We start from the raw sequence: 144,179 nt of genomic DNA on the forward strand, positions 1-144,179 counted from the left end.
GACTGATGACTAGCACCTCGGTGACGGTGCTTCCGTCGCTCTCCGTGTGAGGGAGGGGTTTGTCATAGACCACCACATTAGTGGGGAACGCGTCGAGCGACGCGGTGTCGGAGTCGACCAGCATTGGGTCGATGGAGCCCACAGACTCCAAGTCTACGGCAGGCTCGCCGGAAACGTGGAGTTGATCGAGGAGGCCCGCGAGGAGGTTCTCGGAGCCGCCCGTGCCTGTGTTGGATGCAGGCTCGTCGGAGAGGCGAACCTCACCGACAAGTTCGGCCAGGCAGCTGGCTGCGCAGGCGATCTCAACGCCGCATAGCGCATCGGTGCAAACTCCATCTGGCATGCCTGGCTGGCGGCGCTCGCCAGGGAGAAAAAGGGTTCCCGTCCAGAATAGGTCTCCGGACAACGGTGCACCAGGCCCCATGGTGGGCGCCAAATGTCGGGGGTTTGGTGCGACATATGCCAACGGATGGCTTATCATGGTGGGGGCGAGTAGAACATCGCCGGTGCCTGGAAACGGGATGAGGCGAAGGCATGCACGCCGGCGAATCTTACCCACCTTCAGGGCTCTCCGGGGAGATAATACCCCTACTGCTGCTCTGCGGGTTCTCCGCATGATCACTATGGCAAAGTGTTTACACGGTGGCTCCTTGAGCTGTTTCTTGGAGGTAGGAGAGGGCAAGGCTAGCTCTCTCCCTTCTATATGATCTGGTCTAGAGCTAATGTGTTCCAACCCTTTGCATGGGTGCCCTGGGGGGTTTATATAGGCCTACCCCCCAGGGGTACAATGGTAATCCGGCTGGACGCGGGCCCAGCCGTTAGCGCCTCTGGCCTCCGTCTTCTCTGCCGACCGCTGGGGCCCGCCGGCTGGCGGGCCCCGCTGACTGGCCTGGTACGGAGCCGACAGGCCGCGTCCGCCGCGGGTGGGTCTTGCCGGCTGCTGATTACTGTAGCCATGCTTCTGATGACGCGGGCTTGATCATGAGGTCGTGGCAACAGCCTCGCCGCCTGGCGGGCGATCACTATTGCCACTCCCCATCACATCTTGTTTAATGGCGCGTGGGCCCCGGGGGAGGGCTCGGCCGACTCCCAGGGGCCGACTCCCGACGGGTTTGACTGGCGGTCCTCTTGCCGTCTCCTAGGGTCTCACTAACTGGTGGGACCCGCTGCCTCTAGGCCATACAGACAAGCCATCATGGGTGCAGGATTCGGCCCTGCGGTGCTGATGTCAGGGCCGGCATGGCAATAGTGCCACACCGCACGGAGATCTTCCAGGGTACGGCGTGCTGTGGCCATGCCTGCCCTTGGTAAGTGGCAGGGGCGGGCTTCATCGTTGCCACTCCCCTGCCCCATCCCACTTGATGAGGTCGTGGGGGGTGTTGGAGTCGCAGGCCGACTCCCCAAAGACGGCTTCTCTGGAAGTCGCCAATCAGGAGTCGGCTTTCCCTGAAGTCGTCCCTGGGACTCGACCGTGAGTGGTCAGTTGGCCATCCTGCCGTTGGCTTCTTGAAGGCGGCTCTTCGTCCTGGGGTCTTGAGGGGCGCAGCCTGCCCCGATGTCTTGAAAGGTTCTGGGGCTCGGGTTGGCCTACCCATGGCCCATTACTCCGACAGCAACAAACTTCTTCTTTTGTTTGGCAGCCATTCTGGGGTAGATACCAGGATGGCCCAGCGCCTTGCGCTTCTCTGCCTCATTGTGTGCTTGAACACATTTCTCTGTGAAGTATTTCATCCGCTCTTTTGAACCTTTTGCTGCTTCATGTTTCTTGTGAAACTGTTCCTTGAGCAAATGCATCATCTTTTTGAAGCTTTGAACATCTGCCATGCTGAGCTTTGCCATGTGCTTCTTGAACTATGCCTTCTAAAAATCGATTTTGTTCTTCAGCTCGAAAATCTTCTGAGCCAAGGCCAACTCATTAGCAATGGCTCCGTGGAAGGTGACGCTGATGTCAACTGGCAGCTGAAGATCATCAATGCTGAGGCTCGGGTCATCAAACCATTCGTCCATGAAGTGTTTCAGAATATCCAGATCAAAGAGGGGTGGATCGCTGAATATCTCCGCCTCTTGCTTGCTCTTGATCAGCAGCTCAAAGGCATCATCACCAAGTTGTTCATCGCTGGACAAATCAATGGTTTCATCTTCGTTCCACAGAACGGCAGTAGGTGTAAGTTCATGCCCAGAAATCTTCATGGGCTTCTTCTTGGGCTTCTCCGTCTTCTTGGAGACACGAGAGAGATCTCCTAATTGCACACTTTGTTCAGGAGGTGCAGTTGCCAATGGCTTCGCACGCGAAACTTTCGGTGTAGCAGAGGGCTTTGAAGCCTTTGATTTCTTATGCTTCTGCGACTGAGGTGGAGCTGGCGCTTCATCAAAATCTACATCGTCAGCTGAGTGATCCACCATAGGCCCCTGTACAACAAGTGAGTGATGAGGCCTTCGAGGTTGTAGAAGGGGCCGGTTTCATTGGGATTGGCATTGCGGGTGCCATCAGCCCTTGGAGCAGGCGGACCAGGGTCAAAATTGAGTCCAAGGTCCTTCTTGTTCTTCTTTGCTGACTCTTTTGCAAACTGATAGTTTCCCTTGAAGAGATTGTCATCACGACACCACAACAAATATGATGGGTCGATGTTTTCGGGTTGTGGCCCTTGGAGCATGCACGGATAGAAGCCTTGAGGAATGGCTTCGGGCTTGGACTTGGGCTGCAGATTTCTGTATAGAATATCTCCCCAGGGGCCCTTGATGGCGTTCTTTTCAGCATATTCAGTAGTCACAAATTTGTACATGAACCATTGCTCTGCCCAATATCTTCGAGTCCATTGGATTCGGGTCTTGCGCTTGCCATAGCTCTCCTCAAGATCTGACTTGTATTACGCAAATAGATCTGGAGGCTGATCCTTGGTTGTACCTCCATGGCGCTGCCTGCCGCCCTTCCTTACAGACTTTTTAGTGGCCATTGGATTCAGGCTGAATGGCTTCAAGACTTTAAATAGCTTCCTCTTGCTGGTTAGACAGGAACTGGCTTCAGGAGAGTTGATGTGACGCTGCAAAAACACTTTTGATCAAACTCTTTACCATTGTCGTCGGGACCCAGATGACTATTGGTTGGCATTGGCGTCGTGTATCCATTGCAGTCTTGCATTCCAAACTTGTTCAGGCAATCTTTGATGTATTTCTCTTGAGATATGAAAATAACATTGCTCTGCTGATGGATTTGAAGACCAAGGAAGAACTTCAGCTCACCCATCATGGACATCTAATACTGCACTTGCATCATGCGCCCAAACTCATCACTGTATCTTTTGTCAGTGCAACCAAAGATAATGTCATCCACATAGATCTGGCACACAAACAATTCACCATCGTATGTCTTCGTGAAGAGAGTGGGATCTAGGGAACTAGGTTTGAAGCCTTTGCTCTTTAGGAAGTCTTTGAGTGTGTTATGCCAAGTATGAGGGGCTTGTTTGAGGCCATACAGTGCCTTGCTGAGCTTCTATACCATATCAGGATATTTTGGATCTTCAAAGCCAGGTGGTTGTGCAACAAACACTTCTTCTTCATTCCTGCCATTGAGAAAGGCACTCTTCACATCCATTTGGTACAGGAGGATATTGTGATGGTTGGCATAGGCTACTAGTATGCGAATGGCTTCAAGCCTAGCCACTAGAGCAAATGTTTCATCGAAGTCAATCCCTTCAACTTGAGTGTATCCTTGAGCAATGAGACGAGCCTTGTTTCTGACAACTTGACCATTGCGATAGATCCATTTTGTGCCTATGATATTGTGCTTGGGAGGATCAGGATGCCTGACTAGTTCCCATACATTGTTCAGCTCAAACAGTTGAAGCTCTTCTTGCATAGCTTGAATCCATTCAGGTTCCATGAAGGCTTCAACAACTTTCATGGGTTCAGATATAGAGACAAATGTAAAGTGCCTAGAGAAATTTTCTAGCTGTGTTGCTCTTGAACGAGTGAGGGGATCAGGTGCATTGATGCTATCAATTATCTTCTCAATCTATACGTCATTTGCAACACGAGGATGAACTTGTCAGATTTCGAGTTCCGGCAAAACCCTAGTGGTTCGAACACTGGGGTGCGCACGAAGATCTCCCCCTCTCTAGCTCGCACACTCAATGATCTCACAGTCTAGCTTTGACGGACCCAAAGAACACGAGACACAAGATTTATACTGGTTTGGGCCACCGTTGTGGTGTAATACCCTGCTCCACTGTGGTGAGGTGGATTGCTTCTTGGTCTGTGGATGAACAGTTACAAGGGAAGAACAACATCCTGAGGAGAGGTGGTCTTGTCCTTGGTGATCTTGTGTGTTTGAGGATGATTTGGATCCTCTCTTCGACCCCGTCCCCTTTCTATGGTGGCTAATCCTATTTATAGTGGCCTTGGTCCTCTTCCCAAATATTGAGTGGGAAGGGATCCCACAATGGCCAAATTCGAAGGGAGACAACTAGTACAAGTTATCCTAACAAAAGTAGTCTTCGCCTACCAAAGGCTCTGATGGTGACGCCGTCTTGGGCTCCACGGTGACCTCCGTCCTGCCGTTCCGCTGGTATTGGTCTTGTTGCACCGATATGGAAAGCTTTGTCTGATGCATTGGAACTCCTCGCCTACGCTTTCCTCCTTAGCACCAAAGAGGAAGCGAGGACACTGCGCTTGCTGGCGCCCGCCTAGCGCCCGCCTGGTCTTGAACGTCATGGCTTACGTCATTGGAACCTCGCGAGGTTCGCCTTGCCTTGATCTCTCCGCCCCTCGTGAGCCAGCCTGGTGAGGCCGCCCCTGAGGAGGTCTTGCGTCGTCCACCTCGCGAGGCTTGGCCCCTCGCAAGGGTCTTGGGTGTTTGCTAGTGAAGATGGGCCGTACGGGGCCGCTGGAGGAGCCACGCCGTGGGCCGCGGGCAGGCAAGTTTGGGGACCCCCATTCCCAGAACGCCGACAGTAGCCCCTGGGCCCAAGACACGCTCGGGCTTGGCTTCGAGGAGAAGCCAAAGGGCAAGTGTGGAGCACCGCGGGCCCCAACAGCCTGGGCCTTGGTCGGCGTGGCGACTGATTGGACGTTGGCGTCTCCACTTCCCCACGTTGCCTCAGCAACTGCCCGACTTGATGGGTCCTCGCTGCATGCAGGAAAAAGATCATTATTACCTTAAATCATGGAGGCCGGCGGTTGGCCTCCCCTTGGCTATAAATGGGAAGTGGGGTCGGAGCCCCCATCACCCGTCTCTTCCTCGCTTCTCCCGCTTCTTCTTCTCCCTTGGTCCACTCCTTGCAGCGACGCTCATGGCACCTGTGAAGAGGCTCTCAGACATAGACAAGGGGAAAGCTCGCCAGGAGGGGCCCGGCTCACCGCCGCCAAAGAGGGGGCACGGTCGCCCCGCAAGCACACTGTGACCCCCGCCGCGGCCCCTCGTAGCCGTGGTGGCGCCTCTTCGCGTGGTGGCAGCTGCCCAGGTCATGGCAGCCCCGTTGATGAGGTGACGCGGGTCGTGGTTGTGCGCCCTCCCTGGCCGTGCTTCCACTCAGTGGAGGTGATGCCAGAGTTCATCGTGTGGACGAAGAACCCGGTTGGCACCTGGCTTCAGCTCCCGCGGTTCTTCGTCGGCGAACTGTCGTCCGCAGGTCCAGGTGGTTTCTGGCTGCAGGCGGATGGTTGCTGCAACAGGGCTTCATGGGTCGCGGTGGAGATCTCCGCCGCGGGCAACACGGTCCTGGCCCGCGGCTGGCAAACGTTTGCCCGTGCGCATGGGCTGGGCAGGCGGTGTGCCCTCCACTTCAAGTACGACGGTGATGCGACCCTCTTCGTGAGGGTGTTCGGGGAAGATGGTCGCCGTGCCGGGTGCTGCCCCGAAGACAACGACGGCGGCGAGGTGCTCGGCCTTGGCGATGGTCGTGACGAGGGAGGCAGGCATGTCCATGTCTCGTCCAGCTACGGCAACTCTTCCTCTGGTGGCAACTCCAGCAGCGGCGGCTACAACCAGCCGCAGCGCCCGCTTCAAAGGTGGCAGTGGGTCGGCTCGTCGCCGCGCTCCGGTGAAGCATGAGGAGGGATCCAACTGAGCTCAGGAGAGCGCCGCGAGCCCATCCTCGCGACCTGCCGCAGGAGCACATCCTTCTTTTGTTTCGTTCCTCCTTTCCTTCCTGCATTAGAGAAATACAAGTATGGGGTCCCGTGGGGGCGTGCAGCAAACTATGATTTCCGGGTTGCTATGTTGTGTTTATCATTCTTGTGCTGTGTTGCGATGTCATGATTTATGCATGCGCATAGAATGACTTAACTCGATGTGCCTAAAGTAGATCGCGATTCGTGAGACGCGCGTTTCTCCGTACCTGACAAGGAGGAACTGCGAAAATTTGCTAAGAGATCTGTACCTGGTCCACATCGTAGCAGCCTGCTGGCTAGTGCGTGTCACCTACGTATGACTACGACCCAGCACCTCCTGTCGTGGTACCCGAGGGGCACAGACCGAGGGGGTGCGCCTGCTTGCAGCTCGAACGAGGGTTCCTTGCAAAAATAGACAAAACGCTCATGAGGGCCCCCGGGGCACCTGTTCAGCCCCTCGCGAGGGACGCGAGAGAGGGTACAGGCCAAACAAAGAACCGAAGGCAGAAACAGGGGCAAAATCGAAGGAACAAGATCAGCAAGCGACACCAGAAAGTGAATTTGATTAAAGAGAGGCAAGCCAACTAAAGAAAGCAAATGAAAAGCCGCGTCGGGCACCTAGCCTAGTCTTCTTGTCTTCTCACCAGCGCAGAGCTAAGTGCTGCCACTCCTCGTGGGAGGGAGCCCCCGAGGCCCGTGGGCGGCACTCCTGAGACTCTGGGGTGTGTAAAACCCCACTCATAATTACGTGAGAGTGTCACGAGCGGAGATTCTTCACAGGCACTAGGCCTTGATTCAAAGGCACCGGACCTTGCTTCATGGGTAGAACTTCCTGAGGTGATGGATGTTCCAGGCGTTCTGGATGGGGACCCTGTCCTACATCTCCAGGCGCGCGGCGCCAGGCCTGGAGACGTGGGCGACCGGAAACGGGCCCTACCACATGTGCGAGAGCTTGTGCAACCCTTCCCTGGAGAGCACCCGCCTCAGGACAAGGTCACCCACCTCAAGCGTCCTGGAGCAGACGATGCGGTAGTGGTACCACTTCAGCGCCTGCTGGCACCTCGCAGCTCGAAGGGAGGCTTCACGATGACATTCCTCCCCCAGCACGAGATCCACCCCCCGCATGGCGTCCTGCCGCGTTTCATCAAACGCTAGGACCCACGCAGAGCGATGCTTGACCTCGTGTGGGAGAACCGCTTCTGCTCCGTAGACGAGGAAGAACGGGGTTTTGCCTGTCGGCCTGGTGGTGGTCGTGCGGATGGACCACAACACGGACTGGAGCTCGTCGTGCCATCCCCTGCCACGGGCCTTGAGCTTCTTCTTGAAGGTCCTGGTCTTGAGTCCCCTCAGGACTTCCCGTGTTGGCACGTTCGGCTTGGCCGTTGCTCCTGGGGTGTGCCACGGAGGCGTAGCAGATCTACGTCCCAAGGTTAGCACAATATGTTCTGAAGAGATTGCTAGTGAATTTTGAACTGTTGTCAGTGATGATGCGATTAGGGACCCCAAACCGGCTCACAATGCCCTTGATGAACTTGACTGCTGACCCAGCTGGGATGGTGCGGACGACATCCACTTCCGCCCACTTAGTGAACTTGTCGATGGCGACGTAGAGGTAGCGGTAACCTCCAGGCGCTCGAGGGAATGGACCCAGGATATCCAACACCCACACCGCGAACGGCCATGAGAGCGGGATAGTCTGGAGGCCCAAAGCCGGCTGGTAGATCTGCTTGGCATGGAATTGGCAAGCCTCGCAGGACTTCACCAGCTCGACCGCGTCATTGAGTACTGTGGGCCAGTAGAACCCGTTGTGGAAAGCCTTGCCGACCAAGGTGTGCAACGACGAGTGCTGCTCGCAGTGTCCGCCATGTATGTCAGCCAGCCGCTCCTTCCCCTGTTCCCTGGAAATGCATCGCAGAGAAACATCATTTGGTCGCTTCATGTGTAGCTCACCGTCGTGAATGCAATACGCCGTAGCCTGCTGGGCCACACGTTCCGCGTCTTCCTCCTTCTCCGGTAGCATGCCTTGGGTCAGGTATGCCTGGAACTCTTTGATCCAGCACTCCTCCTGAGGCTTGAGTGCTAATAGGAGGCGCTCTCCCGAGGTCGGGCCGCAGGCGGGGGCTCCCGAGGCTGGTGGCTGGGGGAGCTCCTCCTGAGGGGTGGCGCTGGCGCCGCAGGCTGAGGTGCTGCTGAAGGCTTGAAGAGCCGTTCCTCAAAGACACCAGGTTCTTGGGCAGCCGCTTGGATGCTCTTCTGGCGATGTCATCGGCCTCTTGGTTGGTGCCACGTGGCACATGCTGCAGCTCTAGGCCCAAGAACTGCTTCTCCATTTTGCGTACCTCCGCGAGATATGCTTCCATGTGCTCGTCCTTTGGCTCGTACACCTTGTTGGAGAAGTTAACGAGGAGCTGCGTGTCTCCCTTGACGATGAGGCGCTTCACTCCCAGGGCCGCCGCTGCCTTGAGGCCGGCAATGAGGCCCTCATACTCTACGATGTTGTTGGAGACCTTCTCGCCCTGCTGGAAGCAGAGCTGCACAGCGTAGTACAGTTTGTCCTGAGTGGGTGAGATGAGTACAGCTCTAGCCCCTGCGCCCTGGCGCGCGAACGCGCCATCGAAGTACATGACTCAGCTGTCTTGCGCTTCATTCCCTAGTGAGAGGGATCGGTTTTCTCCTGCTTCGAGCTCCGATGTATCGGTCCATTCTGCCACAAAATGGGCGAGCGTATCCCCCTTGATGACCCTGGTTGTGCTGAACTCCAAGTCAAATGCTAGCAACTCAATGTTCCACTCGGCGACTCTCCCCGCAGCATTGGGACTCTTGAGCACTCTCTCCAATGGGTAGGCTGAGACGACCTTGATGGGGTGACCCTGGAAGTAGTGGCGCAGCTTACCCGAGGCCACCAGAAGCGCGAGCAAGAGCTTATGAGGCATGGGGTACCGCGCTCTCGCATCTCACAGCATTGTGCTGACGAAGTATATTGGGTGCTCGATAAGGGTGGGAGAGCTGACGGGGTTTTTGGTTCCTAGGGACTGAGGTGTTTCCTGTGGATCTCCTACTCATGTGGCTTGACAACTAGCCAGTCCAGCCGCTGCCTCAGGAACATCGTCTTGGTGTTGTGCAGCCTTATCTGGCTTGGCAGCTTCATTTGGCGAGCCCTTGACTTGGGGCTCCTCTCTGAGGGCCACCAGTCTCACGCTGGTGGAATGGGGTGTGGCAGACATGTAGAGTACCAAGGGCTCACGAGGACGAGGCACCACCATCACCGGCGGGCTAGTCAAGTATCTCTTGAGGTCTTGAAATGCTTGGTCGGCCTCGGGGTCCACTCGAACGGACCCTTCTTCATCTGCTTGAAAAATAGCAAGGCGCGCTCCCCCAACTTGGAGATGAAGTGCCCCAGCGAAGTCACGCAGCCTACCGGCTTCTGCATCTCTCTGAGGTTTTGTGGTGGACTCATGTCTTCGATTGCCTTGACCTTCTCCGGGTTGGCCTCGATCCCTCTGTGGGATATGAGGAAGCCCAGCTGCTTGCCGGAAGGGACATCAAACACGCACTTCTCCAGATTGAGTCGCAGCTCCACCTGGCGCAGGCTCGTGAAGGTCTGCTCCAGGCCCTGAATCAAAGTTCTTGCCTCCCGAGATTTTACCACAATGTCATCGACGTAGGCCTCAGCGTTCCTCCCGAGCTGCCGCCCCAAGGCGATGTGCATCAGCTGCTGGAAGGTTGCTCCTGCGTTGCACAGTCTGAATGGCATGCAAGTGTAGTAGTATACCCCGCATGGGGTTAAGAAAGCTGTCTTTTCCACATCTTCCACTGCCATCTTGAACTGGAGGTATACTGAGAACACATCCAGGAAGCACAACAGGTCACACCCTTGGTGGAGTCAACAATCTGGTCGATGCGCGGCAGCGGAAACGGGTACTAAGGGCAGGCCTTGTTGAGGTTGGTGAAGTCAACACACATGCGTTCCTTTCCTCCTTTCTTCGGCACAACGACCGAATTTCCCGGCCACTCTGGGTACCGGACCTCGAGAATGACTCCTGCTTCCTCCAGCTTGCGGGTTTCCTGAACGATGAAAGACTGCTTCTCCATGGATTGTCACCTCGCCTTCTGCTTCACAGGGAGCATATTGGGGCACACCCTCAGATGATGTTCAATTACACCTCTCGGGACCCCAACTAGCTGCTTGAGCTCCCAGGCGAATACTTCCTCGTTCGCTCGCAGGAAGTCCACCAACTCCTTCTCTTGAGTTGGGGCAAGGTCGGCGCCTATGATAAAGGTAGCGCCAGTGGCCCTGTCCATGTCGACCGGTATCTGCTTTGTCTTGGCTTGACCTTGGGTGAACAACTGCTTCTTCTTGGTCGGCACAACCCCCTTGGCCCTCGGCGTGGCCTTGCTGGCCGGGCAAGCTGCCACCGTGGCCCTGAAGGCTAGCTTGAGGGCCGCCATGGCTTCCTTGGTGTCCCGGGCCACGGTAAGGACACCATTGCTTCCTGGCATCTTCAGGAGGTTGTAGGCAGGATGGGTCGCCGCCATGAACTGGGCTAGCGCCGGGCCCCCGAGGATGGCGTTATATGGCAAACCGATGCAGGTGATGTCGAAATCGATTAGCTCGGTGCGGTAGTTGTCGCGCATGCCGAAATTCATTGGGAGACGGTTTTTCCCAGGGGGTTGGAGGAGCCGCTACTGACTCCGAAGAAGGACCAGCTGGGGCGGAGCCGCTCGAGCGGTACGTGAAGAAGACTAAAGGCCTCCACAGAGAGCACGTTGAGGCCAGCACCGCCGTTGATGAGGGTCTTGGTGACGGCTACACTGCGGATGGTTGGCGTGCAAAGCATTGGAAGCACACCCGTGCCAACGGTGTTGACTGGGTGATCTTCTAAGTCGAAGATCAGGTCGACCTTGGGCGCCGCCCACCCCGGGGGAGCCCCCTGCCGCGTGGAGGTGGCGCTAATCTGGCAAAAGAATGGCTTGATGTGACGGTCCGTGGGTGGCACTTGCGAGCCACCGAGGAAAGCCGCGACGACCGAGGGCGCTGGTCCCCCGAAGCGCGCGATGAAGAGGTCGCGTAGCTCCTCCCAAGAGGCCATAGAAGATTCTGGCAGGTGGAGGAGCCAGGCGCACGGCATGCCGACGAGGGCCATCAGGAACCAATTGGCCATGATCTTGTCATCGCCCCGGCCTCCAGGACAGCCTCCTCGTACGCCAGTAGAAAGGCCGCCGAACCTGCCGCACCATCATAACAGGGCGACATCTCCGGCTTGAACTTGTGCGGCCACTGCACCCACCGCAAGGCGGGGGTGAAGGTTCGGAGCCCCCCGGCGCCACGGAGGGCGCCTATCAATCCAGTCAGGGAAGAGGCGGCGTCCATGAAAGTCGGTCAGAGAGGCGATGCCGTCGAGGAGCGAAGCTTCGTCGCACCCGTACCCGGCGCGCCAAATGTCGGATTTCGGGTTCCGGCAAAACCCTTGAGGTTCGAACACTGGGGTGCGCAGGAAGATCTCCCCCCTGTCTAGCTCGCAAACTCAACAGTCTCACGGCCTAGCTTCGACGGACCCAAGGAACACGAGACACAAGATTTATACTAGTTCGGGCCACCGTTGTGGTGTAATACCCTACTCCAGTGTGGTGAGGTGGATTGCCTCTTGGGCTGTGGATGAACAGTTACAAGGGAAGAACAGCCTCCTGAGGGGAGGTGTTCTTGTGCTTCGTGATCTTGTGTGTTTGAGGATGTTCTAGATCCTCTCTTCGACCCCGTCCCCTTTCTATGGTGGCCAGTCCTATTTATAGTGGCCTTGGTCCTCTTCCCAAATATTGAGCGGCAAGGGATCCCACAACGGCCAAATAAAAAGGGAGACAACTTATGGGCCACTTCGGGCACCCCATGCAGCATACAAGGATGATTCCACAAGACTTGGCACCCAAGACAAGGACTCCTCTAAAACCTAGGCCTCTGGTGTGTTATATAAACCGAGGCTAGGCTAGTCAATAGAACATCTCATATTCATTACTACAATCTCATGGTAGATACCTGTATTATGTACTATCCTCATATCAATACAATCAAAAGCAGGACGTAGGGTATTATGTCTTCGAGAGAGCCTGAACCTGGGTAAAATCCTGTGTCCATGTTACCATCGTTCCAAGACGCCTAGCTTAGGACCCCTACTACGAGATATGTTGGATATAGAACCGGCAACCACCGTTTTATGGGCTGTGCCAGTGCAGGTGATAACACACAAGTATAGGGGATCGCAACAGTTTTCGAGGGTAGATTATTCAACCCAAATTTATTGATTCAACACAAGGGGAGCCAAAGAATATTCTCAAGTATTAGCAGCTGAATTGTCAATTCAACCACACCTGGAAACTTAATATCTGCAGCAAAGTATTTAGTACCAAAGTAATATGATAGTAGTGGTAATGGTAGCAAAAGGTAATGATAACAAAAGTAATATTTTTGGTATTTTGTAGTGATTTAACAATAGCAACAGAAAAGTAAATAAGCGGAGAACAATATATGGAAAGCTCGTAGGCAATGGATCGGTGATAGAGAATTATGCCGGATGCGGTTCATCATGTAACAGTCATAACCTAGGGTGACACAGAACTAGCTCCAATTCATCAATGTAATGTAGGCATGTATTCCGAATATAGTCATACATGCTTATGGAAAAGAACTTGCATGACATCTTTTGTCCTACCCTCCCGTGGCAGCGAGGTCCTAGCGGAAACTAAGGGATATTAAGGCCTCCTTTTAATAGAGTACCGGACCAAAGCATTAACACATAGTGAATACATGAACTCCTCAAACTACGGTCATCACCGAAAGTGGTCCCGATTGTTGTCACGTTGGGGTTGCCGGAGCATAACACATAGTAGGTCACTATAGACTTGCAAGATAGGATCAAGAACTCGCATATATTCATGAAAACATAATAGGTTCAGATCTCAAATCATGGCACTCGGGCCCTAGTGACAAGCATTAAGCATAGCAAAGTCATATCAACATCAATCTCAGAACATAGTGGATACTAGGGATCAAACCCTAACAAAACTAACTCGATTACATGATAAATGTCATCCAACCCATCACGTCCAGCAAGCCTACAATGGAATTACTCTCATACAGCGGTGAGCGTCATGAAATTAGTGATGGAGGATGGTTGATGATGACGATGGCGACGGATTCCCCTCTCCGGAGCCCCGAACGGACTCCAGATCAGCCCTCCCGAGAGGTTTTAGGGCTTGGCGGCGACTCCGTATCATAAAATGCGATGAATCCTTCTCTCTTATTTTTTTTCTCCCCAAAAATGAATATATAGAGTTGGAGTTGAGGTCGGAGGAGCTCCAGGGGGGCCACGAGGTAGGGGGCGCGCCCAGGGGGGCAGGCGCGCCCCCACCCTCGTCGCTAGGGTGTGGCCCCCCTAGTCTTGATCTTTTGCCAGTATTTTTTATTATTTCCAAAAAGATGCTTTGTGGAGTTTCAGGTCATTCTGAGAACTTTTGTTTCTGCACATAAATAACACCATGGCAATTCTGCTGAAACAGCGTCAGTCCGGGTTAGTTCCATTCAAATCATGCAAGTTAGAGTCCAAAACAAGGGCAAAAGTGTTTGGAAAAGTAGATACGACGGAGACGTATCAACTCCCCCAAGCTTAAACCTTTGCTTGTCCTCAAGCAATTAAGTTGATAAAGTGAAAGTGATAAAGAAAAACTTTTACAAACTCTATTTGCTCTTGTTGTTGTAAATATGTAAAGCCGGCATTCAAGTTTTTAGCAAAGATTATAGACTAACCATATTCACAATAACAGATAGGTCTCATGTTTACTCATATCAATGGCATAATCAACTAGCGAGCAATAATAATAAATCTCGGATGACAACACTTTCTCAAAACAATCATAATATGATATAACAAGATGGTATCTCGCTAGCCCTTTCTGAGACCGCAAAACATAAATGCAGAGCACCTTTAAAGATCAAGGACTGACTAGACATTGTAATTAATTGTAAAAGAGATCCAGTCAAGTCATACTCAATGTAAACTAATAGTAATGAATGCAAATGACAGTGGTGCTCTCCAACTGGTGCTTTTTAATAAGAGGAGGATGACTCAACATGAAAGTAAATAGATAGGCCCTTCGCAGAGGGAAGCAGGGATTTGTAGAGGTGCCAGAGCTCGGTTTTGAAATAGAGATGAATAATATTTTGAGCGGTATACTTTCATTGTCAACATAACAACCAAGAGATGGCGGTATGTTCCATGCTACACACATTATAGGCGGTTCCCAAACAGAATGGTAAAGTTTATACTCCCCCTCCACCAACAAGCATCAATCCATGGCTTGCTCGAAACAACGAGTGCCTCCAACTAACAAGAGTCCCAGGGGGAGTTTTGTTTGCAATTATTTTGATTTAGTTTGCATAAAGCATGGGACTAGGCATCCCGGTGACCAGCCATTTTCTCGTGAGTGAGGAGCGAAGTCCACTCCTCTTGAGAATAACCCGCCAAACATGGAAGATACAGACAACCCTAGTTGATACATGAGCTATTAGAGCATACAAAACAGGATATTTATTTGAAGGTTTAGAGTTTGGCACATACAAATTTACTTGGAACAGTAGGTAGATACCGTATAGAGGTAGGTATGGTGGACTCATATGGCATAACTTTGGGGTTTGTGGAATTGGATGCACAAGCAGTATTCCCACTTAGTACAGGTGAAGGCTAGAAATAGACTGGGAAGCGACCAGCTAGAGAGCGATAACAGTCATGAACATGCATTAAAATTAATCAACACCGAATGCAAGCATGAGTAGGATATAATGCACCATGAACATAAATATCGTAGAGGCTATGTTGATTTTGTTTCAACTACATGCATGAACATGTGCCAAGTCAAGCCACTCGAATCGTTCAAAAGAGGATACCACCCTATCATACCACATCACAACCATTTTAATAGCATGTTGGCACGCAAGGTAAACCATTATAAGCTCCTAACTAATTAAGCATGACATAAGAAACTATGATCTCTAGTTGTCATTACAAACATGTTTATTCATAATAGGCTGAATCAGGAATGATGAACTAATCATATTTACAAAAACAAGAGAGGTCGAGTTCATAGCAGCTTTTCTCATCTCAATAAGTTCATCATATAATCATCATTATTGCCTTTCACTTGCACGACCGAACGATGTGGATAATAATAATAGTGCACGTGCATTGGACTAAGCTGGAATCTGCAAGCATTCAATAAAAAGGAGAAGACAAGGCAATATGGGTATTTTGTCATATCAACAATAATGCATATAAGAGCCACTTCAACAATTTAATCATGATCTTCTCCTATCGACCCCCAAAGAAAAGAAAAGAAATAAAACTATTTACACGGGAAAGCTTCCAACAAGCAAAAGAAGATCAGGAAATCTTTTTGGGTTTTCTTTTTAATTACTACTACAAGCATGGAAATTAAAACTAGCTAAAAGGTACAACTTTTTTTTTGTTTTTCTTAAGGTTTATCAAACACACAAGAAGAAAGCATAAAAAAAGAAAATAAACTAGCATGGATGATAATGAAAAAGTATGAGCACCGACATCTAGCAATGAGTGTGTGAACATGAATGTAATGTCGGTGAGAAATACGTACTCCCCCAAGCTTAGGCTTTTGGCCTAAGTTGGTCTATGTCCATGGTTGGCCTGGCGGATATCCATAGTAATAGTTGGGGTCGTACTGCGAAGAAGAAGACTCTGCTTGCCACTGGTTGGCAATCATCTCCACATCCCACTGGTAATTAGACTGTCGTGGAGGATCAACTTGTGGTTCCGACTCTGGCTCTGTGGCTGATGTAGGGTTCCGGTAGGCGTGAATAGCCTCCAACGGAACAAGGTACTTGCCAGCAGATAAATCAAACAAGGAAGGAGCAGGCATGGTAATAGTCTCAGGATGATGTTTATGAAAGAACAATTTGTATTTGAGCTCATTTCCCCTATTCTTAACAATAAAATTGTGTGCTACCATACTCTTATAATCTAAATAAATAGGAGGCAGCAATTTTTCTTCCTTCTCATAATGACTAATAGGTATGTTAAAGTGTGCGGCTAGGGGCGAGGCGAAGATGCCTCCAAAGACTGGGCCCTTAGTACGGTTAAGATTTAACCGCTTTGCAACAATAGCACCCATGCTGAATGTATCATCATGAAATAAGGCGTGGCACAAAATAACAATATTAGGGGCACTCAGGTTTCCATAGTTTTGTAACACCCCAAGAATCGTGCTAAAGTAATCTCATGCCTAATGATGCCATGTCATCATTGTTAAGTTGCTAATCCTCAATGTGTTTCAATCTAAGCTCAATTTCAAATTTTACAAAAGTCACTTTTTGGCCTAACATTTTGCAAATCAGAAAAGATTAAAGAAATCAGATAAGGATAAAGAGAGAAGGCCAAAACCTCACTATGCACTCTACCCCAATGCCTACAGCAGCACAACCCAGCCCACTTAGCACTCTTCTTCTTTCTTCTGTTCATGTAGGCACCGTGGACAAAGCACGTGCGTCGACGCTGCCGATGTCCACGCGTCGGGCATCCAACCCTCGTCGACGCCTGTAATGTCTTCCCAGCGTCCTGGACGAACCCTAGATGCTCTCCCCGTCTTCCTCTCGCGCCGCTTCTCCCTCACAGCACAAACCCGAGCGAAGCCGTCGCCGTGCCGTCGTCGTCTTCGTGGCCATGGTCATCCCTGAGCTATGACAAGATGCCTAGAGGCACCGCCGTCCTCTTCTCCGTTGACTTCAACCATCGGAGCAAGCTGGGAGGGCCTCGTGCGTCGCCATTGAGCTCATCTCCACCTCTGCATCTCAACGCTCGCCGTCTTCGATTCGGCCTCGCAGGAGCCTCCCCGAGCCCGCTTTGCTCACCTACAAGCTCAACGTGAGCTCCTCTCCCCGTTCCCCTTTTCTTTCCCTCTAATTTGTCGTTGTTTGGACGCCCCTCGCGTTGGCCGCCATGACAGAGAGCTCGGCTCTGCGCACCCACCCCGTCGTCGCCTCTCACAGCTCTGCTGCAACCGCAGCCACCGCATCGCTCCGCCCCTGTCCACTCACCGGCTGCACTGGTGTCTGCCGCTGCCCCGCGCCTCGCTTATGCCGTCGTCTGGCTTGCCTCAATTGCCCCTGGCCGCGAGCCCGCCCATGCTGGCCGCGCCCTGCTTCCACTACGCGCGTGCCGCCTTTGTCGCTGCCGCCCGTGCCCGCCTGCCTCCCGCCGGCGCCCGAGCACTACTGCAGCCCGCCGCTGCCTACGCCCCGCCTTCGCCTGACCTGCGCGCCCGCTCCGCCCGGCTCGCATCGCTGCTCACTTGCTGCTGCTTCACGCCACGGCCGTCGCTCGCCGCTGCCGCCCCCTGCAGGTCCTCCTCCCGTAGCCGCGCCCCTGTTGCCGTCGCCCACTCCGCTTGGCCGCCGCACCGCCCCCTCTGATCGCCGCTGTCGGGGCAGCTCCGGCCGGCCCGTGCGCCCGTTGATGGCTCCCCGTCGGCGTCGTCCCGCACCCGGGCGGGTTCGGCCTCCGCCTGGGCAGCGCCTGATAGCGCTCGCGTCTGTTTTGGCCTTTGGGACACTACCCAGTAGGGCCCCCACGCCTCTGTCTTTTTCTTAAAAAAGAGTTATAGGTAAAAATAAATAATATTTATATAATTAATTAGTTAATGAATTAATCATGTTAATTAACCTGCTATTTACCTAATTAGTCAATTAGTCAGCACTAACAGAAACTGACATGTGGGTCCCCTGCCTAGTTGACCAGTCAACTGGTCAACAGTTGACCTGGTCAACGGGGTCCACTGTCAGCCTCTGGTGGCCCTGCTGTGTGCACTCTGCTGGGTGCACATAGCAATTTCACCTTTTATTTCAAATTAATAATAATTACAGTATATTGTTTAAACTTTGGAAATTCATAGAAAATAATCCGTAACTCAGATGAAAATGTTTTCTACATGAAAGTTGCTCAGAAAAACGAGACGAACCCGAATACGCTACCCACATACCTGTTAGATGCGTCTAACTATCTGAACATGGAACTTTCCCCTCTCTTTGATTTGTCCGGAAAATGCCTAACACCAGGAAAACCCCTCCAGATGTTTTTCCTCTCCGTCTTTAATGTGTAGTACCGCGTTAGTTCATCTCTAACACCGTGTATTGCCATGTTATGTTTTATGATGCTTTGTTTATTGTATATTTATTGTTTCTTCCCGCTCTTCTCTCCGGTAGACCCCAAGACCATTGTTGATGTCCTTGTGATCGACTATGTCACCGACGACCCTTCTTCCCTTTCAGCGGAGCTTCCAGGCAAGCCCCCCCTTTTGATCACCCCGATATCACCCATTCCATTCTCTCATGCTTGCATTAGATTTTGCTACTGTTATTGTTTTCTCCTATTCTGATGAATAGCCTACTTTTGTAACATGCTAATTATACCTTACCTGCTTATCCTAAACTGCTTAGTATAGGTTGGTTAGTGACCCATCAGTGACCCCCACCTTGTCCTTGTTGCCCATGCTTCATCATCGAAGACCCGATCAACGGGATTGAAGACCAGGCCCCGACACCGCACATCACTTTCCCCTTAGTTGCTGGACACTACTAGGTTACTATCGAGTGCCGAGGGTGGAACCTCTTACATCACTCCTGATGAGATCTCCGTAGTGTAGATATATGGTCGAGGTCATCGAGGGCGATTTCCTCCTTAACCACTTCCGTTATGGCTCTGTCGTGCAACCCATCAAATGTGAACCTCGAGGGTGGATCCTCTTACGTTCACATTGATGACAACATCAAGTGGAATTCACCGGGGGTGATTCCTCGTGTTTTCCCTTTGGTGTTAGACACACAGTTACTATGGTTACTATGACTTTACACTTAACCATGTTACTAAAGACGGGTCAACCCTGAGGGGTACCCGCGCGAGCTTAATAGCGAGTGATGTGGAGTCGGGTTGACCTGGAAGGTGCCCGCGAGATACTTACGAGGCATGGCCGGGCATTCTTAGCCCTTGCCGCAAGTACTCGAGACGGGGCGACGGGGTCACATCGATCGTGAGTCTCTGCTCGTTACTGCGTGTTCCTAATCCACTACAATTTGGATATTTGATCCGAGGGGCCTCTGGCCTGATAGCACTAACCATCACGTGGGCATAGTATGGGCGTTCTGCATCGTATACATCAGCCGAAGCTTAATAGACGTCAGCGACTGAGCGGCGCGCGCCGGGTTGGACTGGTAAGCACCTACCTTTTCGAAGGAGGTAGCTAGGTCTGCTCACCAGCCGCCCACGCAACGTGCAGGAGTTCCCGGGGAGATGGCCCATGACCCCTGGGGGCATAGGTTTAGTCCGGCGTGCTGACCTCTCTATTAAGCCTAGGTCGGGTTGCGGCGTATTGTTTGGCCGAGGCCGGGCATGACCCAGGAAAGTGTGTCCGGCTGGAGTTAATCGAGCATGGTGGGTAAGTTGGTGCACCCCTGCAGGGAAGAAAACATCTATCGATAGCTTGTCCTACGATAACAGACACTTGGAGTTGTATCCTGATCGATACAACTAGAACTGGATACTTGTGATGAGAAATGGATTGTGATGAGACTTGGATATGAGATGATAACTAGATAGTATGGCTCTGGGATTGCTTTCTCGCAGGGAGTCGAGAAAGGATCTCTGGCCGAGGTTGATAACACTTCTACTACTTTACTTTATGCTACTCTACTCCCTCCTGTTGCTGCAAGATGGTGGTTTCCAGAAGATGCTAGTCTTCGATAGGCTAGGATTTCCCCTTCTCTTCTGGCATTTTGCAGTTTAGTCCATAGATACAACCCATTCCTTTGATACAGATGCATACTTAGTTTAGATCTGATGAAAGTCTTGCGAGTACTTTGGATGAGTACTCACGGTTTCTTTGCTACTTCTTTTTCCCCCATACCCGATTGTCGCGACCAGATGACGGATCCCAGGAGCCAGACGACGCCACTGATGACTACTACTACCCGGAGGATGCCTACTACTATGTGACGGCCGCTGACGACTTGGAGTAGTTAGGAGGCTCCCAGGCAGGAGGCCTTGCCTTTTCGATCATTGTTGCTTTTGTGCTAGCCTTCTTAAGGCAAGACTTATGTCTGTACTCAGATCACTACAGGAATCAGCTACTTTGCCATCTGCCACGGCAGACGGCAAAGGCATGGATGGCTAACGGCAAAGGTCTTTGCCGTCTACCGCGGACGGCATAAGGGGACGACAAAGTAAGGTTCGACAAAGAGCTACTTTGCCGTCTGCTTTGGGTGGCTGACGGCAAAGGGGCCTTTGCCATCAGCAGCGGACGGCAAAGAGTGCAGACGGCAATAAATGCGCTGTTACTCCGTTAGGTGGTTAACGGCAGGCCTTTGCCGTCCGCCGCTGACGGCAAACTTCGGAAGGCCTTTGTCATCCGCCGAATGATGTCAGCCGACGTCACTACACGGCAGGCCTTTGCTGTCCGCCATTGTAGGCAAAGTTTTTACTCTTTGCCGTCTGCCGCCGACGGCAAAGCCTTTGCCGTCAGCCACTGTAGGCAAACTGACCAAATTGGTCAGCCTCCCAGGAAGCACAGTTGCCTGCCACATGGCCTCTTTGCCGTCGGCTGCTGATGGCAAAGAGCCCTTTGCCGTTGGTGGCAGACGGCAAAGAGCCTGCATATTGTCTCTTTTTTTCTGTTTTTTTAATCCAACAATTTTCACAACAAATATATATGACATATATAGATATATTTAGCAGCAAACATATCACATATCCAGCACATAATTCCATATACATATTACATAGCAAAGTTTCATCAACATAGCAAGTTCCATCAAGTTCCATCCATACACATTGTTCCATATACATATTACATAGCAAAGTTTCATCAACATAGCAAGTTCTATCATAGCAAGCTAGATACAATGCAAAGTTGTAGCAAAGAAAAAGCAAGCACTCCATCATAGCAAGCTAGCTTCCATGAAGTGAGTGAAATCTGCAAAATGGTAAATAAGAAAGTTAGAAATAGGTGAATAGAACAAGAAGAAGACTAGAACAAGAAGTATATGTCATTTATGAGCTAACTTAGGTGAAATGGATCATATATGAGCTAACTAAGTTGAAATGGGTTGTTTATGAGCTAACTTAGTTGCAATGGATCATTTATGAGCTAACTTAGTTGAAATGGGTCGTTTATGAGCTAACTAAGGTTAAGGGCATCGTTTTTGAGCTAACTAAGGTGAAATGGATCGTTTTTGAGCTAACTAAGGTGAAATGGATCGTTTTTGAGCTAACTAAGGTGAAATGGATCATTTTTGAGCTAATTAAGGTGAAATGGATCGTTTTTGAGCCAACTTAGGTGAAATGGATCATTTATGAGCTAACTTAGGTGAAATGGATCATTTATGAGCTAACTTAGTTGAAATGGGTCGTTTATGAGCTAACTAAGGTGAAATGCCACATTTTTGAGCTAACTAAGGTGAAATGGATCGTTTTTGAGCTAACTTAGGTGAAATGGATCATTTAAGAGCTAATTTAGGTGAAATGGATCGTTTTTAGCTAACTTAGGTGAAATGGATCGTTTAGGAGCTACTCTAGGTAAGTTGGGTCATTTTAGAGCTAACTTGGATAAACTGGATCATTTATAAGCTAACCTAGGTAAGATGGGTCATTTTGGAGCTAACCTAGGTGAAATGGGTCATTTTGGAGCTAACCTAGGTGAAATGGGTCATTTTAAAGCTAACGTAGGTAAAATGGATCATTTAGGAGCTAATCTACATAAAATGGGTCATTTTAGAGCTAACTTGGATAAATTGGATCACTTATAAGCTAACTAAGGTAAAATGAGTCATTTTAGAGCTAACTTAGGTAAAATGGATCGTTTATGAGCCAACTAAGTTAATTATGCAATTTTTGACATAAGTAAGCTAAGTACATATCGTTTTAGAGCTAACTTAGGTAAAATGGATGGTTTATGAGGTCAGTAAGCTTATTAAGTCATTTTGGAGGAAAAGAAGCTAACTCTAGGTCATTATGGTAAGCATATTGGAAGAAATAAAGCTAAGTCTAGGTCTTTATGCATTTGTTAAGCAAAACACTAGAGAAACTTACCGTGATCACGGAGGTGTAGGAGCGGGCTGGCTCGCGCCGGTAGCTGGAGAAGGATCGTGCGATGCGTTTCTGGAGTTAAGCTGCACCAAAGATCATTTCCAATGTCTCGTTAGCATTATGACACTCAAATGTTAAGACTAGCAAGTAATGTCCATTCAAATTAAACTCACCGTGCTCCCAGGAGCAATCACTGGCATCGGCGGAGCGGTCTGACCGGACTTCTCGCACACAGACTGCACATTTGGTTTTCACAACAGAGTCATACTAGTTAGTAATGAGACTCAAATGTTAAGACTAGCAAGTAATCTGCAGAAGAAACTTACCACAAGGAGCTCGTACATGGCCCTTGCCTGCATGTCATTCCGTGCCCTCTCCTCCTCCAACATCTTTGTCGTCCTCTCCTCCAACTCCCGCTGCCTCTCCGCCGCCTCCGCCAGAAGTTTCTCCGTTCTATCTCTCTCACTCTGTATAGCAGCCTGCAACACCACTCACATGACCATTTGTAATCATTGATGGAAGCGCACACAATGTAATGGAGAAAGATAGCTGAGTACGTATAACTAACCTTGAAGGCGAGTTGGACTGGCCGTTCACGAGGCCTTATCTCAGGAGCGGAGCTCGACTGGCGCGCCTTGATCTCCGGGAGAGTGCTAGGACAATGGATAAGTCCATCTCCCATGGCTATGGAGCCATGGGACCTCCCGCCACCAGATATCATCAGCAGCTCTGTATCAATGGGACCCTGGCTCGGGTTAAAGTCCTCCCCTTTCCTCGCCTTCCCCTGATCTCTATATTGCACGAGCTTGTCGTGGGCGGAGATGTTGGTGAAGTTCTTTGGATCATTGAGGTCAGACGCAGAGAATGCCTTGACTTTCTTGTAAGGGCCAGTGTGGGCCATGGCATACAGGTCGTACACCTCTGGCACCTTATCCGCCTTATTGTAGCGTGCCTGAAAGAGAGAAACAAAGTAAATTAGTAATTAAAGGGCTAAAGCTAGCATGATGAATGAATTGCATGAATCATGAAGCAAACCACATACCCAGTTCCGCCCGTACTGAAATAAGTTGGAGCTGCCTTGGTGGTGTGGCACACCTTCCATTTGGGCACGTTTGTCCTTGGCCTCTTTGTGGGTGGCCAGCCATTCTTTTGAGCACCACGCATTGACCAACACCTCCCAACAATCCATCCGATCCGCACACCATCTCGGAGGGGCCTAAGTTAGCAAATAGAAACTTGAGCGCTACGGCTATGAATTACTAAATGAAGGAAGTAAGTACAAGCCCTTAAGAATTACCTTCATGTACTTCTCCTTACTCAAGAACTTATCGCGGCACTCCTGCTTGGGCTTCTTGATACCACGCCCGGCGTAGTAGTCTCGAACAGCCTGCACCCGAACCTCATGCCGTAAGTTCTGAAGTAGGCGCTTGCACTCCTTGTGGATAACATCTGCCGCCTCCTCCTCGTATCCCTCCTCACACCTGTAGAATGTCTGCAATCAAATGAGACAATATTGATTAGTACAATTAATAACTAGCTAGTTGAAGATTTTTAATTGTGTAAAGGAGCAATTACCCAGAACTTTCTGATCACCACGTCTGCCCTCGTCTTGCACAAGACACCGTCGATAATCTCACCCGGCGGGGCCGGGGCAGCCAAGTAGTGCTCCCAAGTCAATCCAACCTCTGGAAGCCGACCCTCACCAGGCAACGTGACAAACCCCGGGAAGTTTTGCCGAATCAGAACTCCAAGGACGGAGTTGGGCCGGCGGACACTTTCATGGTGGTCCCAACCCCTGCAGCATGACAAGGCCAACACATCAGTTATTTGAAGAAACGTGAATGCAGAAGGTACAAAAAGATTAAATGCACTTACCTCTCCCCATCAGGGAAAATCAACCACCTCTGCTCGCGGGTCGCCGGCACGGACGGGAGCCGTGTAGCACCACGCTGGTAGACGTTGCCCCCCTCCTCCCCCTCCTCATCAGTCGGCTCCCCGCCATCATCAGCATGGCCACTCGGCTCCCCGCCATCATCAGCATGGCCACTCGGCTCCTCAGGCTGACCCGACCAGTTACCCCATCCAGACGTGTGCTCCTCCGGGGTCTCGTGGGCCCAAGTCTCGTGGGCCGAAGGCCCGTCGACCCGAGGCTCGTGGGCCGAAGACCCGTGGACCGGAGGCTCGTGGACCGGAGTCCGTGCAGCCTCCTCCTCAGACGAGTCCACCCTAGCAGTCACGTGCTCGGGTGAAACAGCTGGGGGCGGCGGCGAGGAAGGCGCCGTAAGAGTCACCCTACCTCCTCTCCCGCGACCACGTGCTCCACCTCCTCTCTTCTTCTTACCTCGTCCCCTGCTGGGCACCGCGGTCGACGAAGAAGGGCCCGGCGGTGTCGCCATACTGTCCAGCAACGCTCGGCGGAGAGGTGCGTGTGGAATGGAAGACCTCGCACCACGCGCCGACGAAGAAGGGGCCTCGGCGCGCTCCCGACCAGCGCCCACCATCTTTCAACACCTGCCATGACAAAGAATAAACGAAATTAGTACAACATAAAAAAAGTACCGACATGAATAATAATATGTATATCACTTAAGTGTATCATCATCAAGTACAACATAAAAAAATTGAATACCTGACACTACTAATAATCTCGATCAGTATCATCAATAAATGCATAATCATCATCATCACTATAATCAATGATGGGCTCATAGGGTTCATTGGCATCAACATGTGCAAGGCCACCTTGACGTAATCGGTCAAGCATTGACAGGTCATCTGCAGCAGTAACCTCTTCTTGTTCCGGCTCTTCTTGTTCCTCCTCTGGGGTGATGTCGGATTCATTGTCGCTGTCTACTTCAATGTTTTGGGGTGAAGTATAGCGGTTCTTGAAACGCTTTTTGGAAAGACGTGTCTCTTGGAAGAATTCTCCTTCATATGTGTCTGGGTTAATGTGAGGTTCATAATCCTCTTCCTTTGGGGGAGAAAGTCTAGCATGTGGCGGTACTTCATAAACGACATCCCAACCTTCCAGATTTGGATTAGTTTGGCAGGCCCACGGTAGATAGAATACTTGGGTCGCCTGTTGAGCCGTAATATAGACATCAGGAACATCTAAATGGGTGCTTTGGTTGATTTCAACTAGCCCTATATGTTCATGAGTCCTTCTAGTCTCCTTCGGCTGAAACCAATAACATTTGAAGACTACGACATTCGGTGGGTTTTCACCATAGAACAGAAGTTCATAAATTGCTTCAACTCTTCCATAATACTCGATACCACCTTCGCCGATAGCAGATACACAACAATTTGTAGACTTTCGGTCGGTCATAGATAGCTCTTTGCCATAGGTACGAAAGCGATACCCGTTGATGTCGTACTTGTCAAATGAACGGACCTTATAGTCAAAACCATTAGTGACTTGTCTCAATTCGGCGTCCATAGACTCTGAATTAGCCTACAAGTTTAATATGAAAGGATTGTTGCATTATGCACAAATTAGCGAATGAAATGAAATTGTCTAATAGAAATTAACGTTTGTTTGAACCAAGAGATGAAACCGGGATAGTCGCCTCCTTGCTTTGCTAGAAGCTCATACTCTTCGACGGAATGCTTTTGGATCTCTGCTCCATACGAGAATATGGCGACGTATCGACTGTATGACATATCCGGGAATAAGAGTAGTTCAAAGGAAATAGAAGTTGTGAAACAATGTACCGAGAACTTACTCGATGTACGGCCGCACTTCTATCAGGTTGTTGAAGATATACAACGAAATGGTCCGCCATTCTTCGTTATCCAAAGATACTGGATGTGAAACACTAGCTGGTGCGAGATTAGTATTATACCCCTTGAAGTACCCTGGACGTTATGGATCTGGCTCGAGAGCGTTTAACTGATCCAGGGTCTGTTGGCCTGTCAATGCAGGTGGTGCAGAGTTTTTGACAACTCTACCCCTGATGAAGTTCTTCTTGTCTTTCCTGAACTTATGGCGAGGATCCAGGAACTGTCTATGCATGTCGAAGCAAGAAAACTTGCGACTGGCCTGAAGCCAACGAAACTCAAGAGCTCCCTTGCATGTGGGGCACGGGAACCTTCCATGCACACACCAGCCAACGAATAGCGCATACGCCGGCAAGTCATGCGTAGAGTACATGTACCAGACACGCATTATGAAGTTCCGTTTGCTAAAGGCGTCGTATGTCTTGAACCCATTATCCCAGGCTTCTTGCAATTCGTCCTTAAGCGGCTGCATGTACACATTCATATTTTCCCCGGATAGTTGGGCCCTGGAATTATCAACGTCAGGAAAATGTTCTTTCTTTGCATAATCTGTCCGGGGGGGAGATTGAGTGGAAAGACAAATACGGGCCAACAACTGTATTGGGCTGCCGTCATACCAAACACACTGAACCCATCCGTGCTGATGCCGACTCGAGGATGCCTCGGATCTGCCGCTTTGTCAGCATGTAATTCATCAAACTTTTTCCACGCAACACCATCCGATGTGTGTACCATCATCAGATTCCCATCTGCATCTAGTTCGGTTCTTTTGCCTGTTTTGTGCCATGTCATCTGTCTGGCCGTCTCTTCGACCATGAAAAGACGTTGAAGTCTTGGTACGATTGGCATATACCGAAGAACACTAACGGGGATTTTGGTCTGTGTCTTCTCACCCATACCGTTGTCTACCACAATATACCTGGAAGACTTGCAAATGGGACAATAGTTCAAGTCCGCATAGTCAAGCCTAAATAAGGCACATCCTTTCTCACAGGCATGTATCTTCTCATAGGGCATCTTCAGTGCACGGAGGATTTTGTCCGACTGGTACAGGTTTGCAGGCATTACATGGCCTTTGGGTAGAAAGCGTCCAAATACTGTCATAATTGCGTCATAGCATTCTCTGCCCAAGTTGAACTGAGCCTTCAGAGCCATTACTTGTGAGATGGCATCCAACTGACAAAGCTCAGTGTGCTCGTGGAGCGGACGTTTTGAAGACTCCAACATTTCATTGAAGGCCTTTGCAGATTCCTCCATCTCCTCGTCCGGATCCCGAGCATCATCATAGTCTTGCACCATGTTTTCCATCCCGGTACCATGCTCGTCGGTGCGACGACGATCCACCTCAGCTCGGTCACGTTGGGCAGACTCACCATGAAATGTCCACACCGTATAATCGGGCGTAAAACCACTCTTCTGCAGGTGTTTGCCCATTTCAGCCTCTGTCTTCTTTTCCCAATTGCCGCACCGGAAACAGGGGCACCAGGTTTTCTTCTGGCCATTTGCAAATGCGGCTTGCACAAACCCCTTGGTTTTTGTGAACCATTCAGCGCTCCATTTGTTCTGACCAGTGTGACCGGTATACATCCACGCACGGTCACTCATCTTGACTTTCAGAGCTACTGGACACACAACAATTATATATGTAATTCACCATGTATATATTCATCAGTTGATCTACTTTGTCAATTTTATTACGTCCATGCAACCTACACTCTAATAGGTAATGATAGGTCCTAATCCCACCCGTGTATGTGTAGATTGGGTTCATTTTCCCATGCTATGCTCCGGATCCGACGCAAAATTTCGGCAGCACCTCCCCGCTGTTCTCCTGATACACGTCTCTGCAATAAACAGAGAGGATGTGTACCCGGAGAACAACAGGGGAGGCACTGACGAAATTTATGCGTCGGATCCGGAGCAAAGCATATGGGAAAACGAACCCAATCTACACATACTCGGGCTGTCCATGGATAGCGTTGGACAATTCGAAAGAATCAAGGTTATAAATATGCAAATGCATGCATATTTATAACTATGACGCTTTCGAACGGGAGACACATATTGGTTACGCATACTGATGATTCAAGACACATATATAGCTAGCTATCAAGTTTCATCGGAATAGATCAAATAATTAATGGGGGAGGAGGACATGTCATTTGTGCTCACCCACGAACGAAGGGGCAGAGCTCGTCAAACGCACGGCGAGGTCGTCGAACACCAAACCTCGCAGCGATGAAACAACTGCACATTTAAAACTACCCGATCAACACAATTAGATATGATGTTTTTCATAACAAAATCGAAAAATATATGACCTAACTAATAATTCACAAATATATGACCCCGTCGGCCTCTGCAAGGCCAAAGAACACCTTTTTGGGAGGTGTCGGGGGTCGGGGTGTCGTGTCGGTGTCGGGGTGCCGTGTCGGGGTCGGGGTGCTGTTTCGGGGTCGGGGGTCGGGGTGTCGTGTCGGTGTCGGGGTAGTGCCGTGTCGGGGTCGGGGTGCTGTTTCGGGGTCGGGGTGTGGTGTCGGGGTTGGGGTGTCGAGTCAGGCTCGGGTCGGGGTGTAGGGTCAGGCTCGGGGTCGATCGGGGTGTCAGGGTCGGGGTCGGGGTCTAGGGGTCGGGGTGTTGGGTCGGGGTGCCGGGTCGGGGTCGGGGTGCCGTGTCGGGGTCGGGGTGTCGGGCCAGGCTCGGGGTCGGGGCGTCGGGGTCGGGGTCGGGTTCTCGGGGTCGGGGTGTCGGGTCTCGGGGTGCCGGGTCGGGGTCGGGGTGCTGTGTCGGTGTCGGGGTCGGGGTGTCGGGTCAGGCTCGGTGTCGGGGTCGGGGTGTCGTGTTGGGGTGCCAGGTCGGGGTACCGTGTCGGGTCGGGTTTTTTCCCTCTTTTTTCCTTTTCTTCTTATTCCTCTTCTTCCTTTTCTTCCTTTTTTTCCTTCTTCTTATTCTTCTTCTTCTTCTTCCTCCTTTCCTTTTTCCTCTTCTTCTTCTCCTCCTCTCCTCTTTTTTCTTCTTCTTCTTCCTCTTCTTCTTTTTTCTTCTCCTCCTCCTCTTCTTCTTCAGCCTTTCCTTTTTCCTCTTCTTCTTCTCCTCCTCTTTTCTTTTTCTCTTCTTCTTCTTTCCTAAAACTAAACTAAACCTAAAACTAAAAAATCAGAAAAAAGGAAAAAACTAAATCTAAACCTAACACTAAACTAAAACTAAACCTATAAACCTAAAACTAAACCTAAAACTAAAACTAAAACTAAATCTAAACTAAACATAAACCTAAAACTAAAAAAACAGAAAAAAAGGAAAAAAGGAGGCAGAGCTCACCTGGGGTGGAGGAGGGGGGCGGGGCGGCCTGGGGCGGCGGCGCCGGGCGGCAGTGGCGACGGGGCCGGGCCCGGCCGGGGCGGTGGGGCGCGGGGGGGGCCGGGGCGCGGCGGCGCCCAGACGGCAGGGCGGCGGGTGCGCGGGGGCGACGGGTCGGTGGGGCGCCGGGCGGCACTGGTGACGGGGCGGGGGGGGCGGTGGGGCGGCGCGCGGGGTGGTGGGGCGACGGGGTGGCGGCGAGTGCTGGGGACGGCGGCGCGCATGTGAAGAAGAGAAAGAGAGAGAGGGAGGGCGGGGTGGGGCGCAGCCGTTAACGTTAGTGGGGCCCCTCCCTCTTTGCCGTCCGCCCCCTTTGCCGTCCGCTTTTTTTCTCTTTGTCGTCTGCTAGCGGACGGCAAAGAGGGGGGGCGTTAGGTTTTTTTTAAGCAGCTCGTCGGTGGGGCCCCCTTCCTCTTTGCCGTCCGCTAGCCGACGGCAAATATTCTTTGCCGTCCGCTAGCGGACGGCAAAGAACTGGCTGATGGCAAATTAGGTCTTTGCCATCAGCTAGTTCTTTGCCGTCTGCTTTTTGGTAGCTGATGGCAAAGAGCTTCTTTGCCGTCCGCTAGCTGACGGCAAAGAGCTGGCAGATGGCAAAGTTCCTGATTCCAGTAGTGGATATTGTTGCTTCCGCTGACTTCCGTGTTTTCAAGCTTATGTATTCGAGCCCTCGAGGCCCCTGTCTTGTAATATAAAGCTTGTATTATTTTAATTTGTGTCTAGAGTTGTGTTGTGATATCTTCCCGTGAGTCCTTGATCTTGATCGTACACATTTGTGTGTATGATTAGTGTACGATTGAATCGAGGGCGTCACAAGTTGGTATCAGAGCTGACTGCCTGTAGGAACCCCCCCTCTCCAACTCCTTGGCCGAAGTTGAGTCTAGAAACCGAAAACCGTTTTACTAACTTGGTTGTGTGTCTTACGGGCCCACGTCGCCATTGGGTGGTATTAGGATATTTTATTCCTCGTCTATACTCTGGGAGTCTGATCTCTCTTTTATTCGGGTTAAATAATTTTTCTAAAAATCTAACTTTAGGTTGTCGAAAATACTTTCGCCCGGAGAACCCCTTCAGTCCAGATGATCGCTTGCTGCACCAGAAGATTTCGAAGATACTCTCCGATGTTTCCCCGAAACCCTTGTGCCCTTCGCCGTTGCAATTTCATATCACCGATAAATCCCTATGGACAGCTGCATACACTTGTCGTCCATACCTTCTTTTCCAATTGTTCTTGTTATTACAAGATACCTTGAAATACTTCGGAATTTCCGAGAATCCTTTGTGCCTGCTGCCTTGCAGCTTATTTTCCGCCTAAATACCCCCCTACGAATAATTCCTCACACTTAACGAGGATTCATTCATTCCTAGTTGATCATAGTCTCACAAAATTCTTCGAGTGCAATTCGATCTCCCTAAGATCCACTAAAGCCTAGTGCTCCCGAAAGTTTTGTCTGCCTGCATTATGATTGAATCCATATGTATGGCAATATTCATTAAACATCCTTTGTCATTGTCATCCTGAGCCTATTGATTCATTATGTTGCGATTGCTCGCAATCATCAGCTGAACCCTGAAATTTGACCTTCCTGCTCATAAGTCATTCTGCAGTTGGTTCTCGGCAAACCAAACCTTAATTGATTGTCGGTCTATATCTATTCAACTTACTTGTCTTTTGATCAGAGTGTCTGCTTCTGATCTTCTAATTTGGAAATCATAATTTCTTTGCATTAAGCATCGAATTATTCAAATGTTTCTATAATCCAATGCCTTTACATTCTTTTCTTCTTCTGATTGAGTACTGATACTCAAATCAGATCCATTAAGGACCGTTGAATCCTTTGTTGGATTATTATCCGACATCCTTCATGTTCAAAATTTTGTGCGCTCTTCCCCTGATACATATTGCCTTTGGTAAATTGTATTCTCTACTTTGTCAACCATGCTCTGCTTCCGAGCTTGAGTTAATTACCTCTAAAACGTTTGCAAATGTTCCTAAGATGCCCCGATGGGTTGAACTAATGCTTTCCCTAAATTGTGTGAACCCAGAAATTTCTATGGGTCATACTCTACTGGTGTTACGCCGGATAAAAATTTCTACACTACAACTTTGTCAAAAGCGAGAAGTAAATGAGAGGTTATGCATTCAAGAAGTGGGAGTCGACCTTGAACTTTGTGTTCATGCCCATAGACACGATGTAGTCTTATCATTGAAGCTTCCCTTATAATCAAATGTTCCTTTGGTATAAGCTCATCTTGCATCTTTAAATTGATTCTTTGCAATCGTGGTTCCGACCATATTTTCTCCTTGATTCCATTTCCCGACAAGTTAAAATACTTGTCTTCTGCAGATCATTTCATCTGTCCAACCTCTATTTTGATCTACCTCGAATATTGCCCCCTCTTATCTCGAGGATATTGTGTCATTGCACTACCTCTTGTGAATCCTCATTGGAATGATACTCCATCACATCATTCCTAGCCTGTTCAGCTATATCATTATCGTACTAAATTTTTTAACTGTGCTACCTGGTCTTTCTTCCCGGAGCACAACTTCCAACAATGAGCTAAGCCTACGTCGATCTTCCTCGTCATATCATTTTGCCTTGAACAGCAAGCTTGATTTTGAGTATGTGTCATACCCGTGGTTCCAATAAGCTTTCGCTTCATCATGCCTTTGACGTGATGTCATCGCCGATCGATGGCATCTTCATAGAGCCTCTCAACAAAATTGCTCGTGATCACCATCAATATACTGCCTTGTTCTAAGATATCAATCGAATTCTTGAGGAGAAATACCATCCTTGCCCGTCAATGATTTGTTGTCATCGACACCATCCTTGACTTCCTGCCAATACAGACTTGGTCATGTTTTGATTATATCTTACATTCCCTGACATTCTTGGAATTGTTCCTTTGTACTTCTTGTGACCTGCAGATTCAATCTTGCTTGAAACACCATGTTAATGTTGCCTCGAAGCATGATTGTGTTACTCCGAACATCATTAAGAACATTGGAGGCGCAATGCTAAATGTTTCTTGATCACTTATCCAAACACTGTGGTATGGGTAACGTCATGAATTTCCTCTCCCCTTCACCTAAATGGTTATCTACTTGCTGTCCTGTTATGGATATCACGCTCTTCTTGTTCTTGTGAAGGATATAATCCTAATACTTGTGAATAATCACATTTTTTCTTCTTCGTTGGTTTGTTTAACCTCTCTTATAAATTATTTGAACTAAGCAGTAATAATACCCTGCTTAAGTAAGCACCTTGGTGTACAACTCTGTCAATAAAACCCTGTTATTATTGTTATTGACATTCCGGTAACCACCGATGGACGAGAACTTTGCCTATTGGCCTGCCTCATTCAACGAGCAGGAAAATGGTTCTCTTCGTCCCTCGCCGTTGGTACCAACGTTGTTGCCAACATAACTGACAGACTATCCTCTGACATGCCTTGCTATCTTGACCGTGCAAGATGTCATCGCTCGTCATACTCTTAACCCACATGGTGGCCCCATAACCCACAGTTCCACATGATCAAAACCTGACTCTCCTGTACATCCTTGTTTTCAAAAATTGTTCCTCGCACTTGGCTTCGTATGTAAATCACGAGCCACATTCCTAGCGATCTATTCTAGTATCAGACGCAATACCTACTCCCATTGCTCTAAACCCCTTTCACCCTCTGTTTCAGGCAACGAACAATTGCTACCCGGTTGAAGCTTATTATTGCACCTGCTTACCTTGCTCTCGACGTCTTTCTTGAATTTCGACTCGAGAGGTGCCCCTATGCCACGTTCGCTGAGATAGCCCACGGGTACCTATCCTGTGTTGAGATCCGTCCTTCTCGAGTCTTCCCCCTTACTCCACCCCTTAAATCTCGGGACGAGATTTCTTGTAGTGGAAGAGATTTGTAACACGCCGAGAATCGTGCTACAGTAATCTCATGCCTAATGATGCCATGTCATCATTATTAAGTTGCTAATCCTCAATGTGTTTCAATCTAAGCTCAATTTCAAATTTTGCAAAAGTCTCTTTTTGGCCTAACATTTTGCAAATCAGAAAAGATTAAAGAAATCAGATAAGGATAAAGAGAGAAGGCCAAAACCTCACTATGCACTCTAGCCCAATGCCTACAGCAACACAACCCAGCCCACTTAGCACTCTTCTTCTTTCTTCTGTTCATATAGGCACCGTGGACAAAGCACGTGCGTCGACACCGCCGATGTCCATGCGTCGGGCATCCAACCCTCGTCGACGCCTATAAGGTCTTCCCCGCGCCCTGGACGAACCCTAGATGCTCTCCCTGTCTTCCTCTCGCGCCGCTTCTCCCTCACAACACAAACCCGAGCGAAGCCTTCGCCGTGTTGTCGTCGTCTCCGTGGCCATGGTCATCCCCGAGCTACGACAAGATGCCTAGAGGCACCGCCGTCGTCTTCTCCGTTGACTTCAACCATCGGAGCAAGCTGGGAGGGCCTCGTGCGTCGCCATCGAGCTCATCTCCACCTCTGCATCTCGACGATCGCTGTCTTCGATTCGGCCTCACAGGAGCCTCCCCGAGCCCGCTTTGCTCACCTACAGGCTCAACGTGAGCTCCTCTCCTCGTTCCCCTTTTCTTTCCCTCTAATTTGTCGCCGTTTGGCCGCCCCTCGCGTTGGCCGCCATGACAGAGAGCTCGGCTCTGTGCGCCCGCGCGCCCTCTGTCGGCGTGCACGCAACGCCCCGCCATCGCCTCTCGCAGCTCTGCTACAACCGCAGCCACCGCATCGCTCCGCCCCTGTCCACTCACCGGCTGCACTGGTGTCTGCCGCCGCCTCGTGCCTCGCTTCCGCCGTCGTCTGGCTGGCCTCAATCGCCCCTGGCCGCGAGCCCGCCCATGCTGGCCGTGCCCTGCTTCCCCTATGCGCGCACCGCCTTTGTCGCTACCGCCGGCGCCCGCCTGCCTCCCGCCGGCGCCCGAGCACTACTGCAGCTCGCCGCTGCCTACGCCCCGCCTTCGCCTGACCTGCGCGCCCGCTTCGCCCGGCTCGCGTCACTGCTTGCTTGCTGCTGCTTCGCGCCACGGCCGTCGCTCGCTGCTGCCGCCCCCTGCAGGTCCTCCTCCCGTAGCCACACCCCTGTCGCCGCCGCCCACTCCGCTTGGCCGCCGCACCGCCCCCTCTGCTCGCCGCTGCCGAGGCAGCTCCAGCCGGCCCGCGCGCCCATTGATCCCACCGGCGCCGTCCCGCACCCAGGCGGGTTCGGCCTTTGCCTGGGCAGCGCCCAATAGCGCTCGTGTCCGTTTCGGCCTTTGGGCCACTACCCAGTAGGGCCCCACGCCTCTGTCTTTTTCTTAAAAAAAGAGTTACGGATAAAAATAAATAATATTTATATAATCAATTAGTTAATTAATTAATCCTATTAATTAACCTGCTATTTACCTAATTAGTCAATTAGTCAGCACTAACTGAAACTGGCATGTGGGTCCCCTGCCTAGTTGACCAGTCAACTGGTCAATAGTTGACCTGGTCAACGGGGTCCACTGTCTGCCTCTGGTGGCCCTGCTGTGTGCACTCTGCTGGGTGCACATAGCAATTTCACCTTTTATTTCGAATTAATAATAATTACAATATATTTTTTAAACTTTGGAAATTCATAGAAAATAATCCGTAACTCAGATGAAAATGTTTTCTACATGAAAGTTGCTCAGAAAAACGAGATGAACCCGAATACGCTACCCACATACCTGTCAGATGCGTCTAACTATCTGAACATGGAACTTTCCGCTCTCTTTCATTTGTCCGGAAAATGCCTAACACCAGGAAAACCCCTCTGGATGTTTTCCCTCTCCATCTTTAACGTGTAGTACCGCGTTAGTTCATCTCTAACACCGTGTATTGCCATGTTATGTTTTATGATGCTTTGTTTGTTGTATATTTATTGTTTCTTCCCGCTCTTCTCTCCGATAGACCCCGAGACCGCTGTTGATGTCCTTGTGATTGACTACGTCACCGACGACCCTTCTTCCCTTTCAGCGGAGCTTCCAGGTAAGCCCCCCCCCTTTGATCATCCCGATATCGCCCATTCCATTCTCTCATGCTTGCATTAGATTTTGCTATTGTTATTTTGCTCATATTCTGATGCATAGCCTACTTTTGTAACATGCTCATTGTACCTTACCTGCTTATCCTAAACTACTTAGTATAGGTTGGTTAGTGACCCATCAGTGACCCCCACCTTGTCCTTGTTGCCCCTGCTTCATCATCGAAGACCCGATCAACGGGATTGAAGACCAGGCCCCGACACCGCACATCACTTTCCCCTTAGTTGCTCGACACTACTAGGTTACTATCAAGTGCCGAGGGTGGAATCTCTTACATCACTCCTGATGAGATCTCCGTAGTGTAGCTACACGGTCGAGGTCATCGAGGGTGATTTCCTCCTTAACCATTTCCGTTACGGCTCTGTCGTGCAACCCATCAAACGTGAACCTCGAGGGTGGATCCTCTTAAGTTCACCTTGATGACAACATCAAGTGGAATTCATCGAGGGTGATTCCTCGAGTTTTCCCTTTGGTGTTAGACACACAGTTACTATGGTTACTATGACTTTACACTTAACCATGTTACTAAAGACGGGTCGACCCTGAGGGGTACCCGCGCGAGGTTAATAGTGAGTGATGTGGAGTCGGGTTGACCGGGAAGGTGCCCGCGAGATACTTACGAGGCGTGGCCGGGCATTCTTAGCCCTTGCCACAAGTACTCGAGACGGGGCGACGGGGTCACATCGATCATGAGTCTCTGCTTGTTACCGCGCGTTCCTAATCCACTATGATTTGGATATTTGATCCGAGGGGCCTCTGGCCTGATAGCACTAACCATCACGTGGGCATAGTATGGGTGTTCTACGTCGTATACATCAGCCGAAGCTTAATAGATGTCAGCGACTAAGCGGCGGGCGCCCCGTCGGACTCGTTACCACCTACCTTCTTGAAGGAGGTAGCTAGGTCTGCTCACCGGCCACCCACGCAACGTGTAGGAGTTCCCGGGGAGATGGCCCATGACCCCTGGGGGCATAGGTTTAGTCCGGCGTGCTGACCTCTCTATTAAGCCTAGGTCGGTTTGCGGCATATTGTTTGGCCAAGGCCAGGCATGACCCAGGAAAGTGTGTCCGGCCGGAGTTAATAGAGCGTGGTGGGTAAGTTGGTGCACCCCTGCAGGGCAGAAAACATCTATCGATAGCCTGTCCTATGGTAACGGACACTTGGAGTTGTATCCCGATCGATACAACTAGAACTGGATACTTGTGATGAGAAATGGATTGTGATGAGACTTGGATATGAGATGATAACTGGATAGTATGGCTCTGGGATTTCTTTCTCGCAGGGAGTCGAGAAAGGATCTCTGGCCGAGGTTGATAACACTTCTACTACTTTACTTTATGCTACTCTACTCCCTCCTGTTGCTGCAAGATGGTGGTTTCCAGAAGATGCTAGTCTTCGATAGGCTAGGCTTTCCCCTTCTCTTCTGGTATTCTGCAGTTTAGTCCACAGATACAACCCATTCCTTTGATACAGATGCATACTTAGTTTAGATCTGATGAAAGTCTTGCGAGTACTTTGGATGAGTACTCACGGTTGCTTTGCTACTTCTTTTTCCCCATACCCGATTGTTGCGACCAGATGATGGATCCTAGGAGCCAGACGACACCACTGATGACTACTACTACCCGGAGGATGCCTACTACTATGTGACAGCCGCTGATGACTTGGAGTACTTAGGAGGCTCCCAGGCAGGAGGCCTTGCCTTTTCGATCATTGTTGCTTTTGTGCTAGCCTTTTTAAGGCAAGACTTATGTCTGTACTCAGATATTGTTGCTTCCGCCGACTTCCGTGTTTTCAAGCTTATGTATTCGAGCCCTCGAGGCCCCTGGCTTGTAATATAAAGCTTGTATTATTTTAATTTCTGTCTAGAGTTGTGTTGTGATATCTTCCCGTGAGTCCTTGATCTTGATCGTACACATTTGCGTGTATGATTAGTATATGATTGAATCGAGGGCGTCACAAGTTTCCGCGCCCAATTAAGCATCTACTAGCAAATATAGCAAAGTAATGTAGAACAGGAAAGTGTATGCTAGTAGTTCGTGCATCGGAAACCTTCCTCCTTCCCCTACAGTGATGGTATCAATAAACCCTCCACATCGCCGCGATGTGGTTCCTCTATGATGCCCCCGAAAGGGATCGAACAAACCTGACAAAAATCACGAAGTGACATCTCCTTATGCTCATCATATAAATAAAACTCCACCATAGGTGGTGAGCTCCTAGCATGGAAATGAAAGTTTTGCACAAAGATATTGGTGAGTAAGAGATACTGATCGCGCTGGTCGTGGTGGAAGGCAGTTAGGCCTGCATTCTCAGCCAATTCATAGAAATCATCATAAATCCCGACTGCTCTCAAGAAATCATCACAAGGCCATTCACACGGCCGAACCTCCATGACGCGAGGCAGATTATATTTGGGCTTCTTTGCTTCTTCATTTTGCTTTTCCTTCGAGCTTCGGCTCGATGAGCCCCTCAAAAATCTCTTCATTATTTTCTGAAAAATTCTGATTTTTTTAGTAACTTCAAATAAAAGTAAACCTAACTCAACAAAATTGATAGCAACTACTCCTACAAGTGCCCAGAGCCTATATCATGCATCAAAACTACTTGTAACCACATGAATTTAACATGCAAGCTCAAGAACAGGGTCACCTAAGCAGCAAAAATATGCAATGAATAAAGCACTAGAACAAAAACTAATTGGACCATTGGAGGAGTCACATACCAAGGAACAATCCCCCAAAGCAGTTTTGTGAGAGGTGCTTTCAGCAAGGAGATCGAAAATCGCAGCAAAATGAGCTTGGACTCGGGTTTGAGCTGGATAATGGTGTTTGTGGGAGGAAGAAGGAGTGTGTGAGTGCAGGAATAAGTGGAGGAGGGCCACCGTGGGCCCACGAGGCAGCGGGGGCGCGCCCAGGGGGTAGGGTGCACCCTCCACCCTCGTGGCCAGGTGGATGCCCCCTGCTGTGTTCTCAGTGCCAAATATTCTCAAATATTCCAGAAAAATCATATTTAAATTTCAGGGCATTTGGAGAACTTTTATTTTCGGGGTATTTTTATATTGCACGGATAATTCAGATAACAGACAGAAAATACTATTTTTACTTTATTTAATATAAATATCAGAAAGTAAAAAGGAGGGTACAGAGAGTTGTGTTTTCTAACTTCATCCATCTCATGATCATCAAAAGGAATCCATTAACAAGGTTGATCAAGTCTTGTTAAAAAACTCATTCCGAATAACATGGAATCGGAGAATTTTCGAATAACACTAGGTTACCCCAACGGGGATATGCACATCCCCAACAATAAGAATATCATATTTCTTCTTGACAGTAGGAAGAGGAAATTCAAAACCTCCAAAAATAATTGATGGAATCTTTCCAATAGAATTGATACTGTGGACTTGAGGTTGTTTCCTCGGAAAGTGTACCATATGCTCATTACCATTAACATGAAAAGTGACATTGCCTTTGTTGCAATCAATAACAGCCCCTGTAGTATTTAACAAGGGTCTTCCAAGAATAATAGACATACTATCATCCTCGGGAATATCAAGAATAAGAAAGTTTGTTAAAATAGTAAGTTTGCAACTACAACAGGCACATCCTGACAAATACCGACAGGTATAGCAGTTGATTTATCAGCCATTTGCAAAGTCTATGATATAAAGAGAGAGGCATAACACTAACACTGACTCCAAGATCACATAAAGCAGTTTTAACATAATTTCTTTTAATGGAGCATGGTATAGTGGGTACTCCTGGATCTCCAAGTTTCTTTGGTATTCCACCTTTAAAAGTATAATTAGCAAGCATGGTGGAAATTTCAGCTTCCGGTATCTTTCTTTTATTAGTAACAATATCTTTCATATACTTAGCATAATGATTCATTTTAAGCATATCAGTTAATCGCATACGCAAAAAGATAGGTCTAATCATTTTAGCAAAGCGCTCAAAATCCTCATCATCCTTTTTCTTGGATGGTTTGGGAGGAAAAGGCATGGGTTTTTGAACCCATCGTTCTCTTTCTTTACCATGTTTCCTAGCAACAAAGTCTCTCTTATCATAACGTTGATTCTTTGATTGTGGGTTATCAAGATCAACAGCAGGTTCAATTTCTATATCATTATCATTGCTAGGTTGAGCATCAACATGAACATTAACATTAACATTATCACTAGTTTCAGGTTCATTACCAGATTGTGTTTCAGCATCAGAAATAGAAATATCATTTGGATTCTCAGGTGTTTCAGTAATAGGTTCACTAGAAGCATGCAAAGTCCTATCATTCTTCTTTTTCTTCCTTTTAGAAGGACTAGGTGCATCTATATTCTTTCTTTGAGAATCTTGCTCAATTCTCTTAGGGTGGCCTTCAGGATACAAAGGTTCCTGAGTCATTTTACCTGTTCTAGTAGCCACTCTAACAGCAAAATCATCATTATTACTATTCAATTCATTGAGCAAATCATTTTGAGCTTTAAGTACTTGTTCTATTTGAGCGGTAACCATAGCAGCATGTTTACTAATAAGTTTAAGTTCACCTTTGACATTAGCCATATAATCACCCAAGTGTTCAAGCATATCAGCACTATGTTTTAATTCTCTACCAAAATAAGCATTGAAGTCTTCTTGCTTAACCATAAATTTATCAAACTCATCTAAGCATGGGTTAGCAAACTTAGTAAATGGGATTTCAGCTTTATCATATCTATAGTGAGAATTTACCTTTACTACATGTGTCTTCAATAGGAGATGGACTAAAATTATGGGTTTCTTCTACAGGCGGTAAATTAAGACCATGCATTTCTTCAATAGGAGGTAAATTCTTAACATCTTCAGCTTTAATATCCTTCCTTTCATGGATTTCTTTGCCTCTTGCATATCTTCAGGACTGAGAAATAGAACACCTCTCTTCCTCGGAGTTGGTTTAGGAATAGGCTCAGGAAGTGTCCAATTATTTTCATTAGTCAACATATTATATAATAGAATTTCAGCTTCATCCGATGTTCTTTCCTTGAAAACAAAACCAGCACAACTATCCAGGTAATCTCTGGAAGTATCGGTTAGTCCATTATAAAAGATATCAAGTATTTCATTTTTCTTAAGAGGATGATCTGGCAAAGCATTAAGTAATTGGAGAGGCCTCCCCCAAGCTTGTGGGAGTCTCTCTTCTTCAATTTGCACAAAATTATATATATCCCTTAAGGCAGCTTGTTTCTTATGAGCAGGGAAATATTTAGCAGAGAAGTAGTAAATCATATCCTGGGGACTACGCACACAACCAGGATCAAGAGAATTAAACCATATCTTATCATCACCCTTTAATGAGAACGGAAATATTTTAAGGATATAAAAGTAACGAGTTCTCTCTTCATTAGTGAACATGGTGGCTATATCATTTAATTTAGTAAGATGTGCCACAACAATTTCAGATTCATAGCCATAAAAAGGATCAGATTCAACCAAAGTAATTATATCAGGATCAACAGAGAATTCATAATCCTTATCAGTAACACAGATAGGTGAAGTAGCAAAAGCAAGGTCAGGTTTCATTCTAGCATTAAGGGATTGCTATTTCCATTTAGCTAATAACCTCTTTAGATCATATCTATCATTGTAAGCTAAAATAGATCTAGTAGCTCCTTCATCCATAACATAACCCTCAGGAACAATAGACAATTCATATTTATTAGGGGGAGAGTCTTCATGATCACTTTTGTCAATATTATCAGTTTCAATAATTTCATTCTCTCTAGCCCTAGCAAGTTGTTCATCAAGAAATTCACCAAGTGGCATAGTAGTATCAAGCATAGAAGTAGTTTCATCATAAGTATCATGCATAGCAGAAGTGGCATCATCAATAACATGCGACATATCAGAATCAATAGCAGAAGCAGGTTTAGGTGTCGCAAGCTTACTCAAAACAGAAGGTGAATCAAGTGCAGAGCTAGATGGCAGTTCCTTACCTCCCCTCGTAGTTGAGGGATAAATCTTGGTTCTTGGATCTTTCAAGTTCTTTATAATGATCAGCAGATAAAAATCCCAAGTGACTCAAAGAATAGAGCTATGCTCCCCAGTAGCGGCGCCAAAAAATAGTCTTGATAACCCACAAGTATAGGGGATCGCAACAGTTTTCGAGGGTAGAGTATTCAACCCAAATTTATTGATTCGACACAAGGGGAGCCAAAGAATATTCTCAAGTATTAGCAGCTGAGTTGTCAATTCAACCACACCTGGAAACTTAATATCAGCAGCAAAGTATTTAGTAGCAAAGTAATATGATAGTAGTGGTAACGGTAGCAAAAGGTCATGATAACAAAAGTAATGTTTTTGGTATTTTGTAGTGATTGTAACAATAGCAATGGAAAGGTAAATAAGCAGAGAACAATATATGGAAAGCTCGTAGGCAATGGATCGGTGATAGAGAATTATGCCGGATGCGGTTCATCATGTAACAATCATAACCTAGGGTGACACAGAACTAGCTCCAATTCATCAATGTAACGTAGGCATGTATTCCGAATATAGTCATACGTGCTTATGGAAAAGAACTTGCATGACATCTTTTGTCCTACCCTCCCGTTGAAGCGGGGTCCTAGCGGAAACTAAGGGATATTGATGCCTCCTTTTAATAGAGTACCGGACCAAAGCATTAACACATAGTGAATACATGAACTCCTCAAACTATGGTCATCACCGGAAGTGGTCCCGATTATTGTCACTTCGGGGTTGCCGGATCATAACACATAGTAGGTGACTATAGACTTGCAAGATAGGATCAAGAACTCACATATATTCATGAAAACATAATAGGTTCAGATCTGAAATCATGGCACTCGGGCCCTAGTGACAAGCATTAAGCATAGCAAAGTCATAGCAACATCAATCTCACAACATAGTCGATAGTAGGGATCAAACGCTAACAAAACTAACTCGATTACATGATAAATCTCATCCAACCCATCACCGTCCAGCAAGCCTATGATGGAATTACTCACGCACGGCGGTGAGCATCGTGAAATTGGTGATGGAGGATGGTTGATGATGACGATGGCGACGGATTCCCCTCTCCGGAGCCCCGAACGGACTCCAGATCAGCCCTCCCGAGAGGTTTTAGGGCTTAGCGGCAGCTCCGTATCGTAAAATGCGATGGATCCTTCTCTCTTATTTTTTTTCTCCCTGAAAGTGAATATATAGAGTTGGAGTTGAGGTTGGAGGAGCTCCAGGGGCCCACGAAGTAGGGGGAATGCCTAGGGGGGCAGGCGCGCCCCCCACCCTCGTGGCTAGGGTGTGGGCCCCCTGGTCTTGATCTTTTGCCAGTATTTTTTATTATTTCCAAGAAGACGCTTCGTGGAGTTTCAGGTCATTCCGAGAACTTTTGTTTCTGCACATAAATAACACCATGTCAATTCTGCTGAAAACAACATCAGTCCGGGTTAGTTCCATTCAAATCATGAAAGTTAGAGTCCAAAACAAGGGAAATTTCTTTTGGAAAAGTAGATACGCCGGAGACGTATCAACGGGCAGCCTCGCCGAAGCATGCTAGCCGAGGCATCAATCGATGCTCTCATACCAGCATTCTGCTCAGGATCACCCACGGTGGGGAAAATAATAGACCAAGCATTGCATGGTAATCGTCAACACTGATGACGCTAGGATAAAGAAACTCAAATGCTAATGAGGTGGGAGGAAACAAGAAGGAGGGAGCTCGCGTCCACACATCTTGTGCCCCTTCCTCCGGACAGCGTTTGGATGGCGATAACAGCATACAAGCCGCCAAAGTAAATCTATTGCCATCAGCCATGGCCTTGGTCGTGACCGCTGCTATGGTAAATCTTGGAGAGCGGGAACACACACGAGGGTGGATCTTCCCCTGCTCCACTTCTGCGCCTCTGCGGGCGCCACGGTCGATGGCGTTGTCGAGGATGAAGATGTCGAAGAAGATGACGCGCGGCATACACGTTTAGGTTTGTGCAAGCTCTCCCCCTACCTGGCGTGCCAAAGATGTCTCGGGATTTCCGCGGCCACCTATGGGACCGGGTGGCCCCTTGTTGGTTCGGCAGGGGGACGGCGCGTTGCACAAAGAGCATACCAGTGTATGGCAGCACAGTAGAGAGCACACAGGCGATTTGCCCAGGTTCGGGCTGCCGTGAGGCGTAAGACCCTACTCCTGCTTTAGTGGATTGATGCTGGAATCAATGTGGTGGTGCGTAGTACACTTTCCCGGCAAGATTTGCCCCAGGGGCGCAGTGACTATGCGCGTGTGGTGGCTGGGGTTTGTCAACTTTCCAACCTTCCAACCCCCTTATTAGTGCCATGGGCCTCCTTTTATATATTAAGGGGTCACCACAGTGGAAAAGTGGTCATTATCCGATGATATAATAGCAAACAGTGCTATCATACCTAACTCTGCGAGCTGACAGGGTGCATTAAATGCGCCGCGTCACATCACCGGTCGCCCAACAAGGCCTGCCGGGCTATCTTGCCAGCTCCGCACCTGCTCTCTTGACACGTCGCAGCACGGGTGTCATCTGTAGGCCTCTTCTATAGGAAATGGTTGCCATGTGGCGAACGGCTTCCACTTAATCATCTTGCGGCCTGACACCGCACTGATTGGCAACGTGAGTCATGCTTGTGTGGTTGGTGGGGTGGTTCTACCCCCGCGAGCCCCGGCAGGCTCTGCCGGGGAGCCTTAGTTTCTTACTTCTGGTGGTGGCCTTGCCCCTTGCTCGGCTCGCTTGCCCGGCAAGGGAGGCCCTTCTCTTGCCGATATCTTGCTCCTTAGGCTCGATCTTGGTCCCTCTGAGTTGCATGTTGGTTCTTCAAATCTCTTGGTTCTTCAATCTCTGACCTGTCCCTGGCTTGTATATGCATGAGTCAGGGGAAAATGTCTGCCCCTATATATTTTCCCCGACATATAGAGATACATATGAACTATGTGTACTATATGAACTTGAATTCAATTTTTTGAATACACTTAATGTTGATTCCAAATAATAGTACATTTGATGTAGTAACTAGATATTCATAATATAAACCATGTTCCATACGTACACTGTCACATCCTAGCTTTACCTTGCACTTGGACTAGCTTGGTTGTTGCATCATGTTTAAATTGAAGAAACTTGAATTGAGGGAATCTGAAAGCCTCAAAAATTTTTTAAAAGAAGGCCAAGAACCCTTTAAATAGCATTTAGTGAATCCAAAATTCCCTAAAAATAGTTTTGAGAATTTTGGCAAGGGTTATATACCAAACCAAAATTTTGGAACATTTTTAAGGAATTATTTGGTCTCTGAATTTAAAACAATATTCTATTTGAATTTGAAAATTATATTCATAATATATAAGAATATATTTTCAAAAGCCCTGAAATATTTTATGTGCAGCTGGAAATTTCCAATGTGCAACATAAAAATATTTAGAGGAATCTTTGGAACTAGTTAAAGTCACTGTGATTTTCAAACAGTGGCAAATAAATAAATAAAAAGAAAACAGAACAGAAAAAAAAACAGAGAGAACTGACCTGGCCTTACCTGGCAGCACAGCTTCGCGGCCCAGCCCACCAGGGGCACTCCCGTCTTCTTCCCAGTGCCAGCGCACGAAGCACCTCGGTGGCGAGCGGCGGCACGCGCCTGGCCACCTCCTTCTTGATAGCTCGCTGCTGGAGACAGCCCCGAGTGCCACGCACTTCCCCTCGACCCCCTGCACCTCTCCCCTCTCTCCCAGGACCCCTTGCCCCTCCTCTGCTCTCTTCCCATAGCGCCACCATCGCTGCCGCTCGCTGTTGCCGCGGCCAGTACCACTGCCTCACCTCGATGATGTGTCTAGGAGCTCCCGCTCGACGGCCTCGACCTCTCCATCGTCTTGCACTACGCCAGACTCCTCGAAGCACCTTCCCCGACCCTTCTTCCTCCTCGGGTTGCCGAAGATCCCCTTCGCCGCATCTCCCGCTCCGGACCGTCTCCGAGCTCGCCGACCTGCTCGTCAGACTCGACGTGAGCCTCTGACCCCGGCCATCCCTCTCTTCTTCCTCGTAGGCTGCCGTAGCCACCGGACCGCCTATGCCTGAACGCGCTGCCGCGTGAGCTCATCGCCGACGCAGCTCCGTTGACCAGATGGTCAGACCGGCGAGTCCAATCTGCTCCCTGCAATGCATAGCGCCCCACTAGCACTTCTCCTCGCTCGTTTGCGCACGCAACGCTAACCCCATGTGCACCCGAGCTCCAGCCACCGCGGCTGAGCTCCTCGCCATCGCCTCCGACCGCCCAAGGCCCGGCTGGCGCCACCGCCCGATGTGCGCTGGTCTGGGCTCTCGAAGATCCTAGCCATGCTGCGAACGGGGCACCACACCCGTGCCCGAGTGCCCCGTCGCGTCTGCTGCCGCCGGTGTTTTAACCCCGGTTGACCAGGAGGTTGACCTCCCTTGGGCCAATGACATGCGGGCCCCGCCCGGCTAATTAACCTAGCTCAGGTTAACCTTAATTAGTGTTAACCTAGGTTAGTGCTAATTAAACTAGGTTTGCTTAGTTAGGCACTGACACGCGGGTCCCACCGGTGAGGTTTGACCTGGACTACCAACTTGACCTGCTGACGTCACAGTGATGTAATGCTGACGTAGTTAACAATTTTATGGAATCAAAATAATCCAGGAAATTCCAAAAAGTGTTATAAACTTCAAAAATTCATAGAAATTCAACCATAACTCCAAATGAAATACTTTATATATGAAAAATTATCAGAAAAATTCAATCTATCCAAGAGCACTGTTTTCATGCATGTTTGAACAACTTAAAGTTGTTGTATAAGACAATTTGAATTAATGGCATTTGAAATGCCTTATGTGGAGTTTGAATTTGAATCTAGTGCTCAAACCAACTCCATTTAAATCGTTGGTAGCTGCATTAGCTCAAATCACAGCATATTGACTTGTCACATTCATGTATCATATTGTCGCATTGCATTGATTGTGTTTCCTCTTGTTTCCAGTGTTTGTCCCCTCTCAGTAGATGTTGTTCCAGCGATGTGATCAATGACACCGATGAAGAGCTATACTATCTTCAAAAGTGCCAGGCAAGCAAAAAAACCCCTTGTTCATTCTGATACAATCCCACTCTCTCACTCCTGCTCTCTTTTACTGCATTAGGACAACAACGATTCATCTGTTACATGCTGCGGTAGTTGAACCCCTTTCCTCTGCATGACCTATCATTGCCACAATAAATAGATGAAACCCACTAGCATGAATAGGAGTTGTTTGAGCCCTGATGTGCCTACTGATTCATGCTTGTTTATCATGCCTGCTACTGCTTAGAGTTGAGTCTGGTCTGATTCATCGGGGATGAATTGGAGGTGTGTGAACATGCCCTACTATTGAGAGATAAGTGTGTGAACATGATTTGGTAAAGGTATTGATGAGAGTCCATGTAGGAGTACATGGTGGGTTATTTCATTGGAACCGTCCTTAGGAACTAAGATTTGTATGTGTGATTTAAGATCAGCTACTACCACACATTGGGATCCTTAATTGACTCTCTCGACTTATTAACCGCCCATGTCCTCTGTCCATGAGTTGCAAGTAGTTTTTGGTGTTTGTAGTATGCTGGAGGCCGTGCGCAGTGCTGACCCGAGGGGTGGGCTGTTATGCGGTAGACACGTGGCCTAGTGTACCGAGTCGCGCATTTGGTGACCCGGGAACCCCGCACACATCGTTCGGGGCTGTAGTGGAAATCTCGGCCGGACTCTCTATGGATGGAACCTGAATAGGCGATAAACATGGACTAGGGACTTGTGTGGTTAGTCAGGTCATGGCCGACACCCTCGCCAGGCTTCCGCTTGAAGGTTGCCGAGATACATGACGTGTACATGGCGGTAAGTAGCGAGAGCGTGTGTGAAGAAGTACACCCCTATAGGGTTAACATCATCTATTCAAATAGCCATGTCTGTGATAAAGGACTATTTGGTTGCTTATACGGTTCATAGACAATTGAAGGTGGATATTCTAAAATGTGCAAGATAAGCATGAGTGCTATGGATGGCGTTCTAGTAGGGAGATGAGAGCGGATCCATAGTGCTGTATTGATTCGGTGAATATGTGGACTCGCGTGCGCCATCCCAAAAGAGTTACTTGCAGATGTAGTTCAGGATAGCCACCGAGTCAAAGCTGGCTTGCTGTAGTTAAACTCCACCACGCCCTTTGTTGATACTGATGCATATGTAGCTAGTTCTGATGTAAGTCTTGTGGGTACATTTGTACTCATGTTTTCTTAATTTATGTTTTGCAGAGAGACTTCAATCTCACTAGTAGTTCCGCGTGGACTTCGATGTTTAGCTTGTTACCTCGGCTACTATCTTGTGCCCTCGGCATGATCTTGTAGATAGTCAGGCTTCTCAGCCTTTTTCATTTGTAGTTGTCTGTACTCAGACAAGTTAAGCTTCCACATGTGCTTTTGCTTGTATGACTTGAATGCTGGGTCATCAGACCCATGTTTGTAATATCTGGCTCCTTGGAGCCTAATGAATAAACACTCTGAGTCATAGAGTTTTGTTGTGATGCCATGTTGTATTTGCACATATCGAGCATATTGTGTGTATGATTTTGAAATGCTTTGTATGTGTGGGATCTGACAATCTAGTTGTTTATTCTTGGTAGCCTCTCTTACGGGGAAATGTCTCCTAGTGCTTCCACTGAGCCATGGTAGCTTGCTACTTCTCCGGAACACTTAGGCTGGCCGGCATGTGTCCTTTTTCGTTCCTATGTGTGTCCCTTCGAGGAAATGCCACGCGTTGTTCCTTTAAGTCCTTGTAGCTTGCTACAACTTGGGTTCATACGTTGATGACCGACACGTTCGTTGTTGTGTCATGTATGCCTGTCCCTGTAAGTTAGTGCCACTTTGGATTCACGACTAGTCATGTCGGCCCGGGTTCTTTGTCATATGGATGCTAGCAACACTATCATATACGTGAGCCAAAAGGCACAAATGGTCCCAGGCCAGGTAAGGTGGCACCCATGGGAATACCGTGCGTGAGGCCGCAAAGTGATACGATGTGTTACAAGCTATATCGGTGTGACTTAGGATCGGGGTCTTGACATACACCATGTTTATCACACAAAGTATAGTCCCCCGCCCTCTACATTATGACAAGTATTTAGCCCTGAGCTGCAAAAGCCACACATTATCCCAAATTATAATCAATGTTCTATATATTATATGTAGTACTAGCAAGATGCCCATGCGTTGCACGGAACATCAAGATGATCGAGGGGAGGCCTTATTTGCAAATGTGGAGAGGGGTGTGGGTATATATTTTCAAAATTGCCATAGTTTCCTTCCTATCTATCATATATAAATTGGACGGCCTATATTGCAGGATGGCAGGCACACCATCATCAACAACTCTGTTTTCTATAATTGTAGAGATAAAATATATTAAATGTAGTATAACATATTCATAACCACACCATGTGTATCACCGTTATATATATTCACGCATGTGTCGGTTTAAAACGATATGATAAACTCTTCAAATATCCAAATTCACTTTTTATAATGAATTATGATATCTATTCGTCTTTTACACCCACACAATCCTCTTACCTTTGTAGCTAGCACTAACTTTCTCTCGTGCATTCACACGCCCGCATCCCTCTCACCCTCCCTCAGCATTCTGTAGCTCCATCATGCAAATTCGTCTTTTCACTTTAGGTCGTTCACCCATGGTGTGTAGGACCCCTAGCTCCTTGTTTATGGCACACATCTATCGATATGCCTCTCTAGCCAGGTGTTCCTACCACAAACACAAGCTTTCCCTCTTCTATTCTCACCGTCCATGCCTCACTCCCACCCCTCTTTTCATCGATCTTGTACTCGCATGCTCCTAACCCCTCAATATAGTGTGCCTCTCTCACCACCTCCTAGCTGCATCCCTCTCTCTCTCTCTATCCTTCTCTTCGGGCCTTATTTGCTTCTAACACATACATGCATGTATACAGATCGATCTCCCTACATATACCTAGGTCGACTTTAACTATTTTCCCCCACACATCGATCGACGTACCTCACAAGTTATGTCTCTCCTTTCTAAGGACGATTGATCTTCCTATGTAGTTACATCTGCTTACCACATCCATATCGTCCCCCATCATCATTCGTGCATGCCTCCTGACCCATCTCTCACATGCACGTGCACAGACAGGTAGACATCCCCTCTCTTAATGATATTGCAGGCGTGCCCTCCGTTTGTCTAGCAAGCCTCTCCCACCATTTGTTAGAGGCAACTCCACCACCAACCCCTCCGACACTCTAGCTCTGTCTCTCTCCAACCTTATTCCTCTCCTACACATATGCATGGATGCCGATCGATCTCCCTCAATACATAAGGTAGGTCTCTCTCCTCCTCCACACATATACCAACCATTGTACCTCTATAGTTAATTAGGTGTCTCCCCCACCCCCCCCCCCGACCACCACACACCGATAGTCTAGCGTTGTAGGTAGGTATCCATGCCACAGAGACAAACTACAGATGTCCCTTCTCACGTTCCAGTAGGCCAGCCACCCTATATCTTTGATGTGGGCACACACAAATTCGATGGCACTCTTTATCGATCGCGCACGCACACACACACACACAACATCCCTCTCTTCGATTCTATGGATAACTCACGCTGGTGATACCTCCACTCTCTCCTCATGGATCGCCCCCTCTGTATATATGATATATCCAGGCCTCTATTTCACACACATTGCATATGTTACATTTTTTGATTGAAATATCATTGACACATATTCCCTATCTATCTCTCACGCCCCCCCCCCCCAAAACACTCACAAACCCACACACTATATCTCTATGTTTGTATCTCTCTCCCACAACCCCACGTAGGTGGTGTACATACACGAAGAGAATAGGTGAAGGTACTCACGCTTCGTGCCCGGCCACACCCTCATGGGTACATAGTGGAGCTCATTTCTGTACGAAATGGCAGCCCACGTGCTAATTTGAGCGCATGTAGCGGTTGTTTACCTACGAAGGTCATATACCACGCATGCATGAAACAAAGTTGGACTTGATGCGTTGGCGTGTTATTTTTAAATAAAGTTATATCTCTCAATGGCACATACACAAAATATAAAACATTTTTTATAGAGAAAAAGGTAGTCCGCTCCACTATATACAACGGAGCCTGCCTGCCGGGGTTTGTCTCTCTTCAGAGTATCTCACACAAGGCAGCGGTGGCCTCTCTCTCTCTCACTGTTGGTCATTGATCGGGCCTCATCCCATCCGTCGGCGGAAAGGGAGGATGTCCATCATTTCTCCATTGGACGGCGCCGAGGCAGCACGTCCCGATCTGCGGTACCTGCCATTCTCTCTGACCAAACTCCGGCGTGGTAGGGCCTAGCCACTTGCTCACTGTCGCGGTATGGGCAGATCCCGCCCGCCGTCGCTCTCCTAGTTACATCCCGACGACCCCCAGGTATCCCCTCCGGCCTTGCTCCACTGCCCATCTTCCCACGTCGTTGCATGCGGAAAATCATACATGTGGATCTTACATAGTTCTTTGCCCAAAACGTAGCTCGTCCGGCGTACTTTCCATATTGCAATCTCGTCCTCACACCGTTTTAGACGAACACAACCGTGTTGTTATCTTCCCTTAGGACAAGAAATATGCTTCTTTTTTGTCGTCGTATGCGTTATCAACTGTTATTGGCCAGTAATTGTTTCCTTTCTACCTTTTTTTGCAAATAGGGCTATCCATTTCACCTCGTTGCTATTGCAACCTTTTTGTGAACTTCACAAATCACTTTTTTCTTAAGAGTGTTTTGTGTAGTTATACTAAAATGTCGCACGGGCAACGTCTCTACATTTCAGTGCGACTGCACAAAGGGAGATTGGTTTTGCTCTATCCTCATCCAACTTCGAGCCTAATCTTCTCCAACTATTTGCTTAATCTTCTCCAACTAGTTAGTCTTAAGAGAGACTGCAAAGGTGACTGGTTCTATTTGTGTGTTTATTGTTTCATCAACAGTCCTCTATTACTGTAATCACACATAATATCTTTGGAACAGGGACACTCAGCTCTATTTTAGTGGAACTGCACAAAATGATCCGAATGTTGCATGCTCCAGACAACTACTTTTTACCTAACATGCCTTGTTGATTTAGACAGAGCTAGGGGTAAGTTGCTGCCAATGAAAGCATGGATCCATTTTAATTTAACACCTTCTCACAACTTTTTCTTTAGTTGTGATATAAATATTAACTCTGATATGCTAATCATTGAGACACATTAGCAAGGAAGTTAGTTTTTTTATTTTTAGAAAGAGCATGGATGGCAAGACACACGAAAAAAGCCGAAAGCTTAGAGCATTGTACAATTTCATGTCATTGGAAAATTATTTGTATAGTACGTCAATTATGTAAACAAATGCTGGAAGCTTGATAGCATTGCTAGAAGCCTCTTTGGCATCCGGGTCCATGTGCCATGCATAAAATTATACTCCCTTCGTTCCTAAATATTTCCCTTTAAACAAATTTCAAATGGACATATTTTAGAGTGTAGATTCACTCATTTTGTTCGTATGTAGTCACTCTTTGAAATCTCTAGAAAGACAAATACTCCATAGTATATTTAAGAACAGAGGGAGTAGTGCACAACCGCATGGGAGACTCAGCCCGGTCGTTAAGCCACACTAATAGTGAGTAATGAGCAGTCAAATCATAAGCCCCACCTTTCCCACTGTAAGTTGCTCGGAAGAAACAACCATCAATACGCTCTTCTTTGAATCCGCTCATACTACTCCCTCCATCACTGTTTATAGAGCGCGCTCCAAAAAACAATCTCTAGGACCAAGGCGACTAGAAATAGGCCTGAAAATAGCATTGGTAGTTATAACACGACGTCTATTACTAGAGGAAATAATATGTACACACATCCATGCAGTGCTTCCACCCCGGGTACACACATGCCTGCACTTACTCCACTATGCGTACAACACGTAGTACATGGAGAGAAAATTGTGGACTTGATTGCGTTACCACGCCCTAATTAATTGAGCATTAAACCAAACACGTCTAAGGGCATGTACAATGGTTGATAAGATAGTCTTATCTTAAGTTTTGCATGTAATCTAGAGATGACAAAAAGAGAGTCTACAATGGGTCATCTCCTTGCCTTATCTTCAGTAATTAGCAATTCCTAAAAATGTGGTGAGACATATTGTGCTAAGAGATCATCTCTTGTCTTCTCTTAAATAAGAGAAGACATGTCTTTTCTTATGAGTTCTCTCTTGTTGGGGAACTTAGTAATTTCAAAAAAATTCCTACGCACACGCAAGAACATGGTGATGCATAGCAACCAAAGAGGAGAGTGTTGTCTACGTACCCTCGTAGACTGAAAGTGGAAGCGTTAGCACAACGCGGTTGATGTAGTCGTACGTCTTCATAGCCCGACCGATCAAGCACCGAAACTACGGCACCTCCGAGTTCTAGCACACGTTCAGCTCGATGACGATCCCCGGACTCCGATCCAGCAAAGTGTCGGGGAAGAGTTCTGTCAGCATGACAGCATGGTGACGATCTTGATGTTCTACCGTCGCAGGGCTTCGCCTAAGCACCGCTACAATATTATCGAGGATTATGGTGGAGGGGGCACCGCACACGGCTAAGAGAACGACCATGAAGATCAACTTGTGTGTCTAGAGGTGCCCCTGCCCCTGTATATAAAGGAGCAAGGGGGAGAGGCCGCCCGGCCATTGGGGCGCGCCAAGGAGGGGGGAGTCCTCCTCCTAGTAGGAGTAGGACTCCCCTTTCCTAGTCCAACTAGGAAGAGAGAAGGGGGAAGGAAAGAGAGGGAGAGGGAGAGGGAAAGAGGGGTCGTGCCCCCCTCCCCTAGTCCAATTCGGACTCCCCATGGGAGGGGGCGCGCCACCTCCTGGGCTGCTACCCTCTCTCTCCCCTCAGGCCCACTAAGGCCCAATACTTCCCTGGGGGTTCCGGTAACCCTTCCGGCACTCCGGTTTTCTCCGAAATCACCCGAAACACTTCCGGTGTCCGAATATAGCCGTCCAATATATCGATCTTTATGTCTGGACCATTTCGAGACTCCTCGTCATGTCCGTGATCATATCCGGGACTCCGAACAACCTTCAGTACATCAAAATATATAAACTCATAATGAAACTGTCATTGTAACGTTAAGCGTGCGGACCCTACGGGTTCGAGAATAATGTAGACATGACCGAGACACGTCTCCGGTCAATAACCAATAGTGGAACCTGGATGCTCATATTGGCTCCTACATATTCTACGATGCTCTTTTATCGGTCAGACCGCATAACAACATACGTTGTTCCCTTTGTCATCGGTATGTTACTTGCCCGAGATTTGATCGTCGGTATCTCAATGCCTAGTTCAATCTCGTTACCGACAAGTCTCTTTACTCGTTCCATAATACATCATCCCGCAAATAAGTTATTAGTTGCAATGCTTGGAAGGCTTATGTGATGTGCATTACCGAGAGGGCCCAGACATACCTCTCCGACAATCGGAGTGACAAATCCTTATCTTGAAATACGCCAACCCAACAAGTACCTTCGGAGACACCTGTAGAGCACCTTTATAATGATCCAGTTACATTGTGACGTTTGGTAGCACACAAAGTGTTCCTCCGGTAAACGGGAGTTGCATAATCTCATAGTCATAGGAACATGTATAAGTCATGAAGAAAGCAATAGCAACAAACTAAACGATCATGTGCTAAGCTAACGAAAATGGGTCAAGTCAATCACATCATTCTCCTAATGATGTGATCCCGTTAATGAAATGACAACTCATGTCTATGGCTAGGAAACTTAACCATCTTCGATCAACGAGCTAGTCAAGTAGAGGCATACTAGTGACACTATGTTTGTCTATGTATTCACACATGTATTATGTTTCCGATTAATACAATTCTAGCATGAATAATAAACATTTATCATGATATAAGGAAATAAATAATAACTTTATTATTGCCTCTAGGGCATATTTCCTTCAGTCTCCCACTTGCCCTAGAGTCAAGAATCTAGATTACACAGTAATGATTCTAACACCCATGGAACCTTGGTGCTGATCATGTTTTGCTCGTGGAAGAGGCTTAGTCAGCGGGTCTGCAACATTCAGATCCGTATGTATCTTGCAAATTTCTATGTCTCCCACTTGGACTAAATTCCGAATGGAATTGAAGCGTCTCTTGATGTGCTTGGTTCTCTTGTGAAATTTGGATTCCTTTGCCAAGGCAATTGCACTAGTATTGTCACAAAAGATTTTCATTGGACCCGATGCACTAGGTATGACACCTAGATCGGATATGAACTCCTTCATCCAGACTCCTTCATTTGCTGCTTCTGAAGCAGCTATGTACTCTGCTTCACATGTAGATCCCGCCACGACGCTTTGTTTTGAACTGCACCAACTGACAGCTCCTCCGTTTAGTAAAAATATGTATCCAGTTTGTGATTTAGAATCGTCCGGATTAGTGTCAAAGCTTGCATCAACGTAACCATTTACGATGAGCTCTTTGTCACCTCCATATACGAGAAACATATCCTTAGTCCTTTTCAGGTATTTTAGGATGTTCTTGACCGCTGTCCAGTGATCCACTCCTGGATTACTTTGGTACCTCCCTGCTAGACTTATAGCAAGGCACACACCCAGTCTGGTACACAACATTGCATACATGATAGAGCCTATGGCTGAAGCATAGGGAACATCTTTCATTTTCTCTCTATCTTCTGCGGTGGTCGGACATTGAGCCTTACTCAACTTCACACCTTGTAACACAGGCAAGAACCCTTTCTTTGCTTGATCCATTTTGAACTTCTTCAAAACCTTGTCAAGGTATGTGCTTTGTGAAAGTCCAATTAAGCGTCTTGATCTATCTCTATCGATCTTAATGCCCAATATGTAAGCAGCTTCACCGAGGTCTTTCATTGAAAAACTCTTATTCAAGTATTCCTTTATGCTATCCAGAAATTCTATATTATTTCCAATCAATAATATATCATCCACATATAATATCAGAAATGCTACAGAGCTCCCACTCACTTTCTTGTAAATACAGGCTTCTCCAAAAGTTTGTATAAAACCAAATGCTTTGATCACACTATCAAAGCATTTATTCCAACTCTGAGAGGCTTGCACCAGACCATAAATGGATCGCTGGAGCTTGCACACTTTGTTAGCTCCCTTTGGATCGACAAAACCTTCTGGTTGCATCATATACAACTCTTCTTCCAGAAATCCATTCAGGAATGCAGTTTTGACATCCATTTGCCAAATTTCATAATCATAAAATGCGGCAATTGCTAACATGATTCGGACAGACTTAAGCTTCGCTATGGGTGAGAAGGTCTCATCATAGTCAATCCCTTGAACTTTTCGAAAACCTTTTTGCAACAAGTCGAGCTTTATAACATTACCGTCAGCGTCAGTCTTCTTCTTGAAGATCCATTTATTCTCAATTGCTTGCCGATCAACGGGCAAGTCAACCAAAGTCCACACTTTGTTTTCATACATGGATCCCATCTCAGATTTCATGGCTTCTAGCCATTTTGCGGAATCTGGGCTCACCATCGCTTCTTCAAAGTTCGTAGGTTCATCGTGATCTAGTAGCATGACTTCCAGAATAGGATTACCATACCACTCTGGTGCGGATCTTACTCTGGTTGATCTACAAGGTTCGGTAGTAACTTGATCTGAAGTTTCATGATCATTATCATTAGCTTCCTCACTAATTGGTGTAAGTGCCACAGAAACCGGTTTCTGTGATGTACTACTTTCCAATAAGGGAGTAGGTATAGTTACCTCATCAAGTTCTACTTTTCTCCCACTCACTTCTTTCGAGAGAAACTCCTTCTCTAGAAAAACTCCGAATTTAGCAACAAAAGTTTTGCCTTCGGATTTGTGATAGAAGGTGTACCCAACAGTCTCCTTTGGGTATCCTATGAAGACACATTTCTCCGATTTGGGTTCAAGCTTATCAGGTTGAAGCTTTTTCACATAAGCATCGCAGCCCCAAATTTTTAGAAACGGCAACTTTGGTTTCTTGCCAAACCACAGTTCATAAGGCGTCATCTCAATGAATTTCGATGGTGTCCTATTTAACGTGAATGCATCCGTCTCTAAAGCATAACCCCGAAACAATAACGGTAAATCAGTAAGAGACATCATAGATCGCACCATATCTAATAAAGTATGATTACGACGTTCGGACACACCATTACACTGTGGTGTTCCGGGTGGCGTGAGTTGCGAAACTATTCCTTATTATTTCAAATGTAGACCAAACTCGTAACTCAAATATTCTCCTCCACGATCAGATCGTAGAAACTTTATTTTCTTGTTACGATGATTTTCAACTTCACTCTGAAATTCTTTAAACTTTTCAAATGTTTCAGACTTATGTTTCATTAAGTAGATACACCCATATCTGTTTAAATCATCTGTGAAGGTGAGAAAATAACGATATCCGCCACGAGCCTCAACATTCAATGGACCACATACATCTGTATGTACGATTTCCAACAAATCCGTTGCTCTCTCCATAGTACCGGAGAACAGCGTTTTAGTCATCTTACCCATGAGGCACGGTTCGCAAGTACCAAGTGATTCATAATCAAGTGGTTCCAAAAGTCCATCAGTATGGAGTTTCTTCATGCGCTTTACACCGATATGACCTAAACGGCAATGCCACAAATAAGTTGCACTATCATTATGAACTCTGCATCTTTTGATTTCAACATTATGAATATGTGTATCACTACTATCGAGATTCATCAAAAATAGACCACTCTACAAGGGTGCATGACCATAAAAGGTATTACTCATATAAATAGAACAACCATTATTCTCTGATTTAAATGAATAACCGTCTCGCATCAAACAAGATCCAGATATAATGTTCATGCTCAACGTTGGCACCAAATAACAATTATTTAGGTCTAATACTAATCTCGAAGGTAGATGTAGAGGTAGCGTGCCGACCGCGATCGCATCGACTTTGGAACCATTTCCCACGTGCATCGTCACCTTGTCCTTTGCCAATCTTCGCTTGATCCGTAGCCCCTGTTTCGAGTTGCAAATGTTAGCAATAGAACCAGTATCAAATACCCAGGTGCTACTGCGAGCATTAGTAAGGTACACATCAATAACATGTATATCACATATACCTTTGTTCACTTTGCCATCCTTCTTATCCGTCAAATACTTGGGGTTGTTCCGCTTCCAGTGACCAGTCTGCTTGCAGTAGAAGCACTCAGTTTCAGGCTTAGGTCCAGACTTGGGTTTCTTCTCCTGAGCAGCAACTTGTTTGCTGTTCTTCTTGAAGTTCCCTTTCTTCTTCCCTTTGCCCTTTTTCTTGAAACTAGTGGTCTTATTGACCATCAACACTTGATGCTCCTTCTTGATTTCTACCTCCGTGGGTTTTAGCATTGCGAAGAGCTCAGGAATAGTCTTATTCATCCCTTGCATATTATAGTTCATCATGAAGCTTTTGTAGCTTGGTGGCAGTGATTGAAGAACTCTGTCAATGACACTATCAACAGGAAGATTAACCCCCAGGTGAGTCAAGTGATTATGATACCCAGACATTTTGATTATATGTTCACTGACAGAACTATTCTCCTCCATCTTGCAGCTATAGAACCTATTGGAGACTTCATGTCTCTCAATCCGGGCATTTGCTTGAAATATTAACTTCAACTCCTGGAACATCTCATATGCTCCATGACGTTCAAAACGTCGTTGAAGACCCGGTTCTAAGCCGTAAAGCATGGCACACTGAACTATCGAGTAGTCATCAACTTTGCTCTGCCAGACGTTCATAACATCTGGTGTTGCTCCTGCAGCAGGCTTGGCACTTAGCGGTGCTTCCAGGACGTAATTCTTCTGTGCAGCAATGAGGATAATCCTCAAGTTACGGACCCAGTCCTTGTAATTGCTACCATCATCTTTCAACTTTTCTTTCTCAAGGAACGCATTAAAATTCAACGGAACAACAGCACGAGCCATCTATCTACAATCAAACATAGACAAGCAAGATACTATCAGGTACTAAGTTCATGATAAATTTAAGTTCAATTAATCATATTACTTAAGAACTCCCACTTAGAAAGATATCCCTCTAATCCTCTAAGTGATCACGTGATCCAAATCAACTAAACCATGTCCGATCATCACGTGATATGGAGTAGTATCAATGGTGAACATCAATATGTTGATCATATCTACTATATGATTCACGCTCGACCTTTCGGTCTCCGTGTTCCGAGGCCATATCTGTTATATGCTAGGCTCGTCAAGTTAAACCTGAGTATTCCGCGTGTGCAACTGTTTTGCACCCGTTGTATTTGAACGTAGAGCCTATCACACCCGATCATCACGTGGTGTCTTAGCACGAAGAACTTTCGCAATGGTGCATACTCAGGGAGAACACTTATACTTTGATAATTTAGTGAGGGATCATCTTATAATGCTACCGCCAATCAAAGCAAGATAAGATGCATAAAAGATAAACATCACATGCAATCAATATAAGTGATATGATATGGCCATCATCATCTTGTGCTTGTGATCTCCATCTTCGAAGCACCATCATGATCACCATCGTCACCGGCGCAGCACCTTGATCACCATCGTAGCATTGTTGCCGTCTCACCAAAACTTATGCTTCCACGACTATCGCTGCCGCTTAGTGATAAAGTAAAGCATTACAGCGCAATTGCATTGCATACAATAAAGCGACAACCATATGGCTCCTGCCAGTTGCCGATAACTCGGTTACAAAACATGATCATCTCATACAATAAAATTTAGCATCATGTCTTGACCATATCACATCACAACATGCCCTGCAAAAACAAGTTAGACGTCCTCTACTTTGTTGTTGCAAGTTTTACGTGGCTGCTACGGGCTTTAGCAAGAACCGTTCTTACCTACGCATCAAAAACCACAACGATAGTTTGTCAAGTTGGTGCTGTTTTAACCTTCGCAAGGACCGGGCGTAGCCACGCTCGGTTCAACTAAAGTTGGAGAAACTGACACCCGCCAGCCACCTGTGTGCAAAGCATGTCGGTAGAACCAGTCTCGCGTAAGCGTACGCGTAATGTCGGTCCGGGCCGCTTCATCCAACAATACCGCCGAACCAAAGTATGACATGCTGGTAAGCAGTATGACTTATATCGCCCACAACTCACTTGTGTTCTACTCGTGCATAACATCAACGCATAAAACCTAGCCTCGGATGCCACTGTTGGGGAACCTAGTAATTTCAAAAAAATTCCTACGCACACGCAAGATCATGGTGATGCATAGCAACCAAGAGGGGAGAGTGTTGTCTACGTACCCTCGTAGACCGAAAGTGGAAGCGTTAGCACAACGCGGTTGATGTAGTCGTACGTCTTCATAGCCCGACCGATCAAGCACCGAAACTACGGCACCTCCGAGTTCTAGCACACGTTCAGCTCGATGACGATCCCCGGACTCCGATCCAGCAAAGTGTCGGGGAAGAGTTCCGTCAGCACGACGGCGTGGTGACGATCTTGATGTTCTACCGTCGCAGGGCTTCGCCTAAGCACCGCTACAATATTATCGAGGATTATGGTGGAGGGGGGCACCGCACACGGCTAAGAGAACGATCATGAAGATCAACTTGTGTGTCTAGAGGTGCCCCCTGCCCCTGTATATAAAGGAGCAAGGGGGAGAGGCCGGCCGGCCCTTGGGGCGCGCCAAGGAGGGGGGAGTCCTCCTCCTAGTAGGAGTAGGACTCCCCTTTCCTAGTCCAACTAGGAAGAGAGAAGGGGGAAGGAAAGAGAGGGAGAGGGAGAGGGAAAGAGGGGCCGCGCCCCCCTCCCCTAGTCCAATTCGGACTCCCCATGGGAGGGGGCGCGCCACCTCCTGGGCTGCTGCCCTCTCTCTCCCCTCAGGCCCACTAAGGCCCAATACTTCCCCGGGGGTTCCGGTAACCCTTCCGGCACTCCGGTTTTCTCTGAAATCACCCGAAACACTTCCGGTGTCCGAATATAGCCGTCCAATATATCGATCTTTATGTCTGGACCATTTCGAGACTCCTCGTCATGTCCGTGATCATATCCGGGACTCCGAACAACCTTCAGTACATCAAAATATATAAACTCATAATGAAACTGTCATTGTAACGTTAAGCGTGCGGACCCTACGGGTTTGAGAATAATGTAGACATGACCGAGACACATCTCCGGTCAATAACCAATAGTGGAACCTAGATGCTCATATTGGCTCCTACATATTCTACGATGCTCTTTTATCGGTCAGACCGCATAACAACATACGTTGTTCCCTTTGTCATCGGTATGTTACTTGCCCGAGATTTGATCGTCGGTATCTCAATACCTAGTTCAATCTCATTACTGACAAGTCTCTTTACTCGTTCCATAATACATCATCCCGCAACTAAGTTATTAGTTGCAATGCTTGCAAGGCTTATGTGATGTGCATTACCGAGAGGGCCCAGAGATACCTCTCCGACAATCGGAGTGACAAATCCTATCTTGAAATACGCCAACCCAACAAGTACCTTCGGAGACACCTGTAGAGCACCTTTATAATCACCCAGTTACATTGTGACGTTTGGTAGCACACAAAGTGTTCCTCCGGTAAACGGGAGTTGCATAATCTCATAGTCATAGGAACATGTATAAGTCATGAAGAAAGCAATAGCAACAAACTAAACGATCAAGTGCTAAGCTAACGAAATGGGTCAAGTCAATCACATCATTCTCCTAATGATGTGATCCCGTTAATCAAATGACAACTCATGTCTATGGCTAGGAAACTTAACCATCTTCGATCAACGAGCTAGTCAAGTAGAGGCATACTAGTGACACTATGTTTGTCTATGTATTCACACATGTATTATGTTTCCGGTTAATACAATTCTAGCATGAATAATAAACATTTATCATGATATAAGGAAATAAATAATAACTTTATTATTGCCTCTAGGTCATATTTCCTTCAGTCTCCCACTTGCACTAGAGTCAATAATCTAGATTACACAGTAATGATTCTAACATCCACGGAGCCTTGGTGCTGATCATGTTTTGCTCGTGGAAGAGGCTTAGTCAGCGGGTCTGCAACATTCAGATCCGTATGTATCTTGCAAATTTCTATGTCTCCCACTTGGACTAAATCCCGAATGGAATTGAAGCGTCTCTTGATGTGCTTGGTTCTCTTGTGAAATCTGGATTCCTTTGCCAAGGCAATTGCACCAGTATTGTCACAAAAGATTTTCATTGGACCCGATGCACTAGGTATGACACCTAGATCGGATATGAACTCCTTCATCCAGACTCCTTCATTTGCTGCTTCTGAAGCAGCTATGTACTCTGCTTCACATGTAGATCCCGCCACGACGCTTTGTTTTGAACTGCACCAACTGACAGCTCCTCTGTTTAGTAAAAATACGTATCCGGTTTGCGATTTAGAATCGTCCGGATCAGTGTCAAAGCTTGCATCAACGTAACCATTTACGATGAGCTCTTTGTCACCTCCATATACGAGAAACATATCCTTAGTCCTTTTCAGGTATTTCAGGATGTTCTTGACCGCTGTCCAGTGATCCACTCCTGGATTACTTTGGTACCTCCCTGCTAGACTTATAGCAAGGCACACATCAGGTCTGGTACACAGCATTGCATACATGATAGAGCCTATGGCTGAAGCATAGGGAACATCTTTCATTTTCTCTCTATCTTCTGCGGTGGTCGGACATTGAGTCTTACTCAACTTCACACCTTGTAACACAGGCAAGAACCCTTTCTTTGCTTGATCCATTTTGAACTTCTTCAAAACCTTGTCAAGGTATGTGCTTTGTGAAAGTCCAATTAAGCGTCTTGATCTATCTCTATAGATCTTAATGCCCAATATGTAAGCAGCTTCACCGAGGTCTTTCATTGAAAAACTCTTATTCAAGTATCCCTTTATGCTATCCAGAAATTCTATATTATTTCCAATCAATAATATGTCATCCACATATAATATCAGAAATGCTACAGAGCTCCCACTCACTTTCTTGTAAATACAGGCTTCTCCAAAAGTCTGTATAAAACCAAATGCTTTGATCACACTATCAAAGCGTTTATTCCAACTCCGAGAGGCTTGCACCAGTCCATAAATGGATCGCTGGAGCTTGCACACTTTGTTAGCTCCCTTTGGATCGACAAAACCTTCTGGTTGCATCATATACAACTCTTCTTCCAGAAATCCATTCAGGAATGCAGTTTTGACATCCATTTGCCAAATTTCATAATCATAAAATGCGGCAATTGCTAACATGATTCGGACAGACTTAAGCATCGCTACGGGTGAGAAGGTCTCATCGTAGTCAATCCCTTGAACTTGTCGAAAACCTTTTGCAACAAGTCGAGCTTTATAGACAGTAACATTACCGTCAGCGTCAGTCTTATTCTTGAAGATCCATTTATTCTCAATTGCTTGCCGATCAACGGGCAAGTCAACCAAAGTCCACACTTTGTTCTCATACATGGATCCCATCTCAGATTTCATGGCTTCTAGCCATTTTGCGGAATCTGGGCTCACCATCGCTTCTTCATAGTTCGTAGGTTCATCATGATCTAGTAGCATGACTTCCAGAACAGGATTACCATACCACTCTGGTGCGGATCTTACTCTGGTTGATCTACGAGGTTCGGTAGTAACTTGATCTGAAGTTTCATGATCATTATCATTAGTTTCCTCACTAATTGGTGTAAGTGTCACAAAAACCGGTTTCTGTGATGTACTACTTTCCAATAAGGGAGCAGGTATAGTTACCTCATCAAGTTCTACTTTTCTCCCACTCACTTCTTTCGAGAGAAACTCCTTCTCTAGAAAAACTCCGAATTTAGCAACAAAAGTCTTGCCTTCGGATCTGTGATAGAAGGTGTACCCAACAGTCTCCTTTGGGTATCCTATGAAGACACATTTCTCCGATTTGGGTTCGAGCTTATCAGGTTGAAGCTTTTTCACATAAGCATCGCAGCCCCAAACTTTTAGAAACGGACAACTTTGGTTTCTTGCCAAACCACAGTTCATAAGGCGTCGTCTCAACGGATTTCGATGGTGTCCTATTTAACGTGAATGCAGCCGTCTCTAAAGCATAACCCCAAAACGATAACGGTAAATCAGTAAGAGACATCATAGATCGCACCATATCTAATAAAGTATGATTACGACGTTCGGACACACCATTACGCTGTGTGTTCCGGGTGGCGTGAGTTGCGAAACTATTCCGCATTGTTTCAAATGTAGACCAAACTCGTAACTCAAATATTCTCCTCCACGATCAGATCGTAGAAACTTTATTTTCTTGTTACGATGATTTTCAACTTCACTCTGAAATTCTTTAAACTTTTCAAATGTTTCAGACTTATGTTTCATTAAGTAGATATACCCATATCTGCTTAAATCATCTGTGAAGGTGAGAAAATAACGATATCCGCCACGAGCCTCAACATTCATTGGACCACATACATCTGTATGTATGATTTCCAACAAATCCGTTGCTCTCTCCATAGTACCGGAGAACGGCGTTTTAGTCAACTTACCCATGAGGCACGGTTCGCAAGTACCAAGTGATTCATAATCAAGTGGTTCCAAAAGTCCATCAGTATGGAGTTTCTTCATGCGCTTTACACCGATATGACCTAAACGGCAGTGCCACAAATAAGTTGCACTATCATTATCAACTCTGCATCTTTTGATTTCAACATTATGAATATGTGTATCACTACTATCGAGATTCATCAAAAATAGACCACTCTTCAAGGGTGCATGACCATAAAAGATATTACTCATATAAATAGAACAACCATTATTCTCTGATTTAAATGAATAACCGTCTCGCATCAAACAAGATCCAGATATAATGTTCATGCTCAACGCTGGCACCAAATAACAATTATTTAGGTCTAATACTAATCTCGAAGGTAGATGTAGAGGTAGCGTGCCGACCGCGATCACATCGACTTTGGAACCATTTCCCACGCGCATCGTCACCTCGTCCTTAGCCAATCTTCGCTTAATCCGTAGCCCCTGTTTCGAGTTGCAAATGTTAGCAACAGAACCAGTATCAAATACCCAGGTGCTACTGCGAGCATTAGTAAGGTACACATCAATAACATGTATATCACATATACCTTTGTTCACTTTGCCATCCTTCTTATCCGTCAAATACTTGGGGCAGTTCCGCTTCCAGTGACCAGTCTGCTTGCAGTAGAAGCACTCAGTTTCAGGCTTAGGTCCAGACTTGGGTTTCTTCTCCTGAGCAGCAACTTGTTTGCTGTTCTTCTTGAAGTTCCCTTTCTTCTTCCCTTTGCCCTTTTTCTTGAAACTGGTGGTCTTATTGACCATCAACACTTGATGCTCCTTCTTGATTTCTACCTCCGCGGCTTTTAGCATTGCGAAGAGCTCAGGAATAGTCTTATTCATCCCTTGCATATTATAGTTCATCATGAAGCTTTTGTAGCTTGGTGGCAGTGATTGAAGAACTCTGTCAATGACACTATCAACAGGAAGATTAACCCCCAGTTGAGTCAAGTGATTATGATACCCAGACATTTTGAGTATATGTTCACTGACAGAACTATTCTCCTCCATCTTGCAGCTATAGAACTTATTGGAGACTTCATATCTCTCAATCCGGGCATTTGCTTGAAATATTAACTTCAACTCCTGGAACATCTCATATGCTCCATGACGTTCAAAACGTCGTTGAAGACCCGGTTCTAAGCCGTAAAGCATGGCACACTGAACTATCGAGTAGTCATCAGCTTTGCTCTGCCAGACGTTCATAACATCTGGTGTTGCTCCTGCAGCAGGCTTGGCACTTAGCGGTGCTTCCAGGACGTAATTCTTCTGTGCAGCAATGAGGATAATCCTCAAGTTACGGACCCAGTCCGTGTAATTGCTACCATCATCTTTCAACTTTGCTTTCTCAAGGAACGCATTAAAATTCAACGGAACAACAGCACGAGCCATCTATCTACAATCAAACATAGACAAGCAAGATACTATCAGGTACTAAGTTCATGATAAATTTAAGTTCAATTAATCATATTACTTAAGAACTCCCACTTAGAAAGATATCCCTCTAATCCTCTAAGTGATCACGTGATCCAAATCAACTAAACCATGTCCGATCATCACGTGAGATGGAGTAGTATCAATGGTGAACATCAATATGTTGATCATATCTACTATATGATTCACGCTCGACCTTTCGGTCTCCGTGTTTCGAGGCCATATCTGTTATATGCTAGGCTCGTCAAGTTAAACCTGAGTATTCCGCGTGTGCAACTGTTTTGCACCCGTTGTATTTGAACGTAGAGCCTATCACACCCGATCATCACGTGGTGTCTCAGCACGAAGAACTTTCGCAACGGTGCATACTCAGGGAGAACACTTATACTTTGATAATTTAGTGAGGGATCATCTTATAATGCTACCGTCAATCAAAGCAAGATAAGATGCATAAAAGATAAACATCACATGCAATCAATATAAGTGATATGATATGACCATCATCATCTTGTGCTTGTGATCTCCATCTTTGAAGCACCATCATGATCACCATCGTCACCGGCGCAACATCTTGATCACCATCGTAGCATCGTTGTCGTCTCGCCAAAACTTATGCTTCCACGACTATCGCTACCGCTTAGTGATAAAGTAAAGCATTACAGCGCAATTGCATTGCATAAATAAAGTGACAACCATATGGCTCCTGCCAGTTGCCGATAACTCGGTTACAAAACATGATCATCTCATACAATAAAATTTAGCATCATGTCTTGACCATATCACATCACAACATGCCCTGCAAAAACAAGTTAGACATCCTCTACTTTGTTGTTGCAAGTTTTACGTGGCTGCTACAGGCTTTAGCAAGAACCGTTCTTACCTACGCATCAAAAACCACAACGATAGTTCGTCAAGTTGGTGCTGTTTTAACCTTCGCAAGGACCGGGCATAGCCACACTCGGTTCAACTAAAGTTGGAGAAACTGACACCCGCCAGCCACCTATGTGCAAAGCACGTCGGTAGAACCAGTCTCACGTAAGCGTACGCGTAATGTCGGTCCGGCCGCTTCATCCAACAATACCGCCGAACCAAAGTATGACATGCTGGTAAGCAGTATGACTTATATCGCCCACAACTCACTTGTGTTCTACTCGTGCATAACATCAACGCATAAAACCTAGGCTCGAATGCCACTGTTGGGGAACGTAGTAATTTCAAAAAAATTCCTACGCACACGCAAGAACATGGTGATGCATAGCAACAAGAGGAGAGTGTTGTCTACGTACCCTCGTAGACTGAAAGTGGAAGCGTTAGCACAACGCGGTTGATGTAGTCGTACGTCTTCATAGCCCGACCGATCAAGCACCGAAACTACGGCACCTCCGAGTTCTAGCACACGTTCAGCTCGATGACGATCCCCGGACTCCGATCCAGCAAAGTGTCGGGGAAGAGTTCTGTCAGCACGACGGCGTGGTGACGATCTTGATGTTCTACTGTCGCAGGGCTTCGCCTAAGCACCGCTACAATATTATCGAGGATTATGGTGGAGGGGGAACCGCACATGGCTAAGAGAATGATCACGAAGATCAACTTGTGTGTCTAGAGGTGCCCCCTGCCCCTGTATATAAAGGAGCAATGGGGAGAGGCCGGCCGGCCCTTGGGGCGCGCCAAGGAGGGGGGAGTACTCTTCCTAGTAGGAGTAGGACTCCCCTTTCCTAGTCCAACTAGGAAGAGAAAAGGGGGAAGGAAAGAGAGGGAGAGGGAGAGGGAAAGAAGGGCCGCGCCCCCTCCCCTAGTCCAATTCAGACTCCCCATGGGAGGGGGAGCGCCACCTACTGGGTTGTTGCCCTCTCTCTCCCCTCAGGCCCACTAAGGCCCAATACTTCCCTGGGGGGTTCTAGTAACCCTTTCCGCACTCCGGTTTTCTCCGAAATCACCCGAAACACTTCCGGTGACCGAATATAGCCGTCCAATATATCGATATTTATGTCTCGACCATTTCGAGACTCCTCGTCATGTCCGTGATCATATCCGGGACTCCGAACAACCTTCGGTACATCAAAATATATAAACTCATAATGAAACTGTCATCGTAACATTAAGCGTGTGGACCCTACGGGTTCGAGAATAATGTAGACATGACCGAGACACGTCTCCGGTCAATAACCAATAGCGGAACCTGGATGCTCATATTTGCTCCTACATATTCTACGAGGATCTTTTATCGGTCAGACCGCATAACAACATACGTTGTTCCCTTTGTCATCGGTATGTTACTTGCCCGTGATTTGATCGTCGGTATCTCAATACCTAGTTCAATCTCGTTACCGTCAAGTCTCTTTACTCGTTCCGTAATACATCATCCCGCAGCTAAGTTATTAGTTGCAATGCTTGCAAGGCTTATGTGATGTGCATTACCGAGAGGGCCCAGAGATACCTCTCCGACAATTGGAGTGACAAATCCTAATCTCGAAATACGCCAACCCAACAAGTACCTTCGGAGACACCTGTAGAGCACCTTTATAATCACCCAGTTACGTTGTGATGTTTGGTAGCACACAAAGTGTTCCTCCGGTAAACGGGAGTTGCATAATCTCATAGTCATAGGAACATGTATAAGTCATGAAGAAAGCAATAGCAACAAACTAAACGATCATGTGCTAAGCTAACAAAAATGGGTCAAGTCAATCACATCATTCTCCTAATGATGTGATCCCGTTAATCAAATGACAACTCATGTCTATGGCTAAGAAACTTAACCATCTTCGATCAACGAGCTAGTCAAGTAGAGGCATACTAGTGACACTATGTTTGTCTATGTATTCACACATGTATTATGTTTCCGGTTAATACAATTCTAGCATGAATAATAAACATTTATCATGATATAAGGAAATAAATAATAACTTTGTTATTGCCTCTAGGGCATATTTCCTTCAGTCTCCCACTTGCACTAGAGTCAGGAATCTAGATTACACAGTAGTGAGTCTAACACCCATGGAGCCTTGGTGCTGATCATGTTTTGCTCGTAGAAGAGGCTTAGTCAACGGGTCTGCAACATTCAGATCCGTATGTATCTTGCAAATTTCTATGTCTCCCACTTGGACTAAATCCCGAATGGAATTGAAGCGTCTCTTGATGTGCTTGGTTCTCTTGTGAAATCTGGATTCCTTTGCCAAGGCAATTGCACTAGTATTGTCACAAAAGATTTTCATTGGACCCGATGCACTAGGTATGACACCTAGATCGGATATGAACTCCTTCATCCAGACTCCTTCATTTGCTGCTTCCGAAGCAGCTATGTACTCTGCTTCACATGTAGATCCCGCCACGGCGCTTTGTTTTGAACTGCACCAACTGATAGCTCCTCTGTTTAGTAAAAATACGTATCCGGTTTGCGATTTAGAATCGTCCGGATCAGTGTCAAAGCTTGCATCAACGTAACCATTTACGATGAGCTCTTTGTCACCTCCATATATGAGAAACATATCCTTAGTCCTTTTCAGGTATTTCAGGATGTTCTTGACCACTGTCCAATGATCTACTCTTGGATTACTTTGGTACCTCCCTGCTAGACTTATAGCAAGGCACACATACGGTCTAGTACACAACATTGCATACATGATAGAGCCTATGGCTGAAGCATAGGGAACATCTTTCATTTTCTCTCTATCTTCTGCGATGGTCGGACATTGAGCCTTACTCAACTTCACACGTTGTAACACAGGCAAGAACCCTTTCTTTGCTTGATCCATTTTGAACTTCTTCAAAACCTTGTCAAGGTATGTGCTTTGTGAAAGTCCAATTAAGCGTATTGATCTATCTCTATAGATCTTAATGCCCAATATGTAAGCAACTTCACCGAGGTCTTTCATTGAAAAACTATTATTCAAGTATTCCTTTATGCTATCCAGAAATTCTATATTATTTCCAATCAATAATATGTCATCCACATATAATATCAGAAATGCTACAGAGCTCCCACTCACTTTCTTGTAAATACAGGCTTCTCCAAAAGTTTGCATAAAACCAAATGCTTTGATCACACTATCAAAGTCTTTATTCCAATTCCGAGAGGCTTGCACCAGTCCATAAATGGATCGCTGGAGCTTGCACACTTTGTTGCTCCCTTTGGATCGACAAAACCTTCTGGTTGCATCATATACAACTCTTCTTCCAGAAATCCATTCAGGAATGCAGTTTTGACATCCATTTGCCAAATTTCATAATCATAAAATGCGGCAATTGCTAACATGATTCGGACAGACTTAAGCATCGCTACAGGTGAGAAGGTCTCATCGTAGTCAATCCCTTGAACTTGTCAAAAACCTTTTTGCAACAAGTCGAGCTTTATAGACAGTAACATTACCGTCAGCGTCAGTCTTATTCTTGAAGATCCATTTATTCTCAATTGCTTGCCGATCAACGGGCAAGTCAACCAAAGTCTACACTTTGTTCTCATACATGGATCCCATCTCAGATTTCATGGCTTCTAGCCATTTTGCGGAATCTGGGCTCACCATCACTTCTTCATAGTTTGTAGGTTCATCATGATCTAGTAGCATGACTTCCAGAACAGGATTACCGTACCACTCTGGTGCGGATCTTACTCTGGTTGATCAACGAGGTTTGGTAGTAACTTGATCTGAAGTTTCATGATCATTATCATTAGCTTCCTCACTAATTGGTGTAAGTGTCACAGAACCGGTTTCTGTGATGTACTACTTTCCAATAAGGGAGCGGGTATAATTACCTCATCAAGTTCTACTTTTCTCCCACTCACTTCTTTCGAGAGAAACTCCTTCTCTAGAAAAACTCCGAATTTAGCAACAAAAGGTTTGCCTTTGGATTTGTGATAGAAGGTGTACCCAACAGTCTCCTTTGGGTATCCTATGAAGACACATTTCTCCAATTTGGGTTCGAGCTTATCAGGTTGAAGCTTTTTCACATAAGCATCGCAGCCCCAAATTTTTAGAAACGACAACTTTCGTTTCTTTCCAAACCACAGTTCATAAGGTGTCATCTCAATGGATTTCGATGGTGTCCTATTTAACGTGAATGCAGCCGTCTCTAAAGCATAACCCCAAAACGATAACGGTAAATCAGTAAGAGACATCATAGATCGCACCATATCTAATAAAGTACGATTACAACGTTCGGACACACCATTACGCTGTGGTGTTCCGGGTGGCGTGAGTTGTGAAACTATTCTGCATTGTTTAAAATGTAGACCAAACTCGTAACTCAAATATTCTCCTCCACGATCAGATCATAGAAACTCTATTTTCTTGTTATGATGATTTTCAACTTCACTCTGAAATTCTTTAAACTTTTCAAATGTTTCAGACTTATGTTTCATTAAGTAGATATACCCATATCTGCTTAAATCATCTGTGAAGGTGAGAAAATAACGATATCCGCCACGAGCCTCAACATTCATTGGACCACATACATCTGTATGTATGATTTCCAACAAATCCGTTGCTCTCTCCATAGTACCGGAGAACAGCGTTTTAGTCATCTTACCCATGAGGCACGGTTCACAAGTACCAAGTGATTCATAATCAAGTGGTTCCAAAAGTCCATCAGTATGGAGTTTCTTCATGCGCTTTACACCGATATGACCTAAACGCAGTGCCACAAATAAGTTGTACTATCATTATCAACTCTGCATCTTTTGATTTCAACATTATGAATATGTGTATCACTACTATCGAGATTCATCAAAAATAGACCACTCTACAAGGGTGCATGACCATAAAAGATATTACTCATATAAATAGAACAACCATTATTCTCTGATTTAAATGAATAACCGTCTCGCATCAAACAAGATCCAGATATAATGTTCATGCTCAACGCTGGCACCAAATAACAATTATTTAGGTCTAGTACTAATCCCGAAGGTAGATGTAGAGGTAGCGTGCCGACCGCGATCACATCGACTTTGGAACCATTTCCCACGTGCATCGTCACCTCGTCCTTAGCCAATCTTCGCTTCATCCGTAGCCCCTGTTTCGAGTTGCAAATGTTAGCAACAGAACCAGTATCAAATACCCGGGTGCTACTGCGAGCATTAGTAAGGTACACATCAATAACATGTATATCACATATACCTTTGTTCACTTTGCCATCCTTCTTATCCATCAAATACTTGGGGCAGTTCCGCTTCCAGTGACCAGTCTGCTTGCAGTAGAAGCACTCAGTTTCAGGCTTAGGTCCAGACTTGGGTTTCTTCTCCTGAGCAGCAACTTGTTTGCGGTTCTTCTTGAAGTTCCCTTTCTTCTTCCCGAATAGAGAGACGAGGAGCAAGAACACACAGACGGGCTCGCACGGAGGCCAAGATATATTCGAGCATGGTTGATCGATATCATCATTACATGTTCGATGTTTTTTATACTACTATTGGGCTACCGTTTTCCGCACTTCTCCCGAATAAATGTGTACTTTATCAGAGATTAAAATAAAATAAGAGTACAAATGCTCCACCATGCGGTTCTAGTAGTAGTACTACTCGTACTACTAAACCTTGCGCTTGGCTCTTCGCCTCTTTGTGTAGTCGAACAATGATGGTACTACAGTTCTACCCCTGCGTTTAGGCTTCTTGACTTGGGTCTGTGTACTGAGGGTCGGGGATAGTAGAGTAATTTTTCTTCTCCCAAATAGTGGGCGTGAATGATTTCGGCCACGGAGGGCGTGTTTTGAAATATAGTGGGCGCAAGCAATTTCGGGCGAGGAGGGTGTGTTTTGAAATATAGTTGGCGTGAGCGATTTCGGGCAAGGAGAGCGTGTTTTGAAATAGTGGGCGCGAGCTATTTCGTGCGAGGATGATGACCCACAAGTATAGGGGATCGCAACAGCTTTCGAGGGTAGAGTATTCAACCCAAATTTATTGATTTGACACAAGGGGAGCCAAAGAATATTCTCAAGTATTAGCAGCTGAGTTGTCAATTCAACCACACCTGGAAACTTAGTATCTGCAGCAAAGTGTTTAGTAGAAAAGTAATATGATAGTGATGGTAACGGTAACAAAAGAGTAACAAAAGCAAAGTAATGTTTTTGGTATTTTGTAGTGATTGTAACAATAGCAACGGGAAATTAAATAAGCGTAAACCAGTATATGGAAAGCTCGTAGGAATCGGATCAATGATGGATAATTATGCCAGATGCGGTTCATCATGTAACAGTCATAACATAGGGTGACATAGAACTAGCTCCAATTCGTCAATGTAATGTAGGCATGTATTCCGAATATAGTCATACGGGCTTATGCAAAAGAACTTGCATGGCATCTTTTGTCCCACCCTCCCGTGGTAGCGGGGTCCTAATGGAAACTAAAGGATATTAAGGCCTCCTTTTACTAGAGAACCGGAACAAAGCATTAGCACATAGTGAATACATGAACTCCTCAAACTACGGTCATCACCGATAAGTATCCCGATTATTGTCACTTCGGGGTTAACGGATCACAACACATAATAGGTGACTGTAGACTTGCAAGATAGGATCAAGAACTCTCATATATTGATGAAAACATAATAGGTTCAGATCTGAAATCATGGCACTCGGGCCCTAGTGACAAGCATTAAGCATAGCAAAGTCATAGCAACATCAATCTCAGAACATAGTGGATACTAGGGATTAAACCTAACAAAACTAACTCGATTACATGATAAATCTCGTCCAACCCATCACCGTCCAGCAAGCCTACGATGGAGTTACTCATGCACGGCGGTGAGCATCATGAAATTGGTGATGGATGATGGTTGATGATGAAGACGGCGATGAATCCCCCTCTCCGGAGGCCCGATCGGACTCCAGATCAGCCCTCCCGAGAGGTTTTAGGGCTTGGCGGTGGCTCCGTATCGTAAAACGCGATAAAATCTTCTCTGTTATTTTTCTCCCCGAAAGCAGTTATATAGAGTTGGAGTTGGAGTCGGGAGGTCTCCAGGGGGCCCACGAGGTAGGGGGGCGCCCCCCACCCTCGTGGAAAGGGTGTGGGCCCCCTGGTCTTCATCTTTGGCGAAGATTTTTTATTATTTATTGTAAGACATTCCGTGGAGTTTCAGGTCATTCCGAGAACTTTTGTTTTCTGCACATAAAACAATATCATGGCAATTCTGCTGAAAACAACGTCAGTCTACGTTAGTTCCATTCAAATCATACAAGTTAGAGTCCAAAACAAGGGCAAAATTGTTTGGAAAAGTAGATACGACGGAGACTATCAACTCCCCCAAGCTTAAACCCTTGCTTGTCCTCAAGCAATTCAGTTGACAAACTGAAAGAAATAAAGAAAAACTTTTACAAACTCTGTTTGCTATTGTTGTTGTAAATATGTCAAGCTAGCATTCAAGTTTTCAGCAAAGATTATAACTAACCATATTTGCAATAATTCTCAGGTCTCATGATTACCCATATCAATAGCATAATCAACTAGCAAGCCATAATAATAAATCTCGGATGACAACACTTCCTCAAAACAATCATAATATGATATAACAAGATGGTATCTCGCTAGCCCTTTCTGAGACCACAAAACATAAATGCAGAGCACCTTTAAAGATCAAGCACTGACTAGACATTGTAATTCATGGTAAAAGAGATCCAATCATAGTCACAACCAATATAAATTAACAGTAATGAATGCAAATGACAGCTGCGCTCTCCATCTATTGCTTTTTAATAAGAGGGTGATGACTCAACATAAAAGTAAATAGATAGGCCCTTCGCAGAGAGAAGCAGGGATTTGTAGAGGTGCCAGAGCTCGGTTTTGAAATAGAGGTGAATAATATTTTGAGCGGTATACTTTTATTGTCAACATAACAACCAAGAGATGGCGATATCTTCCATGCTACACACATTATAGGCGGTTCGCAAACAGAATGGTAAAGTTTATACTCCCCCTCCACCAACAAACATCAATCCATGGCTTGCTCGAAACAACGAATGCCTCCAACATACATCATGTCCTAGGGGGAGTTTTGTTTTGCAATTATTTTTGATTTCGTTTGCATAAAGCATGGGACTGGGCATCCCGGTGACCAGCCATTTTCTCATGAGTGAGGAGCGGAGTCCACTCCTCTTGAGAATAACCCGCCTAGCATGGAAGATACAGGCAGCCCTAGTTGATACATGAGCTATTCGAGCATACAAAACAGGATGATCATTTGAAGGTTTAGAGTTTGGCACATACAAATTTACTTGGAACGGCAGGTAGATACCGCATATAGGAAGGTATAGTGGACTCATCTGGAATAACTTTGGGGTTTAAGGGATTGAATGCACAAGCAGTATTCCCGCTTAGTACAGGTGAAGGCTAGCAAAAGACTGGGAAGCGACCAGCTAGAAAGTGACAACAGCCATGTACATGCATTAAAATTAATAAATATTGGATGCAAGGATGAGTAGGATATAATCCACCATGAACATAAATATCGTGAAGGCTATGTTGATTTGTTTCAACTACATGCGTGAACATGTGCCAAGTCAAGTCACTTAAATCATTCAAAGGAGGATACCACCCCATCATACCACATCATAACCATCTCAATAGCATGTTGGCATGCAAGGTAAACCATTATAACTCATAGCTAATCAAGCATGGCATAAGCAACTATGATCTCTAATTGTCATTGCAAACATGTTTATTCATAACAAGCTGAATCAAGAACGATGAACTCATCATATTTACAAAAACAAAAGAGGTCGAGTTCGTAACAGCTTTTCTCATCTTAGTCAGTCCATCACATATCATCATAATTGCCTTTCACTTGCACGACCAAACGATGTGAATAATAATAAGAGTGCACGTGCATTGGACTAAGCTAGAATCTGCAGGCATTCAATAAATAGGAGAAGACAAGGCAATATAGGCTCTTTTGTCAGATAAACAATAAAGCATATAAGAGCCACTTCAACAATCTAATCATGTTCTTCTCCTACTGACCCCCAAATAAAGAAAAGAAATAAAACTATTTACACGGGAAAGCTCCCAACAAGCAAAAGAAGAATGGGAAATATTTTTGGGTTTTCTTTTTAATTACTACAACAAGCATGTAAAGTAAATTAATTAAAAGCTATAGTTAATTTTTTTTGGTTTTTTCTTAAGGTTTATTAAAAACACAAGAAGAAAGCATAAAAGGAAATAAACTAGCATGGATGATACAATGAAAAAGTATGAGCACCGACATCTAGCAATGAGTGTGTGTGAACATAATGTAATGTCGGTGGGAAATATGTACTCCCCCAAGCTTAGGCTTTTGGCCTAAGTTGGTCTATGGCCACGGCTGGCCTGGCTGATATCCATAATAATAGTTGTTGGGGTTGTACTGTGATGCAGCGGCTATCGCCTCCTGAGCTGCAGTGTGGCGACGAGCGGCATCCACTCTCCTCTCGTACTCATCTGCCTCCTCTATGGTAATAGTATATCCTCCTCTTGCCTGATAATCAAAGAAAGCAGGAGCAGGGAGAGTAATACGGACAACACGGCGTCTGTCAAAGATTAGTCGGTACTGGAGAGGCGATTCGTTCCTCTCGACAAAATGGTGAGAAACCTCAAAATCTAAATAAGCATGAGGCAACTCCATGTCTCCTTCACGAACGTCTATCTCAAGAAATTTAGCTAAGCGGGTTGCATAAATTCCTCCAAAGAAATCTCCATTATATCTATTATGATGTAACCTACGAGCTACAATGGCTCCCATATGATAAGATTGGTCTCCTGACACAACACTCCTGAGAATGCTAAGGTCAGGGACACACATGTGACAAGCTTCATCCTTAGCATTTATGCACCTACCTATGAAGAGAGCAAAATAATGTATAGCAGGAAAGTGAATGCTCCCTATGGTAGCTTGTGTTATATCTCTAGATTCCCCTACAGTTATACTAGCAAGAAAGTTTCTAAATTCAGATTTAGGGGGATCCCTAACACTACCCCATTGTGGAAGTTTGCAAGCAAAAGTGAAATCCTCTAAGTCCATGGTATAAGATTTGTCATAACGATCAAACATGACTGAAGGAGAATTACGCGAAGATGAATACTCAAACCTCCTCACAAAAGAGCTTGTGAGATCATGATACTGGGGGCATTTATCTGCCTCAAAGTCCTCAAGACCGGCATTACGCAAATATGCGTTAAATTCTTCTTTAATTCCTGCACGATCCATAAAATTTTTAGAAGGCCACTCACAAGGACGCACTGGAGCGTCTCTTGGTGGCTCTTCGTCAGCATCACGCATTGCAAGCCTGGGTCCTTGCTTCTTTGAAGAACCACCTTGGAACATTTTCCTAAGCATATTTCTTCCTCTGAAAATTTCTGAAAATTTTTAGTAACTTCAAAATAAAAGTAAACCAAACTCAATAATATTGATAGCAACCACTCCTACAAGTGCCTAGGGCCTATATCATGCATCAAAACTACTTTTGACCATATAAATTTGACATGCAAGCTCAAGAACAGGGTCACCTAAGAAGCAAAAAATTGCAATGAATAAAGCACTAGAACAAAAAATAATTGGACCAATGGAGGAGTCACATACCAAGGAACAATCTCCCCAAGCAGTTTTGTGAGAGGTGCTTTGAGCAAGGAGATTGAAAATTACAGCAAAGATGGCTGGAACTCGTGCTTGAGTTGGTTTTTCGTGTTTGGGGGAGGAAGGAGTGTGTGGGTGAAAGAATAAGTGGAGGAGGGCCACCATGGGCCCACGAGGCAGGGGGCGCGCCCTAGAGGGGTGGGCGCGCCCTCCACCCTCGTGGCAAGGTGGTTGGCCCCCCTGGTGTGTTCTCTGTTCCATAAATCCTCAAATATTCTAGAAAAAAATCATATTTAATTTTCAGGGAATTTGGAGAACTTTTATTTTCGAGGTATTTTTATATTGCACGGATAATCAGACAACAGACAGAAAAATATTTATTTCTATTTTATTTCAACTCAATAATAGAAAGTATAGAGAGGGTACAAAAGGTTGTGCTTCTAGTTTCAACCATCTCATGCGCATCAAAAGGAATCCACTAATAAGGTTGATCAAGTCTTGTTAACGAACTCATTCCGAATAACATGGAACCGGAGAAATTTCGAATAACACTATGTTACCTCAACGGGGATATGCACATCCCGGATAATAAGAATATCATATTTCTTCTTGACAGTAGGAAGAGGAAATTCAAAACCTCCAAATATAATCGATGGCATTTTTCCAATAGAATTGATACTATGAACTTGAGGTTGTTTCCTCGGAAAGTGTACCGTATGCTCATTACGATTAACATGAAAAGTGACATTGCCTTTGTTGCAATCAATAACAGCCCCTTCAGTATTAAGAAAAGGTCTTCCAAGAATAATAGACATACTATCATCCTCGGGAATATCAAGAATAACAAAGTCCGTTAAAATAGTAACGTTTGCAACCACAATAGGCACATCCTCACAAATACCGACAGGTGTAGCAGTTGATTTATCAGCCATTTGCGAAGATATTTCAGTAGGTGTCAACTTATTCAAGTCAAGTCTACGATATAAAGAGAGAGGCATAACACTAACACCGGCTCCAAGATCACATAAAGCAGTTTTAACATAGTTTCTTTTAATGGAGCATGGTATAGTAGGTACTCCTGGATCTCCAAGTTTCTTTGGTATTCCACCCTTAAAAGTATAATTAGCAATCATGGTGGAAATTTCAGCTTCTGGTATCTTTCTTTTATTTGTAACAATATCTTTCATGTACTTAGCATAGGGATTCATTTTTAGCATATCAGTCAATCACATACACAAAAAGATAGGTCTAATCATTTCAGCAAAGCGCTCAAAATCCTCATCATCCTTTTTCTTGCATGGTTTGGGAGGAAAAGGCATGGGTTTAACCCACAGCTCTCTTTCTTTACCATGTTTTCTAGCAACAAAGTCTTTCTTATCATAACGTTGATTCTTTCGTTGTGGGTTATCAAGATCAACAGCAGGTTCAACTTCTACATCATTATCATTAATAGGTTGAGCATCATTATGAACATCATCATTAACATTTTCATTAGGTTCATGTTCATTGCCAGATTGTGTGTCAGCATCAGACATAGAGATATAATTTGGATTATCAGGTGGTTCAGCAATAGGTTCACTAGAAGTTTGCACAGTTCTATCATTTTTCTTTTCCTTCTTTTTAGAAGAACTAGGTGCATCAATTTTATTTCTCTGAGAATCTTGCTCAATTCTCTTAGGGTGTCCTTCAGTATACAAAGGTTCCTTAGTCATTCTACCAGTTCTAGTAGCCACTTTAACAGCATAATTATTTTTCTTACCATTCATCTCATTGAGAAATTCCTTTTGAGCTTTAAGTACTTGTTCTACTTGAGTGGTAACCACAGAAGCATGTTTGCTAACAAGTTTAAGTTCACCTCTAATATTAGCCATATAATCACCCAAGTATTTAATCATATCAGCATCTTGTTTTAATTGTCTACCAAAATAAGCATTGAAGTATTCTTGCTTAAACATAAAATTATCAAACTCATCCAAGCACTGACTAGCAATTTTAGTAGGAGGGATTTCAGCTCTATCATATCTATAGAGAGAATTTACCTTTACTACCTATGTCGGTTTATCGAGGTCTGGAGGTTCTTCAATAAATAAAGGATTAAGATCATACATTTCTTCGGCAGGCGGTAAATTAAGACCATGTATATCTTCAATAGGAGGTAAATTCTTAACATCTTCAGCTTCAATACCTTTTTCTTTCATAGATTTCTTTGCCGCTTGCATATCTTCGGGACTGTGAAATAGAACACATCTCTTCTTCGGAGTTGGTTTAGGAATAGGATCATTAATTGGAGCAGGAGCTGGCTCAGGAGGTGCCCAATTATTTTCATTTGTCAACATATTGTTCAGTAAGATTTCAGCTTCGTCCGGTGTTCTTTCCCTGAAAAGAGAACCAGCACAACTATCCAGGTAATCTTTGGAAGCATCGGTTAGTCCATTATAAAAGATATCATGTATTTCATTTTTCTTAAGAGGATGATCAGGCAAAGCATTAAGTAACTTGAGAAGCCTCCCTAAGCTTGTGGGAGACTCTCTTCTTTAATTTGCACAAAGTTGTATATTTCCTTTAAAGCAGGTTGTTTCTTATGAGCAGGGAAATATTTAGCAGAGAAGTAGTAAATCATATCCTGGGGACTACGCACACAACCAGGATCAAGAGAATTAAACCATATCTTAGCATCACCTTTTAATGAGAACGGAAATATTTTAAGGATATAAAAGTAGCGAGATCTCTCATCATTAGTGAACAGGGTGGCTATATCATTTAATTTAGTAAGATGTGCCACAACAGTTTCAGATTCATAGCCATGAAAAGGATCAGATTCAACTAAAGTAATTATATCAGGATCAATAGAGAATTCATAATCCTTATCAGTAACACAGATAGGTGAAGTAGCAAAAGCAGGGTCATGTTTCATCCTAGCATTTAGAGATTGCTTATTCCATTTAGCTAATAACCTTTTGAGTTCATATCTATCTTTGCAAGCTAAAATAGCTAAAGAAGCTTCTTGATCAAATAAATAACCCTCAAGAATAACAAGTGATTCTTCATCATCACTTCCATCATCATAATCAGATTCAATATTTTCAATCTATCCAGCCCTAGCAAGTCGTTCCTCAAGAAAATCACCAAGTGGCACAATAGTATCAAGCATAGAAGTAGTTTCATCATAAGTATCATGTATAGCAGAAGTAGCATCATCAATAACATGCGACATATCAGAACGAATAGCGGAAGCAGGTTTAGGTGTCGCAAGCTTACTCATAACAGAAGGTGAATCAAGTGCAGAGCTAGATGGCAGTTCCTTACCTCCCCTCGTAGTTGAGGGGTATATTGTTGTCTTAGCGTCTTTCAAGTTCTTCATAGTGTCCAGCAGATATAAATCCCAAGTGACTCAAAGAATAGAGCTATGCTCCCCAGCAATGGCGCTAGAAATTGGTCTTGATGACCCACAAGTATAGGGGATCGCAACAGCTTTCGAGGGTAGAGTATTCAACCAAAAATTATTGATTCGACACAAGGGGAGCCAAAGAATATTCTCAAGTATTAGTAGCTGAGTTGTCAATTCAACCACACCTGGAAACTTAGTATCTGCAGCAATGTGTTTAGTAGAAAAGTAATATGATAGTGATGGTAACGGTAACAAAAGAGTAACGAAAGCAAAGTAATGTTTTTGGTATTTTGTAGTGATTATAACAATAGCAATGGGAAAGTAAATAAGCGTAAGTATATGGAAAGCTCGTAGGCATCGGATCAATGATGGATAATTATGCCGTATGCGGTTCATCATGTAACAGTCATAACATAGGGTGACACAGAACTAGCTTCAATTCGTCAATGTAATGTAGGCATGTATTCCGAATATAGTCATACGTGCTTATGGAAAAGAACTTGAATGACATCTTTTGTCCTACCCTCCCCGGCAACGGCGCCAGAAATTGGTCTTGATGACCCACAAGTATAGGGGATCACAACAGCTTTTGAAGGTAGAGTATTCAACCCTAATTTATTGATTCGACACAAGGGGAGCCAAAGAATATTCTCAAGTATTAGCAGCTGAGTTGTCAATTCAACCACACCTGGAAACTTAGTATCTGCAGAAAAGTGTTTAGTAGCAAAGTAATATGATAGTGATGGTAAAGGTAACAAAAGAGTAATGAAAGCAAAGTAATGTTTTTGGTATTTTGTAGTGATTGTAACAATAGCACGAGAAAGTAAATAAGCGTAAACCTATATATGGAAAGCTCGTAGGCATCGGATCAATGATGGATAATTATGCCGGATGCGGTTCATCATGTAACAGTCATAACATAGGGTGACACAAAACTAGTTCCAATTCGTCAATGTAATGTACGCATGTATTCCGAATATAGTCATAGGTGCTTATGGAAAATAACTTGCATGACATCTTTTGTCCTACCCTCCCGTGGCGGCGGGGTCCTAATGGAAACTAAGGGATATTAAGGCCTCCTTTTAATAGAGAACCGGAACAAAGCATTAGCACATAGTGAATACATGAACTCCTCAAACTACGGTCATCACTGGTAAGTATCCCGATTATTGTCACTTCGAGGTTAACAGATCATAACACATAATAGGTGACTATAGACTTGCAAGATAGGATCAAGAACTCTCATATATTGATGAAAACGTAATAGGTTCAGATCTGAAATCATGGCACTCGGGCCCTAGTGACAAGCATTAAGCATAGCAAAGTCATAGCAACATCAATCTCAGAACATAGTGGATACTAGGGATCAAACCTAACAAAACTAACTCGATTACATGATAAATCTCATCCAACCCATCACCGTCCAGCAAGCCTACGATGGAGTTACTCACGCACGACAGTGAGCATCATGAAATTGGTGATGGAGGATGGTTGATGATGACGACGGCGATGAATCCCCCTCTCCGGAGCCCCGATCGGACTCCAGATCAGCCCTCCCGAGAGGTTTTAGGGCTTGGCGGCGGCTCCGTATCGTAAAACGCGATAAAATCTTCTCTGTTATTTTTTTCTCCCCGAAAGCAGTTATATAGAGTTGGAGTTGGAGTCGGGAGGTCTCCAGCGGGCCCACGAGGTAGGGGGCGTGCCCTAGGGGGGCGCCCCCCACACTCATGGAAAGGGTGTGGGCCCCTGGTCTTCATCTTTGGCGAGGATTTTCTATTATTTATTGTAAGACATTCCGTGGAGTTTTAGGTCGTTCCGAGAACTTTTATTGTCTGCACATAAAACAACATCATGGCAATTCTGCTGAAAACAGCATCAGTCTGGGTTACTTCCATTCAAATCATACAAGTTAGAGTCCAAAACAAGGGCAAAAGTGTTTGGAAAAGTAGATACGACGGAGACGTATCAGAGGACAGGGTGTTTTGCCGACCATGGTTTATGAACTATTCGACACATGTATTTCGGCCGAGGAGAAGGCGCGCTTGGATGAAGTTACAAACCTACCCTTGATGTACAACGGGCCAATTGATGCGTGTCCCACATAGGCCGGTAATTTCGCGTCTCCCATTTATTTGCTCGGGAGAATGCCACCGAGCAGAGGGTGTTTAACGGTTCATTCAAATTTTGGGAGAACGAGCATCCACGTCTACCTTACCAAGTCGATTCGAATCATATTTTGAAATATTAGCTTGCCACTTCTTTTTTAGATGGAGAGATGATGCTCGGGAGTAATGTGTTTTTACATGCTCGTTCCTAACGATTTACTATATGACAAATAGTTGACCCACTCGAAAATGGGAGTCAAACCCAAAATGAATATCTCGATTGAATGAAATAGCTCGTTCACCAGGTCAAAATAGTGAACTAAATCCAAAATTGAACACCTCAATCGATTAGCATGTTGTACAGTATTACAGTACTCCATGAACATGTTGAAAGTCAAATTAATGAACTTGTTTGATATACTCATATCTTCGTCCATGTGTGGATTGCAGGCAACATGTTCTCCAATTTAAATATTTGAGTGCAAGTTTATGTCGAAACATGGTTTATATCAGTCTTTGATGCATAAAACGTGACCACGCCCTCTCTCGGACTCCTGCTCTCTCTCTCTGTCTCACTCTCGCTGACAATCTTCAATTCTGTCGCACGCATCTAACACACAAACCATGTTGGTCCCTCTCCATCTCTCTCTCTCTTTGTGTGTGTGGGAGGGGAGGTCTTTCTAGTTTGTATGCATATATACTCCATCTATAGGTCTGTCTCGCACACTATGTATGATTCTCCAGTCCAAGCTAAATATCTTGGGTGCACTCATCGTACGCACACAAATTCCTTGGCTCATTGACCGTAAATATCTCACGCACCACTCCGTCGTCTCATAGCTCTACCCTCTCTCTCTCAAACTCTCCATCTCCCTGGGTCACACATACACATGCATATCTCCCTCGCACTCGATAGACCAATCTGAAACTCTATCTCTCTCCCTCGTTCTCTCTCCATCTCACACGCACACACACATAATCTCATGCCTAGCCAAGTATGATGGTCTCTCACTCAATTGTAGGCACACGCAGCCCCCCTATATGTATATGAGTAGATAATCTTAGTCTCCATCACAAACATGTGCATGGTCTATCTTGATTTCTCTCGGGGCATCTTTCTATTGCGCACACACCTCCCTTGATCTCCCACCCATATAGTCCCCTCACGATCTCGAGGGGATCTCTCTATCACACACACCCTCTCTCCCTCCCCATGCGTCCATGTTCTCCATCCGTCCCTCTTGACTTTTGTTCCTTGTTGGCCAGACCTCTATTGGACATGTGCTATAGGGGTGTCTTTCACCGTTGCAAACAATCACACACTAGCTATCTTCGTGCATCTCCTCACCTCGCTTTTCTATCTCGGAGATGCATGCGTGATATGTTTGCATAAGAAACGAAAAACACACACTCTCTCTCTAATTTATCGTTTATTGTCCCTTTCTCTCTCACACACATGCTCTTTTTGCACACTCACTCATTCTCCTTCACACGCACTTGATCTCTCTCGACTTAGGCACTTTCTTCGGTCCATAGCATATAGATTTATTGAAAAGTCAAACATCACAAAGTTTGACCATGTACGTGGAGAAAAACATTTACATCTAGAACGGCAAACATATACCATTAGATTCATCATGAGATGAAGTTTCGTATGATGTATCTTTGGTATTGTAGATATAAATAACATTTATGTAAACCTGGTCAAAGTTTCCAAAGTTTGACTTCTAAAAAATTTACATGCACTGCATTATCGAGCGGATGGAATATCTCTTTCCCCCTCTCAGCTATCTGACGCACCACTCAGCCTTATCGGGGCTCCTCTATTTCTCTCAAACTTTATATCTCTGTGGTTCACACATACACATGTCTCGCTCGCGCTACATAGACCCATCTACACTCTCCGCCCTTCTTCTCTCTCTATGTGACACGCATCCCCCTAAGTACCATAATCCCTCACTCCATCATAGGCGCACACACTACCCCCTAAGTCTGATTATCTCTCACTAGCCATCAGGAACACACGTATTGTCTCCTTCCATCCATACATCTATCTCGATATCTCTTGGGGTATCTTCTATCGCGCACACACCCTGTCACTCGATCTCCCACCCATGTAGTCCCATCACGATCTCCAGGGGATCTCTCCATGACAAACATACACTCTCTCCTCCCCATGTCTGCATTTTCTCCGTATGTCTCTCTTGACCTCTCGCCCTTGTTTTTTAGACCCCTCTTGGCCACGTGCTAGGGGCCTTTCTCTCTCAGTTGCAAACAACCACACACTACCTCCTCACCTTGCTTCGCTGTCGAAGATGCATGTGTGATATGTTTGCATAAGACACAAACGCTTTTTCTCTACTTTTATCTTGTGTTGTCCATGTATCTTTCACACACGCACACACACTTTTTTCAGCCACTCTTTATATTTCACACACACTCTCTCTAGTTAGGTACTCTCTCACGTCCATAAGCATATGGATGTTTTGAAAAGACAAACCTCAGAAAAGTTAGACCAGGTATATGTGGACAAAAACATTTACATCTGGAACGATCATTAGATTCATCACAACATGTTCTTACTTCATACTATCATTTATCTTTGGTATTGTAGATATAATTGTTTCTTTATAAACTTGGTCAAAGTTTCGAAAGTTTAACTTAAAAAAATGTTGGCACTACATTATCGAACGGAGGGAGTAGCTCTTTCTCTCTCTGCTATCTCTCACGGGCCTCCCCTCTCACTCGAACTCTCTATACCGACGGATTATACGCTCACCGTGTCAGCGTATAGCTCCGTATATTGTTTAGTTGACCGGTCAACTAGTCCACATGCTTCCTTGTTAGCTCGAGTTCTCTATCTTCGTGTGCTAGCCCATGTGGCAGTGGGTGAAAATAAGTAAACTAGAGGCCCATCTGACACGCGGTGAAGTAAACAAAGTTGAAACCACTCGGGGTAGCACCCCGCATGCTAGTAAATTGAGGGTGCATTGAGGACACACTTCTTCCACATGAAGGACGCACTCGCGCACAATTCACCACTGCGCGACGGCATGCACGAAAGGATGCACTCGCGCACACCCAGCAGGCCAGTACACAACACACACTAGCACATGTGTACACCGACGTCGCCTCCGGTTGAGATGGATGGCAAGGCAGCTAACAAGCAGAGGCGGCTCGAGCCAAAACCGCATCCGGCGAGCCTGGACTTCATCATCAGTCTCTCCGACGACATGCTTCTCATCATCATCGGCCTCCTCCCCACCAAATTTGCCATGCAGACCGCCTTGCTCTCCCGACGGTGGCGCCCCCTTTGGCACCGCATCCCCCTCAACCTCACCGTCGACATTTGTCTCTGTGACGGGGATTGCAAACACATAGCCGCAGTCTCAAAGATCCTTTCATCACACCCTGGGCCAGCCAGACGCCTTGACATCCGCATGTTTAGTACCAATTGCAAGGTCCAAGACAAATTCGATGAGTGGTTCTTATCCCCAGCCCTAGATCAGCTCGAGGAGCTCAGCTTTGAAGCTGGACGATGTCGCTATCTGCCGTCACCCGCGCTCCGCCTCATGCCAACGCTGCGCCGCGCCAGCTTTAGCTCCTACTATCTTACCCTGATTAATGTTGTGCTCGCCCTTCTTCTCCCTCCACTCAAGCAGCTAGACCTCTTCGACGTTGTCAACTCGAAAAAGGCTATGGAGCACCTGCTCCGCAGCTGTACGACGCTCGAGTACCTTCGTCTTGAGCAGATCCACGGGTTCATTAGCCTCCACATTGCCTCGACGAATCTCCGATGGATTTATGTGTCTTGTTGGCCCCGCAACTATACATCGATTGGGAAGAGATCACTCCATCTGTTCCATGTTATGGTCATTGAGAATGCGCCTTTCCTTGAGAGATTGCTTGTATCTGATACAGAAGGTCCAACAAAAATCAGGGTCATTGACGTGCCGAAATTGATAGCGATGATGTACTCGTCTGCCAAATTCTTCGAACTCTGTATTGGATCCGTAATCGTTCAGGTAAAACACTCATCTTCTTCTCCATCTACTTGAAATTCACATTTTTAAATTTCTTCCTGATGTATTTACGACCATCTTCCAGAAAATGATTCCCACAAGCTTGACCCAGTCTATGCACACAGTGAAGATCTTGGTAATAAAATCTACCGACCCCAATCTAGATCAAGTTGTTGGATTCCTTGCATGCTTTTCGTGCACGGAGAAGCTACTCATCGAGTTGAAACTTATTTCCTATCACTGTTCAAGATATCTTCCGATATGTCGATAAATCGGCCGATTTATCGCTTACCGATGTCAGACCGATAAGATAAATCGACCGAAAAATCAGCCGATATGGCGATAAATCGACCGGTATGCCAATAAACTGGCCGATTTACCCCTTATCATGGGTCGACCGATAAGTTCCCGATAAGCGATATCCCTGTGACGCCCCAAGACCGGAGCTTCAGATGCCTTCTAGGGTTTCCGGGTTTCGTTGTGTGTTTTGTTTCGTCTGTTGCATTCATCTTTGCATCGTGTGCATTGCATCATGTCATCATGCCATCATCTCATAAATCTTTTGCAACTCAACTAAATAAATGGCATGGATCTTTGATCCATTTAAATTGAGGGAATTCACATGGTGATTCTCTTTAAAACATATCCTCTCGATATTTAGAGAGCTATAGTAAATATTTCCATTCTTTTGGAATTCACCTTAACAAACTTGCAAAAATAACCCCATGCCTTTTCTGCCTCGAGTTGATTTCCAAACCTTGCCCAATAATTATTTTCCCTTTTACTGGGGCTCCTCCAAAAATTCGAACATTTTTGGACCTTCCTAACCATCACTTCCTATTCGAACCATTTGAATTAAATTCAAATGACTTTGAATTAAATTCTTGCAATCATGCCTCCTATTTTTCGTGGGGCGTGCACATTGTTATGAGTCCGTGAAAATTATCCCCGTGCCCAACTCTTTCTCTAACCTTTCTTTTCTTCCCTTTTTCTTTCTCTTTATTTTCTGTTTTCAAAAGAGTAAGAGAGGGAGAAGGAGCCCAACAGCCAGCAGGCCTCCTGATCTTTTCCCTCTCCCCACCTAAGTGGCCTAAGGCCCAGCCGCCGGCCTCTAAGGCCCATCCGGCCCCTGTCTACCGAACCCTAGCCTGCACGCAGTGCCCGATCCTCAACTCTCTTGATCCCCTCATGCTTCCCTCGCGCCGCCACTCTTCTCGCTCGCTGGCCCGCAGCCACTTCTCCATTGATCCCCTTCTCCAGTTTGCCTCCTCTCGAACCCCCATCTCACTCCCTCTCCTTCTCTCACGCCGTCACTAGGTGGTGGGATCGTGCAACGCCGCCCCTGCTCACGGTCTTCCTCGCCGGACTCTCCTCTCCTACACCTCGTTCCCGGTCGCCGGCAAGCCTCTGACGCTGCCACCGCAGCTCCTTCCCCGCTGGCTACCTCCGCCGTCGTCATGCCGAGGCTCCTGCCGCGCTCTACCCCTTCCCCGCGTCCCCGTCGCGCCGGAGCGCACCACCACCATCGCCGCATCCTTGCTCGGGAGAGCAAAGGGTCGAACCCGAGCAGCACCGCTCCATTTCTTCACTGGATCTCTTCTCCCGTGCGCTGTCACTGTCCAAGTCCAGCAAGCCACCGCAGTGCCTTTTGCCTCCTCCACCTCACCTGTGTGTCCTCCCCTGCAAGCTCTTGTCGCCGCGCCGAAACCCTGCTGCCGCCGATGCTTCGCTGGATCGCTCCGTCGCGCCAAGTCCTTGCCGCTGGCCTTCCCCGCACACTGCTCGCCTCCTCTGCTTCGCTTGTGCTTTAGGACGAGTCCCTGCCTCTGCCTCCCGCCGAGTTCGGGTGACCCATGTTCAAGATGCCAAGACCCCTTCGTGGTTTTCGCCAAGTTCGGCCACCGATGAACCGAGGTTTTTTTTCCTTGCTTGGATACGCAAGACTGTTCTGAACATTGCAAATTGCATGACACAATGACAATGGGTTCGATGCACATGTGCCAAGTTCCACTACTGTCTCTCGGTTTCAACAAGACAATGTGTACCGCTGCATCCGTAGACCCTGGATGCACCAAGTTCCTCTTCGGACATGTACAACTACCATCCCGTGTAGGACACCAAGTACCACGATGACCATCGGCATGTACCCCTACACCGCATCGGAACGCCGAGTTCCTCTTCGGATGTGTGTACGACTATCAGGGCCAAAAGACCCGTACACCATTATCGTCTCCAAAGAACCGTGTAACGGAACCGTCAAGTTCGACTACGATTCGTGTACGGCTACGCGGGATTCCTCGGACGCCAAGTTCAACGATGCATCAAGTTCATCGCCGTGACCCCGAACATCTACGGAGACCCGTGCAATGATGGACATGTACCACTACTGCCGCCCGTACTTCTACAGAACGTGTACCACAACCATCACTGAAGACCCGTGAACGCCTAGCGATGACCCTCCAAGTTCGTCCACGATTTCTATGTGCCGCTACCATCTACGTGAACCACTACTTCCACTACGGCATGAGTACAACTACTACCACTACGAGCGTGGCGAGACCGTCTACTTCCGCTACGAACTTGATCCGTTCCGAAAAGTCTCACCTTGAAGGTATAACCCCGAGACGATGCCTGTGAACGAATGAATGCATGTGGGATGAGATGCACCCTTGGTCTGCACCGTGTCCATTTTGTCACTCGTTTCCATGCCACTAACTCGTGGGACACCCGGAATCCGGGAGCGCCCCACCATCTTTTGCACGCATCCGCACCCTTCTCCTTTGCATCGGTGTCTCAATCGAGTTACCGGAACCGAAACGCTGCCGTGGTACCGTTTTCGTTATCATTGTCGTGGCACCCCTTTCCTTTCCACCACGGTGACAAATGCTTCATAATGCTCTTGTCAAACTTTTAATAAACTTGCATAACTTGAACATGTCATTCGCATCATGATAATAACATTTAAATGTTTAAAAATTGTTGCTGCACCAAATTGATAATTTGCATATGGGGTTTTACCGGATTTGTTGTTTGTTATTTCTGGCCTCATTTAAACTTGCCTAAATGTTTAGTTTACTTTTTCTTCACCTCTTGACTTGCTTAACAACATTTTATATTGTTGGGTACATGAACAAGATCGAACTAAATAATTGACGTGGTGTTTCGTCAATATGCGTCCCGATGCATATTGAGCTCCACTTAATTTGTAGTGTTGTTTGTTGCACTTTGCCATGCCATGCTTCTTTAAACCGGACATGCATCACACTGGATTGTGCATCATGCCATGTTTATGTGATGGTTGTTGTACTATGTTGTGTGCTTCTTTCCGGTGTTGCTTCTTCGGGTTGGTTTCGTTAACGTCGCGCTTGTGAGGACCCGTTCGACTACGTCCATTTGTCTTCTTCATGGACTCGTTCTTCTTCCTTGCGGGATTTCAGGCAAGATGACCATACCCTTGAAATCACTTCTATCTTTGCTTGCTAGTTTCTTGCTCTTTTGCTATGCCTATGCTGCGATACCTACCACTTGCTTATCATGCCTCCCATATTGTTGAACCAAGCCTCTAACCCACCTTGTACTAGCAAACCGTTGTTTGGCTATGTTACTGCTTTGCTCAGCCCCTCTTATAGCGTTGTTAGTTGCAGGTGAAGATTGGAGTTTGTTCCTTGTTGGAACATGGATATTCGTTGGGATATCACAATATCTCTTATTTAATTAATGCATCTATATACTTGGTAAAGGGTGGAAGGCTCGGCCTTATGCCTGGTGTTTTGTTCCACTCTTGCCGCCCTAGTTTCCGTCATATCGGTGTTATGTTCCCAGATTTTGCGTTCCTTACGCGGTTGGGTTATAATGGGAACCCCTTGAAAGTTCGCCTTGAATAAAACTCCTCCAGCAAGGCCCAACATTGGTTTTACCATTTGCCACCTAGCCTTTTCTTTCCCTTGAGTCGGCCGGCTCAAGGGTCATCTTTATTTAACCCCCTAGGCCAGTGCTTCTCTAAGTGTTGGTCCAACTGAGCGATGTCCGAGGCTACCAGGGGCAACTCTGGGCTGGCTTACCCGACGTCTTGCTCATCCGGTGTGCCCTGAGAACGAGATATGTGCAGCTCCTATCGGGATTTGTCGGCACATCTGGGTGGCTTTGCTGGTCTTGTTTTACCATTGTCGAAATGTCTTGTAACTGGGATTCCGAGCCTGATCGGGTCTTCCCGCTAGAAGGAATATCCTTCGTTGACCGTGAGAGCTTGTGATGGGCTAAGTTGGGACACCCCTGTAGGGATTTGAACTTTCGAAAGCCGTGCCCGCGGTTATGGGTACATGGGAATTTGTTAATGTCCGGTTGTAGAAAACTTGAAGTTGACCTTAATTAAAATGCATCAACCACGTGTGTAACCATGATGGTCTCTTTCTGGCGGAGTCCGGGAAGTGAACACGGTGTTGGAGTTTATGCTTGACGTAGGTTGTTCTAGGATCACTTCTTGATCATAGTTCATCGACCGTGCTTTGCCTTCTCTTCTCGCTCTCTTTTTGCGCATATGTTAGCCACCATATTAGCTAGTCGCTTGCTGCAGCTCCACCTCATACCTTTTACCTTACCCATAAGCTTAAATAGTCTTGATCGCGAGGGTGTGAGATTGCTGAGTCCTCGTGGCTCACAGATACTTCCAAAACCAGTTTGCAGGTGCTGATGTTACCGAGCAAGTGACGCAACCAAGCTCAAGGAGGAGCTCGATGAAGATCTTGTCCTTTATGTTGTTTCATTCTAGTTGATCAGTAGTGGAGCCCAGTCGGGACGATCGGGGATCTGTGTAGCATTTGGGGTAGTCTTCTTTTATTTTGGTTCCGTAGTCGGACCTTGATTGTATCTGGTTGATGTAATGTTTTTATTCATGTAATTGTGTGAAGTGGCGATTGTAAGCCAACTATGTACCTATTTCCCTTATGTATTACATGGGTTGTGTGAAGATTACCTCACTTGCGACATTGCTTTCAATGCGGTTATGCCTCTAAGTCGTGCTTCGACACGTGGGAGATATAGCCGCATAGAGGGTGTTACAATCCCCAATATTGTTTCCTATTAGTAAACGGTAATCACATTGTAGCTCAATTTTCTCGTAATTTTCCCAAATTATGATGACAAGTGTAGTGTTTAAAACTACATCTATGCACTGCACCGAAAGAAATGTTTTTAGTAATTTTTTCTCGCGTGATCACCTGCATCATTTTTTGTTGTACTACTATAGTAGCCTAGGCTAGTCATAGTGGAAAGTAACTTAGACTAGTAACTCTCTCGTTACACTAAGAGCAAGTACTACCTCCGTCCTAGTTTACTCTTCCTATTTTGTAGTATCAAAATTTGACCATAGATTTAAGTGACAAAATGTTAATGCATGTCATTAAAAATTATAGGTTGGATTCGTATTTGAACATAATTTAAAATGGTATAATTTTTGGTGACATGCATTGGCATTTTCTTTGGTAAATCTATGTTCAAAATTTTACACTAAATACGAGGTAGTACAAAAGTGGACTATGACGGCCCTCCACTATGTAGGCCAAAACACGTGCCAAATTCACTTGTCATGCATTTGGCATCGATGCCCCTCCATTGCTCGACTGGTGCCCCAATCTGGATCACCTACTCTGCTCCGGTGCCAAATTAACTCACGCAATGAAAAAATACATGTGTGGGAGAGAGAGAGGACTGAGGCAATAAAAAACACTTGTTTGGGAGAGTGAGAGGCTGGTGTAGTTGATTTGATTGATTTGTTTATACATGTGGGTCTGTGTGCACATCGGTGTCAACTCTCTCACATTGCAAGAGCTGTGCCAAAATATTTTGATTTGACATCCATGCGTATTATGTGGCATACTTTTGAGAAATATGGCATCGACCACATACTGGAAGGCAACAAATGCCCAAGCTCTTCACGTGCTCCTAGGTAAATAAGAGGAGAGAGAGAGTGTGGGAGAGAGAGAGAATATCACTAGCCAGCCAACCCTATCATGTGAGCGAATGATATTGGTACCTCTTGATGACATGACAATCTTATGCAACCCGCTGCTCTAATATGTTCTCTTCTTTTGCAGATAAAAAAGACCCGAAAGTGAAAAATGTGCTACACTATAACAATCTCTTCTTTTACAAAAATTGATTTGATCGACTACCAAGGCAGCAAATCTGAGATTAAATTGGCCAGATTCTTTGTTCTGGAGGCAATTGTGCTCAAGGTAATGATGTTTGGCGTTCTCTGGCGCAACAATGTATGGCGTGCTAATTAACGCAAGCATCTAAGTCTAAATGACAAAGTCTCCGCAGAAGCTCAATTTGTTTTTGAAACATCAAGTGGCTAGAGACTCGAAAATTTATTTGCCCATTAGTGACTTGTCAGGGCAGTGGATTTTAGTTTGTACAATAATGTTGCATCCACCTAAAGTAATGAAAGTTCTTACGTAAACTTCCTAGTAATTCCCTCTTCGTAGGTGCAGCATTACTCCTAACATTTGTAATATCAGTTTGAAACTTGTAATACTACCGTGTCCTATTCCTGCGTTTTCAAAATCCTGCGAATCAAAGAGGTCCTGAGTTGGTGATGATGTTACGCCCGCCATCTTTCACCAATAGCCTTCGGATCTAGATCTGATGCATACAAACCAAACTTCTCTAGTTTTGCACAAAGATGCCCCCACTTGTTCCCTATTTATAAACAACTCCTTGTTTCTCACAATCAGCCTTATCTCCTCCCCACCACATCTAGAAGGCCATGGAAAAATCTGGCGCAATGGCCACTGCCGGCGTTGTCCACCCCCAATCTTGGTGTTTCGTGCAATGCACGGGCATCTATGCATGGGAAATTATGTCTAACACGGCTAGTTCTAAGCAGGCTAGCTCTACAGCCATGATGATAGTGACTGCAGATGATGAGTCTGACTATGGTATGCCAAACACGGCGCCTATACTCAGGTGTCATCTCCAGTGCAGGGTCTTGTCACTTCACTGTGAGGAGCAGCACATAATAATTTGACCAACATGTAGTAGAGTAGTACTACATTGGTAGTACTACTACTAGTACTAGCACCACCGTCTAGATTTAGTAGTACTATCACATCCATCTAGATTTAGTATTTGACTAGCAATATCTATTAATGCATGTCAAAAAAATTACTACTCCCTCTGTAAATAAATATATGGTGTATTGTTTTATTCCTTCCGGTAGATGGCTCAAATATGAAGTCTCATCAATCAGACTACTATTGTACTCATCGAGCGCTCAGCTTTGTAAGCTACCAACAAAAAATTGCAATCAAAGACTACTATTGTACTCCCTCCGTACTGGTGCATTAGTCACATTACGAACACCAAATAGTAATCCCAAAACTTTTGGGCGCCATGCATTAACTACCACCTTGTTCCCCGTTTTTTGCCATGAAAAAAGAAATCACCGAATACGAGACGTGGGGTGCGTATGCATACATTGACTTGAGACTACTCCCTCCGTCTAGGTGTATAAGTCATCTTAGAGCAAGTGAAAAGAGGAGTGGGCTCTCATGCAAGAGCCTAGCCATATGTGGATTCCTAGGCCGATACGTACAATAAATATGAAGAAAGAGAGAGAGAGAGAAGATGAGAAAACATAGTACTCTTATAGCCAGCCTTATAGCTAACCTTATTGTATGAGTGGCTACAAGTGATGGCTCTATATGACATGGCAACATCATATAGCCAGCAGCTGGCTATACTATTAACCATGCTCTTAGGTTGTGCACTGTGACCAAGAGAAAGGGGAAAGCGAGAGAACTTAATGTCCTTTTTCTACTTAATAGGATTACATGCAATGAATTAACCACTTCTCATGTCATGTTTGGTAGTCTTAAGTCATTGAAAGCATGCATGGCCCACATCTCTCATTGGTTGATATGTCATGAAATAAGAAACGAGGAGGGAGTTAATGTACCATGCCTAACTATTTTGGGATTATTTCTTTTTCGTAAGGTGAGTTACGCAACATTTTTGGTTACATGCATTAACATTTTATTAGTTAAATCAAAGGTCAAAACTTGGCGCAAAATGCAAAGGGGACAAATAAACCGTTAAACATCAAAGTTCTCTCTTTTGGCCCCAACTAGAGGTCCGGTGAGATGACTATACTGCACCGGCATGGAGGGGGATGCAACTTCATTGACTTACTACACCTGCCTTTGGGTGTATGACACATGAGCCCAACAGGTAGCGGGCCCACCTGTCATATAGCCAAAGGCAGGTGCTGTAGAGGGCCGAGATGTAGATGGCCAACACACACATAAATGCAACGCAGTCTACACTTCTCATGTAAAGGCTCCCCGCTAGTCCAATCTACGAAATCCTGCGCACCTATCCACCCTAACCAAGGGCACGCGTGATCACTCCAATCGCAAGATCAGTTGACTAGAAGCTAGACCCATGGAGGCAATGAGCGCGAGCATCAGCCGGCTGTGCCAGATGGTCCATGATGCCGGCCTACGGCCCGACACCAAGGAATGTCTCCGGGTCATGCTTGAGGCCGCCAGGGTGAGAGGCCGCTTGGACGACAGCTTCGTCTCCTTGTTTAACGAGGTCCTCGTCAGCTTCCTCGACAAGTTCACCATCGTCAACAAGCTCATGGACGACCTTGACGTATGCCTCTAGCCCACGCGCTCAGGCTCTGGGATGCCCACCACCCTCAATGGCCTCTATGGTGACAACCTCTTCGATGCACTGGTGGCCCTGCGACCGCCTGCCGTCGCGCCGGAGAATGACCACCTCGAGGTCGCGCTCGCCACGCAGTGCCTGGTGCAGCAAGACACCGTCAACATAATCACCAACGTCTACGCGCAAATCGTCCACAAGGACTACTACGTGCCAAAGGAGTACGATAGATCGCTGGCCTTCTTGGACCGCAGGGTAACCTTTGACGGCATTGTTCAGAAGCACGTTGAGCTCGCCGCCAACGCTGCTGCTCCTCACACGTCGGTTGGTGACCCGGCACACTAGGGCATGAGGATGTCGTTGATGGATCCGTATGTATCTTTATCTTTCCATCAAATCCATGTAGTAGTATATGGTACTACTAGTAATTATCTTACCTTTGGCATCAACTTCATTATTTTCGTACGTACTCCATGCATGAACCATGCCAGAACCAAACTTCTCATTACTCTAGGGAAAATCGTTATTTCTATCTATCGGTCGCGCCATGGAGCATAACGAAATTTTACAAGTTACTAGTTCAAAAGGAAAAGCCTATCGTGTGCGCATCGCACCCCCACACGGTTGGTCCAGCACACCGCTCAAGGGGGAATGTGTGTTGTGTTGCATTTTCACTTACAAGTGGGACCGCAGTTGAGCAAACCGACTATCGGCAAACCCCCACCCCATCCAATGCACGATGGCTGAGAAAACAGGAGGGAGTAGAGATCGTTGTAGCACAGACTCCAAGAAAATTGGTGTCGGATGGGACTCGTGTGGGTGGCATGTGTCGTACTGCTAGACGTGAATGCTAGTTATGGCCCATGCCACCCCACTATATCGAGCCTATATCGAGGTGCTGGTTACGTAGAAAAAAATTCCTGGAGTCCGTGCTCAGCCCTCCTCTATCTCTCTTCTCAGCCAGCCAGCAGAAGCGTGGAGCCCATCGTCTGTTTGCTTACATGTGGTCCTACATGTCAGTGAAAACGACAGAGGACCCACTGAACATGCACATCTTTCACCTCGACATGTTGGTGATGAAAAATAAAACCAATAAAGATCTTCGGTAGCCGCTTTTGGAGTTACTCAAGAGTAGTAAGATTCTATTTACAGTTTAACCCAAGATGCACATCACGTGGCTTCAACTACAACTCCATTTTCTTGCATGACACGACCTGGATGCTAGATGTCCCATGTGTCAGCAAAAGGAGGAAGAACTCGACCAAATCTTCTCCACATTTAGACCAGAGGAGTAGGAAACACGGCAAGCCATGTGCCTACATCGTACTATGTACAAGCCCACCTCACGTAGTCACGCTATCACCATATTTCTCGGCCTCCGTGCGACACCTAGCTCTAGTTGATGTAACTAGAACTAACTATTGGTTGGTTCTATGTGATGTGGCAACTTCATACTACTACGGATGCTGGCTATACTACTACGACACTAACACTCCAAGAAGTGAGTCGAAAACCGTTTATAAATTGAGTTTAGGACATGCATATGCAAATGTACCATTCATTACATACAACAAGTCATCAACACACAATGATAACAAGGATACATGTTGGATTATAGATTAGTTCCAACAAAACATTCTAGTAAATACTAAAGTTTTCTTCACACAACAAATAACAAGCAATGAAATGAACTTCAGCTCAACCAATCCTCGGCGTTGGAAACACTTTCTTTGACCTAGAAGAGTTTGTCTCGGAAGGGCCAGCTACTGTCAATCTCGAGACCAAAGCAGGACTGGTCATCTAGGCTGAACCTGCCTATTTCATGACCCATATTGTGATAGCCATGGTAGGGAAGCATAGCAATGTCCGAGGTATAGATACAGTTGCTTCTCATAAATGGTAGTAACGTTGTGTCAACAGTAGCTAGATCGCCTTTCACCATGATTGGATAGTTTTGTCCAAGGAAGAGCGGGTTTCCTCCAAGAGTATCAATACTAAACCAGAGAGAAGGTGTTGGCGCTAGCATAGTAGTATCCATCCCGAATACCTTGCAACGGATGTTGGAATAGGTCCGGAGAGTGCGACCATGGGAGAGAACACCTGCTTCCTTAGTAACATCAGTAGTGCCCTGTATACAAACAAGAAGAGGTGACCCATCGGAATAGGTTGCCAGGCGCCACTGAGTATATGGGCCTCATGCTCGTGATCATCATCATCGTCATCTCCCCCTTGGTTATAAATTTTTTCAAGTATAGGTGGTGGAATGTTCACATGACCTTGGAAACACGAGAAGGTTAATTAGTAAAGGGAAACAAGCTAACCGGCATGGATGTGGATGAAACAATTAAAATTACGGTGGAAGACAAACGTACCAAATGCGTAAGGATTCCATGCAAAAACCGTGCCACGAGTGGTGGCAGCAAACACAAGACCCTTGTATTCAATTGCATCACAGTACATATCCATGTATAGAAACTGATTTTTGAGTAATATCCATCCAGTCAAACTATAAAGGAAGGCAAAAAGCTTGTCAAAGATAGCAACAACTCCATAGTCCGTGTAATCCCAAGAGCGGTCGGGAACTTGACAAATTGGTATCTTCTGTAGACGACAGTCACCATGATTGTAGTTGAATGTACGTAGAATACCGGTGTGCTCAACCTCTGGGAAGTCTGAGATTTTTGGAAGTGGAACCCGGTGATGAGTGTACACATTCACAAGTTCCCACTCGCAGTTGTACCAAATATAAACAACCCAATCTCCATTTGCACCTGCACAAGCCTTACCCTCAAGTGATGGCATCTTAACATCACATGTATCATTATCAAGCGACACCAACTTGCACAAGGTGAGGCCTCCGTCAACCTGGACCCTCGGGTTCATTGTAATGTTGTTATTAGTTGTGTCGAGAAATGTCTTGAACGAACCTTCCATGCTAGCCGAGGTGATGATGTCGCACCGATCAATGAATTCCTCCACCATGTCATCTGTCACACCCTAGCTAGTTCATGCATTAGAGTGCTTGCATCATGTTTAATTTATCAGAAACTTGGAAATGGGGATGATATAACCCCCAGCACCCCCTGAAACCAACTAGGGTTTACTAAAAATATTTTCAATGAACCTGAAATGCCCTTCTAAAATGTTCATCCTCTTTGCCTTGGTCCTAAACCTCTGACAAAAATGGTGCACAATTTTCTAGGTCATCCTAAGGTCACTTGATTAAATCATTAGTTATTTGAATTTGGGCATTTACATGCTAATAAATATTTTAAATGCTCAAATAATCCTAAACTAAAATGTTCCATGTTGGATTTATTCCAAATAGTGGCCATGAGAAGTTTGGTGATTTTTGAAAGCCCCTAGCTATTTTTAGAAATGCCAAAAACTTGCAGAAAATAAAACAAAACAGAAAATAAAAGAGAGAGCACTTACCTGGCAGCAGCCCACCTCCTGGCCCACCTAGCGGCCCAGCACTGTGCTGGCCCATGCCAGGCAGCTGCTTCTTCTTCGCCAGGCAGGCAGGAGGGACACCGCGACACCGCCGAGCTCGCCACGGTGCCCGCTGCTTGCCATTCGCCCCTGGACACTCTGGTCAGCCTCCACGTCGCCCCCTTGACCGCCTAGACACCTCACTCTCCCCCTGATCCTCCCTCTCGCCCTCTCCTCGCCATGGCCGACGCTGCCGCGCCCGCGCCACTGTGAAACCCGCGTCCACCATCGTCCCAGCACCGCGCTGCCGTGTCCACAAGCTCCGCCGTCATCTGCTTCGTCGAGCAAGCCGAGCCTCGAGTACTCGCACGCTCTACTCCGTCTTCTTCGACCTCGTCTTCACCGAACATCGCCGGAGATCCCCTTCACCGTCACTGCTGCACCAGTTCGTCCCCGACCTCACCGTCTGCCTCGTTGTGACCGCCGTGAGCCCAGCTACATCCTCCTCCTCCCCGTTTGCCTTCTCGAGCACCACAGCGACCGCACCAAGCTCGGCCGCACCCGCCGCCACCACCGCACGTCGCCGTCGTGGCCACAACCACGTTGGCTTGATTCCGAGCATGCCGTCGTCTTCACCGCACTCGCAGGAGCCCGTAGCACCGCTCCACGCACCTCGACGTGCCTCCTAGCGACGTTTCCGGCCACCCCAGCTCCACCCACTGCCACTACTCGACGCGGCTTGCTCCCAGCTACGCGTAGGTGGCCTCCACCGTCCATTTGGTCGTCGGAGTGCGAATCCCGCGCTGCCCCGCCGCGTTTGGCGTTGCCGGCGGCTAAACGCCGGCGAGTTTGCCTCCGGGTGGGCCTAGTTTGACCCCCTGGGTCTATGACAAGTGGGACCCGCCTACTAATTAAGTTAGGATTAGGACTAACTAAAAATTAGTTAAACTAATGACACTGACACGCGGGACCCACTAGTCAGGTTTGACCTGGACCGTCCCTGTTGACTGCTGACGTCACCCTGATGCAATGCTGACGTAGTAAATCATTTGCTTGATTTATTCTTATACAGGAAATTCCAAAAAATGTTCTAAACTTCCAAAATTCATAGAAATTAATCTGTAACTCCAAATGCAAAGATTTATATATGAAAATTGATCAGAAAAATCCAATCTTTCCATCTGTAATGTTTTCATGCATGTCAGAACACTTTAACTTTGCTGTTTAAGTGAAACAAGCTAATGCACTAATAAGACTTCATATCATGAGCTTTCATTTGAATCCTTGATTTAAATGGAGTCAAACCAACCTGTTTTACAATGCATTAGCCAAAACACAGCCATATTGCCATGTCATAGCATGCATCATATTGTTGCATATTGCCATGTGATTATTGTGTTCTGTTGTGTCTTTTGTGGTAGGTTCTGCCTCCAAGGATACCTACGAATATCCGACTGAAGGGCAGTATCCTACTACCACTCCATCAGGCAAGCAGCCCCATTGATCATATCGATAACATCCCATGTTCTCACTCCTGCTCTCATTTACTGCATTTAAGAAAACAATGTTTCAAACTGCTGTGTGCTGCGGTAGTTGAACCATTTCCTCTGCATGACCTGTCATTGCCACAGTAACTAGATGAAACCCACTAGCATGTGAAGGAGTTGATTGAGCCATGTCTGTGTTTCCTACCTTGCTATGCCTACTATGCTTAGAGTTGTGTCAGGTCTGGTTCATCTCGGTGATGGGTTAGAGTGAAATGAATATGTCGGTAATGTGAGTGATGCGTTGAACACGATTTGGTAAAGGTATCGATGAGAGGCCATGTAGGAGTACATTGTGGGTTGTTTCATTAGAACCATCCTTAAGCACATAGATCTGTATGTGTGATTTAAGAACCAGTTACTACCATGCATTGGGATCCTTAATTGACCCTCTCGGCTTCTTAACCACCTTAGTCCTATGTCTAGGAGTTGCAACTAGTTTCTGGTGTTTGTAGGATATGTGTTGGTGGCCATGCGTAGCGCTGACCCTAGGGGTGGGCTATGATGCGGTAGATACACCGTGGCACGGTGTACCGAGTCACCCGTTTGGTGTCTCGGGAACCCTATACACATCGTTCGGGGCCGTATGTGGAAACCTCGGCCGGACTCCCAGCGGATGGAACCTGGATAGGCGGTAAACCTGGACTAGAAACTTGAGTGTTTAGGTAAGCCGTGGACAACACCCTAGTTGGGCTTCCGCTTGAAGGTTGTCGAGTACATGTCATGTAAACGATGATAAGTGGTGAGAGTGTGCATGAAGAAGTACACCCCTACAGGTTTAACATCATGTATTCGAATAGCCGCGTCCACGATAAAGGACTACTTGGTTGCCTATACAGTTCATAGACAAGTAAATGGATACTTCTAAAAGCCTCAAGACAAGTGTGAGTGACGTGGATGGCCCTTCCGTAGGATGGTGGAGGAGGATCCACGGTAGTGTATTGTTGTGGTGAGTAGTGGACTCGTGTGCGCAAAACATTTACAAGTTGTCGTCTCGTAGGATTGCTTAGCCAAGAGTCAAAGCTAGCTTGCTGCAATAACCCCACTATCCTTCTTGAGAATGTTGCATGTATAGTAGGATCTGTTTTAAGACTTGCTGAGTACCTTTGTACTAATGTTTGCTTAATTACTATTGCAGAAGAGAACACCGCCCCCTCCGATGGGTTCTATGTAGATCTCGATGTTGACGAGTGACTTGCCACCCAGGTGGTGATACCGAGCCATGAAGGGCCTTGTAGATAGACAGGCTTCGTCAAGCCTTCTTGCTTTCTAGTTGTCTGTACTCAGACAAGTTTGCTTCCGCATGTGATTGTATGTTTGTATGACTTGAGTGTTGGGTCGTGTGACCCCTACCTGTATGAACATATTATGTATGGCTCTCTAGAGCCTTCTAAATAAAGTACTTTGAGTTGTAGAGTTTTGTTGTGATTCCATGTTGTATTTACACATATCGAGCATATTGTGTGTATGTTTGAAATGCTTGGTATGTGTTGGATCCGACAATCTAGTTGTTTATCCTTGGTAGCCTCTCTTATGGGGAAATGTAGTCTGGTGCTTCCACTGAGCCTTGGTAGTCCGCTACAGTCTGGTTTACCAAAGTCCTGCTAGCCCAGCACTACTACTCTGTAACACTTAGACTGGCCGGCATGTGATTCACTTTGTTTCTGTGTCTGTCCCTTCGGGGAAATGTCACACGGAGACATCCGGAGTCCTGTTAGCCTGCTATAGCCCGGGTTCCCGGAGTCCTGTTAGCCTAGTTGCTACAACCCGGATTCATACGTTGTTGGCCGACATGCTCGAGGTTGATTCATGTATGCCTGTCCCTGTAAGTTAGTGCCACTTTGGGTTCACGACTAGTCATGTCGGCCCAGGTTCTCTGTCATATGGATGCTAGCGACACTATCATATACGTGAGCCAAAAGGCGCAAACGGTCTCGGGCCATGGTAAGGTGACACTCGTGGGAATATCCTGCGTGAGGCCGCAAAGTGATATGAGGTGTTACTGGCTAGATCAGTGTGACTTAGAATCGGGGTCCTGACATCATCATTTAGATCGGGGCAAGAATAACGGGGTCGTTTCCACCCAATTCCCTCCATGGAGAAGATGATCGAACAATGGCAGGAGGAAGGGTGAAGACAAATGGAGGAGGGAGGAAGAGCATGCGACAACAGTTCCAAATTAAGAGGGAAAGGCAAAGAGTCGGTGGATGGTTGCCACGGTACACGAAGAGGCGCCCCGACCTACATAGACGTCCGTTCGGAAATTGTACAAAAGGACTCGCCGTCGTCTCACTGACATGTTGGAACAGGACCACATGTCAATGAAGAGGCTAGTGGGGAGCAGACGGTTGCCATAGAGGTCACACACTAGTGATAAGGTCGTCCTGTCAGACCTAGCGCCCGCGCGGGATGGCTTCTGTCCCCCACACGAGTGAAGCCACGTCGCACCCCCACACGGTTGGTCCGCCAAGCCTCTAGGCGAACTCTAGCGCATGCAGCTCGGACGCACGCTCGCTCGGCCCCCTTTCACTCAACAACCCAGAGATACCCAACCACGGCTACGTGTTTTGTGCACCCGGCGGCCGGATTTGGAGCGTATCCGGTCGGGCTTGAGCTCGCCCGGCTGTGGGAGGCCGCGCCATGCCATGGACTAGCCGGGTGCCGGGCCAGAAGGCCCCGGCAAGGCTGCAAGGCCGCATGCAGGTACTGACTCCTCCTCTAGCTGCTCGGATCTACATCGTTGGCGGTCTGCCGACAGATACGTGAATGGCGGTCAGCCGGGCTCGGTGCTGGCCCAAAAGCTCGTCGGCGCACCGTTGCCACTCATTACGTGCGACTACTGCCCAAAGAAGGTCTTGCACCGCGTGTCTACAATGCCGAAACATTCCGAATGGGTGTTCATCAAGTGCTCAACCAATGGGGTATGTGCTACTTTAGCTTCAGTTGTGCTCTCGGATTAGACTAGTTCTGCTAACTTAAAAATTTTGTGTCGAATGGATGCAAGTTTTGGTATTGGGAAGAAGAGTACATCGATATCTTGATAGAGCGCAATTTAGTAGATGTTCTAGCACTTTTAGCTAGCATAGAGGCTAGAGATGAGACAAGTGGACTTGTTGATAGAATAGAGGCTAGACATGAGACTAGTTGCGAGGAAGCAATGTCTACTTCTTTACACTCGAAGAAGAAAGAAGCAAACAAGATCGAGCCTCCACAGATCAACAATGAATTCATCAAGAAGGCACTAATCCAACTTACAGGAGCAGTTATGGAAGTTGGATATATTCTAAAATGTATTCTTTTGGTTCTTGTTTTCTTTGGTCTTCCTTCTCTAGTCAAATTTTGGTGATGTATTTCCATGTACCAAAAATCAATGATGAAAAAAAGATATGTGTGTGCAAAGAAAAATGTACGCGGCGGGGATGCATCTGCGCGTTGGGCGCACGGTCACCACATCCGAGAAATGGCCCGGACATGACCCCATTGCCCTACCCAAACGGACAGAATGCGGGCAAAATGGAGGTTCGTTTGGGGTCATGTGTTGGAGTTGGCCTTACAAGTGGGACCGCAGTTGAGGAAACCGAATATCAGCAAACTCCCACCTCGCTCGCCATGCGATGGCTGAATTTGAGAAACGAGGAGCTTGAAGAGATAGCTATAGCACGTCCAAGAAATATGGTGTCAGATGGAAGTCGTGCTGGTGGCGTGTGTCGTACTCTTGGACGTGAATGCTTGTTCTGGACCATCCCACCCTACTATATATCGAGGATTCAAGGTGCTGGTTATGTACAGTGAACACATTAACATATGGCCCACCTCACACTGTGGCCAAATTTCCTGGAGTCTATGCTAGGTTAAAAAGTGTTCTTCGTGAGGGTCGGTGGCTGGTCTCAAGTTTAAAACTTGTTGTATTACGTATACGTAGACGTAGAGATAGTGAAACAACTTTGTAAGTTTGAACCCAAACATTAGAATGCAATTTCTACTGGACTCATCCGAGGAGCTAGGATGATGGGATTCGTAGCTACAGTAAAAAAATGCCTGACGCGCGAAGCATGTGAAGCTAGTACAAATAGTAGTACTGTTGTTGATTGGACTCATCCGATAACCTGTTGCAATGCACGTACAATTATGTATTCGGAAAAAAAATCCTCGTCACAGCACCCACTTAGAGAAGCGACTCAAAAGCCATTCATAAATTTAGTAAGTTTAACACAGGCATATCATTTTATTTCATACACTAGGTCATCAACCCACAACGACAACGAGGATACATTATAAATACTAAAGTTTTCATCACAAAACAAATAACAAGAATTGAAATGAACTTCAGCTCAACCACTCGTTGGCATTCGAAACGCTTGCTTTGAACCAGAAGTGATTCTCTGGGAAGGGGCAGCTACTGTCAATCTCGAGACAAACACATGACTGATCATCTAGGCTGAAGCAGCCTATGTCAGGATGCCTAATGTGATAGCCACGGTAGGGAATCATAGCAATGTCCGAGGTATAGATACAGTTGCTTCTCATAAATGGTAGTAACATTGTGTCAATAGCAGCTGGTTCTCTTTTCACCATCATTGCATAGTTTTGTCCAAGGAAGAGCGAGTTTCCTCCAAGAGTATCAATACTAAACCAGGGAGAAGGTGCTGGTGCTAGCACATTGTATGCATCCCGAATACCCTGCAACGGATGTTGGAATAGGTCCAGAGAGTGCGACCATGGGAGGCAACACCTGCTTCCTTAGTAACATCAGCAGTGCCTTGTATACAAACAAGAAGAGGTGATCCATCGGAATAAGTTGCCAGGCACCACTGAGTATATGGGTCCACATGCTCGTGATCATCATCGTCGTCATCTCCCCCTTAGTTATAAAATTTTTCAAGTATAGGTGGTGGAATGTTCATAGGACCTTGGAAACACAAGAAGGTTAATTAGTAAAGGGAAACTAGCTAACCCGCATGCATGTGGATGAAACAATTATAGTTATGGTGGAAGACAAACGTACCAAAATCATAAGGATTCCATGCAAAAACAGTGCCACGAGAGGTGGCAGCAAACACAAGAACCTCATGTTGAATTGCATCATAGTACTCATCTGTGTACAGAAATTGATTTTTGAGTAATATCCATCGAGGCATGGAAGTAAGGATGGAAACAGGCTTGTCGAAGATAGCGACAACTTCATAGTTCATGTAATCCCAAGAGTGGTCGGGAACTTGACAAATTGCTATCTTCCATAGACGACAGTCACCATGATTTTAGTTGAACATACCTAGAATACCGGTGTGCTCAACCTCTGGGCAGTCTGAGATTTTTGGAAGTGGAACCCAGTGACGAGTGTACACATTCACAAGTTCCCACTCGCAGTTGTACCCAATATAAACAACTCAATATCCATTTGCGCCTGCCCAAGCCTTACCCTCAAGCGATGGCATTTAACATCACACATATCATTATCAAGCGGCATCAACTTGCACAACGCGAGGCCTCCGTCGTCCGCGTTCCAGTAAGCAGGATCACGACGAACAAGATAAGGGAGATCAAACCGCTCCTGGACCCTTGGGTTCATTGTAATGATGTTATTAGTTGAGTCGAGAATGGTCTTGAGCGAACCTGCTGTCGGATTTCGGGTTCCGGCAGACCCTTGAGGTTCGAACACTGGGGTGCGCACGGAGATTTCACCTCCTACATACTTGCGCCCCTCCGCCTCGCTAAGATCTAAGCTATGGAAAGAACAACACGAGAGACACAGGGTTTATACTGGTTCGGGCCACCGTTGTGGTGTAATACCCTACTCTAGTGTGTGGCGCGGTGGATTGCCTCTTGGGCTGATGATGATGAACAATACAAGGAAGAACGGCCTCGCGAGGGTCCGTTCTTGGCTAGGGGGGACGAACTGCTAGGAGGAGTTTAGTCACCCTTCTCTCTCTCTCGGATTTCGATCCCCCACTGATTCGATCTCCAACCCCCCCGATCCTGTGGGTGGCTGGTCCTATTTATAGAGGACCTGGTCCTCTTCCCAAATATCGAGCGGGAAGGGAGCCAACAATTGCGGGCTAATTTGAAGGGGGACAGCTAGTACCAGCTATCCTGACAAAAGTAGTCTTCGCCTGCACAAAGCTCTGGTGGTGATGCCGTCTTGGGCTCCATAATGACCTCCGTCTTGCAGTCCTCCTGGTCTTGGTCTTGTTGCACCGAAATGGCAACCTTTGCCTGATGCCTTGGTACTCCGCGGTTGCGCTTGCTCCCTTTGCACCAAAGAGGAAAGGAGGACATTGCGCGGGCTGGCGCCCGCCTGGCGCCCTTGGTCGTCATGGCTTGCGTCACGGGCACCTCATGAGGTACCCCGCCTTGATCTCTTTGCCTCCTCGTGAGCCAACCAGATGAGGCCGTGCCTGAGGAAGCTCCATGTCATCCGCCCCACGAGGCCTGGCCCCTCGTGAGGGTCTTGGGTCTGTGTTGATGAAGATGGGTCGTGCTGGGCCCCCCTTTGAGCCACGCCACAGGCCACAGGCAGGCAAGTCTGGGGACCCCCGTTCCCAGAACGCCGACAGTAGCCCCCAAGCCCAAGGCGCGCCCGGACTTGGCCGTGCAGGGAGGCGGAAGGGCAAGTGCGAAGCGCCGCGGGCCCTAACAGCTTGCGGCCTTGGGCGCGCATGGCGGTGGATTGGACATGGGCGGCACTGTTCCCCCATGCCCCCCTTATTTTGCGCCATGCTAGGCGGACTCGTAGTTGTACACAGCCGTTCCCCTTTCTATCACTCGAGCGCCCTCTGTTCTTCCTCCGCTCGAACTCCAACTTCTGTTTTCAACCCAATCTCGAACTTTCCCCCCCTTCCCATCGCCATGGCTCCGATGAAGAAGGGAAGAGGGAAGAAACCCGTGCCTCCGCCTTGCCCGCCACCGTTGGCGGCCCCCGCCGAGGGCTTAGGCAAGGTCAACTCGGCTCTGGCCACTATCTTCAACGAATGCGGGAGGACGACGGCCTGGCCCGCGTCCCACTTCTCCATCGACAGGATAGTCATCGAGGTCCCGTATTTTGCCGACGCCCTGTGGGCGGGTCTGGTTCCTCCCTTTTCTGATTTCTTCAATGCCGTGCTTTCCCACTATCAGATCCACATGATGCATCTGGGTCCTAAATCCATCACCCTCCTTTCGGTCTTCGCCTTTGTTTGCGAGGCTATGATGGGCATCCTTCCTTCGGTTGCCTTGCTGCGCCATTTCTTCTCGCTGCGCCTTGTCGACCCTACCCAATGTTGGGCATGCGTGAGCTTCGTTGCTGCGTCTAAGACAGCGGCCTCTGGGATTGACTTCAAGCTCCCCCTGCCCGCGGCTGGGTTCCGCGAGCGGTGGCTGTATGTGGATGCAGGGGTGCCCAGTCCCCTGCTATCGGAGCCAACTTCGCCTGCTGTCCGCAATTTGGGCTGGGGCCAGGAGACGCTTGAGAGCCCCCGAGTCGTCTTCGTCTGGCACCACTTTGCGTTCTTGAGGTTGCTTGGCATGACAGCGCCCAAGGTGGTGAAGGAGTTCCTGCTACACCATGTTGCTCCTCTCCAACGGCACTCCCGCCAGATGTGAGCCTTCAGCGGGCGCAATGATCGTATGAGGCTCCAGGAAGAGGACCTGACTCCTGAAGTGCTGAGGACAACACTCTTGACCCTGACTGGGGACCCCAACCCTGGCAGCATCCAGCAGGGAGGGGCCTTGCTGTACCTCTGCCAAAGCAGGGGCGATTTTGTGAAGCAGATGCCTATCTTTGATGAGTGGGGGTCGCGTCCCGCCGGCCTCCAGGGGCCTCGCGAGAACCCAGTGATGGTGACTGCCCTTCCAGTCGGCCAAGGCGACTCTTCCTCAAGCGGCGGAGCAGGGAGGCATGAGGCGCCAGAGGCCGAGGGGGCTCCCGGCGGGGTGACAGCGTCGGGTGATGCTCATGAGGGAGCAGTTCTTGGGGCCCGTGCCACTGAGGCTGAGGGTGACAAGCAGCTGCCCTCAGCGCCTGCGACTGAGGCCCCTGAGGCTCCGGCTGCTTCTCTTGGCGAGGCGATTGGCAGCGCACATCAGGCAGGCGCCCCTGACGCAGATCGCCTTGATGCTCCATCTTTTCGTCGCAGGTTGATCCCTCCGCCCAACTCTTGGGCCGCTTCCGCATGGACTTTGAGGCCCTTCGGAAGAGAAGGGAGGCCCTGGGCGACGATTACCCTTGTCGCCTGCTGAAGCATAGGAAGTACTTCGCCACTGATGAGTAAGCCTTCTCCTTTCCCAGCTCTCGATCCTTCTGTTGCTTTTACTGACCCTTGCTCCATAGGCCCCTTCTAGCCGAGCTTGTGGAGACGGCTGAGGAGCCGTCCCCCTTGGCTTCGCCCCCTCCACCGTCAAGCGCTCCGACCAGCGGAGCCCTTGTGGTGAGGGCGATCGAAGAGGCGAACCGTCCCGAGGCGCATCGTGGCCCTGCGCACCTCGCGATCCTCTTTCATGGGCCTTCTCGCAGCATAGCCAGCCTGCCGTGGGCTTCTCGCCTGGTCGTGGACTGCGATTGGCTGAGGCGCTCCATGCGCCCTTCACCTGGGGACGGGCTGGCTCCAGGCTGGGCTTCTGGCGCGGCGTGCCCGGCCGTCGCGAGGGTGCCAGCCCCCAGCCCCCTGCCCGGAGGGGGAGTGCTGATTCGTGGCCCCTGGCGCTTTCTTGGGGCATATGATGGTGTGGAAGACGTGCTCGAGCGCGCTCGGGAGCGTCGCGCTCTCCGCCAAGGATTCCTTCGAAGGGCGGCTGACACGGTGAGCCTGCTTGGTGAGGAGCTTGCTGATGAAGACGCGCGCCTTGAGGCCGAGGGCCTGCGCCTAGCTGCAGAGAGGCGCGAGCTGGAGGGCGCCATCGCCCTTGCGCGCCGTCAGCGCGATCTTGACGACGCAGAGGCCAAGGCGTCGCTGGTGGCCTCTCGGGGGGCCTGATCTTGGGCCACTGAGGAGGCCCGGGAAGCCGACCGACGGCGAAAGGCGGCGGAGGAGCGGGCTCGGGAGCTCCTGGCCTGGTGCCACTCATTGGAGGAGCAGGTGGAGCTGCGCGAGGCAGCCCTCGCATCGATGAAGGTGGCCTCTGGCGACTCAGCAGAGCTCCAGAAGCGTGAGGAGGCGCTGACGCTGGAAGCCGCCGAACGTACCCGCGAGTATGAGTGTCTGGAGACGAGGGAGTGCTTGGTGATGCAGGCGGAGGATGATGTCGCTGCAGAGGAAGCCCGTGTCCTGGAGGAGGTCAGACGTCGGGTGGCGATGGCGCATTTGAACCTCGAGCACGAGTTCGAAGAGAAGCCGGGGTTGATCTGGGCCGAAGCTGAAGGCAGGACTGCTGCCTTGAGGGCCAAGCTGGAGGAGGCGACGCGGCAGGCCGATGCTTTCCGGACCGCCCTTGAGGTGGCACAAGGTGAGTTAACCACCTCCCAGGCCGAGGTGCTCCTTCTCCGCCAGCGGGTGGAGGAGGCTGAGGTCGTCGCGCGCCAGAATGCGGACGAGATACATCAGCGGCGGATCCTGGAGCATGAGCACGGCCCCATGCTCACCACGCTTCGGGAGAGAGCCAACGTAGCCTTGGGAAACATCTGCGAGGCGGCTGTTGGCGAGCCGCACGCAGTCAACTACACCGGCAATCTTCAGTTCTTCACTGACGTGGTGACGCGGCTGGAGGCGCGGTCGGTCAGGGCTGACAGGTTGGTGGAGGAGAGGAGCCGCGCCCTGCTCGGGCGCGCCTTTTCTCGCGTCTTCAGCCATCTCTGGAATATGGATCCCCACTTTGATTTCGACGCCGCCATCGCCCCAGTCCCCCAGGTTGTCCGAGACGATCTGGCGCACTGGGTGGAAGACAATCTGGATGCTCTTATCAGGGCCTTCACTTCAGACAACGACAGCGTGATTGTGGCTGCCGACAAGGGCGGTGTGGTGAACGGCCCTGACGCCGCTGGCGGCGACGCGGACAGCGATGGCGAGTTCAGCGACGCCAGCAACGACTCGGGTGGTGCTCCTGAGGACGCATTGGGGGATTTATCCGACTGATTGTGCATCGTTCCTACTTCCTTACCCTGCAAGAATAGAACTCAGGTTTTGGCCTGATGGCTGTGAGAGCATTTTGGAGGGGGAGCCCCTCATGTAAAACTTGTGTTCATCGTATTAGTAGACGCTACATTGCCCATGCGCCCGCGCCAAGTGGTTGGCTTAAGCGACGCGCTAGTCGGCTAGTTTACCTTTGTCCCATGCTGGCCCTGAGGTAGCCTGTGGGAGGTTGTGGTGTCCCGAGTGTTCCCTGATTGGATCCGTAGGACCTGCGGTAAAACACCCTCCTGAGAGGACGTGGCAGCGGCAGTCTGGGCTGCGCGCAAGCTAGGCCCGACCCAGCTCGCGAGGGGCTCACAAGGGGAGGCAGCTCAGGCGAAGTGGTAACCAAAACGCGAGAAATTGCTCGAACGAGACTAAGCACCCCTTCCCCGAACACACGCAAATCTCAAATTTGAATCCAACTTGAATCCAGCGGGGGAAAGCGACAACCAAAGGGAAAAGCAACGAAAGCAGACAAAAGGCCGCGTCCGGCACCTAATCTAGTCTTGGACGTCTTCTCACCAGCGCGGAGCTAAGTGCTGCCACTGGGCGTGGGAGGGAGCCCCAGGGCCTGAGGCCGGCACCCCTGAGACTCCGGGGCGTGTACAGCCCCACTCATTATTACGTGAGAGTGTCACGGGGCGGCGAGCTTCACAGGCACTGGGCCTTCTTCACAGGTACCGGCCTTGCTTCATATCGCCAGACGAGGGCCCCGCCTTGCGCCACACTCTAGTGCCATCAACGACGACCGGAAACTAGGACGCCGCCGATGGGGTAGAGCGGTCGCCAGCGGTTCCCCCGACGACCACGGGTCCTCCGCCAGGGGCAGGCCCTGAGGCACCTCCCCAGCGGAGGGCCTACCTCCTGAGAACACCTTGCTCCGAACGCCGCGGTGGTGATGTCGGATCTCGGCCCCTCTCCTGCAGCCCCCTGCGCCCTCCTCCTGAGGGGTAGAAGACTGTGGGAGCGGGGCAGCTGCTCGCTGTGGCAACCTGCACCTCCTGCGATCCATGGTTAGCGTATGCCTGCTCCTGAAGAATTAGCGGTACCCGATAATCGTTGCCTCCAGCGTGGCCAGTGGGACCATCCCGGGGCTCCTGGAAAGGCTCAGCTTCTGGCGCCTCGTCCCCCCAGCTTGGGCTGAGGAGCGAGCCTTGTTCGCTCTCGTGAGGGTGTCCTTGGTCCATCATGAGGGGCACGTATTCCTCTAGCGCCGTCATCCCGAAGGCCACACCGTAGTGCTCCGCGTGCCACGCGGTCCTGCCTGACGTGCCTACCGTGGGGTGGCAGCGTGGCTGTCCACTGGGGCTGCGGGTCGCGTCGAGTCCTTCTTCTTCGCGGACCGGGAGCGGGGGCAGCGCCGCCGCCGGTCTGGTGCTGACAGCTTCACTGGCGTTGGAGTAGCCTTGGAGCCCGCGGGCGCGCGCGGAGCCCCCGCGCGGGCCGCCCTGGGCTTGAGATGGGAGCTGGGTGCAGAAGGGGTGAGCTCCCGAGGCGGCAAAGCCCAGGAGCTCTGCCACCCGCTCCAGCAGCACGTCGCGGCCGCCCTCCAGCAGCCTTCACTGCAGTAGCTCTCGGGCCACCTTGAGCGCGGCCCTCTAGTTCGCCTGGTCCCGACGGGTGTACGGTGTCGTGGTCGCGGCGTGATTGGAGGCCCTTGCTACCGACCGCGCCTGCCGTGGTGTGAGCTGTCGAAGCTTGTCCGCGTCGCCCGCGGCCCGCAGCGCCCTACGGACCGCGAGCTGCCTGGGGCACGGAGTCGCCCGAGGCGAGCGGCTCTGCACGGGTGGGCCACGCCGCCCATGGATCTGGGTTGCCCGCCTGGTCGTCGGACATGGTGATGACGATGCGATGGGGCACGAAGCAGTAGAAGGTGGATTCCGGCGCACCCCTACCTGGCGCGCCAAATGTCGGATTTCGGGTTCCGGCAGACCCTTGAGGTTCGAACATTGGGGTGCGCGCGCAGACTTTGCCTCCTACCTATTTGCGCCCCTCCGCCTCGCTAAGATCTAAGCTATGGAAAGAGCAACGCGAGAGACACAGGGTTTATACTGGTTCGGGCCACTGTTGTGGTGTAATACCCTACTCTAGTGTGTGGCGTGGTGGATTGCCTCTTGGGCTGATGATGATGAACAATACAAGGAAGAACGGCCTCGCGAGGGTCTGTTCTTGGCTGGGGGGGGGGGACGAACTGCTAGGAGGAGTTCAGTCACCCTTCTCTCTCTCTCTCGGATTTTGATCCCCCACTGATTCGATCTCCAACCTCCAACCCCCCCGATCCTGTGGGTGGCTGGTCTTATTTATAGAGGCCCTGGTCCTCTTCCCAAATATTGAGCGGGAAGGGAGCCAACAATGGCGGGCTAATTTGAAGGGGGACAGCTAGTACCAGCTATCCTGACAAAAGTAGTCTTCGCCTGCACAAAGCTCTGGTGGTGACGCCGTCTTGGGCTCCAGAATGACCTCCATCTTGCAGTCCTCCTGGTCTTGGTCTTGTTGCACCGAAATGGCAACCTTTGCCTGATGCCTCGGTACTCCGCGGCTGCGCTTGCTCCCTTTGCACCAAAGAGGAAAGGAGGACACTGCGCGGGCTGGCGCCCGCCTGGCGCCCTTGGTCGTCATGGCTTGCGTCACGGGCACCTCATGAGGTACCCCGCCTTGATCTCTCCGCCTCCTCGCGAGCCAGCCTGATGAGGCCGTTCCTGAGGAAGCTCCGTGTCGTCCGCCCCGCGAGGCTTGGCCCCTCGCGAGGGTCTTGGGTCTGTGTTGATGAAGATGGGCCGTGCTGGGCCCCCCTTTGAGCCACCCCGCAGGCCGCAGGCAGGCAAGTCTGGGGACCCCCGTTCCCAGAACGCCGACACCTGCCATGCTAGCCGAGGTGATGATGTCACACCGATCAATAAGTTCCTCCACCGCGTCATGATTCAGATCGAGGCAAGAAAAACGGGTTCGGTTCCGGCCTATTCCCTCCATGGAGAAGATGATCGAACAATGGCAAAAGGAAGGGTGAAGGCAAATGTAGGAGGGAGGAAGAGCGTGTGACAGCAGTTCCAAATCGAGAGGCAAAGGTGAAGAGTCGATGGATAGGTGCCATGGTACACGAAGAGGTGTCCCGGCCTACATAGGCGTTCGTTCAGAAATTGTACAAAATGGTGTGTAATTTGTCGTGCAAAATGCGATCTAGCCGTGTTGGCCCGAGGTGCCGCATTAGTTATCGACCTTTATTTTTTTAATGGTGTGCCGTTCAGTTTTGAAGCACGACTAACTAGTACTGTATGCAGAGCAAATATAAACTACTCTACCACTACTCCACCTCTAGTACTATTAGTATAAAAAAGATATATAGGCTGGAGCTTCACTGCTTTCTTGCTAAGGGCTGCCCACTTGCTTCTCACACTATCACCCTCTCTCCAGATCTAAAATGACGACCTCTCTCTCTCCCTCCTCACCGGTGGTCACAGATCTGCTGGGGAAGAAAAGGACGTGCAGCGTTGATGCACTCGTCGTCAATGAGCGAGGTAACGCACTGACGACAAGGCCGTCCTCTCAATGCGCGGGATGGCCTCTGTCCCCAAGCTCGTTGCCATAGTGTGTGCAGAGGACGGCGACCACGAGCGAAGCCACTTCCCACCAACCCTCAGGTATGCTACCTCTTTTCGAACCATACCCTTGTTCTATTGCCCCATCTGCCATGTCGCTGCATGTGGATCTTTTTCCACTCCACCATTTTCCCAATTTGCTATCCTCTGCTCTGCTGGTCGTGCAGACGAAAACCTTAATTTGCACTATTAAAGGAAACCCTACTTCATCCAGACTAATCCATATATGGGTTGAATAAGGAAAGGAAGGGAGACTGTACTGTCCAAGAGACTAGGCATCGAACCCGCATCTTGGTTGAAAAGGGGAAAATCAGTAGCTAAGGAATTGGTGTTGTGTATCTTGGTTGAAGAAGGGTAGAAAGGCATGACAACGCAATAGACAATGACCAAGTTGATCGGTTTGTTGTCCTCACATAGGAAAATGGTGGCTAAAGAGAACAAAAATGGGACATAATCCACATATGCGGCCTAGATATTTGTTGCTCTGGGCTACCATACCTCCTTCACCACTCTATGTGTCTATGGAGGTATATCATACTGGTGCGCCCACTGTCCGAATGGGCCTCCCATGCTCTTATTGCCACTTTTTTGCTGTTAGTATAACGCCAGCGGTCAAGTCAAGCAATGCTACTACTAAAGTGATGCCACATTTAACTAATGCCGCACTCAGTCTAATGCCACCGATAAATTTAAGCAATGCCATTTAATGTCACTGGATTATTTCAGGGTTAGCTGTTGATTGTGGATGTATTAAAGATTTTTTAGCTAAGGCATTCTAATGTTGTTGCACAGCCAGTATACCAACGATGAATCTTGTTACTACTTTCAGATTATTGCACTATTAATGCTTATAGATTACGTACCTCACTTTCATGACATAAGACAATAGTTTTGTACAGTGTCAAGAGGAAAGGTCAAGAGTGGGCACCTCCTCCTCCGGTTGTTCTCTTGATTCGTTCTATCAAGTTTTTATGTTTGATCGATTATCAAGATTGGGATAGCAATTTTTAGGTCCCCTCGAGTTCGAAATGATATTTACCTTGAAGGTACATGCTTTGCAAAATTTTTATACTGTCATTAGTTAATAATGCTAGTTACCTTCAGACTTTTGTATTTGGTTTAATGCTCTTGCACAACTTGTATACCAATGTTGAAACTTGTTACCTTTACATTTTGTATTGTTAATTCTTATAGAGATCTTCCAGTGTTAGAGCTTATGGAAATCTGTTCAATAAAATCATTGTATTGTACCCTATAATAATATAACTACTCTATTGTTGCACTAGCCACTGGATTAGTGTATACTTGTACTATTCGAATGGTGTTGCATTAGCGTATGGACATATATAAAGTGTGGCAAGCTTTCCCAGATATGTGCTCAAGAAAACTACTACCTGTTTTTCTAAATAATAGACGTTTGGGTTCTTTAAATTGAACTGCAAAAATGTCTTATATTAAGGAATAGAGGGTGTAGAGTTCACTCAAATTATCCCGGTAAAGCTAGTCACACCTTTGTTAAAATTAATGTTCATTATGTTATCGGAGGAGGTATGTATGTTTGTCTCTAATGCCTGTCGACTACATACCTGACATCATGATGTAATGTTAAGTCATTTCCTTTTGTACAGTGTCACTGAATTGTCAAGGCGGTGATGGCATTTTATTTTAGTTGAACTGCACAAAATATGCTTAAAAGAAAAGGAAAGGTCAGGAATGGTTCAATTTTTTAGAAAAAAACTATGTATGCCTTCCTGACATCAGTCGTTGTTGCCTTATTTATTCCTTCTAATAGGTGGTTAGAAACAGTCTTGCTACCTTTTCCCATTAGGAAATTGGAAATGCTTATATTTGTGAGTCTATGCTTCAACTAGTGCCACTTCTATAGTAATCACACTTTCAATATCTATGCAAACAGGGATGCTCGATTTTAGTGGAACTACACAAAAAGTCCAAATGGTTCAACATTAGCAACAAGTTTTCTTCCAAACCTTTATATCCAATTGGTGGCATTATGAGCTATTCATTACAAAGGTACATGGTTTGCTACTATCGTGCCACTCTTTTTGTGCTGTCATTAGATAGTAATACTAGTGGTTTGCATGTGAATTTATTGGCAGGGTGGACCTACATTGGAGGTGCAGGACAGGATTCAATGATTGAATGCTCAATTTCGGTTGTATCGATTTCACCTCTTCCATCACTGCGAACATGGATATCCTTCGTCTGATGAAGATTAGGCACTATATTTCTGCTCTAAACCAGCAAATCAATGTAGTATGAAATTTTCCAGGGCAAAACATGACTGTATCAAATTGTCCAGTGCAAAACATGACAGATGCTAAGCGGAAGAGACGTGTTTAAACCAAAAATACAAGGTGGGGTATATGTTTACTAGCTGCTTGATATTTGTGCAGACAGAGATGTCTGCCCATTGCTATTTGGCAAAAAAACAAAGTGACCGCAATTTTGGTTGAACTACACAAGAGAATAGAATAGTCACTGCATGCAGTGCCATTTGAAAATAGACACAAAAAGATTGGATAATCACTTTATGGACTGCAGAAAAGTAGTACTGTACTATTTATTGGCCAACACTAGGAGCTTCATTGCTTTGGTCTGATTATACAATGGGCATCATTTTGCCTAAGTTAAAGTTTGTATTCCGAAAATAGTCTCGCCGTGTGATAGAGAGAAGACCAAATCATATTGCAGTGGATGTTCCTCCATCATGTGTGGTTCATTCTCATGGTTCCAGCTGTTGGTAAAACCACTTACGTTTGCAAGAGGAATTGTACACTTTACAAACAAATTTGTCTTTCACTCTATACGGAATGTTGGCCAAGAGAAGCATCCATGTTAGTAGGAAGAACAGATGTATTTTCTAGATCTTTTCTTTTGGAGCTACATATTTGTATATAATCTGTGAATCATTGAGATGCATTAACATGTTGATCTTATGTATGGGAATCTTACTAGTTGGTTTTGCATTTTGGCTACTAATGTGAACATATTATAATGCCAGGCATGTGAGTCTCATGTGAACATTTTGAACGGATCGACTCTTACTGCTGTGCATAGCATGATCCATATTTCTGTGTTCTCAGTGTTTACAAGTTACTAACAGTTCCTTATTTCTATTCGCTCAGTGTTTAAAAGTTGCTGAGCGATCACTAGCTAGCCTACTAATGCGCTCCTGGTAGTTTTAGTTGCGATGCAAAATCCGAAGTGGCGGTTTTTTGAATAAAAATGCCTACCTCTAAAGAAACTGCCAGCCAAAATGTTCGCAAATGCCTTATCTCCCAGCGAACATTCATCAGCTAATGCGATCCTACACGTACACCATCCAACCTACTCGATCCTACACGTACACTATCCAACCTACTCAATCCTACACGAATAAATAGCGGGTCACGCACGTACTACCTCCTTTCCGGTTTGCAGGGCTTAATTAAAAAATCTCACCAACCAAGGTAGATGATGAATGGTGGAATCATTTTTGACAAGGAGGGAGTACCTCATATAGATGATTCGAGTGCACTCGTTTGACTGTCATGCTGACGTACGACCCAGCACGGACATGACGCACCGCTGACGGGATGGGACGGCACAATCATAATTTCAGTTTTTCTAGTTTTCCACAGCAAGCTGGCGCACTAAGCCATGCCTGCTTATGCATTGAATTCTGATAACCGCGATAACCGTCGCGTTTCCCGCGACATGCTGGTTCACCTACCTTCCGCCTATAATTATTGTTTCCCGGCCTTCTCTGGTGGCACCATCACCCAACTCGCCCTATCCTCATAAGCCCCTACCGGCCTGACGTCGCTCGCCACTTATCCTCGCTCTCGCCACGTCTGCCAAGCCCCCGCCCATCCGCGATAGGCAACGCCGGAGGCGGTCACCGCCGGAACTAGTGTTCGATTTTTCACCAGAAGGCAGATCAAGGGAGGAAGCAGTCTATCATTCTTTAGATGGCAATGCGGAGTATGAGGAGTTGTTCGAGCGCGACCGCCTGGTGGAGGACCAGCGTATCACCGATTATCGCCGCCATCGGGACATGAAGCAGCAGTGCATCGACGCTCTGAGTCGCGAGCAGAGTGCCTACAACTGGGCCGACTACGTGGACGCGGCGCCCGGCAAATAGCCCTGGAGGCTGTCGGGCAGGCATGCATTCGCGATGCCGAATTTTACTACCAGCTCATCAAGTTGGTTTCCCACTTAGAAGCCTAAGCTTCGGTGGACCACGCTGGCATGGAAAGGTCCAACGCACGTGAGCAACGCGCCCTATCACACCTCTGGCAAGTCCGAGTCGAGGCGAAGGACGCCGGTGCCGGTTTAGCGTGTATCGCAGATGCCAGCCGTCATCGTCTAGTTAGCTAAGAGTAAGTTAGTATTTTTACACTACTAGAGTATTAGTGGGAGTAGATAGTTAACTTGGCTATGATGGTTGTCAACGTGGAAGTTCAGTACTCTATATCTGGACCAGACCTGTTACTTTGCTCTGAATGTGGAACTTTCCGTTTGAACGTATGGAATGGGCTTTTAGTTTTTTAAATGGGTTGTATTTGTCCTCCACGGGATTAGAGCCTGACTTGTGGGCCTACCAGGTTGACGCGTACACAATCAGGAGATGATTGTACGTCGAGAGCATGACAGCAGGGACCCACCAAGGTCATGGCAGTACGCAAGAAAGTGCCTCCTTATTTCAAGCCAATAAAAAATGGCTCCTCCTAATGGATTTCTGACATCCGGATCCCACGCCATTGTCAACGTAGTCAATAAACGAGAGAATAGCATAATGAGCGGCTGACACCAGGGACCCAGTAGCTCGCCCAGTTATTTGTGTTTTGGGTTAATTTGATAAATGCCACTCCAAATCTGGTGATTCCGAGAAATGCCACTCCAATTTCCAAACTTTGAAAAATGCCACGTCATGCCATTTCCTATCACATGCCTAGAATTTGATTGCAATTAGTTACATCAGCATCCTTGCAGCATGTTTAAATTCTCTTTAAACATGAAATGGGGATTAACAAACCCTAGCACCCCCTAATAATAGCAGGTTCAACTGAAAATTGTCTCGATGTACACAAAATGCCCTTCACAAAATGGTCATCATCTTTGGATTGGTCTTGAACCTCTGCCAAAATAGTGCACATTTTCCTAGGTCATTTGGGGTCACTGAATTAAATCATAAGTATTTTCATTTGGACATTTAAATGCTATAAATATTTTCAAATGTCCAAATAATTCTGAAAGTATTTGGGGGCTGTTGAGAATAATTCAAATAGTACCCATAATTATTTTTAGGATTTTACAAGTGTTCTGGTATTTTAATTAAACCAGAAAACAAACAATAGAAAATATAAAAAGAAAACTAGAAAACTAGAGAGAGAGAGAGAGAGAGAGAGAGAGAGAACTGACATGGCCTTAATTACCAGGCGCAGCCACCTGGCAGCCCAACGTTGGCCCAGCCCACCTGGCCAAAGTGGTTGTCTTCAACCTCTGCCGATAGGGAGAGGCAAGACAGCGAGCGCGCCCGAGGGCGCCACGCCTCCTCCCTGCCTGCTTCACGCCACCGAGGCCCTCTCCTAGTGCCACGGAGACGGCCACGTAACCCCCTCACTCTCTGGTTCTCTCTCCCCTTCGCTCTTGTGCTTTCCCTCCCCATGGCCGAGCATGGCTATAGCCACCGTCGCCGTCATTGTCCACCACTGCCACCGTCCACCACTTGCCTCGTTGACGCGTCCGGAAGAACCGCACCTCTGCCCTCGTCCTCATCGCTGGTCCACGCGTTGTCGGACTCATGCGAACACCGCCATGGCCTCGTCTTCAACCTCAGGCGTCCGAGATCGTCTTTGCCGCCCTACTCAGCTCCGGCCTCCCCCGAGCTGGCTGATGTCTACTACACAACCTTCTTCTTGTAGACGTTGTTGGGCATCCAAGTGCAGAGGTTTGTAGGACAGTAGCAAATTTCCCTCAAGTGGATGACCTAAGGTTTATCAATCCATAGGAGGCGTATGATGAAGATGGTCTCTCTCAAGAAACCCTGCAACCAAATAACAAAGAGTCTCTTGTGTCCCCAACACACCAATACAATGGTAAATTGTATAGGTGCACTAGTTCGGCGAAGAGATGGTGATACAAATGGTATATGGATAGTAGATAAAGGTATTTGTAATCTGAAATTATAAAAACAGCAAGGTAACTAATGATAAAAGTGAGTGTAAACGGTATTGCAATGCTAGGAAACAAGGCCTAGGGTTCATACTTTCGCTAGTGTAAGTTCCCTCAACAATAATAACATAATTGGATCACATAACTATCCCTCAACATGCAATAAAGAGTCACTCCAAAGTCACTAATAGCGGAGAACAAATGAAGAGATTAGGGTAGGGTACGAAACCACCTCAAAGTTATTCTTTCCAATCAACCCGTTGGGCTATTCCTATAGGTGTCACAAACAGCCCTAGAGTTCATACTAGAATAACACCTTAAGACACAAATCAATAAAAACCCTAATGTCACCTAGATTCTCCAATGTCACCTCAAGTATCCGCGGGTATGATTATACGATATGCATCACACAATCTTAGATTCATCTATTAAACCAACACATAGAACCTCAAAGAATGCCGCAAAGTTTCTACCGGAGAATCACGACGAGAACATGTGCCAACCCATATGCATAGGTTCATGGGCGGAACCCGCAAGTTGATCACCAAACATACATTAAGTGAATCACGTGGTATCCCATTGTCACCACAGATACACACGGCAAGACATACATCAAGTGTTCTCAAATCTTTAAAGACTAAATCCGATAAGATAACTTCAAAGGGGAAACTCAATTCATTACAAGAGAGTAGATGGGGGAGAAAACATCATAGGATCCAAATATAATAGCAAAGCTCGCGATACATCAAGATCGTATCACCTCAAGAACACGAGAGAGAGAGAGAGAGAGAGAGAGAGAGAGAGAGATCAAACACATAGCTACTGGTACATACCCTCAGCCCCGAGGGAGAACTACTCCCTCCTCGTCATGGAGACCACCGGGATGATGAAGATGGCCACCGGAGAGGGATTGCCCCCTCCTGCAGGGTGCCAGAATGGGTCTAGATTAGCTTTTGGTGGCTACAGAGGCTTCTGGCGGCGGAACTCCCGATCTATTATGCCCTCGGATGTTTTTAGGGTTTATGGAGATATATAGGCGAAAGAAGTACGTCAGGGGGGCACGAGGGGCTCACGAGGGTGGAGGGCGTGCCCAGGGGGGTGGGCGCGCCCCCCTGCCTCGTGACCTCCTCGCAGATCCCCCGACGTGCACTCCAAGTCTTATGTGCTTCTTTCCTTCCAAAAATGAGTTCCGTGAAGTTTCAGGTCAATTGGACTCCGTTTGATTTTCCTTTTCTTCGAAACCCTAAAACAGGGTAAAAACAGAAACTGGCACTGGGCTCTGGGTTAATAGGTTAGTCCCAAAAAATGATATAAAAGTGTATAATAAAGCCCATAAACATTCAAAACAGTAGATAATATAGCATGGAGCAATCAAAAATTATAGATACGTTGGAGACGTATCAGCATCACCAAGCTTAATTCCTGCTCGTCCTCGAGAAGGTAAACGATAAAAGAAAGAATTTTTGATATGGAATGGTAGTTGGCATAATATCAATGCAATTCTTCTTAATTGTGGTATGAATATTTAGATCCGAAAGATTCAAGACAAAAGTTCATATTGACATAAAAATTATAATACTTCAAGCATACTAACTAAGCAATTATGTCTTCTCAAAATAACATGGCCAAAGAGAGTTCATCCCTACAAAATCATATAGTTTAGTCATGTTTCATTTTGGTCACACAAGAATGCTCTCATCATGCACAACCCCGATGACAAGCCAAGCAATTGTTTCATACTTTAGTAATCTCAAACCTATAAACTTTCACGCAGTACATGAGCGCGAGCCATGGATATAGCACTATGGATGGAATAGAATATAATGAGGGGGGTTATGTGGAGAAGAAAAAAAGGAGAAAGTCTCACATCAACAAGGCTAATCAATGATCTATGGAGATGCCCATCGATTGATGTTAATGCAAGGAGTAGGGATTGCCATGCAACTGATGCACTAGAGCTATAAATGTATGAAAGCTCAACAAAAGAGACTAGTGGGTGTGTATCCAACTTGCTTGCTCACGAAGACCTAGGGCACTTGAGGAGGCCCATTGTTGGAATATACAAGCCAAGTTCTATAATAAAAATTCCCACTAGTATATGAAAGTGATAACTCAAGAGACTCTCTATATGAAGAACATGGTGCTACTTTGAAGCACAAGTGTGGTAAAAGGATAGTAGCATTGCCCCCTTTTTTTGGGCCTTCTTTTTTTTCTTTGGCCCTTTTTTTGGACAATGCTCTATTGAATGATGATCATCACACTTCTATTTATTTACAACTCAATGATTACAACTCGATACTAGAACAAAGTATGACTCTATATGAATGCCTCCGGCGGTGTACTGGGATATGCAATGAATCAAGAGTGACATGTATGAAAGAATTATGAACGGTGGCTTTGCCACGAATACTATGTCAAATACATGATCATGCTAAGCAATATGACAATGATGAATGTGTCATGTATATGATGATGATGGAAGTTGCATGGCAATAAATCTCGGCATGGCTATGGAAATGCCATAATAGGTAGGTATGGTGGCTGTTTTGAGGAAGATATAAGGAGGTTTATGTGTGAAAGAGCGTATCATATCACGGGGTTTGGATGCAGCGGCGAAGTTTGCACCAACTCTCAATGTGAGAAAGGGCAATGCACGGTACCGAAGAGGCTAGCAATGATGGAAGGGTGAGAGTGCGTATAATCCATGGACTCAACATTAGTCATAAAGAACTCACATACTTATTGCAAAAATCTACAAGCCATCAAAAACCAAAGCACTACGCACATGCTCCTAGGGGGATAGATTTGTAGGAAAAAAACCATCGCTCGTCCCCGACCGCCACTCATAAGGAGGACAATCAAATAACACATCATGTATGAAATTTTTTACATAACGTTTACCATACGTGCATGCTACGGGACTTGCAAGATTCAACACAAGCATTTCTCAAATTCACAACTACTCAACTAGCATGACTCTTAATATTATCACCTCCATATCTCAAAACAATCATCAAGCATCAAACTTTTCTTCGTATACAACACACTCATAAGAATTCTTACAAATCTTGTATGCTTAGCATATTAGGATTGTTTAAGAAAATTACCATGCTTTTTAAGACTCTCAAAATAATATAAGTGAAGCATGGTAGTTCATCTATTTCTTCAAAATAAAACCACCACCGTGCTCTAAAAGATATGAGTGAAGTACTAGAGCAAATGACAAACTACTCCGAAAGATATAAGTGAAGATCAATGAGTAGTCCAATAATTATGTAACTATGTGAAGACTCTCCCATTTAATAATTTCAGATCTTGATATTTTATTTAAACAGCAAATCAAAGCTAAAGAAAATAAAACGACGCTCCAAGCAAAACACATATCATGTGGTGAATAAAAATATAGCTCCAAGTAAAGTTACCGATGAATGAAGACGAAAGAGGGGATGCCTTCCGGGGCATCCCCAAGCTTAGGCTCTTGGTTATCCTTGAATATTATCTTGGGGTGCCTTGGGCATCCCCAAGCTTAGGCTCTTTCCACTCCTTATTCCATAGTCCATCAAATCTTTACCCAAAACTTGAAAACTTCACAACACAAAACTTAACAGAAAACTCGTAAGCTCCGTTAGTGAAAGAAAACAAAACAACACTTCAAGGTACTGTAATGAACTCATTTTTTATTTATATTGGTGTTAAAACTACTGTATTACAACTTCTCTATGGTTTATAAACTATTTTACTAGCCATAGATTCATCAAAATAAGCAAACAACACAATGAAAACAGAATCTGTCAAAAACAGAATAGTCTGTAGTAATCTGGATCAAACGTATACTTATGGAACTCATAAAATTCTCAAATAAGATTCTGGACCTGAGTAATTTATCTATTAATCATATGCAAAAATAATTAACAAAATATCACTCTCGAATAAAAAATGGCAGCGATTCTCGTGAGCGCTAAAGTTTCTGTTTTTACAGCATGATCAACAAGACTTTCCCCAAGTCTTCCCAAAGGTTCTACTTGGCACAAACACTAATTAAAAGCATAAAACCACATCTAAACAGAGGCTAGATGAATTATTTATTACTAAATAGGAACAAAAAGCAAGTAACTAAAATGATGATTTCAATGATGCTCACATAAAGGGTAAGAATTGAAACATAAAGAGAGCATCATGAAGAATATGACTATCACATTTAAGTCTAACCCACTTCCTATGCATACGGATTTTGTGAGAAAACAACTTGTGGGAACAAGAATCAACTTGCATAGGAAGGTAAAACAAGCATAACTTCAAAATTTTAAGCACATAGAGAGGAAACTTGATATTATTGCAATTCCTAAAAGCATATGTTCCTCCCTCATAATAATTTTCAGTAGCATCATGAATGAATTAAACAATATAACCATCACCTAAAGCATTCTTTTCATGATCTACAAGCATAGAAATTTTATTACTCTCCACACAAGAAAAATTCTTCTCATGAATAATAGTGGGAGCAAACTCAACAAAATAATTATCATGTGAGGCATAATCGAATTGAAAACTAAAATCATGATGACAAGTTTCATGGATATCATTATTCTTTATAGCATAGAAGTTATCACAATAATCATCATAGATAGCAACTTTGTTCTCATAATCAATTGGAACCTCTTCCGGAATAGTGGATTCATCACAAAATAAAGTATGACCTCTCCAAATCCACTTTCATCAATATAATAATCATAAATAGGAGGCATGCTTTCATCATAATAAATTTGCTCATCAAAACTTGGGGGGCAAAAAATATCATCTTCATCAAACGTAGCATCCCCAAGCTTGTGGCTTTGCATATCATTAGCATCATGGATATTCAAAGAATTCATACTAACAACATTGCAATCATGCTCATCATTCAAAGATTTAGTGCCAAAAAATTTAATGCATTCTTCTTCTAACACTTTGGCACAATTTTCCTTTCCATTATACTCATGAAAGATATTAAAAAGAAGAAGCGTATGAGGCAAACTCAATTCCATATTTTTGTAGTTTTCTTTTATAAACTAAACTAGTGCTAAAACAAGAAACTAAAAGACTCGATTCCAAGATCTAAAGATATACCTTCAAGTGCTAACCTCCCCGACAATGGCGCCAGAAAAGAGCTTGATGTCTACTACACAACCTTCTTCTTGTAGATGTTGTTGGGCCGCCAAGTGCAGAGGTTTGTTGGACAGTAGCAAATTTCCCTCATGTGGATGACCTAAGGTTTATCAATCCGTAGGAGGCATAGGATGAAGATGGTCTCTCTCAAGCAACCCTGCAACCAAATAACAAAGAGTCTCTTGTGTCCCCAACACACCCAATACAATGGTAAATTGTATAGGTGCACTAGTTCGGCAAAGAGATGGTGATACAAGTGGTATATGGATAGTAGACAAAGGTATTTGTAATCTGAAATTATAAAAACAGCAAGGTAACTAATCATAAAAGTGAGCGTAAACGGTATTGCAATGCTAGGAAACAAGGCCTAGGGTTCATACTTTCGCTAGTGTAAGTTCCCTCAACAATAATAACATAATTGGATCACATAACTATCCCTCAACATGCAACAAAGAGTCACTCCAAAGTCACTAATAGCGGAGAACAAACGAAGAGACTAGGGTAGGGTATGAAACCACCTCAAAGTTATTCTTTCCAATCAATCCGTTGGGCTATTCCTATAGGTGTCACAAACAGCCCTAGAGTTCGTAATAGAATAACACCTTAAGACACAAATCAATCAAAACCCTAATGTCACCTAGATACTCCAATGTCACCTCAAGTATCCGCGGGTATGATTATATGATATGCATCACACAATCTCATATTCATCTATTAAACCAACACATAGAACCTCAAAGAGTGCCCCAAAGTTTCTACTGAAGAATCACGATGAAAACATGTGCCAACCCCTATGCATAGGTTCATGGGCGGAACCCACAAGTTGATCACCAAAACATACATCAAGTGAATCACGTGGTATCCCATTGTCACCACAGATACACACGACAAGACATACATCAAGTGTTCTCAAATCTTTAAAGACTCAATCTGATAAGATAACTTCAAAGGGGAAACTCAATTCATTACAAGAGAGTAGATGGGGGAGAAAACATCATAGGATCCAAATATAATAGCAAAGCTCGCAATACATCAAGATCGTATCACCTCAAGAACACGAGAGAGAGAGAGAGAGAGATCAAACACATAGCTACTGGTACATACCTTCAGCCCCGAGGGAGAACTACTCCCTCCTCGTCATGGAGATCACCGGGATGATGAAGATGGCCACCGGAGAGGGATTGCTCCCTCCGGCAGGGTGCTGGAACGGGTCTAGATTGGCTTTTGGTGGCTACGGAGGCTTCTGGCGGCGGAACTCCCGATCTATTATTCCCTCAGATGTTTTTAGGGTATATGGAGATATATAGGCGAAAGAAGTACGTCAGGGGGGCCACGAGGGGCTCACGAGGGTGGAGGGCGCGCCCAGGGGGTGGACGCGCCCCCCTGCCTCGTGACCTCCTCGTAGATCCCCTGACATGCACTCCAAGTCTTCTGGGATTCTTTCCTTCCAAAAATGAGTTCCGTGAAGTTTCAGGTCAATTGGACTCCGTTTGATTTTCCTTTTCTTCGAAACCCTAAAACAGGGTAAAAAACAGAAACTGGCACTGGGCTCTAGGTTAATAGGTTAGTCCCAAAAAATGATATAAAAGTGTATAATAAAGCCCATAAACATTCAAAACAGTAGATAATATAGCATGGAGCAATCAAAAATTATAGATACGTTGGAGACGTATCACTAGCTGACCTGCTCTTCGTCTCCGTTGGGAGCTGCTTCCCCGAACCCCCCTCTTCCCCGTCTCGCTTGCACGCCGTAGTTGCCGTCTCTCTTGAGACCGAACCATGCCGCTGCCCGAGCTTCTTGCCTCTGTGGCCACAGGTGCTGCACCTCGCAGCCGAGCATGCACTTGTGTTCAGGGCACTCTCAGGGAGCCTCCCAGCCCCATAGCTGGCTTCCTAGCGCACCACAGCCCTGCGCCCGCTCAAACCTGAACTCCGGCCACCGCCGCGTGCTCCGTTCCGGCGAGCTCTGGCCATCCCAGCTGCTGCCGCTTGCTGGAATAGATGCGCGCGAGTCCCACCATCCCATAGCCGCAAACTGTGCTCGAAACAATTGACCATAGCTCAAACCCGATGCCCTCCGCCGCGCGAAATGGCCACAGCCGACCAAACTCCGGCGAGCTGGCGTGGCACGTCATTAGGGGATAACTACCACAATTAACGCCCCTTGGGGTCAATGACAGGCGGGCCCCACGCCTAATTAACCCTGTGTTTATTTCCTGTTTAGATTAGTTTATAACCCCATGGGACACACGGGTCAGAAATGACCACGCTGATGTGGTCGTTGACCGGACCCACCTGTCAGCGATGCTGGCCAGCCCTAGGTCACTGACCAGTGGACTCCACTGGTCAGGTTTGACTTGGCCAGCCTCGGTTGACTCGCTGACATCATGCCACTATGATGCAGACGGAATAAAGCTTTTCTGCCATTTAATTAATTAAGGAAATTCCAGAAAAGTGTTTAAACTTCAAAAAATCATAGAAAATAATCTATAACTCCAATGGAGATAATTAATATATGAAAAATGATCAGAAAAATACAAAAAATCTGTTTATGGCATTTGCATGTATGTTTGAGCAACTTATGCCTGCTGATTAGGTCAAATCAATTAAATGGCATTTGAATAATCACATATGGTGTTTGAATTTGAATCTTGTATTCAAACCAACTCCATTTAAATTGTTGCTAGCTGCATTAGCCCAAATCATAGCATGTTGCCTTGTCATCTTCATGCAACATATTGTTGCATTGTATTGATTGTGTTCTCTCTTCTTAGCCAATGTTTGCCCCGTCTCACTAGACGTTGTTCCGACGATGAGTTCGATGACACTGATGAAGAGCTATACTATCTTCAGAAGTGCCAGGCGAGCAAACCCCCATTGAGCATTTCGATACAATCCCACTCTCTCACTCCTGCTCTCTTTTACTTCATTAGGACAACAGCATTTCAACTATTACTTCTTGTGGTAGTTGAACCCAATTCCTCTGCATGACCTGTCTTTGCCACAATAAATAGGTGAAACCCACTAGCATGAGTAGGGGTTGTTTGAGCCCTGATGTGCCTACTCATTCATGCTTGTTTGTTATGCCCGCTCTTTCTTAGAGTTGTGTCAGGTCTGATTAATCTGGGATGGATTGGAACGGTGTTGAACATGTCCTTCTGTTGAGAGCTAAGTGTGTGAACACAATTTGGTAAATGTAGCGGTCAGAGGCCATGTAGGAGTACGTGGTGGGTTGTCTCATTGAAACCGTCCTCAGGAACTGAGTTCTGTGTCTGTGATCCAAGACAGTTGCTACCACACATTGGGTTCTGGTAACTCAACCCCTCTTGACTTATTAATCACCTCGATCTCTGTCCAGGAGATGCAACTAGTTTCTGGTGTTTGTAGGTTGTGTTAGTAGTCTACCAAGTGGCACCCGGTATAGGTGGGCTTGGGAAAGACTATGCACCATGGCCTGGTGTACCAAGCGTCGCCCATTTGGTGGGCTTGGGAGCCCTGTACACATCGTTTGGGCCGTGAGTGACACCCCGGCCGGATCTCCTTGCGGATGGAACCCGAATAGGCGATAAACCTACACTAGGAACTTGCGTGGTTCGTCAGGTCGTGGCCGACACCCTCGCCAGGCTTCCGCTTGAAGGTTGCCGAGATACATGACGTGTACGTGGCCGTAAGTGGTGAGAGCATGTGTGAAGAAGTACACCCCTGCAGGGTTAACATGATCTATTCGAATCCGCGGTAAAGGACTACTGGGTTGCTTATACAGTTCATAGGCAAGTGAATGTGGATACTCTAAAATGCGCAAGATAAGCATGAGTGCTATGGATGGCCTTCTCGTACGTTGATGATCGACATGTTCGTTGCTGGGTCATGTATGCCTGTCCCTGTAAGTTAGTGCCACTTTGGGTTTATGACTTGTCATGTCAGCCCGGGTTCTTTGTCATATGGATGCTAGCGACACTATCATATACGTGAGCCAAAAGGCGCAAACGGTCCCGGCACAGGTAAGGTGGCACCCATGGGGATACCGTGCTTGAGGCTGCAAAGTGATATGATGTGTTACATTCTAGATCAGTGTGACTTAGGATCGGGGTTCTGACTGAAGGGAATATGCCCTAGAGGAAATAATAAAGTTGTTATTTATTTCCTCATATCATGATAAATGTTTATTATTCATGCTAGAATTGTATTAACCGTAAACATAATACATGTGTGAATACATAGACAAACATAGTGTCACTAGTATTCCTCTACTTGACTAGCTCGTTGATCAAAGATGGTTGCGTTTCCTAGCCATAGACATGAGTTGTCATTTTATCAACGGGATCACATCATTAGGATAATGATGTGATTGACTTGACCCATTCTGTCAGCTTAGCACTTGATCGTTTAGTTTACTGCTATTTCTTTCTTCATGACTTATACATGTTCCTATGACTATGAGATTATGCAACTCCCGAATACCGGAGGAAAACTTTGTCTGCTACCAAAGTCACAACGTAACCGGGTGATTATAAAGTTGTTGTACAGGTGTCTTCGATGGTGTTCGTGGAGTTGGCATAGGTCAAGAATAGGATTTGTCACTGTAATTGTCAGAGAGGTATCTCTGGGCCCTCTCGGTAATGCACATCACTATAAGCCTTGCAAGCATTGTGACTAATGAGTTAGTTGCGGGATGATGCATTACGGAATGAGTAAAGAGACTTGTCGGTAACGAGATTGTACTAGGTATTGAGATACCGACGATCGAACCTTGGGCAAGTAACATACCGATGACAAAAGGAACAACGTATGCTATTATGCGGTTTGACCGATAAAGATCTTCGTAGAATATGTAGGAACCAATATGAGTTTCCATGTTCCACTATTGGTTATTGACCGGAGACATGACTCGGTCATGTCTACATAGTTCTCGAACCCATAGGGTCCGCACGCTTCAAGTTCTATGACGATCGGTATTATGAGTTTATATGTTTTGATGTACCAAAGGTAGGTCGCAGTTCCGGAAATGATCACGGACATGACGAGGAGTCTAGAAATGGTCGAGACATAAAGATTGGTATATTGGAAGCCTACATTTGGACACCGGAAGAGTTCCGGGTGAAATCGGGATTTTACCGGAGTGCCGGAGGGGTTACCGGAACCCCCCGGGGGTTAATGGGCCTTGTTGGGCCCTAGTTGAGAGATAGAGGGGCCGGCCAGGGAAGGCCGCGCGCCCCCTCCCCCTCTGGTCCGAATTGGACAAGGAAGGGGGGTGGCGCCCCCCTTTCCTTCTCCTTCTCTCCCTTCCTTTCCCCCTCCTAGTAGGAGTAGGAAAGAGGGGAGTCCTACTCCTACTAGGAGGAGGACTCCTTCTCCTGGCGCGCCCTACAGGGCCGGCCGGCCTCCCCCTTTCTCCTTTATATATGGGGGCAGGGGGCACCCTAGGACACACAAGTTGATCATTGATCTCTCCCAGCTATGTGCGGTGCCCCCCTCCACCATAATCCACCGCGTTCATATCGTAGCGATGCTTAGGCGAAGCACTGCGTCGGTAGCTTCATCAACATCATCACCATGCCGTCGTGCTGACGAAACTCTTCCTCGATCTCTACTGGATCGTGAGTTCGTGGGACGTCACCGAGTTGAACGTGTGCTGAACGCGGAGGTGCCGTACGTTTGGTACTGAGGATCGGTCGATCATGAAGACGTGCGACTACATCAACCACGTTGTCATAACGCTTCCGCTTAACAGTCTATGAGGGTACGTGGACGACACTCTCTGCTCTTGATGCTATGCATCACCATGATCTTGCGTGTGCGTAGGAATTTTTTTGAAATTACTACATTCCCCAACAGTTGCATCTGAGCCAGGTTTATCGTAGATGTTATATGCACGAGTAGAACACAAGTGAGTTGTGGGCGATACAAGTCATACTGCTTACCAGCATGCCATACTTTGGTTCGGCGGTATTTTTGGATGAAGCAGCCCGGACCGACATTACGCGTATACTTACGCGAGACTGGTTCTACCGACGTGCTTTGCCCACAGGTGGCTGGTGGGTGTAAGTTTCTCAAACTTTAGTTGAACTGAGTGTGACTACGCCCGGTCCTTGTTGAAGGTTAAAACATCACTAACTTGACGAACTATCGTTGTGGTTTTGATGCCTAGGTAAGAACGGTTCTTGCTCAGCCCATAGCAGCCACGTAAAACTTGCAACAACAAAGTAGAGGATGTCTAACTTATTTTTGCAGGGCATGTTGTGATGTGATATGGTCAAGGCTTTATGCTATATTTTATTGTATGAGATGATCATGTTTTGTAACAGAGTTATCGGCAACTGGCAGGAGCCATATGGTTGTCGCTTTATTGTATGAAATGCAATTGCCATGTAATTGCTTTACTTTATCACTAAGCAGTAGCGATAGTCGTAGAAGCAATAGTTGGCAAGACGACAACGATGCTACGAGGGAGATCAAGGTGTCGCGCCGGTGACGATGGTGATCATACCGGTGCTTTAGAGATGGAGATCAAAGGCACACGATGATGATTGCCATATCATATCACTTATATTGATTGCATGTGATGTTTATCCTTTATGCATCTTATTCCACTTTGATTGACGGTAGCATTATAAGATGATCTCTCACTAAAAATTTCAAGGTATAAGTGTTCTCCCTGAGTATGCACCATTGCAAAAGATCGTCGTGCCGAGACATCATGTGATGATCGGGTGTGATAAGCTCAACGTTCTTATACAACGGGTGCAAGCCAGTTTTTGCACACGCGGAATACCCGGGTTAAACTTGACGAGCCTAGCATATGCAGATATGGGCTCGGAACACTAAGACCGAAAGGTCGGGCGTGAATCATATAGTAGATATGATCAACATAGTGATGTTCACCATTGAAAGCTACTCCATTTCACGTGATGATCGGTTAAGGTTTAGTTGATTTGGATCACGTGATCACTTAGATGATTAGAGGGATATCTATCTATGTGGGAGTTCTTAAGTAATATGATTAATTGTACTTAAATTTATCATGAACTTAGTACCTGATAGTATTTTGCCTGTCTATGTTGTTGTAGATAGATGGCCCGTGCTGTTGTTCCGCTGAATTTTAATGCATTCCTAGAGAAAGCAAAGTTGAAAGATGATGGTAGCAATTACACGGACTGGGTCCGTAATTTGAGGATTATCCTCATTGCTGCACAGAAGAATTACGTCCTGGAAGCACCGCTGGGTGCCAGGCTTGCTGTAGATGCTGCTGATGACGTTAAGAACGTCTGACAGAGCAAAGCTGGTGACTACTCGATAGTTCATTGTGCCATGCATTACGGCTTAGAACCGGGACTTCAACGACGTTTTGAACGTCATGGAGCATATGAGATGTTCCAGGAGTTGAAGTTAATATTTCAAGAAAATGCCCGGATGAGAGATATGAAGTCTCCAATAAGTTCTACAGCTGCAAGATGGAGGAGAGTAGTTCTGTAAGTGAACATATACTCAGAATGTCTAGGTACCATAATCACTTGACTCAACTGGGAGTTAATCTTCCTGTTGATAGTGTCATTGACAGAGTTCTTCAATCACTGCCACCAAGCTACAAGAGCTTCGTGATGAACTATAATATGCAAGGGATGGATAAGACAATTCTCGAGCTCTTCGCAATGCTAAAGGCCGTGGAGGTAGAAATCAAGAAAGAACATCAAGTGTTGATGGTCAACAAGACCACCAGTTTCAAGAAAAATGGTAAAGGGAAGAAGAAGGGGATCTTCAAAAAGAACGGCAAACAAGTTGCCTCTCAGGAGAAGAAACCCAAGTCTGGACCTAAGCCTGAGACTAAGTGCTTCTACTGCAAACAGACTGGTCATTGGAAGCGGAACTGCCCCAAATATTTGGCGGATAAGAAGGATGGCAAAGTGAACAAAGGTATATGTGACATACATGTTATTGATGTGTACCTTACTAGAGCTCGCAGTAGCACCTGGGTATTTGATACAGGTTCTGTTGCTAATATTTGCAACTCGAAACAGGGACTACGGATTGAGCGAAGATTGGTTAAGGACGAGGTGACGATGCGCGTGGGAAATGGTTCCAAAGTTGATGTGATCGCCGTCGGCATGCTACCTCTACATCTACCTTCGGGATTAATTATAGACCTGAATAATTGTTATTTGGTGCCAGCGTTAAGCATGAACATTATATCTGGATCATGTTTGATGCGAGATGGTTATTCATTTAAATCTGAGAATAATGGTTGCTCTATTTATATGAATAATATCTTTTATGGTCATGCACCCTTGAAGAGTGGTCTATTTGTGTTAAATATCGATAGTAGTAATACACATATTCATAATGTGAAACCAAAAGATGCAGAGTTGATAATGATAGTGCAACTTATTTGTGGCACTGCCGTTTAGGTCATATTGGTGTAAAGCGTATGAAGAAACTCCATTTTGATGGACTTTTGGAATCACTTGATTATGAATCACTTGGTACTTGCGAACCATGCCTCATGGGCAAGATGACTAAAACACAGTTCTCCGAAACTATGGAGCGAGCAACAGATTTGTTGGAAATCATACATACTGATGTATGTGGTCCAATGAATATTGAGGCTCGCGGTGGGTATCGTTTTTTTCTCACCTTCACAGATGATTTGAGAAGATATGGGTATATCTACTTAATGAAACATAATTCTGAAACATTTGAAAAGTTCAAAGAATTTCAGAGTGAAGTGGAAAATCATCGTAACAAGAAAATAAAGTTTCTACGATCTGATCGTGGAGGAGAATATTTGAGTTACGAGTTAGGTCTACATTTAAAACAATGCGGAATAGTTTCGCAACTCACGCCACCCGGAACACCACAGCATAATGGTGTGTCCGAACATCGTAATCGTACTTTACTACATATGGTGCGATCTATGATGTCTCTTACAAATTTACCACTATCGTTTTGGGGTTATGCTTTAGAGATGGCTGCATTCACGTTAAATAGGGCACCATCAAAATCCGTTGAAATGACACCTTATGAACTATGGTTTGGCAAGAAACCAAAGTTGTCGTTTCTTAAAGTTTGGGGCTGCGATGCTTATGTGAAAAAGCGTCAACCTGATAAGGTCGAACCCAAATCATAGAAATGTGTCGTCATAGGATACCCAAAGGAAACTATTGGGGTACACCTTCTATCACAGATCCCAAGGCAAGACATTTGTTGCTAAAAATGGATCCTTTCTAGAGAAGGAGTTTCTCTCGAAAGAAGTGAGTGGGAGGAAAGTATAACTTGATGAGGTAACTGTACCTGCTCCCTTATTGGAACGTAGTTCATCACAGAAACCGGTTCCTGTGACACCTACACCAATTAGTGAGGAAGCTAATGATGATGATCATGAAACTTCAGATCAAGTTACTATCGAACCTCATAGGTCAACCAGAGTAAGATCCGCACCAGAGTGGTACGGTAATCCTGTTATGGAAGTCATGTCACTTGACCATGATGAACCTACGAACTATGAAGAAGCGATGGTGAGCCCAGATTCCGAAAAATGGCTTGAGGCCATGAAATCTGAGATGGGATCCATGTATGAGAACAAAGTATGGACTTTGGTTGACTTGCCCGATGATCGGCAAGCCATCGAGAATAAATGGATCTTCAAGAAGAAGACTGACGCTGATGGTAATGTTTCTATTTACAAATCTCGACTTGTTGCAAAAGGTTTTCGACAAGTTCAAGGGGTTGACTATGATGAGACTTTCTCACCCGTAGCGATGCTTAAGTCTGTCCGAATCATGTTAGCAATTGCCGCATTTTATGATTATGAAATTTGGCAAATGCATGTCGAAACTGCATTCCTGAATGGATTTCTGGAAGAAGAGTTGTATATGATGCAACTAGAAGGTTTTGTCGATCCAAAGGGTGCTAACAAACTGTGCAAGCTCCAGCGATCCATTTATGGACTGGTGCAAGCCTCTCGGAGTTGGAATAAATGTTTTGATAGTGTGATCAAAGCATATGGTTTTATACAGACCTTTGGAGAAGCCTGTATTTACAAGAAAGTGAGTGGGAGCTCTGTAGCATTTCTAATATTATATGTGGATGACATATTGTTTATTGGAAATGATATAGAATTTCTGGATAGCATAAAAGGATACTTGAATAAGAGTCTTTCAATGAAAGACCTCGGAGAAGCTGCTTATATATTGGGCATCAAGATCTATAGAGATATATCAAGACGCTTAATTGGACTTTCACAAAGCACATGCTTTGATAAAGTTTTGAAGAAGTTCAAAATGGATCAAGCAAAGAAAGGGTTCTTGCCTGTGTTACATGGTGTGAAGTTGAGTAAGACTCAATGCCCGACCACTGCAAAAGATAGAGAGAAAAAGAAAAGTGTTCCCTATGCTTCAACCATAGGCTCTATCATGTATGCAATGCTGTGTACCAGACCTGATGTGTGCCTTGCTATTAGTTTAGCAGGGAGGTACCAAACTAATCCAGGAGTGGATCACTGGACAGCGGTCAAGAACATCCTGAAATACCTGAAAATGACTAAGGATATGTTTCTCGCTTATGCAGGTGACAAAGAGCTCGTCGTAAATGGTTATGTCGATGCAAGCTTTGACACTGATCCAGACGATTCTAAATCGCAAACCGGATATGTGTTTATATTGAACGGTGGAGCTGTAAGTTGGAGCAGTTCTAAACAAAGCATTGTGGTGGGACCTACGTGTGAAGCAGAGTATATAGCTACTTCGGAAGCAGCAAACGAAGGAGTCTGGATGAAGGAGTTCATATCCGATCTAGGTGTCATACCTAGTGCATCGGTGAGGGAGTCCTGGATTAAGGGGTCCTCAGGCGTCCGACCTGTTATCCATGGGCCGGACTGATGGGCTGCGAAGACATGATGGCCGAAGACTGTACCTGTGTTCGGATTGGACTCTCCTTGGCATGAAAGGCAAGCTTGGTGACTGACTATGAAGATTCCTTCTTATGTAACCGACTCTATGTAAACCCTAGGTCCCCCGGTGTCTATATAAACCGAAGGGGTTAGTCCAGAAAGGATATACTCATTACCATAATCATACATGCTAGGCTTCTAGGGTTTAGCAATTATGATCTCATGGTAGATCAACCCCCCTAACACTCATATTCATCAAGATCAATCAAGTAGGACGTAGGGTATTACCTCCATAGAGAGGGCCCGAATCTGGGTAAACATCGTGTCCCCCATCTCTTGTTACCATCGATCCTAGACGCACAATTTGGGACCCCCTACCCGAGATCCGCTGGTATTGACACTGACATTGGTGCATTCATTGAGAGTTCCACTGTGCCATCGACGAAAGGTTCGATGGCCCCTTCAATCGTCTATAGTGACGCTGTCCAAGGAGAAACCTTCCTCCCCGGACAGATTTTCGTGTTCGGCAGCTTCGTACTACGGGCCAACTCGCTTAGCCATCTGGAGCAGATCGATAGCTACGCCCCTGGCCACTAGGTTAGATTTGGAAGCTTGAACTACGTCGCGGATATCCGTGGAGACTTGATCTTCAATGGATTTGAGACCGCAGTGATGGATCCCCCAGGAGATGACTTAAATCTGTCATCGAATCACATCCAGGAGATGGTCCCTATTGCTGCAACGGCCTTAGAACTAGAGCAGCTCGTGCGATCTGAGGCTGCATAGTCCGCAACATTGGAGCCGCACATGGACTCGACACCCCGCAATATTTGCGTCAATGGACCTCCAGACTCGTCTCCGGCTATAAGTCTCGGACCGGGTACGCCTGCAGACACCGAGCTGGATCGATTGTCGATTCTCGAATTTAGTGCCGCAGACATCTTCCATCACTCACCTTTGGGTGATGTGCTAAATTCTTTAAAGAACTTGTCCTTGGAGAAGGACTCACAGCCAAACTATGTTCGGTTCGAGCCAGAGGCTGATGATGGGAAATTTCGCTTCCCACCCGCCACCCACTTCATAGCCACTGTCGATGACTTAACTGACGTGCTTGATTACGGCTCCGAAGACATCGATGGTATGGATGACGATGCCGACATGGAGCAAGGCCAAGACCCGCCGTTCACTGGACGTTGGACGACCACCTCTTCATACGATGTGTACATGGTCGACACACCTAAAAAAGATAGTGACGATGACAAAGGAGATCAAGTTGCGAATAAACCTTCTAAGACACAGGCCAAGCGCCGGCGCCCTAAACGCCTCTCTAAGCCTCGTTGCTCAAAAGATAGCGACACTGGCACCGGAGAAAATAGTACTCCGGGCGACGCCGAAAACAATGAAGACCCTGTCGGGGCTGCATCCTAACAGGAAGAACAAGACAACAGGCAAGATACCCCGGATAAATAGGCCATGCCCAATGACCCAGACGATGATAGTTATCGTCCAGTCTCCAAGGATGATGCGAGCCTCGACAATGAGGACTTCATCGTGCTTGAGGCACCCCTCGAGCAGGAGCGCTTCAAGCGCCAGCTAATAGCCACTGCAAGAAGCCTGAAGAAGAAGCAGCAGGAGCTCCAAGCTGATCAAGATCTGCTCATTGACAGGTGGACTAATGTTCTGGCAGCCGAGGAATACGGCCTCAAGCGCCCGGCCAAGAGTTACCCAAACCGTAGACTGCTACCTCAGTTCGATGAGGAGGCACCAGATCCCATACCTCCCTCACGCAATGCGGACCGACCACCACTTGGTCGGCACAGTGCGGTGGACCGACCACCCCGCGGCCGGGATAAAACGACAACTCAGGCTGAACAATTGCCTGCCCCACCGCCTCACAAAAAAGGGACAGAACAGCTCGGGGCCATACATACGACCTTCGGCAGGAGATGGACAATAGAGTAGGACACACCAAATCAATCTACGGATCGCGAGGATGCTTCCCAACTCGGGATGACGGCTACCTATTCGGATGTGACAAACCTAGTCATACCCAGGCCGATAACCGCAGACGGACTTCATCGGAGGTGCACCGTGACGCGGCCCAATATAGACGCTCCGCACACCCTCTCTGCTTCACAGATGAGGTGTTGGATCACGAATTCCCCGAGGGGTTCAAGCCCATCAATATTGAATCATACGATGGAACAACCAATCCCGCAGTATGGATTGAGGACTTTATTCTCCATATCCGCATGGCCCATGCAGACAATCTCCACGCCATCAAATACCTCCCACTAAAGCTCAATGGGCTAGCTAGACACTGGCTAAATAGCCTGCCCGAAAATTCCATCGGCAGCTAGGAGGACTTGGAAGAAGCCTTCCTTGACAACTTCCAAGGTACATATGCCCGGCCACCCGATGCCGATGACTTAAGCCACATAGTTCAACAACCTGGAGAATCATCCAGAAAATTCTGGACTAGGTTCCTAACCAAAATGAACCAGATCGTTGACTGTCCGGATGCTGAAACCCTAGCGGCTTTTAAACATAGCATCCGTGATGAATGGCTCGCCCGCCACCTCGGCCAAGAAAAGCCGAGGTCCATGGCAGCCCTCATGACACTTATGACCCGCTTTTGCGCGGGAGAGGATAGTTGGCTGGATCGCAGTACAAATACAGCCAATGAAGCAGGCCCCTCTGAGGCCAAAAATAGCACCAGCAAGCTCCGACTCAATAGACACAAACACAGAAGTAATGGGGATAACACCGATGGCACTATAGTTCACGCTGGATTCAATGGCTCCAAGTCTGGCCAGTGAAAGAAGCCCTATAAAAGGAACGGCGGAGGACCATCTAGCTTGGACCGCATACTCGATCGTCCGTGCCAGATACATGGCAGCCCAGACAAACCGGCCAACCATACTAACAGAGATTGCCGGGCCTTTAAGCAAGCCAGCAAGGTAAATAGCATAAACAAGGAAGGGGAATCGCAGAGCGAGGATGAAGACGAGGAGCCCCGGCAGCCGAGCACTGGGGGGCAGAAGAAATTCCCGCCTCAAGTCAAAATGGTGAACATGATATATGCTACACACATCCCCAAAAGGGAGCGCAAGCGCGCACTCACGGACGTTTATGCGGTAGAGCCAGTTGCCCCAAAATTGAATCCATGGTCGTCATTCCCGATCACCTTCGATCGTCGAGATCACCCAACCATTATCCGGCATGGCGGTTCAGCCGCATTGGTACTCGACCCAATCATCAACAGTTTCACATGACATGAGTCCTAATGGACGGTGGTAGCAGCCTCAACCTGCTCTATCAGGATACAGTACACAAAATGGGCATTAATCCCTCACGAATCATGCCCACGATAACTACCTTTAAAGGAGTTATACCAGGCGTAGAGGCCCGTTGTACGGGCTCGATCACGCTGGAGGTGGTCTTCGGTTCCCCGGATAACTTCCGGAGTGAAGAGCTAATCTTTGATATCGTCCCCTTCCGCAGCGGCTACCACGCACTGCTCGGATGAACCGCGTTCGCTAAATTCAATGCGGTGCCACATTATGCTTATCTCAAGCTCAAGAAGCCCGGTCCATGCGGCGTCATTATAGTAAATGGAAACACGGAACGTTCCCTCCGTACAGAGGAGCATACCGCCGCCCTAGCAGTAGAAGTACAGAGCGGCCTTCTCAAGCGGCACCATAATCCGTCCGCCAAGCCCCTGGACATCGTTAAGAAGGTCTTGACTACACTGCAACAGGGCAGCTTGGTTCGTCAAGAGTTGAATTAGTAAATTCGGCCTCCGTCCTAGCCCTGATGAGGAAATGGCATCCATACCGCGCGTCATAACTACGCACTCAAAACCCCATGGGTAGTGATGAAGGTATAACTCGCTCGCGATCCACAGTGCGGCTTGACCGACCCTGGGATTCGCACGCCTTTATTTTTTTCTTTTTATTATGGGTTTTTTCTCTTTTCGAGGTCGATGTGGACGACCCATTTGCAGAACACACCATGGAGGCAAGGAATTCTGGCATGCAAGGGAATCCCCAGGTGGTCTCTATTAAACGATTGCCATACTTGTTTTACATACCCACACGCAGCTCGCCCTTGGTTGCGGCATGTTAAATATCTTTACTTGCTTATCACATTACTTGCACAAAGTACGCCTCGACGTACTAATTACATCACAATGGTGAATAACTGGTGGCGTCAGCTTATTACTTAATTTTCCTGTTTCCTCACCTTTGTATATATTACTTATTGCACATGTACACCATGGTATGTATTACTACGCGACGGGCTTCATTACACCCTGCATTACGGCAATAAAATTCCGAACACTTTTTCAGTATAGTTCGGCACCCCGAACTTATAGCATTATATGCATCGACTCCGAATCATGTCTTTGGTCAATAGTTGGGTTGCCCGGCTCCTGTGCTTACTACCTTATGTTCCACTATATCGGCTAGGGTAGTAAAGGGAGAACTACTGCGATTGTGTCCCGATTCTTCCGGACGAGCACCTTAGTAGAGAAAGCCGAAAACTGAGTGTCATGAAGCGGCGAGAGCTGGTCAGCTGTTCGAGAGGTTCCAAATTGTTAGAGATTTTTTCCGCTTCTTGCGAAGAATCGGTTCCTCCGATTAGCCGTGTATAACGCCCCTAGTTTAGCCTTCTGAATACCAGGGCTTCGCCAACTTTCTTAATTTTCAAACTCCTATGGCTAAGTGAGGCTGGTAAAGGCTGCACAGTATAATTGCCTCGTTCGTTGCGCTAAACACCTCCTTTAAGGACCAGAATGTGGAGTAAAGAGTGTTTAGATTTATCCCGAACACCCCCGTACTATCTACATGGGGGCAGAAGCCGATGACTGGTCAACCCTTAGATTTCATAAACGGCCGCACAGGAGGTAAAAAGTAAATCGCAAGAATTATAATGCATAACATCATTGTTCCATATTACAGGACAGGATGATACAAATGCTCTTATGGGAATATGACATCCTTCGAACATTGCTCCGCCGCAAGGAGGGACCCCTCCAGGACGCCATCAAAATAGTGCTTGGGTCGACGATGCTCCTTGGCATCCGGCGGCCCCTCGGTCATCAGCTTCTTGGCATCCAGCTTTGCCCAATGTGTCTTAACGCGGGCAAATGCCATACGAGCACCTTCAATACAGACCGACCGCTTCCCGGCTTCGAGCCGCGGATAGGCACTTACAAGCCTCTTAACAAGTCCAAAGTAGCTGCTAGGTCTAGGCTCGGCAAGCCATAGCCGGACTATCAGGTCCTTCATGGCTAGCTCTACCGACCTATGCAGCTCGACCAACTGCTTCAGCTGGTCGCTAAAGGACAACGAATGTTTGGGTCCAAGATATTGGGGCCAGAATAGCTTCTCCGTAGACATCCCTTCTTCGGCTCTATAATGCTTGGCAACATCTTATATACTGTGCGGCAGATCCGAAAACACCCCTGGAAAACCCAAATTCGGCTAAGTACAAGGAACATTTCTTCTACATACTTGCTTTGCATGGTGAAAGAATTACCTGCCGCAATCTCCTTGGCCGCCTGAATTTCCTGGAGGGCGTTCTGGGCTTCGGCCCATGCATCCTGTGCGCTTTGGTGGGCCTTCGCCAATTCGGATTCTTGCGCCTTACAATCACGCCCTGGAGTTGTTACTGCGCCTCGCCAATCCGGGCCTCGTGCTTCTCGCACACGACGCGTTCATTGGCCGCTTTGTCCTCAGCCTCGGCTAACCCCTTCTTAAGGGCTGCCACCTCGGTCGTGGACCCTAATAAAGTTTATGAAACCTCAGTCCAGATGGACTATTCATTTTTTATTAAAAATACCCTCAGGTTACGGCATACCTTGGCTATCCTCGAGCTGCTTCTTCACGAGGTCGAGCTCCTCCTCGGCGCGCTCTAGTTTCCGCTTCAGTCTGGAGACCTCCGCAGCATGAGTGGTGGCAGCCTACAATGATACCTGCTTATTCACATAGACAACTTAGTAGACTCCTGCGATATTTCTTATTGATCCTCTATTCGTCTTTTTCTTTCCGAACACCAAACAAAGCATTAGGGGCTACTATCTATACTGTGATATTCTCCCTACAAATGCATTATTTACCTCAAAGCCCGATAGAAGGCTAGTGCAGGCTTTGGTCAGTCCGCTTTTGACGAACTGAACCTTCTCTATTAGCGTGCCCATAAGGGCGCGATGTTCATCCACAATAGAGGCGCCTCGTAGTGCCTCCAACAGATTTTCTGGTGCCTCTGGTTGGATAGAGGTCACCGGCGGAACAGGCACATTCCCTCCTTTCAGGGAATGCCGTTTGCTAGACTGCGGAGCCGCGTAGATCTCCGTAATGGTATCCGGCTCAGGTCCGAAGGGAACTCTTCCCCCGTCTCCAGTCCCCATAGGAGCTTTTTTCCCATATGTCCGGCGACTGAGGAATCGTCCTGGGGCGCCACCGCGACGGTCTCCGGAAGCTCTCCCTGGTCGGGGAAGATCTTCTGCAACACCACCTCGTCATCACCCTTGGGAGATACGGAATGAGCAGGTGGCGGAGACATGCTAGCCATATCCTTTGATTCTAGCGATCCCTCTGACGAGGATCGCGGGGAGCCATCATGTGCGGGACTGCAAGGTTTAAGATATATCAATATTACAAACCGGGAAGGCCAGACGTTTTCAGATTCTGGTACTTACGAGGCGGCCCGAGGCTTGGTCCGGCGAGGTCGCTCCGGACTGCTATCAACATCCCATGCGGAGTTATCCGCGAGGGAGCCTCTAACCCTCTTAGGCGCTTTCACCTCCGGATTTGTGGGGGCCGCTCTCTTCGTCCTCCCCACTTCAGGTGGGGAGTCGTTTTCTTCTTCCTCTTTGTTGCCGTCGTCAGCGGACGAAGAGGAAGTCTCGTCTTTGGACGTCACATCCGGAGCACCTTTTTGGTGCATGCCCTTCTTGGCCCCTTTGGCCGCTTTCTTGGCCATCTTCTCTGGCACCTCATAAGGTGCCAGAAAAAGCATTTTCGTCAATAACAGGAATTCTTGGTCTTTGTGCAGTGGAGCCGAACAGTTAATCCCCTCCTCTATCTTGATCTAGGCCTGAAAACATGGGTAGGAAAGCTTAGGTTTTTTCTCAAAATATGCTAGTAAAGGGTATGCCTCGGAAACATTAAAAGAACTTACCGGGTTAGCCTGGCATTTTAAGCTAAGCCAGCGATCTTCGATCGTGGGAGGTGGCATCTCACCGGCCTTGAAGAGCACTTTCCAGATTTCTTCATGTGCCATGCCGAGGAGCTCTAGTAGCGTCTGGTGCTTGGCCGGATCGTACTCCCACAGATAGCAAGTCCGGCGTTGGCACGGAAGGACCCGACGAGTGAGCATGACCTGGACCATGTTGACAAGCTTGATATTCCTATCTATCATGTTCTAGACGCACGTCTGGAGCCCAGTCAGCTCGTCCGAGGGACCCCAGGTTAGGCCCCTCTCTTTCCAGGAGGTGAGCTGCATCGAGATTCCGGATCGGAATTCGTGGGCCGCCACCCAGGTGGCGTCACGCGGCTTGGTGATATAGAACCACCTTGATTGCCACCCTATCACCGTCTCTGCGAACGAGCCTTCGGGCCAGGTAACGTTGGGCATCTTGCCCACCATGGCGCCTCCGCACTCTGCTTGTAGGCCGCTCACCACCTTCGGCTTCACATTGAAGGTCTTCAGCCATAGGCCGAAATGAGGCAGGATGCAGAGAAAGGCCTCGCACACGACAATGAATGCCGTGATGTTGAGGATGAAGTTGGGAGCTAGGTCATGGAAGTCTAGCCCGTAGTAAAACATTAGTCCACAAACGAAGGGGTGAAGAGGGAAGCCCAGCCGGTGGACGAAATGTGTGAGAAACACCACCCTCTCTTGGGGCTCTAGAGTAGGGACGATCTGTCCCTTGGCCGGGAGTCGGTGAGCGATCTCCTTGGCCAGATATCCGGCCTCCCGGAGCGCCTTGATATACTTATTCTTGATGGAGGAG

The sequence above is a fragment of the Triticum aestivum genome, chromosome 3A (assembly GCF_018294505.1).
Source record: "Triticum aestivum cultivar Chinese Spring chromosome 3A, IWGSC CS RefSeq v2.1, whole genome shotgun sequence".
NCBI classification, from domain to species: Eukaryota; Viridiplantae; Streptophyta; class Magnoliopsida; order Poales; family Poaceae; genus Triticum; species Triticum aestivum.